General features: G+C 45.9%; 2 protein-coding genes across 2 annotated transcripts; one reads left to right on the forward strand and one right to left on the reverse strand.

The window, feature by feature from the left end:
* The first annotated feature begins 23,505 nt into the window (after positions 1-23,505).
* Positions 23,506-31,758, forward strand: LOC136578523 (pentraxin fusion protein-like). Its single transcript, XM_066578650.1, has 4 exons — positions 23,506-23,614; positions 24,050-24,120; positions 28,066-28,324; positions 31,437-31,758. The coding sequence occupies exons 2-4, from the start codon at positions 24,051-24,053 to the stop codon at positions 31,600-31,602; spliced, it is 495 nt and encodes a 164-aa protein (XP_066434747.1). The 5' UTR covers positions 23,506-23,614; position 24,050; the 3' UTR covers positions 31,603-31,758.
* A 23,756-nt stretch (positions 31,759-55,514) lies between these two features.
* LOC136578871 (cytochrome P450 2C39-like) lies at positions 55,515-98,378 on the reverse strand. The gene is made up of 9 exons (XM_066579052.1): positions 98,201-98,378; positions 86,916-87,078; positions 79,331-79,471; positions 68,367-68,527; positions 64,489-64,662; positions 61,105-61,246; positions 59,443-59,630; positions 58,077-58,218; positions 55,515-56,362 (listed from the first exon to the last, which is right to left on the reverse strand). The coding sequence occupies exons 1-9, from the start codon at positions 98,375-98,377 to the stop codon at positions 56,169-56,171; spliced, it is 1,482 nt and encodes a 493-aa protein (XP_066435149.1). The 5' UTR covers position 98,378; the 3' UTR covers positions 55,515-56,168.
* Between the last annotated feature and the right edge of the window lie 23,518 nt (positions 98,379-121,896).

The raw sequence follows: 121,896 nt of genomic DNA on the forward strand, positions 1-121,896 counted from the left end.
TACATATATAATTATTATGAGATACACCATTTATACCAGCATGCCATATATCACTATATACAGGGAGATATGTATCTCCCTGTATATAGTGATATGGGCCATGCTGGTGTAACCTGGGAATCTCCTGTATATAATTATATATGTACAGCTGGTGTAAGTTATACAGTATATTAGCTATGCACTACATATATGATTATATGCAGTAGATTATATGTGAAGTTGGGGGGGTCACTCGCCTGCGGATCGCTGACCTCTCAGACAGGAAAATGGTGCACCACACATGTAGAAACGCTTCATGAGACGTGGATTCTTTTTAAGACTGGCGCCTGCCAGCATTTATTTCACAGTAAACAGCATATACAAACACAGTCCATGTGCAATCCTAGGTTCACCACCCACTGGGTCACTGCCACTACCCCGCCTGGGGTGTCTAAGGAGCGTCTTCCTCTATCAGTCGTGGGACGGTCTCAAACTGGTCCACAAGGATCAGACTCCCAGTTCCTGACGCGGCCTCTCCACCGCTTCCACTAGGCTACACTGGTCCTCAGGTTTTCAGCCCTTCCAGCTCACCTGAGCTGTAACTTCCTTCCTGAGTGTGACAGGAACAGATTTTTATTGCTTCCTGCCACACCCAGCAGGTGTTAATCCTTTGTTTTACTGCTAAACATCCTGTCTGCTGCCCTCTACAGGCCCTTTTATGTATTGCATTGCCACAATAGCTAGTTTACTCCAGCATGGTCCTCTCCCTCGCTATCAGCCACCTCCACCTGAACCAATCATCCTGCCAGCAGTGCACCGATAGACTGTAGTTTGTGGCAAATCAAAACTGCAGTCTCTCAGTTATAGGTGGGACCGCATGCTAGGTAAGTCCGTAGTGTGGAATTGGCTGCCAGTTGCCCTCCCCTCCCTGAGTGCCACCCAGAGCCAGCCCATGGCAGAAAAACAGTATATGAGACTCCATCCAGCTGTATCCAATTGCAGCTATGGGTGAAGGGGCATTATATATATGAGGGTTCATTTAAATTGGCGCTTTTGAGTTCCATTTTTGTGATCCATTATGGGAAACTGATACCCAATGGCCAAATGGAATAGTTATATGATGGAACCAAGCAGTGCTGAATGGACCCATTGAGTATAGTGTGGGTTGTCCTATTTCTAGTCGAATTTCTAACATATTACAGGACAAAATAGCACATGCTGCGCTATTTTATCTTGTTTTTTAACTGAATTCAGTAAAGCAGGTTCCGAACAGAACATCCCACGGTCATGTAAATGGTATTGTTGTATTTTGACGCCACCGGAAGCTAGGGGTTTGACAGGAGGATCGCCCCTGTCAGGCCCCTAGCTCCCAATTGGTGGATTTCTGAAGGCTGCTAGCAGCAGCGTCGGCATGGATGTTTGCCTGGCTTGGAGGGTAAGGGTTTCTAAGCCTCACAGGATAATAAACCCTCGCCCTAATCCTTCAGGCCATGTGAATTAAAGAGCTAAATTAAATGCAGACAATGACCTCTCCTGCAGCTGCCACTGCCTGCAGGTCTCCTGCCGCCGCGCACCACTCCTTCCAGCGTCCACTGCCAGTGGCTCTGCTCCTGGCGGCAGCACTCCGTGTGCTGCTGTCATGCTGCTGCCGCTCCCAGTCCTCCGCCGCTCTCCCCGCAGCGGCCACTGACAGCACCTCTATTGAGAGACCCTATAGCTAAGGTGACCAGACGTATCTATTTAGGTGGGACAGTTCTGCTTTGGGACTCTGTGTCCCTCAGGTCCCAAGCAGGACAGCCATTTGTCCCGCTTTTGGGACATCTGTCCCGCTTTCAGGACATCTGCTCACCATGTAGGTGATTACCAGCTGGAGTGCTGTGGCTCCCTGGCTGGTAATCACAGTGACACCGCTGCCACTGACAGCAGTGTGTGCACCCGGGATCCTCCTTTCCTTGCCTCTCCTCCTTGGTTTCGCAGGAAGAGAGGAGACAGAATGAGGAGTACGGCTGCACACACTTCCACCCACGGCAGTGCCGAGAGAAAGAGCAGCGGCGCTCTGAAGATGAAGAGAACTTAAGTATATGGGTTTCAGGGGAATGTGGGGGTTCTATTACTACTGGGACTACTGTGGGAGCAGCTGTTATTACTGGGGTCAATATAGAGGACACTATTAGTAATAGTGTTCCCCATATCAGCCCCAGTAGTAATAGTATTACTACTGAGGCCTCTGTGGGGGACACTATTACTACTGGGACCGATGTAGGGGTCACTATTACTACTAAGGCCACTGTGGGGGTCGCTATTACCACTGGGGCCACTGTAAGGGTCACTATTACTACTGGGGCTGATGTAGGAGACACTATTACTACTGAACCACTGTGGGGGTCAGTATTTCTACTAGGGCTGATATAAGGGACATTATCACTACTGAGGACACCGTGGGGGTCACTATTTATACTTGGGCCGATAGGTCAATATAAGGAACACTATTACTACTGAGGCCACTGTGGGGGTCACTATTACTACTCTCCAGCCGCTGTTGTGTACAGGTCTGCTAGCAACAGTCAGGAGAGTGTATAGCCAGGCTTAGCAAATAGTAGATAGCCTGGGATTAGTAGCCTAGATCCTCATTACAAGTTAAGACAGTTTGGCAGTATAAAAGGAGAGTAGTGGAAGGAGTTAACGGAGTCTACTCCAGGGAGCCCTGAGATAGAGACCCAGGAGAGAGAAGGAGAAAGCCAGTGAGGTGGGAAGTTGAACATTAGAGATGAGCGAGCACCAAAATGCTCGGGTGCTCGTTACTCGAGACGAACTTTTCGCGATGCTCGAGGGTTCGTTTCCAGTAACGAACCCCATTGAAGTCAATGGGCGACCCGAGCATTTTTGTATATCGCCGATGCTCGCTAAGGTTTTCATTTGTGAAAATCTGGGCAATTCAAGAAAGTGATGGGAACGACACAGAAACGGATAGGGCAGGCGAGGGGCAACATGCTGGGCTGCATTTCAGGTTCCCAGGTCCCACTATTCAGCCACAATAGCGGCAAGAGTGCCCCCCCCCCTACCAATTTTTACTTCGGACAAACCCTCATTAGCAAGGCACACCTTAGCTAAGCACCACACTACCTCCAACAAAGCACAATCACTGCCTGCATGACACTCCGCTGCCACTTCTCCTGGGTAACATCCTGCCCAACCCCCCCGCACGACCCAGTGTCCACAGCGCACACCAAAGTGTCCCTGCGCAGCCTTCAGCTGCACTCATGCCACACGCTGGCCTCATAGCCACACCACCCTCATGTCTATTTATAAGTGCGTCTGCCATGAGGAGGAACTGCAGGCACACACTGCAGAGGGTTGGCACGGCCAGGCAGCGACCCTCTTCAAAAGGGGTGGGGCAATAGCCCACAATGCTGTACAGAAGCAATGAGAAATCCAATCCTGTGCCACCTCCATCAGGAGCTGCACACGTGGGCATAGCAATGGGGAACCCATGTGCCACACACTATTCATTCTGTCAAGGTGTCTGCATGGCCCAGTCAGACCGGGGTTTTTTATAAATAGTCACAGGCAGGTACAACTCCGCAATGGGAATTCCGTGTGCACCCTCAGCATGGGCGGCTCCCTGGAACCCACCGGCTGTACATAAATGTATCCCATTGCAGTGCCCTGGACAGCAGAGCTAATGTCAGATTAAATGCAGGTGGGCTTCGGCCCACACTGCATGCCCCAGTCACACTGGGGTTTCTTATAAGTAGACACAGGCAGGTACAATTCCCTATTGTGAAGTCCCTGTGGACCCACAGCATGGGTGGCTCCCTGAAACCCACCGGCGGTACATAAATAAATCCCACACTGCATGCCCCAGTCAGACTGGGGTTCTTTAGAAGTGGACACATGCAGTTACAACTCCGTGTGGACCGACAGCATGGGTGGGTCCCAGAAAGCCACCGGCGGTACATAAATATATCCCATTGCATTGCCCATCACAGCTGAGGTAACGTCCGATTAAATGCAGGTGGTCTTCGGCCCACACTGCATGCCCCAGTCTGACCGGGGGTTTTAATACATATACACTGGCAGGCACATATCCCTAATGTGAAGTCCCTGTGGACCCACAGCATGGGTGGGTCCCAGGAAGCCACCGGCGGTACATAAATATATCCCATTGCATTGCCCATCACAGCTGAGGTAACGTCAGGTTTAATGCAGGTGGGCTTCGGCCCACACTGCATGCCCCAGTCAGACTGGGGTTCTTTAGAAGTGGACAAATGCAGTTACAACTCCGTGTGGACCGACAGCATGGGTGGCTCCCTGGAACCCATCGGCGGTACATAAATATATATCCCATTGCATTGCCCATCACAGCTGAGGTAATAATGTCATGTTTAATGCAGGTGGGCTTCAGCCCACACTGCATGCCCCAGTCAGACTGGGGTTCTTTAGAAGTGGACACATGCAGTTACAACTCCGTGTGGACCGACAGCATGGATGGGTCCCAGGAAGCCACCGGCGGTACATAAATATATCCCATTGCAGTGCCCATCACAGCTGAGGTAACGTCCGATTAAATGCAGGTGGTCTTCGGCCCACACTGCATGCCCCAGTCTGACCGGGGTTTTTAATACATAGACACTGGCAGGTACAAATCCCTAATGTGAAGTCCCTGTGGACCTACAGCATTGGTGGCTCCCTGGAACCTATCGGCGGTACATAAATGTATCCCATTGCAGTGCCCTGCTCAGTAGAGCTAACGTCATATACAATATAGGTGTGCTTCGGCCCACAGTGCATGCCCCAGTCAGACTGGTAATATGTACCTTAACAGTAACCGCGTTGGTGGGAATGTGGTCGCGACTGCGGACCTAGTAGCGCGGTTTTATTTAGTTGGTTTTCGGAATGTGGCCAGGATTAAGTGGACCGTGGCGGGGGGATGGTGGGGGGGCTCTCTTGTTGTGTCGGTAAAGGTGAAATTCTTGGACTGCCACCAGACGGACCAATGCAAAGGTATTTGCCAAGAATGTTTTCATTGTTGGAGGAGGAGGGGGATGTTTTTGAGGCACTACGTGTCCTCTCCACGTGTCCATGGTTATATACACCTTAACAGTAACCGTGTTGGTGGAAAATGGCCTCGCCACCATCATGTCTTTGGGAAGCCTCCGATTCCACACCCCAGTGACATAGCATTAGCAGCGGTATAGGTAGAGCCCAGAATTAGTAACATTTCAGCGGTAGCATTAGGGACAGGCCCCAGTAACATATCACTAGCAGCATTATAGGGGGAGCACAGTATTAGTTCCATTTCAGTAGTAGTAGCAGTCCAGACAGGCCCCAGTAACAATTCCAAAGCAGCAGTATAGGGGGAGCGCAGTATTAGTTCCATTTCAGTAGTAGTAGCAGTCAAGACAGGCCACAGTAACATTCCCGTTGCAGCAGTTTAGGGAGATAACAGTCTCTTTCACATTTCAGTAGTTGCAGTATAGACAAGGTCCCAGTTACATTTATGTTTATGTAGCAAAAGTGTAGGCCAACCCCACACACCTTGCTGTACCATGAGTGCAGGCGAAGCCCATAAAAATTACTAGGATTACACTGTAGGCGAGGACACAAAAAAATTGGTGTACCAGTACTAATGTACCTCAGAATAATTGCCCATGCCCAACCAAGAGGGCAGGTGAAACCCATTAATCGCTTTGGTTAATGTAGCTTAATTTGTAACTAGGCCTGGAGGCAGCCCAGTTAAAATAAAAATTGGTTCAGGTGCAAGTTTCAACGCTTTAATGAGAATTGAAACGTATAAACATTGTTTATTAAAGTCATATGACTGAGCCTTGTGGGCCTAAGAAAAATTGCCCGTTCAGCGTGATTACGTGAGGTTTCAGGAGGAGGAGCAGGAGGAGGAGGATGAATATAATACACAGATTGATGAAGCTAAAAGGTCCCCGTTTTTGATGGTGATAGAGAACGATGCTTCCATCCGCGGGTGCAGCCTACGTATTGTTTAGGTACCGCTGCTGTCCGCTGGTGGAGAAGAGAAGTCTGGGAAAATCCAGGCTTTATTCATCTTTATGAGTGTAAGCCTGTCGGGACTGTCGGTTGACAGGCGGGTACGCTTATCCGTGATGATTCCCCCAGCCGCACTAAACACCCTCTCTGACAAGACGCTAGCCGCAGGACAAGCAAGCACCTCCAGGACATACAGCGCGAGTTCAGGCCACGTGTCCAGCTTCGACACCCAGTAGTTGTAGGGGGTAGAGGCGTCACGGAGGACGGTCGTGCGATCGGCTACGTACTCCCCCACCATCCTTTTACAGTGCTCCCGCAGACTCAGCCTTGACTGGGGAGTGGTGACACAGTCTTGCTGGGGAGCCATAAAGCTGGCAAAGGCCTTGGAGAGTGTTCCCCTGCCTGCGCTGTACATTCTGCCTGATCTCCGCGCCTCCCCTGCTACCTGGCCCTCGGAACTGCGCCTTCTGCCACTAGCGCTGTCGGATGGGAATTTTACCATCAGTTTGTCCGCCAGGGTCCTGTGGTATAGCATCATTCTCGAACCCCTTTCCTCTTCGGGTATGACAGTGGAAAGGTTCTCCGTATACCGTGGGTCGAGCAGTGTGTACACCCAGTAATCCATAGGCCAGAATGCGTTTAACGTGAGGGTCACGAGAAAGGCAACCTAACATGAAGTCCGCCATGTGTGCCAGGGTACCTGTACGCAACACATGGCTGTCCTCACTAGGAAGATCCCTTTCAGGATCCTCCTCCTCCTCCTCCTCCTCCTCCTGAGGCCATACACGCTGAAAGGATGAGAGGCAAGCAGCATGGGTACCCTCAGCAGTGGGCCAAGCTGTCTCTTCCCCCTCCTCCTCATGCTCCTCCCCCTCCTCCTCCTCCTCCTCAACGCGCTCACATATAGACATGAGGGTGCTCTGACTATCCAGCGACATACTGTCTTCCCCCGCCTCCGTTTCCGAGCGCAAAGCGTCTACCTTTATGCTTTGCAGGGAACTTCTCAAGAGGCATAGCAGAGGAATAGTGACGCTAATGATTGCAGCATCGCCGCTCACCATCTGGGTAGACTCCTCAAAGTTTCCAAGGACCTGGCAGATGTCTGCCAACCAGGCCCACTCTTCTGTAAAGAATTGAGGAGTCTGACTCCCACTACGCCGCCCATGTTGGAGTTGGTATTCCACTATAGCTCTACGCTGCTCATAGAGCCTGGCCAACATGTGGAGCGTAGTGTTCCACCGTGTGGGCACGTCGCACAGCAGTCAGTGCACTGGCAGATGAAACCGATGTTGCAGGGTGCGCAGGGTGGCAGCGTCCGTGTGGGACTTGCGGAAATGTGCGCAGAGCCGGCGCACCTTTCCGAGCAGGTCTGACAAGCGTGGGTAGCTTTTCAGAAAGCGCTGAACCACCAAATTAAAGACGTGGGCCAGGCATGGCACGTGCGTGAGGCTGCCGAGCTGCAGAGCCGCCACCAGGTTACGGCCGTTGTCACACACGACCATGCCTGGTTGGAGGCTCAGCGGCGCAAGCCAGCGGTCGGTCTGCTCTGTCAGACCCTGCAGCAGTTCGTGGGCCATGTGCCTCTTCTCTCCTAAGCTGAGTAGTTTCAGCACGGCCTGCTGACGCTTGCCCACCGCTGTGCTGCCGTGCCGCACGACACCGACTGCTGGCGACGTGCTGCTGCTGACATATCTTGATTGCGAGACTGAGGTTGCGTAGGAGGAGGAGGGTGGTTTAGTGGAGGAAGCATACACCGCAGCAGATACCACCACCGAGCTGGGGCCCGCAATTCTGGGGGTGGGTAGGACGTGAGCGGTCCCAGGCTCTGACTCTGTCCCAGCCTCCACTAAATTCACCCAATGTGCCGTCAGGGAGATATAGTGGCCCTGCCCGCCTGTGCTTGTCCACGTGTCCGTTGTTAAGTGGACCTTGGCAGTAACCGCGTTGGTGAGGGCGCGTACAATGTTGCGGGAGACGTGGTCGTGCAGGGCTGGGACGGCACATCGGGAAAATTAGTGGCGAATGGGAACCGAGTAGCGCGGGGCCGCTGCCGCCATCATGTTTTTGAAAGCCTCTGTTTCCACAAGCCTATACGGCAGCATCTCCAGGCTGATCAATTTGGCTATGTGCACGTTTAACACTTGAGCGTGCGGGTGCGTGGCTGCGTACTTGCGCTCAAACAGTTGCGCTAGCGACGGCTGGACGCTGCGCTGAGAAACATTGCTGGATGGGGCCGAGGACAGCGGAGGTGAGGGTGTGGGTGCAGGCCGGGAGACGGTCGTGCCTGTGTCCTGAGAGGGGGGTTGGATCTCAGTGGCAGGTTGGGGCACAGGGGGAGAGGCAGTGGTGCAAACCGGAGGCGGTGAACGGCCTTCGTCCCACCTTGTGGGGTGCCTGGCCATCATATGCCTGCGCATGCTGGTGGTGGTGAGGCTGGTGGTGGTGGCTCCCCGGCTGATCTTGGCGTGACAAACCTTGCACACCACAGTTCGTCGGTCGTCTGCACTCTCAATGAAAAACTGCCAGACCTTTGAGTACCTCGGCCTCTGCAGGGTGGCATGGCGCGAGGGGCCGCTTTGGGAAACAGTTGGTGGATTATTCGGTCTGGCCCTGCCTCTACCCCTGGCCACCGCACTGCCTCTTCCAACCTGCCCTGCTGCTGCACTTGCCTCCCCCTCTGAAGACCTGTCCTCAGTAGGCTTAGCAAACCAGGTGGGGTCAGTCACCTCATCGTCCAGCTGCTCTTCCTCCGAATCCTCTATGCGCTCCTCCCTCGGACTTACTGCAATTACTACTACCTGAGTGATAGACAACTGTGTCTCATCGTCATCGTCCTCCTCACCCACTGAAAGCTCTTGAGACAGTTGCCGGAAGTCCCCAGCCTCATCCCCCGGACCCCAGGAACTTTCCAAAGGTTGGGCATCGGTCACGACAAACTCCTCCGGTGGGAGAGGAACCATTGCTGCCCATTCTGGGCAGGGGCCCGAGAACAGTTCCTTGGAGTCTGCCTGCTCCTCAGAATGTGTCATTGTAATGGAGTGAGGAGGCTGGGAGGAAGGAGGAGCAGCAGCCAGAGGATTCAGAGTTGCAGCAGTGGACGGCGTAGAAGTCTGGGTGGTCGATAGATTGCTGGATGCACTTTCTGCCATCCACGACAGGACCTGCTCACACTGCTCATTTTCTAATAAAGGTCTACCGCGTGGACCCATTAATTGTGAGATGAATCTGGGGACCCCAGAAACTTGCCTCTCTCCTAATCCCGCAGCAGTCGGCTGTGATACACCTGGATCAGGAGCTCGGCCTGTGCCCACACCCTGACTTGGGCCTCCGCATCCTCGCCCGCGTCCGCGTCCTCTAGGCCTACCCCTACCCCTCAGCATGGTGTATTACGAGTAGAGCAGAAACAGAACGCTGTAATTAAATGTGCCGCTTATTGGCCTGTGGTTGGAGGCTGACTTCGCTTACGGAACGCACAGCAGAGCCAGGAAGCAATTTTGCGCACGCCTGTAGTGAGACGTAGGTGCGTATCACTGATCTAGTGGAATTCACAGCGCAGAAGCAGTCAAGTCGCCAAAGGGCAGTGGTACGCCTTAAGTATTTGGCTTCCCTTTTTAAAAATGGTGAGCTGAAACAGCAGACAGATGCTGTGTGCAGTGTATATTATGTTTACTGTTTCCCTCTGGCGCTATCACGGCGGTGATGTAACGGAGACAGCAGAGCCAGGAAACAATTTTGCGCATGCCTGTAGTGAGACGTAGGTGCGTAGGACTGAGCTAGTGGAATTCACAGCGCAGAAGCAGTAAAGTGGCCAAAGGGCAGTGGTACGCCTTAAGTATTTGGCTTCCCTTTTTTTAAATGGTGAGCTGAAACAGCAGACAGATACTGTATGCAGCGTATATTATGTATACTGTTTCCCTCTGGCGCTATCACGGCGGTGATGTAACGGAGACAGCAGAGCCAGGAAACAATTTTGCGCACGCCTGTAGTGAGACGTAGGTGCGTAGGACTGAGCTAGTGGAATTCACAGCGCAGAAGCAGTCAAGTTGCCAAAGGGCAGTGGTACGCCTTAAGTATTTGGCTTCCCTTTTTTTAAACGGTGAGCTGAAACAGCAGACAGATACTGTATGCAGTGTATATTATGTTTACTGTTTCCCTCTGGCGCTATCACGGCGGTGATGTAACGGAGATAGCAGAGCCAGGAAACAATTTTGCGCACGCCTGTAGTGAGACGTAGGTGCGTATCACTCAGCTAGTGGAATTCACAGCACAGAAGCAGTCAAGTGGCCAAAGGGCAGTGGTAGGCCTTAAGTATTTTGCTTCAATTTGTTTAAATTTAAACCATTTTGCGCAAGCCTGCTGTAACGCTTAGCTGCGTATTAATTAGGACTACTACCCCAAGCAGACACGCAGTACACTGAAGACGGTCACAGGCAGCCCAAATATAGTATTTTTCCCCAATTTTTTTGAAAAAGCCCACTGCCCATATAGACGGTATATCTCTTTCACCTTTCCCACTGTCCCTGCCTCACCAGTACTGCCCCTATACTGAGTAAAATGACTGCAGACTGAGGACGCAATGGTCTGCACGCCCGATATACAAAAAAAAAAAAAAGTTGTCCAACACTGCTAAAAGCAGCCTCAACAGTACTGCACACGGTCAGATGTGGCCCTAAGATGGACCGTTGGGGTTCTTCAAGCCTAAAATAACACCTAACACTCTCCCTATAGCAGCAGCAGCATCAACAGCACTTTCCCTGATCTCTGTCAGAATGCATCTGTGGCGAGCCGCAGGCGGGGCAGATTTTAATACTCAGGTGACACCTGATCTCCCCAGCCACTCACTGCAGGGGGGTGGTATAGGGCTGGAACGTCACAGGAGGAAGTTGTAATGCCTTCCATGTCTTTCTATTGGCCAGAAAAGCGCGCTAATGTCTCAGAGATGAAAGTGAAAGTAACTCGAACATCACGTGGTGCTCGTCTCGAGTAACGAGCATCTCGAACACCCTAATACTCGAACGAGCATCAAGCTCGGACGAGTACGCTCGCTCATCTCTATTGAACATCTAAGTGTAAATACTCAAGAGCAAGAACGTGTTAGTAACAGAGGAGAGAAAGAAGAGAAGAGTAGAAGGAAATCTAAGTCAACCATTTATAGGCAACAAACAGAAAGGAAAGCAAGTCAGTTAGAGTCAGGCCCAGCCAGGGAACAGAGCTAAAATGCAACGCACAGAGGATAAATGTATTTCCCTCTATCAAGTCCAAGAACTGGAGAAGTGAATAATGCCTGTAACTGTAACTATTTCTACCAAAGTCTGTCAATGCAAACTGTATAAAACAAGTCAAGTTTATCCCTCATCTATTCTTGAAGATTAAAACAGTTTTGGTTTACTGTATGACCCAACTCCTGGAGTCATTTCCCACCATTTATTCCATCCTCAACATCTGCACTGAGGTACCACACTAAGCACTCCAGGCAGAACAGAGGTTGATCCCCCATTTTAGTTTAGTTCTCCATTTTTTGTATGTCATTATTTTGTTCAGAACAGGTCCCTACCCGTATACGGACTAGTGTCACTCAAAAAAACATTTTTCCCCTCCCGATTCCGGGGGTATCACCACTAGAGATGAGCGAGCATACTCGCTAAGGACAAATACTTGAGAGAGTATTGTCTTTTTCGAGTACCTACCCACTTGTGTGAAAAGATTTGGGTGCCGTCGGGGGGTGGTGGGGGAGAGCAGGGGGGGGGGGAACGGGGGCGGACATCCCTCTCTCTCCCCCCGCTCCCTCCTGCTCACTCACGCAACATGTCGCTCACCCCCGCCGGCACCCGAATCTTTTCTCACGAGTGGACAGTTACTCGAAAAGGACAATACTCGCTCATCTCTAATCACCACCTTACCTTGCCTTCCATCGGAGAGGAGCAACCGTGTCACCATGAGTACTATTATTTCGCTGTCCCTGTCCTCGGTCTGTACAAACACTAAGTGACCTAACAATGACTGAAATTCTTTTAATATCACTTTTTTCTGTGCAGAGCACAGCTGATCAACCTACACAAATCACTTCATTTATCTTGTGGTAACAGTAATTCCATAGCATAGCTATCAATTACAAAACCCAAAATTTCCAGACTGACACATGGGGGAACCTTTTCTCATGTGCCAGAAGGACACCAAAAAATACCATTGCTAAGCAAAAATCCTCCAAAACCTCTACACAAACTGCCTCATCAGGAGGAACTATAAGCAAAAAGTTACCCTGATAATGCATCATCCCCCCTACAGGGAATTCTCTTTGCACTACTCTGCCTTCTTCTATTTCTTTTGCAATTTTTTTTAACTACAGCATGATGCAATTTCACAGGATTTAAATTTTAACCCATGCGCAACTAAGCTCTTCAAACTCTGGCGCAAAGAAAACGTCCGGACAACCCAAACCAATGAGCTGGACCTTCAGCCTGTTTGGTACATTTTAGCCATGGTAACATTCTTGACAACATCACTGGTGTCCTGGATTTTTGCTGCAAATTCTCTATTCCCTGGCTGCAAAGAATTTTGTAGTGATCTCTGACGACAACACCGGCTCAACGGATGAGACACGGCACAAAATCAGTATCTACATTGACTCTCATTAAAAGCAAAACACACTCTTTTCTGCAGCCCAAGTAGGGGACTGCTTACAGGCTGAGTTTTAACCCCTTAAGGACCAAGTACCGTAAATTTACGACACTTGGTCCTGGGCTGTAATCCTCGCCGATAGCAAAAATACAGTGCGGGATTAAAGCCCCTGTTCTGCAATCAAGCAGGAGCAGATTGGGTTCTCAGCTGTTAGTAACAGCTGAAAACCCGGAGAGGGGAGAAGCGATTTTTAACAGCTCCTGCCTTCTCCTTTCCTGAGTACATAGCACTCAATCAGCGCTATGTACTAAATTGCGACCTGGCAATCATGGGGGAAGCCCCCTGATTAGCTCTGCTAGTGACTATAGGGGATGCTTTCCCTGTAACCGGGCCTTCTATAGATGTGGCTCCTATGGATACCCCAGCTACAGTGGAAAAGTGTGAATAAAAAAAAAAGGCAATAGGAGATCGTTCAGATAAAACAGCTGCAAAAATGCAGAATGCCTGCAGCCAGTTGTTAAAACATCTCTGCTTTCTATGGGCATTAGAGATGAGCGAACGTACTCGTCTGAGCTTGATACTCGTTCGAGTATTAGCGTGTTCGAGATGCTCGTTACTCGAGACGAGTACCACGCGATGTTCGAGTTACTTTCACTTTCATCTCTGAAACGTTAGCGCGCTTTTCTGGCCAATAGAAAGACAGGGAAGGCATTACAACTTCCCCCTGCGACGTTCAAGCCCTATACCACCCCCCTGCAGTGAGTGGCTGGCGAGATCAGGTGTCACCCGAGTATATAAATCGGCCCCTCCCGCGGCTCGCCACAGATGCATTCTGACAGAGATCAGGGACAGTGCTGCTGGTGCCGGAGCTGCTATAGGAAGAGCGTTAGGAGTTATTTTAGGCTTCAAGAACCCCAACGGTCCTTCTTAGGGCCACAACTAACCGTGTGCAGTAATGTGGAGGCTGCTTTTTGCAGTGTTGCACTTTTTTTTTTTTTTTGTATATCGGCCGTGCAGAGCATTGCGTCCTGCAGTAATTTTACATTGTCCAGGGCCAGTAGTGATGAGGCAGGGACAGAAGACATATTTAGTGTATATAGGCAGTGGGCCTTTCCAAAAACATTTGGGGAAAAAAATCTATTTGGGCTGCCTGTGACCGTCCTCAGTGTACTGGGTCTCTGCTGGGGGTAGTTGTCCTAATTCATATGCAGCCAGCTAAGTGTTACAGCAGGCTTGCGCAAAATTCTTTCCTCTTTCATCACCGCTGTATTCCTGTCCACAAGTGTACTGGGTCTCTGCTGGGGGTAGTTGTCCTAATTCATACGCAGCCAGCTAAGTGTTACAGCAGGCTTGCGCAAAATTCTTTCCTGCCTCTGTGTTGCCTCTTACATCACCGCTGTATTCCTGTCCACAAGTGTACTGGGTCTCTGCTGGGGGTAGTTGTCCTAATTCATACGCAGCCAGCTAAGTGTTACAGCAGGCTTGCGCAAAATTCTTTCCTGCCTCTGTGTTGCCTCTTACATCACCGCTGTATTCCTGTCCACAAGTGTACTGGGTCTCTACTGGGGGTAGTTGTCCTAATTCATACGCAGCCATCTAAGTGTTACAGCAGGCTTGCGCAAAATTCTTTCCTGCCTCTGTGTTGCCTCTTACATCACCGCTGTATTCCTGTCCACAAGTGTACTGGGTCTCTGCTGGGGGTAGTTGTCCTAATTCATACGCAGCCAGCTAAGTGTTACAGCAGGCTTGCGCAAAATTCTTTCCTGCCTCTGTGTTGCCTCTTATATCACCGCTGTATTCCTGTCCACAAGTGTACTGGGTCTCTGCTGGGGATAGTTGTCCTAATTCATACGCAGCCATCTAAGTGTTACAGCAGGCTTGCGCAAAATTCTTTCCTGCCTCTGTGTTGCCTCTTACATCACCGCTGTATTCCTGTCCACAAGTGTACTGGGTCTCTGCTGGGGGTAGTTGTCCTAATTCATACGCAGCCAGCTAAGTGTTACAGCAAGCTTGCGCAAAATTCTTTCCTGCCTCTGCTGTGCGTTCCGTAAGCGAAGTCAGCCTCCAACCACAGGCCAATAAGCGGCACATTTAATTACAGCGTTCTGTTTCTGCACTACTGGTAATACAGCATGCTGAGGGGTAGGGGTAGGCCTAGAGGACGTGGATGCGGGCGAGGACGCGGAGGCCCAAGTCTAGGTGTGGGCACAGGCCGAACCAGTGCGGTGGCCAGGGGTAGAGGCAGGGCCAGACCGAATAATCCACTAACTGTTTCCCAAAGCGCCCCCTCGCGCCATGCCACCCTGCAGAGGCCAAGGTGCTCTAAGGTGTGGCAGTTTTTCACTGAGACGCCTGACGACCGACGAACAGTGGTGTGCAACCTTTGTCGCGCCAAGATGAGCTGGGGAGCCACCACCACCAGCATGCGCAGGCATATGATGGCCAAGCACCCCACAAGGTGGGACCAAGGCCGTTCACCGCCTCCGGTTTGCACCACTGCCTCTCCCCCTGTGCCCCAACCTGCCACTGAGATCCAACCCCCCTCTGAGGACACAGGCACGAGTGCCTACCGGCCTGCACCCACACGCTCACCTCCGCTGTCCTCGGCCCCATCCAGCAATGTCTCTCAGCGCAGCGTCCAGACGTCGCTAGCGCAACTGTTTGAGCGCAAGCGCAAGTACGCCGCAACGCACCCGCACACTCAAGCGTTAAACGTGCACATAGCCAAATTGATCAGCCTAGAGATGCTGCCGTATAGGCTTGTGGAAACGGAGGCTTTCAAAAGCATGATGGCGGCGGCGGCCCCGCGCTACTCGGTTGCCAGTCGCCACTACTTTTCCTGATGTGCCGTCCCAGCCCTGCACGACCACGTCTCCCGCAACATTGTACGCGCCCTCACCAACGCGGTTACTGCCAAGGTCCACTTAACAACGGACACGTGGACAAGCACAGGCGGGCAGGGCCACTATATCTCCCTGACGGCACATTGGGTGAATTTAGTGGAGGCTGGGACAGAGTCAGAGCCTGGGACCGCTCACGTCCTACCCACCCCCAGAATTGCGGGCCCCAGCTCGGTGCTGGTATCTGCGGCGGTGTATGCTTCCTCCACTAAACCACCCTCCTCCTCCTCCTCCTCCTCCAACGCAACCTCTGTCTCGCAATCAAGATGTGTCAGCAGCAGCAGCACGTCGCCAGCAGTCGGTGTTGCGCGGCGTGGCAGCACAGCGGTGGGCAAGTGTCAGCAGGCCGTGCTGAAACTACTCAGCTTACGAGAGAAGAGGCACACGGCCCACGAACTGCTGCAGGGTCTGACAGAGCAGACCGACCGCTGGCTTTCGCCGCTGAGCCTCCAACCGGGCATGGTCGTGTGTGACAACGGCCGTAACCTGGTGGCGGCTCTGCAGCTCGGCAGCCTCACGCACGTGCCATGCCTGGCCCATGTCTTTAATTTGGTGGTTCAGCGCTTTCTGAAAAGCTACCCACACTTGTCATACCTGCTCGGAAAGGTGCGCCGGGTCAGCGCACATTTCCGCAAGTCCAAGACGGACGCTGCCACCCTGCGGAACCTGCAACATCGGTTTAATCTGCCCAGTGCACTGACTGCTGTGCGACGTGCCCACACGGTGGAACTCTACGCTCCACATGTTGGCCAGACTCTATGAGCAGCATAGAGCTATAGTGGAATACCAACTCCAACATGGGCGGCGTAGTGGGAGTCAGCCTCCTCAATTCTTTACAGAAGAGTGGGCCTGGTTGGCAGACATCTGCCAGGTCCTTGGAAACTTTGAGGAGTCTACCCAGATGGTGAGCGGGGATGCTGCAATCATTAGCGTCACCATTCCTCTGCTATGCCTCTTGAGAAGTTCCCTGCAAAGCATAAAGGCAGATGCTTTGCGCTTGGAAACGGAGGCGGGGGAAGACAGTATGTCGCTGGATAGTCAGAGCACCCTCATGTCTATATCTCAGCGCGTTGAGGAGGAGGGGAAGAGCATGAGGAGGAGGGGGAAGAGACAGCTTGGCCCACTGCTGAGGGTACCCATGCTGCTTGCCTGTCATCCTTTCAGCGTGTATGGCCGGAGGAGGAGGAGGAGGAGGATCCTGAAAGTGATCTTCCTAGTGAGGACAGCCACGTGTTGCGTACAGGTACCCTGGCACACATGGCTGACTTCATGTTAGGATGCCTTTCTCGAGACCCTCGCGTTACACGCATTCTGGCCACTACGGATTACTGGGTGTACACACTGCTCGACCCACGGTATAAGGAGAACCTTTCCACTCTCATACCAGAAGAGGAAAGGGGTTCGAGAGTGATGCTATACCACAGGACCCTGGCGGACAAACTGATGGTAACATTCCCATCCGACAGCGCTAGTGGCAGAAGGTGCAGTTCCGAGGGCCATGTAGCAGGGGAGGCGCAGAGATCAGGCAGCATGTACAGCACAGGCAGGGGAACATTCTCCAAGGCCTTTGCCAGCTTTATGGCTCCCCAGCAAGACTGTGTCACCGCTCCCCAGTCAAGGCTGAGTTGGCGGGAGCACTGTAAAAGGATGGTGAGGGAGTACGTAGCCGATCGCACAACCATCCTCGGTGACGCCTCTACCCCCTACAACTACTGGGTGTCGAAGCTGGACACGTGGCCTGAACTCGCGCTGTATGTCCTGGAGGTGCTTGCTTGTCCTGCGGCTAGCGTCTTGTCAGAGAGGGTGTTTAGTGCGGCTGGGGGAATCATCATGGATAAGCGTACCCGCCTGTCAACCGACAGTGCCGACAGGCTTACACTCATCAAGATGAACAAAGCCTGGATTTCCCCAGACTTCTCTTCTCCACCAGCGGACAGCAGCGATACCTAAGCAATACGTAGGCTGCACCCGCGGATGGAAGCATCGTTCTCTATCACCATCAAAAACGGGGACCTTTTTGCTTCATCAATCTGTGTATTCTATTCATCCTCCTCCTCCTGCTCCTCCTCCTGAAACCTCACGTAATCACGCCGAACGGGCAATTTTTCTTAGGCCCACAAGGCTCAGTCATATAATTTTTGTAAACAATTTTTATACGTTTCAATGCTCATTAAAGCGTTGAAACTTTCACCTGAACCAATTTTTATTTTAACTGGGCTGCCTCCAGGCCTAGTTACCAATTAAGCCACATTAACCAAAGCGATTAATGGGTTTCACCTGCCCTCTTGGTTGGGCATGGGCAATTTTTCTGAGGTACATTAGCACTGTTGGTACACCAATTTTTTGGGGCCCTCGCCTACAGTGTAATCCAATCAATTTTTTGCCCACCTGCAAAGCTGACGTTACATCAGCCGTGATGGGCAATGCAATGGGATATATTTATGTACCGCCGGTGGCTTCCTGGCACCCACCCATGCTGTGGGTCCACAGGGAGTTGTAACTGCATGTGTCCACTTCTAAAGAACCCCAGTCTGACTGGGGCATGCAGTGTGGTCCGAAGCCCACCTGCATTTAATCGGACGTTACCTCAGCTGTGATGGGCACTGCAATGGGATACATTTATGTACAGCCGGTGGGTTCCAGGGAGCCACCCATGCTGTGGATGCACACGGAATTCCCATTGCGGAGTTGTACCTGCCTGTGACTATTTATAAAAAAACGCGGTCTGACTGGGGCATGCAGACACCTTGACAGAATGAATAGTGTGTGGCACATAGGTTCCCCATTGCTATGCCCACGTGTGCAGCTCCTGATTGCGGTGGCACAGGATTATATTTCTCATTGCTTCTGTACAGCATTGTGGGCTATCGCCCCACCCCTTTTAAAGAGGGTCGCTGCCTAGCCGTGCCAACCCTCTGCAGTGTGTGCCTGCGGTTCCTCCTCATGGCAGACGCACTTATAAATAGACATGAGGGTGGTGTGGCTATGAGGGCAGCTGAAGGCTGTGCAGGGACACTTTGGTGTGCGCTGTGAACACTGAGTCGTGCGGGGGGGGGGTCGGGCAGCATGTAACCCTGGAGAAGTGGCAGCGGAGTGTCATGCAGGCAGTGATTGTGCTTTGTTGGAGGTAGTGTGGTGCTTAGCTAAGGTATGCATTGCTAATGAGGGCTTTTCAGAAGTAAAAGTTGTTGGGAGGGGGGGGGGCCCACTCTTGCCGCTATTGTGGCTTAATAGTGGGACCTGTGAACTTGAGATGCAGCCCAACATGTAGCCCCTCGCCTGCCCTATCCGTTGCTGTGTCGTTCCCATCACTTTCTTGAATTGCCCAAATTTTCACAAATGAAAACCTTAGCGAGCATCGGCGATATACAAAAATGCTCGGGTCGCCCATTGACTTCAATGGGGTTCGTTACTCGAAACGAACCCTCGAGCATCGCGATAATTTCGTCCCGAGTAACGAGCACCCAAGCATTTTGGTGCTCGCTCATCTCTAATGGCCATCATCTTTATCACTGTACTTTTTTATCTGGTCTAATTAACTCTTTAAATGAAGGTAATAATAATAATATATCAATGAACTCCCTTCACCATTTTTTTTTAACACTATTGGCCAGATGAAAATCAGAGGCATCATTCCATCTTCCCATTTGCCAACCAGACAGACATGACAATGGCTCTAGCTGCTCATGCGCTCTTATGCTGATGCATCATGGGATTGGTAGCATAGATAAAGCAAAAAGAAATCTAAACATCAACCCTATTTTACTTCCATGTTTTCCCCACTTCCAAACAGGAAACAATGTAGGGTAATATATCCCGTGCTCCACCAAGACAAAAGTAGCAGTGGTCACCGATGCTTTATTAGATACTATAATAGGCACAACTACACAATAATTTTGTGGTTATTGCCCACTGCTCCTTTTTTCTTTTTTTTTTTTGCTCCTGCGTGGGAGTGGCCTTAGACCCCGGTTTTGCAGTAGCGTTATACCTCTCATGTGGCCTCCTTTGGAGCAGAGAATATCTATTGATGTTCAGTAAAAGGTTTTGATCTGCACAAACTGTCTCGCCTCCGTCGTTCCACTGATGCACCATAATAACACCCGTGTGTCACCCATCCACCACTCTCAGAGGGAAGATTAATAGAGACAACGTGGATGGATCCTGATTCCCTTACAATGGAATTGCTGTAAAACATAGTTGAGAAGAAGAACTTGCTAGAGAATCTTAGACAAACCAACTACTATCACCATTTGGGGGAATTGGAAATCTACATTATCGTAGAGTTTGTTGGAAATACAGACCAAAAAAAAAAAAATGCTCCATCGCTGATATGACGGCACATGGCCAACCTCCTGCTCCGGATCACAATAGGAATGTGTAAATTGTGAAGACTGTTTGTCACCCAGTGGAATTTTCCAAATGAAGAAAAGCATGGCTTGCCAAAGCACTATGAGGCCAAAATGTAAGACTTGGAAGATATAAGGCGCATTATATGAAATTAATTAAAGACATCTCGGCATTAAGGATGTGGAGATTTTCCAAGTCACACAGGGAAAATCCCTTAACCAGATAAAGAGGAACCAGCCGATTCAGAAAATATGCAAATAATGTTCTGAAAGGGGACATTGTGGATTATGTACAATAAGTCATTTTAGGAGATGCACCTGGTTGTGTCGCTGTCCGTTTTCTTCGCAGATCCTGTTATTGCAGTTTGTTTTCTTTCATTATTGGACCTCTAAAAGTTTTAGAAAAGCATTTGGTTTCATTGAACGTGTCACCGTCTCCGTTTCATCAACTTTTTATACCTCAGTCAGATTGGTAAAATGAAGAGACAGGACTCAGATACAGAATGCATATTACTAACTTAAAAACGTGTTATTAAACACAATGAAAGTAACCAATAGAATAAAATGCATAGAAAATCTACTATTGGGCTCCAGATGCGCCCAGAACTTTGAAAATGGTGACAAGAATTTTTCAGTCTTACCACAATTAGCCTGCCACACAGCTATAATGAAAGAAATATTCTTTGGCATCTAGCAGATCACAGCCCACTAGCCCCATCTGCCAGTTCACCTGCCCCCTGACCACAAGCTGCCCGGCAGGATCTGAAGGATCCACATCTGAGCTGCCTGCAGTTTTGCTGTGTTCCTCTGTGTCCTGTCTGTTTGAGACCAGCTTATGTGATGGGGGCACCTAGCTATGGTTTATTTAATAGGGGCACCAAGCTAGCTTATGTGATGGGGCACCTGGCTACGATTTATGTGATGGGGCACTAGGCTACAGTTTGTGTGATGGGTGCACCTGGCTACAGTTTATGTGATGGGGGAACCAGGCTAGCTTATGTGATGGGGGCACCTGGCTACAGCTTATGTGATGGAGGCACCTTGCTATGATTTATGTGATGGGGCACCTGACTACAGCTTATTTGATCGGGGCACCTGGCTATGGTCTATGTGATGGGGGCACCTGGCTACAGTGTTTGTGATGGGGGCACCAGGCTACAGTTTATTTGATGGGGTACCTGGATATAGTGCAGCGTCCCATAGAGTGACCCAGGACACAGGGCATACATTGAGGAGCTGGGAGGGCAAATTGCTGGCTTGTCACAGAGGCACTTACAATGCTCCCTCCCGGAGGGATGCACATAGCCTTGACCAGGGCAGCGCTGGGCCTTACCCGGACACCCCTAGGATAGGGATGCCCAATAAAGTGGAGAACAGGGATAGCAGATGCCACGGGTGACGCCATCATTTTGTTACCCACCGGTTTGACCCACGGTGGTAAATAAATGCAGCCGCAGACAGAAGTAACGTACCTCCAGTCTCTGGGAACGGTCAGCGCCTGGCAAAAACTTTACTAAGGCAAAAGTTCTGGATACAGACACAATTTACATAACATGGGCAGTGCAGGAAAAAGAAACAGACTTGAGAGTACCTCCACCTGGTGATCCCAGACTTCAAGATGGCCAGATGTGAAAAGAAATGGATGTACCTCTATGTGGTGATCTCAGACTTCAGGACGGCTGCGTAGGAAAGACAATCACTGCGTACCTCTGCACTAGGCCCAGTCATATGCACCCTCTCCCTTGCTCACGCTCTCTCTCTGTTGGGAACTCACTCAGCCATGGTTGCTGTCACACAGGTACTCAGGAACCACTCCTCTTCCTCCATTCTTCACTACATGAGGGTTGAAGGTACCCTCATGCAACTGGCACTCTCTCTCAGGAACCCAGAAGAATCTCTCTTTTTCCCACTCTCAGACACTCCTATTTATATTCTCACTTATATCACATGACAAGACAAATTGATACATTGCAAGCATCTCCCAGGCTCATGCAAACACTTAACCCATTTGCTGCAGCTGTGCAATACACATAACGGAATGACTAGACACTTGTACAGCGCACCTACGAAAGACATGACATTTATGGAGGGGGCTAGGAATGGATGTACTGGGCCACTACAATAGTTTATGTGATGGGGCACCTGGCTACAGTTTATAGGATAGGAATCATATAGCTACAGTCTATGTGACAGGGCATCTGGTACAGTTTATGTGATAGGGGAGTGCTTGGCTACAGTTTGGGAGCCAATGGCTCCTTCGTAATTTTTTAGTCTTGGAGCACTGGCTAGATAATTAGAAAATAACTCACAGCAAATGTCAGAAAACTACAGCAGCGACAAAAGTACTAACTAGCAATGAACTAACCAAAAAGGTTTGGTTTTGTTGGTTTTGTTGGCCATGGACCTGTGGCATGACAAAGACTTATGAAGTATCAGCATTAGTTTTTGGTCTCCCAGATTTGGGTTTATGAGCTCCAGAACCTGTTTCTGGGAATTTGTGTAATAGGAGGTCTGGGTGGATTGATTTGATTGAACTCTGCGGCAATGACACATTTACTTCGTTCACCTGACATAAGAGCAATCTCAAGACATTCTGCTTTTTGCAGCTGGAGGCCAGCTGTTAGTCACAGCCGGCTCCTGCTGCCGATGGTGGGGGTTCAGCTTCTGAGTCTGTGCCATCCATAGGGCGTAAATTTACACCCATTTTCAGGACCCATTTCTCATCCAGGGCAGACATTTACGCCCTGGCGCACAGAGGCGTTAGATGGGTTGTAAAGTTACAAACTAACTTTTTCCAAATAAATGAAGACAGTAAAACTAGTAGTACTTACCCATCCTCAGCCCGGTGATCCAGTGCTACAGCTCTATGTCTGAGTTAACTGCAGCGGTCAGGTAACCACTGCCTGCCAATCAGAGGCAGAAGCATTTCCTTTCCGAATTCCAGTCATTATGGGGCGAGGGGTGTCAGTGCTGATGCCAAAAGAATGGGCGTTGATGCTGTGGCCTCTGATTGGCAGGTGGCAGTCAGCTGACTTCTGCTGTCAACACAAACCAGGAGAACCGCAGGGGAACAGTGCTAGATCACCGAGGCTTAGGACCGGTAAGTACCTTTCATCTTATTGCTTTTAATCATTTGGATCTAATTTTACACAGTCTCTGTGACTGGACAACCCCTTAAATATGTGTGTGTGTGGGGATGCCTCTTTTGTAGTCCAGACTTTAGCTGCCAGTTTGGCTCATGTGGTGCAGAGTGTTAAGGCAGCAGTATGCAGTCCTAAGCTCTCACTCATGACCTGAAGGTTGCAAGTTCAATCCCTGTGTGGTTCAGGTAGCTGCCTCAAGGATAACTCAGCCTTCCATCCTTCCAAGGTCGGTAAAATGGGTACCCAGCTTGCTGGGGGGTAATAAACAAATTGCTGTAGAATAAGTTGGTGATATACAAATAACAAGTCCCTTTCCTTCCCCTGCTGTGACCGCTGTATCAGCTACAAGGAAATGGGATGCATTGGTATATAATATAAAGGAGTTTTATAAGTAGTAATTATATGTCATTTTTGCTGGAAAACTACAGGTGTGGGCGGGTCAGAGGGGGGGGGGGGGCTGGGGCGTAATAAGGTTTAAATGCTCAGGATTGAGGCTGCTCTAGGCACAGAAGCTGCAGGACCCTTCTGGTGTGAGTACAGCCTGTATATTAGGACACTCTGAAGGAATTAGGCGCTGACTACTGTGGGAGCTCCGTCATACAGACCCTCTACATTTGTTGTATAGGTAAGTGCAATCTATTTTCCTCTGTTATCAGCTATTTCTGGCTGCATAGGTGAATACAACTGGTATTAGTTATGTCAAGCTGGGAAGAGGATAACTGCAGGGCAAGTAGATATGATCTATTGATCCCTGATGTAGCATTTAGGGTATTTTTGCACGGGGTGGACTTGCTGTGGGAAATTAGTCCAGCAATTCTGCCACATGTGAAGAAGAGCTTACACTCTACAGGCTTCTGCTGCATATATATTGCAGGGAACAGCAGCCCAGCTGATAGCGGTGCTAAAATAGTCCAAGATTGCACGCAGCTCTGGTGGTGACTGGAGCATCAGACAGAACTCAGAGCAGGAATACAAATGAGTTATTAAGTTTCTCCTTATTATACGGAGATTTATGGCAGTAACATTCTCCTCCATCTCTGTGTTCCTCTTCTTCCTCCAGGATGAATCTTCTGCCATCTCTGATTCTGCTCGGATCTCTGGCTCTGACTCTGGGATGTCCTAGACCTGGAGGTGAGAAGATCGACGCCTGTAATATATCTGTGCCACACACTGGATTATATATGGGCAGAAGGGGAACCTGCTGTACATGATGGCAACCGCATCCTTCATTGACTATATGGTGTTATTACTATATTGGGGCGCCGCACTGCTCTGTTATGGGGGCAGTTTATCAAACCATTTACACCAGTTTTCTGGCATGTACAAATTTAGCAAAGTTTAACTTGGCTTTTATTTTTAATTTGTTAACATACCTTTCTGTGCAGCAGTTTATTTGCCCTTCCAATTGCTTTTGTTGTGTATAAGTGGTTTTTCCAGGCAATGTTTATCGATGACCTATCCTCAGGAAAGGTCATCAATAGATGATCAGCAGGGGTCAGCCTCTTGGGACACCAACCAATCAGCAAAACACACAGAGTACAGAGCGGAAGCAGATCCCTCCAACACTTGTGTAGTGGCCGGCGATGGTAATTGCAGGCACAGGTCTCTATTAAATAAGTGACAGCTGCACCTGCAGTTACCAGCACAGGGTTCAATCTTTTGTAGTCCAGATTTTGGATTTTGGCTGCCAGCTTGGCAGCTGTACTGCGGGTAATGGGAGGTCTAGTTGGTTGGCATTTATTGAAATCTGGGTCGATGGTCCATGTGCTTCGTTCACCTGACATAAGGACAATTTCAACACTTTCTGCTGGAGATAAAGCCATCATTCACATTAGCTGTAATTAAGAAAAATCATTGTTAAGAAGAGAAGAAATTAAGATATGGTAAGATGAAGCTCACCGTTATTTTTCTGGTGACATTCTCTGCCAATTTGATATGTCACACACCTACTGTCCCATTCAAAAAATTAGAGTTAAATCCAAGATGGCGGCATTCAAAATAGCTGTTGTATTGGTGACATGGCCTAATAGGTGACCCCCATCAGCTTGTACGCAAAATAAGATCAACTTCTGCCAAACTGTTTTCATATAGAATACTATCACACTTCTGAGACACCCTGAATTTGCACAAAAACTTGTGACTTTTACTTTTCTCTTGCCACTTTTGAAAAGTGATGATCAAAGGGGCGGGCATGGCGGGAGGGGTCTCCGGAAGGTTGACAAATTTACTATAATTTATGCAAGAAAATGCCCTAACTTATGGCTGAAATCCACGTCTGGTCACAATAGAGACAGATTTGTGCATGAGCAGCTAAAGATGCGCCAAATTTATTAAGAGGCAGGAACTGCTTGTAAATTTGGACCATCCTACTCCCACATTCGACTGATATAGGAAATGCCAAGGTGTACTCACTATGGGGGAAATATATTAAGGCCTGCATTTTCAAAGCTGGTCCTGGTACAATTGCTGCTGACACATAATGAAACTAATATATGAGTAGACGCACACCTCTTCCTATAGGCGCGTCTTGTCACCTATGAGCGCCGGCACAGAAATCTAAGCCACCTAGGAGATGCAATAGATTTCTAGTATAATTTATCAGTTTCTGGCATAGATTATACATAAATGTGTTGGTCTGTGATAGCCCCACCCCATTCTGATAAGCCCAGCTTACTTTTCACAAAAGTGAAGAGGCCGGCAGAAAGAGCAGAAAAGTATCCACATTTTTACGCAAGTTGGGATTCTGCCAAAATGTGCAACCTTTCAGCACCAGAATTCTAGCGTGCAGCACTTGCCCCCCTTGTGCTTCCTGTAGGACGCTGTTATGTAAGCACTATTAACAGTACATATAGGTACAGTAGAAACAGAATCCACCAAATCTTCTACACATTCTGGTTACTTTCCATGTCCCGTAGGGTCACAGTTTTCCTTCTTTGTAATATATATATATATATATATATATATATATACACTACCGTTCAAAAGTTTGGGGTCACCGAAACAATTTTGTGTTTTCCATGAAAAGTCACACTTATTCACCACCATGCGTTGTGAAATGAATAGAAAATAGAGTCAGGACATTGACAAGGTTAGAAATAATGATTTGTATTTGAAATAACATTGTTTTTACATCAAACTTTGCTTTCGTCAAAGAATCCTCCTTTTGCAGCAATTACAGCATTGCACACCTTTGACATTCTAGCTGTTAATTTGTTGAGGTAAGCTTGTGAAATTGCACCCCACACTTCTAGAAGCATCTCCCACAAGTTGGATTGGTTGGATGGGCACTTCTGGCGTACCATACGGTCAAGCTGCTCCCACAACAGCTCAATGGGGTTCAGATCTGGTGACTGCGCTGGCCACTCCATTACCGATAGAATACCAGCTGCCTGCTTCTGCTGTAAATAGTTCTTGCACAATTTGGAGGTGTGTTTAGGGTCATTGTCCTGTTGTAGGATGAAATTGGTTCCAATCAAGCGCTGTCCACTGGGTATGGCATGGCATTGCAAAATGGAGTGATAGCCTTCCTTATTCAGAATCCCTTTTACCCTGTACAAATCTCCCACCTTACCAGCACCAAAGCAACCCCAGACCATCACATTACCTCCACCATGCTTAACAGATGGCGTCAGGCATTCTTCCAGCATCTTTTCATTTGTTCTGCGTCTCACAAACGTTCTACTTTGTGATCCAAACACCTCAAACTTGGATTCATCCGTCCACAACACTTTTTTCCAGTCTTCCTCTGTCCAATGTCTGTGTTCTTTTGCCCATCTTAATCTTTTTCTTTTATTGGCCAGTCTCAGATATGGCTTTTTCTTTGCCACTCTGCCCTGAAGCCCAAAATCCCGCAGCCGCCTCTTCACTGTAGATGTTGACACTGGTGTTTTGCGGGTACTATTTAATGAAGATGCCAGTTGGGTACCTGTGAGGCGTCTGTTTCTCAAACTAGAGACTCTAATGTGCTTATCTTCTTGCTTAGTTGTGCAACGCGGCCTCCCACTTCTTTTTCTACTCTGGTTAGAGCCTGTTTGTGCTGTCCTCTGAAGGGAGTAGTACACACCGTTGTAGGAAATCTTCAATTTCTTAGCAATTTCTCGCATGGAATAGCCTTCATTTCTAAGAACAAGAATAGACTGTCGAGTTTCAGATGAAAGTTCTCTTTTTCTGGCCATTTTGAGCGTTTAATTGACCCCACAAATGTGATGCTCCAGAAACTCAATCTGCTCACAGGAAGGTCAGTTTTGTAGCTTCTGTAACGAGCTAGACTGTTTTCAGATGTGTGAACATGATTGCACAAGGGTTTTCTAATCATCAATTAGCCTTCTGAGCCAATGAGCAAACACATTGTACCATTAGAACACTGGAGTGATAGTTGCTGGAAATGGGCCTCTATTCACCTTTGTAGATTTTGCACAAAAAAACAGGCATTTGCAGCTAGAATAGTCATTTACCACATTAGCAATGTATAGAGTGCATTTGTTTAAAGTTAGGACTAGTTTAAAGTTATCTTCATTGAAAAGTACAGTGCTTTTCCTTCAAAAATAAGGACATTTCAATGTGACCCCAAACTTTTGAACGGTAGTGTGTATATATATATATATATATATATATATATATTCTTTTCCATTGAATTAGTAATACAGCGTATAGCGCCATTTGTTTCTGATCTGGCAATGGTGCTATATATTTTTTATATTGTCTCTTTACCTCTATTTCTCAGGCCTTGTTCCTTCTCAAGCTACATTCACACAGGTCTGCACAATATTAGGCCGAGATGTTTTTTTTTTTCTTACAGTGAAGCGTTTTTAATTAAAACTTGCGCTCGTAGGTGTCAACCAGCATGTTCACACAAAGGCGCTATGATGTAGGAGAAGACAGATGCAGAATGTTGCCTGAGGAAGTCACTAGTTCAGGGTGAAACGTGTTGTCATTGTCACTGAATTTGGATCCTGTCAATAAAGACCGTAATCGTCTTCTTGTGAGTCTGTGGCTTGCTGCCCGGGAAGCCCCGTTTCTGTCTTCTCCTGGTTTAGCTCCATATAATTAAAAGTTTTTCTCTTTCTATTTCCTCAGCCCCAAATATAGCAAGAAATGGAGAAGCCTCCCAGGATTCTGACCTTGTTCCAACGTCAACTGCCAAATATGCCATAGATGGTGACAGTCAGACTATCAGTCACACCAAGAGGACATCCTCTAACTGGTGGAAGGTGGACCTGAAATATACATACAGGGTATCAAATGTTATCCTAACAAACAGGAAGGACTGTTGTCAGGAACGTCTGATTGAAGCCGAGGTTCGGGTTGGGAACTCCCCTGATAACAACAACAAAGTGTAAGTTCATATTTGGTTCCAATAAATCACTTTAACCCCTTAGTGACCAAGCCTGTTTGCGCCTTAATGACCAGACCAAATTCTGGAAATCTGATGTGTCACTTTAACAGAATAACTCCTTTACACGGGCGTGAAAATTGTGCAAGATTTGTGCGTTGCGAGATGCACAATTTTGAAACCCATTCTTTTGAATGGGTTCATTCACATTATTGATGTTTTCCTGCATGGCACTGCGATGCAATGTTATGTGGGAAACATATAACATCCCCAATACACTTACAGTTGGTATGGCTGGAGGTCTTTTGTTGTCACGGTGACGCTACACTCTATTTAGACACTCCGGTACTGGTAAACAACAGGTTAACGTTACAATTTTCTGTGGAGAGCTTTGTCTGGGGAACAAGGATACAATATAAGACAGGCAAGATACAGTAAGATTGATTTGATGATTCTCTGATTTTCCACGCTCTCTAATAGTAACTTAAGACCAAATTATTAAACAATTTTCCCCCCTGTGAAGTTAGATGAACAGGTTTGAGTTGGATTTAACTGAAGGTATTTTTCTGAAGCAGAGAGACTAGTGACTCTGTGCTGATCCTGGCTTTGATTTCACCGGGTAGCTGTAACTCACTGTTTGATGAAGATGCACCTCTGCAAGGGTCTTCTGGAACTCTGCTGTAGAAATGCAAAGGCACGGGTTGTGCACCACACTCTACCTTGGCTAGGAATCACTCGCTGAACACTCCTCCTCGCTGACTACAGAAACTGCAACCTCTCCTCACACGCACCTGGTTGAGTCTAACTGCTCTGCGCCACTTCCTTTTATCACCTCTCTCACTACCCGCCCACTTACATAGGGACTTGTATGCTTGTTTCCCGCCTTTGGGGCTCTGCACCAGTGAGATTAACCCTTTGCAATCCAATGTTGGATTCAAGGTTTCCTAGGGGACTTTCTCTTTCTGCCATTATACAATGGTGCCTTCTGCTGTCTAGAGCCAGTACTGCAGTGTGGGATATGCTCGAGAGGCCCTTGACAACAGAGCGGCCAGTAATATACAGTAAGATAACCCTGCTGGTTGTCTTCCGACATCGGAGCTGTACAACCTTCAATCAGAATGTCTTCAGATGTCAGACAGTGGATTGCAGAAGGTTAAACCTGACTGTCAGCCAATGAGAGGCCAGCTTACTCTAGCTTAGAGCAGAAGGGGAAACACAGGGTCTCCCCCACAGACGGCACCTTCTGTATCCAGGGACGGCATACAGACAGGTGAGACAGGACAAGTGTGATTCTAGTGTTCTGTGGGCCACTACAAGCACATCGCAGCATGTCCTATCTTTCTGCGATATCACCATTGTTTCCAACGGGGCTGGTAGCCCCAATCTGCTTACAGGACACATGCTAAGTCGATAATGGAGGGAACTCCCATTACCTTTCAGAGAATGACTGAATAGATTCCAGGCCCCATTGCTCACTTGTGCAGAAATAAAATTTTAAAAAAAATATCCCCTATAAAAGTCCTTCCCCCACTCCCTTTTGGCATTCCCTAAATCTTAGATAAAAGTAATAATGTAAAACAGAGGTAATTACAGAGGCCTGGTTGGGATGGGCTCATGGGGCAATAAGACCGGGTATCCCTCCTCCTCCCATGCTTGCTGTATTGGAGATATTGCTTGACCTTAGTGGCAGGGATGGTGTGTAAAAGGTGGTGCTCTGCGAGGCTTCATAAGCTTGCTAAGGTGTGGTGGCCTCAAACAAAAGGCTCTCAACAAGCTTCTCCTGAAACTGCAGGAATGCGAGCGTTCCCGGGGCTTCTTGTAAATTACATATTCCAGGTAGTGACCTAAATAAGTTAGATCGCCACCTTTTCATACCATTGGATAACAGTGATCACATGACCAAGAACCACTCAGCAGGCCCTCCGGTCATGGCTACAGGCTCTCGGTTCCTTTTGGTAGTCAGGAGCAAGGGGATTTTGAATTTCCCTGGCTTCTACGCATGTGTCTGCTATTTTCATGGTGGGCGCAACCCGAAGCTGGTGAAGATCCGAGGATGAAAATAATCATCAAGGGATATCACTGTGGCCTCGGTCAGAAGCTTCATCTCCCCTCACAGATCACATCAGTGAGGGGAGATGAAACTAACTTTTTGAACTTTTTTTTACTTTTACATGATCGCCATTATCCACTAGATAATGGTGATCACGTGACTAGGGGCCACTTACCGTAGCCCCAGGTGACAGATCCATGCTCTCAGCTAACTTTGGTAGCTGGGAACAAGGAGGTTTGAAATTGCCAGGGTCCACACCGGCTTCCACGCATGCGCCAGCTATTTTGCTGTCTGGAGCATGCACAGAAGCCGGGGAAGGTCCATGCAGGAAGATTGCATTGAGGGACATCGCTGGAGACTTTAGGCTACCTCTGACAGCAGGGAGCTGTCGAACTCTCTGAACCCAGGATTTTATTTTACAGTGCCAATGTGTTTTCACAGCCCTGTAAAGTTAAAGCCCAGACACCCAGGACGTGAAAACACGTATGGGTGGTCATTAAAACGGCCAAACTCTTGGAGACCAAAACAATCATAATATCTCGTCTTGTATTACTCAACAGTGTCTAGTCTCACTTTTCTCCACAATGGCCCATCCTGTGTTTTTTTTTTTTTCCACAAGATCCTGTCTTTTCTTAAAGGGGCTTTCTAGGCAGCGCCCGCCGGGATACTCCAGGGTCCATGTGGAAGCATTGCTCTGACCCCTATCTAGTGGCCAGCGCTCGTAATTTGCAGATACAGCGGTCACTGAAATCAATGGGAGCTGTGCCTGCAATTACAAGTGCTGGCCACTAGACAGTGGTCAGAGCAGCGCTTCCACTCCGACCTCAGTGTATCCCGGCGAGCGCTGCCTGGGAAATCGCTTTGTTTGTGGTTGGTGGGATTTTTTCATCACTTTGGCTCACACGATTAGCCGGGTTAATAGATGATCAGTCTGGCCAATTTTGCAGTTCTATTTCATCCAATTACATCTTGAGGTTGAACATGTTTACAGTTCTTATATAGATAATGTTGAAATACTTTGGAATGAGCAGATCATCACAAGGTTTTGCTGTTTTTCTCCTGCAGGTGCGGTAAGGTCACCAGTCTTGACACCTTGTCATTCTGCTGTAATGGGATGGTGGGTCGCTATGTCAGCGTGGTGATCCCAACACGCGCAGAGTACCTGACTCTGGCCGAGGTCGAGGTTTATGGAGACTTAGACACCGATTATTGTAGACCCTACTACTGGTAGCTGCCAAGTTCAAGAACTTCAAAAGTATCAGATTTTTTCTTCAGCTGCGGCTGGTTCATCTCCATCTCCATCTCTGTATTTCATGTTTCCATTGTATAATCTATTATTGGATGATTGAAAGGCGCATTTTTTCCATAGATTATTCTGCATCTTGTAAAACTCAGAAATAAATGCTTTTTCTTAAATTCAACTGTCCATATCATACTACTTATAAGTGACTGTACAGTCAGAAACTCACAAAATGATATGTATGTCAGTATTTACAGGTAATGTTCAAGTGCTATAAATTCTGCAGCTCTTGCTGCATATCCACTTTTTAGCTCCACTAGTATACGGCTATGATCTGTCATTGTGTTTTGTCTACAGCAGTCTGTGGTAGTCTCAGCCATGCCCCCTGTCTCATCATTGGTTCAGGAAGGCACACCCCTTCCCTCATCATTGGCTCAGGTTGCTGCGCTGCCCGTTCTCCTGCAGCTTAGCTTCATCTGATTGGCTGCTGTGTACAACTCTTTCACAGGCTCAGTAAGACATCATTGCATGAAGAGAAGATGAGAAGAGAGATCCACTACAAAAATAGGAAAATTATTGTATAGTACAGAGTATAAACCACCAATGAGAAAAATATTAGCAGGAAACTGCTACATGCTTACAGTGGCAGATGAGCCTTAGTAAGGTGGAGTTTGAAATGGGTTGGACCAAGATTACAAGTTATCCTGTGAATAGGGGACAACTTACTGAGACCCCTGATGATCTCAAGAATGCGATCCTTTGTCCCTCTCTGCCTGTCATGGCGGAGGCAACTTCTCGCTCTACGGTGACATCAGAATGAATGAAGTGTTGGCCGAGCATGTGCGGTTGGCGCTCCATTCATTTCAATGGGGCTCATGGAAATACCTGAGCGATGCGCTTGGGTGTCTTCACAGTCCCAATGAAACTGATTGGAGCATTAGCGTCCTTCTGTTACCAGCGCTACATTTAGTCTGCTCACTATGGGGGTGGCAAAAACCCCTCAGTGGGGAGGATGGGAATACATGACAGCCATCCTCAAGATTGGTAGAGGTCTCAGCTGTGAGATACCTGCCAATCAGCAAGTTATCAACTATCTGGTGGATAGAGGATAATTTGCAAGAGTCTCCTGAAAGCCTTGATGACCGTGGGCCGAAGAGGTAATGCCAGATGTGGACTGGCCAGAACGATTGCTGCGGCGAAGAACCCTGCAGCATGTGGTAGGAGACGGAGTCTCCCTCACATGGCATCCGTCTCAGATAACGGAGACAGCACCATAGATCCAAGCCAGGATAAAGACACAGCTGCCAGATATATGAGGCCAGTTTCCGGTTACTAAGTGTGTGCACAGTGGATGGATAATGATGGTGTGACTGGTATGGACTGGAGAGTATCCCCCCATAAGGGACTGTGTTATACAGGGATGGTGACAATAGGTTTATATATTGCATTGTGTTAGTAAATGACGGCATGTTAAATGAGCTTGTAGGTGAAGGTATGTTTAACATGTATGCACAGAGGCGCTATATGTCAAGAAGTTACGATGAAAGTGATGTACCGCATTCTGCACGGTTATATTTGATGTACTCTGGCCCTACGGTGCACTGAGGGTCCGATGATAGTGAATGCTGGGAACGTCCGGAAATAAAGTATGCTGTACTATGATGGAGCGGGTCTGCCATAAGAGAGATTCAAGCACCTTGACCTTCCGAAAAACACTAGACGTTGTCACTGCTGCGCCTTGTAACCATCCACCTGCTTCATCTACAGCAACCCTGCACAGTAGCATCACTATGTCATTGTATACCACCATTATGCAGTGATAAGGAGCCGTTATCCATCAGTCGGCACAGCGGCAGGTAAGGGATGTACATCATGTGATAGAATGGACACTCTGATAAGTTCGTATTCTGCTCTGAGGAACGTTCTAGAGCTCGAGTCCCAGATCGGTGACCTGCAGAAATGCACATAAATGCTGCAGTCAGACTGCAAAGAGTCACAGAAATAACCGCAGATTTATAAAATATATACCATATATACTAGAGTATAAGCCGAGTTTTTCAGCACATTTTTTTATGCTGAAAAAGCCCCCCTTGGCTTATACTCGACTGAGGTTAAAAAAAAACACAATACTCACGTCCCAGGCTCTGTCTGTGTCCTCGGTGTGATGGTCTCCCCGGCGGTGCGTCAAGCTGCTTGAGAATTCTCCCCACTGTTATCTCCCTGCTCCGCTTTGAATTCCCCCGCCGTCAGCGCTGTGTAGGTAAGCACTGTGATTGAACCGAGTGCCAGCCAATCACAGCCGGTGCTCGGTCATTCACAGCCATTCGGTGGATGACATCACAGTGCCTGCTTACACAGTGCTGACGGCGGGAGAATTCAAAGCCGTGCAAGGAGATGACAGCGGGGAGAATTCTCAAGCAGCTTGCCACACCGCCAGGGAGACTATCACGCCGGGGACACAGACGCCGGCTGGAAGGTGAGTATTGCATTTTTTTTTACCTAGTATATACTCAAGTATAGCTAGGCTTATACTCGAATCAATAAGTTTTACGAGTTTTTTGTGGTAAAACGTATTGACTCGGCTTATACTCAGGTCAGCTAATACTCGAGTATATATGGTACACTAGATAACATAAAACCGCTGACTAGTGAAGGGGCTACCACTGATCGTCTGGTGACAATGGTGCCTGTTGGGTGGATATATTAGATACTATAGCTGTGATCAATCAGTTCTTGGAGTTGATTAATTAGAAGTGGGAAAAATGGAAAAGTGTAAGATAATCAGCAACAGGGGCCAAACTGCGATAGGTAGACGACGGGGTTAAAACATCTCCACAACGGCCGGTCTTGTGGGATGTTTCTTGAATGTAGCAGTTAGCAGCTATGAAAGTGGTCTGAGGAAAGATAATTAATGAACCTGTGAGAGGTTTATAGGTGCCCATGGGTCAATGATGTGTGTGAGGAGTGAAGGCTGCCCATGTGGCCTGATCCCATAGAAGAGCGACGGTAGGACAAATATAGCTAGCGGGAGTTGGGGATGTCAGCTTAGGTTGATAGTGGCTAAATATTCAGACTCCCATCCACTATGCTACAAGGGAGCAATGAACTAGCGGACGGTGGTGGTTCATGTGTTCAATGCAGGACAAAACAAGGCAGAGGCCGGGAACATGGGAAAACAGAAACTGGAAATTTACAGAACATTTGGTAACAGGTTACAACCAATCTTTACCACAGCAATCACAGTACTTGTAAAATCCACAGTATCTCCAACATGTGTATCTCTTCACAAGCCCACGGCACTTCTCTATATATATCTGCCAACAGCCTAATCACAGTGATTTACTTTTACCGCTTAAGGACCACGCACCGTAAATTTACAGGTCCTTAATCCCAGCCAATAGGAGCAGGTTGGGTCCTCGGCTGTCAGACACAGCTGAAGACCCAGAGGAGAAGGTAGAAGCAGTTTTTCAATGCTTCTGCCTTCTCCTTTTTAGGCTACGTAGCGCTGAAAAAAGTGTCCGGTCCTTAAGGTGTTAATTTGTCCTAGCACTTGTACCGTATCCAAGCCTTGGAGTCCACATCAGGTCCAGTCCTGGTGGGCTTCACTCATGCTGGTCTCTACACACAAAGGCTGGCAATAACCCTGCAATTATTATCTACGCTGCACCAGCGGAGAAGGGATAGATAAATCACTTTCTCCTCTGCTCCTGCTCCACACTCTCTTATCTCTTCTGAGATCTCTCTGTGAACTCTTTTCATCTCATCTGTTCTGTCATCTCTGTGATCTCTGAACTAAAGAGGAAGTGCAGGGTCTTATATTATCTCCCCTCATAGAAGCTTCTAGAGGGGTTACTCAACATCTTGTGCAATATTTTTAGCAATATCCCCAGACCTTGTCTCTCCCAGACATCTAATGGTCTGAAGGAAATTGAAAAATGAGATAAAGAAAATAGACTTGAAAGCAAGAAAGGGAGAAATGGTGGGGAGGAAAGGATGCTCAGATAGGTGGATGGGGAAGGGGCAACGGGTACGGGAATCACCTGCCGGTTTAGTCACAGATCTGAACTAAGCATGGAATCAGCCACATTCCAAGTTCTGTGAAGGATAGGCAGAGTATGCCATGTTAAATCATAATGGCACCGTGGGGAAGGGGTGGTAAAAGAAAATTATCTGAAAGCGCTGAGGAATGAGTTGGTGCTATACAAATAACAAGATTTTATTTATTTATTTATTTCCCAGGTGCCCCCCAACCTGCACCCTTGTTTTTCTCTCAGATCTGTTGCCTATTAAGTCCAAAATGGCCGTCCCTCTAGATGGGTGCTGTACAAGTTGGGTAAAATTAATTATCTTTAGTTACTGACAGGAAGTGGTTACCTTTATTGGGATATCTGGATAGTTAATGTCCTACACTAGAGGTCCTCAATGTCCCATTTCTGTCCCAACTTGCAAATTTACATTATGATTCTGAAAATTGGCCACAAGATGGCTTTTAAAATATAAATAAGCGTGTTTTATAACTCTGCCTTCCACTTCTGATGTTGGCTTGCTGTATTGGACGTTTTCCTGTCTGCAACCTACTCTGACCTCTATTCTTCCCAATGGCAGACGTTGGGGAGAGGAGGATGAGCATGCTCAATCCTTTTGTAAGTTGGCTGAGTATGGGATGGGGGGAGGGCTTGTTGGAAAAAACTGTCCTCAGTACTGCACTGTAGAGACAGGTTATCAATAGTAACAGCCCCAGGCAACCCTTTACAAGGATATTCCCATTTTGACTTTTGGGAGAGACAAGAAGGGAAACTAATGCCATGGCTGTCGTCCTCCTGGCCGGAGCTTATGGAAAGAGCCGAGCACTTAACACAGTGCAGTTTCTGTAGCTCTTACTGAAGTGAATGGAATCTTAGGAAACACTGTAGAACAAACTTAAAAAAAGTTTGGTAACAACCAAAATGTTGCTGTATTTTGTGTATGCTTTTGGGGCCTAATAAAGTACCCATGTGGATTTGCTGGTATTTTGAAGCTTTTTGTTGGTATTTTGAAGTTGGGATGACCAGACACGGTAATTCATGCGCTGATGCATTCTTATAATGGGTGGCAAGAGGGGACAACTGATGCTGTCTACACAGTGTGTGTATTGTTGACATTGTGGCACCCGGCACCGTGCATCTTCAATTCTTCTCTTACTCGGCACGGATGATGGCAACAAGATATTAGATGCAAACTGCGGGGAAGAAGCTCATTAACTTCTTCCCACTGCAGCCATTCTTTTCTTTTTTTCCCTCCTTCCCACTTTCAAAAAAAATCAGAACTTTTAAAACTATTTAAGGTGAAAGTCATATTAGCGCTTGCTTTTTGCTGGACAAGTTATATTTTTCAGTGGCACTATTTAATGTACCATATGTACATGCTGTGGGAAGTGCGAGCTACTTGCCCAGGATCTCTTGCTTACTTTCCCCTGCCCAGGGGTGGCAGCACCGCAATGCTGTCCAGAAACACCAGGTAAAGTCCAAATGGTTCCTCCAGCGTTTATTTAGCAAACGTATCAGCATACACATGCGGTCCAGCATATCATATGCCACTTTGCACTGCTGTAGGTCACAGTGCACACAGCATCAGCATTTTGAACGAAACAGTAACGCATACCGCTTCTTTCACATACCTTCCAGGAAGGTGACTTCGCCCCAACAGGCGACGAGCCAGGGGCCAACTACCCCCTGTCCGCTCCGTGCTTCCAGATCCCTCAAGGATCAGCACCGGGTCTACATAGACCTCAGGGCCTCACTGTCCTCAACAGACCTAACATAGTAACATACATAGTAACATAGTATGTTAGGCTGAATGAACACAATGTCCATCTAGTTTAGCCTATTTCAACCCCCTTGTTGATCCAGAGGAAGGCAAAAAAAACCAAGAGGCAGAAGCCAATTAGCCCATTCAGGGGAAAAGTCGTTCCCGACTCCATAATGGCAATCAGAATAATTCCTGGATCTACCTTTGATAGTTCCTACCTGACTGTAAGACCCGGAACTACAAACCCACTGGTCACCTAATGTCTATATCCTGTAATAACCTTCCGCTCGGTTCAAGAATGATGTCTAGTCCCTTTTAAACTCCTCTATGGATTTTGCCATCACCACGACCTCAGGCAGAGAGTTCCACAGTCTCACTGCTCTTACAGTAAAGAACCCCTTCTATGTTGGTGATGAAACCTGCTTTCTTCTAGACGTAGCGGATGCCCTCTTGTTACTGTCGCAGTCCTGGGTATAAACAGATCATGGGAGAGATCCTTGTATTGTCCCCTCATGTACTTATACATGGTTATTTGGTCGCCTCTTAACCTTCTTTTTTCTAGAGTAAATAGTCCCAATTTTGATGCCTCTCTGGGTATTCCAGTCCCGTCATTCCATGTATTAGTTTAGTTGCCCTTCTTTGAACCCCCTCCAGTACTGTAACATCCTTCCTGAGCACCGGTGACCAGAACTGTACGCAGTATTCCATGTGGGGCCTGACAAGCTCCATAGGCTTCAAAAGACACTGAGCTTTGTTAATCCTAACCAACCCCCCTACCACTTCTGACTAATGAAACGCCAGACATGAGGTACATTGTAAAGCACAGGCCCGACCGGCTTATACCTTATACCCCATACTTAAGAATATGTACTGCATAATGTTTTGTTACTGTATCTGATATGTTGTTAACCTGTCAATAAAACGAGTTTAAAAAAAAAAAAAAGACACTGAGCTTGTGAGGGAGGGGAAATTTAACCTGTGTAGCCGCACCCTTACAGGTGCAGGTTAACTAAACCAAACACAGTAACTGCGCTTAGAGGCCCCTATAGGCCACTCTTGCTACTGCAAAATGTTTAAATATATTGAAGTGTAGAGAAATGAAACAAAGAAACAATTACGACATTAGTTGGGGTGAGCGTGTTTTTTGTTTTTTTTACGGCCTTCAGTAAAAATGCTATCTTTATTCTGCGGGTTAGTACGATCACAGCAATACCAAATATATATAGTTGTTTATGTAATACTGCTTAAAAAGTGAATTACTTTTTTTGTTAAACTTGTTTTTGCTCACCATGTTTTGACCTCCATAACTATTTTTCCATTAATGTAGTTTCGTTAGCTGTGAGAGCAGCGGCACTGAAGGAAGACAGTGGAAACGGTGGGCAACTGCACATCAGGTCACACAAGGAGAGCACAGGAGCAGGTGAGCGCCACAGTGTGTGGGGTTGAGTATGCCTTTTTAAATTAGTTTTTGAGGCACTCATGACTCCTTTACACTGGGCCCATCACGGTCCTAAAATGACCCCGGCCCTATGATGATTGACACATCCTTGTATAAACATTAGACTCATGACCCTGGAGTGCAGCATGAAATCACTTGACAAGTTTTCAATGAATCAGGGAAAATCCAATGATCTGAATGACTTCCAAGAAGACCTGGTCATCAGTGCTAGACTAGCCAGGGCCAGGATGTCACGGCCAACCACATAGGGTTTTCTGATGCAGCGGGGTGGAGAGTATACCAAGAATGGTGTGAGCAAGGAAAACATTCAGCAAAAGGTGATCCTGTGGACAGAAACAACTAGTCACTGAAAGGAGTCAAAGGAGGATGTCAAGAATCATTTAGCGCTGCATGGTCAGAATCAGTGGCGTAACTATAGTGGCTGCAAGGGTAGCAGTGGGTAACGCTCCCTGGAGACTTAAGGGACCCAAAGGCGCCTCCCTCACATAAGGAAAATCACCAATAGCACATGGTAGGTAGGGGCCCTATTATAGATTTTGCATCAGGGCCCAAAAGCTTCTAGTTATGCTTCTGGTCAGAAGGAACCAAATACAATGCTGGTGCTACAACTACGGTAATGTGTCCGAATGTACAGCTTATCATTCCCCAGCATGGATGGACTATAAAGGAAGATGGCCAGTTCCAATGCCATTGTGTATAAGATAAACAAAAAAGTGAGACTACAGCGGCAAAAAAAGCACAAAAAAATTGTATCACTGAGCAGCTGGAAAACATCAGCTGGTCAGATGAATCCAGATTTCTGTTTCCCCATGCTGATGAGAGGGGTAAAATTTGGTGTAAGCAGCAAGTATTGATGGACCCTTCCTGTCAGCTCTGCAGAACATGTCAGCACCTCCATCTAATGTGCAGGAAATACAAGATGCTTCCTGTCCACAGGGGCCAATATTCATTCAGAACAATTTTATCACTTAGCAGAACCCTATGCCACGGTGAATTGTTGTGGCTCTGAAGGCCAAAGGAGGTTCAGCATGCTAATTGTAAAAAAAAAATAAACAATAAAACCCAATTGTTTGCAAAAAAAAATTAATTTTTTTTTTTTTTTAATAAGTTAGCTCTTAGAAGATAAAAGGATTCCTGCGCTCAGGGGATCAAATGAATACCAGTACACACCAAAAGAACTAGACTAGTAATAGAGGGGTTAGAATCATAGAATGGTAGAGTTGGAAGGGACCTCCAGGGTCATCGGGTCCAACTGCCTGCATATGTAAATAAACCCCTTTTGCAATTAGTGCAGAGTGGTAATAAAGAGTAGTAGAACCTGGAGCAGATACTGAAGCAGAGAGAACCCCGGGCACCTTTTCTTATGCTTAGCCCTTCTTTTCTGTGTTATCAATGATTTTGTATCCTATATTCAAACTGCTATAGACTTGTGCTTGAGAAAGGAGCAGTTTAAGCTCCAAAACGCGTTGAACCCATCTGTTTGTTCAATAATAAAAACATCTTGTTTGATCTCATCACTGAGGTTCTACTACTCTATTACCCCTCTGCACTAATTACAAAAAAGGTTTATTTACATATGCAACCCCTCTATTACTAGTCTAGTTCTTTTGGTGTGTACTGGTGTTCATTTTATCCCCTGAGCGCAGGAATTCTTTTTTCCTCCTTGTGTTTCTTCTTTGGTAGTCTTAGACCTCCCAGATTTTCTCCTTGCATGCTCTCTTTAGATGTCCACACTGGATAGGGTTTCTCTCACAAACCACACATTTTTCATCCACACTTTTCAGTCCCTGTGGAACAGAATCGCTATAGGTTGTCTCTTCTAATCATCTGGCTATGAGTAACAGGGGCGCTGTCCCGACCATCCATTGGCATAATTTAGCTCTTGGTATCTTATTGATGTTGAGGCTGAGTGCAAATTTTTTAGGATAGTCTTACCTTCATTTTGTGAAAATGCAATGCCGAGATTGCTCTCCCAGCAATTGATATATGAGGGATATTCTGTATTGTATACGAGTGTATGGTACAGTTTAGAGATAATCCCTCTGAAGGGGTAGCCTTTTCCGAAAAACTTATGAGCCAGAAAAAAAATTGGTATTAAGTATGTCTGAATGAAAAACCGATCCTGAGTCTTTGATTGCATCATAGTCCCTTTTATTTAGTTGTTGTAAACAGAACGTCTTTTGAAAATCTTATATTGAGATGAACAAGTTATTATAAAAAAGTTTCACAGATGGTGTGTTGGGATATTTAGTGTTGCAAAAGGTTGCTTTTAAGGCGTTTTAGTTTGTTTGGCATTAAATGTAAGAAAGGAGTATATCCGCTACGGTATAAATCTGTGTTTTTTGTTTAATTTACGACAGATTTTAAAAGAGGTTGCGGTGAGAGGGTTAGAGATTTCTTTCAGCAGGGGATTATTATGCGGGGTTAACCAGGATAATGAGTGGAGCTTGGTCCCTAGGGGTTGGTGTTCTAGTTTGGTCCAAAGTTTGTTATTGGAGAGGTGTGTTAGCTCAATTATTCAGAGTTGTGGTAGGATTCGATATCAGGAGGGCGAATGCCCCCAAGATTTCTGTGTTTAATTAGAGTTATGTAGTTTACTCTGCCCTTTATCCTGCCAGATAAATTTAGTAATTAGAAGTTTCAGGTTAATAAAGAAGGATTAGTGTATTTCTATAGGAAGGACTTGTAGCAAGTAGAGGACTTTTGGTAAAACTAAGCGTTATCCATATAGTTGAATCTTTTTCAATTTTGTCTAGTAGCGGAATAAAGTTCCGATTGTCTAGGTCGGACAAGTCTGAGGAGATTTTGGTTCCTAAATATGTTAGGTGGGAGCAGGTGTTTTTGAAGGGGAATATTTTAGATAGATGGGCCTACATAGTCTTATCTATATTTATATTGAGAAGCTCTGATTTTGAGAAATTAAGGTGAAAATTTGAGTTTTGACCAAAAAGCTAGAACTCTCTCAGGAGTGGTTTGAGAATAGAGATGGTTGGTTATGAATAGCAGGACATCATCTGCGAAGGATGCTGTCTTGTGTTCTGCTCGCCCACATTTTAAACCTGTGATATGTTGGTTTTGACTAATTCTTTCCAAGAGGACTTCCATCAAAAGAACAAATAGAAGAGGAGAGAGTGAACAGCCCTGCCTTGTGCCGTTCTTAATATTGTAGGAGGGGGAAAGATTTCCATTAACTTTAATTTTGGCTGATGGGTTTTTGTAAAGGGCCACGATACTATCGATGAAATTGTCAGGGAAACTAAATTTTTGTAGGGTCATTTTAAGAAATAGCCAATTCAATCAAATGCCTTTTCTGTGTCAGTAGTGAGAAGCGCTAATGGGGTCTTGGTTTATCTGGCGTACGGTATCACATTGAGAAGTCTAGTAGTGTTGTCTTTTGCTTCCCTATGAGGGGTGAATCCCACTTGTTCCATGTTGATGAGGTTTGGGAGAAGCAGATTAACTCTGTTAGCGAGGATTTTTGCATACAATTTAATGTCATTGTAGATTAATGAGATTAGCCTGTAACTGTTGCAGAGGGTATTGTCTTTCCCTTCCTTGGGAATAAGGGAGATGTGGGCGGTAAGAGCTTCTCTAGGGAAATCATTTATGGTATTAATGTGGTTGAAGTATTTGTGTGAGGCTGGGGTCAGAGTGTCTTTAAATGTTTTATAAGAGATGGAACTGAAGCCATTTGGGCCTGGACTTTTGCCTTTAGGAAGGACGCTAATGGCGTCCTCAATTTTTTTTTTTTTGGAGGGGAATTGGATTGTTCAGCGCTACTTTCTGGGGTTGAGATTTGTGGGAGAGAAATGGATTTAAGACATTTTTGGATTTGTTTAATCTTCTGTGGTTCTGATTTATCTTGTTTGTCAATATTATAAAGGTCCGAGTAGTAGACACAAAATGTTTTGGCTATGCCCTCTATCGTGTGGTGGAGTTGGTCCCTTTTATCTTTAATTTTAGTGTTAATTGTTTTAGAGTTTTGCTTTTGATCAGGGAGGCTAGTCTTTTCCCGAACTTGTCTGATAAGGCATAATGCTCACATTTAGCATAGTAGAGTTGTTTTTCAGTCTTTGAGTTGAGCAATTCCCTTAATTTTGTGCGTAGATCAAGAAAAACGTTTTCTATAAGGCGTGTGGCCATTTTTTTGTGTTGTAGTTCATATTTTTTAATATGTTCAATTAGGTCAGATATTTCTTTCTCTCTTTCTTTTTTCCTTCTAGAACCTATTTGTATTAAAAGGCCTTGTATTACCACCGTATGAGCTGCCCACAAAATTGCTGGTCTTGTGAGATCACTTGCGTTATCTTTGAAATACATCTAGATATTTCGTTTGATAATAGCAACGTCCTCTTTGTTTTGAAGAAGGCTGTCATTTAGTATCAAGTTAGTTGGGCATCTTTTTTTTGTTTTAGGGGCCATTTCAAGGGATAAGGGGACATGGTCCGAAAGACATATTGAGTCATAGGATGGTTTGATCACAGAGCTGAGTAGATAGTGCGATATATAGATGTAGACTATTCTGGAGTATTGTTTATGCACTGGTGAGTAGAAAGTAAAGTCTTATGTGGAGGGATTCCGTATCCTCCAGGGGTCAACCAAATTTAGCTCAGAAAATATTATTTTTTATTTTCTTTAAGTTTAAGTAAGATATTGAGGATGTGCCATTAAATGTGTCAATCAGGAGCTGAAGGGGGATATTGAAATCGCCCCCAAGTAATAAATGTCCTTCTTTGAATTTTTCTAGCTGGCCAAAAATTTTAAGAAAGAAGTTTACTTGATTGTTATTCAGGGCGTAGACATTTGCTAGTGTGTAAATTTTATCACATTTTATCGTGCCTTTGAGGAATATATAACGTCCCTCTGGATCTGGTTGGACAGTGAAAAATTGAAATGGGGGATTTTTATTTAGGACAATCGCCACGCCTCTGTGTCTTTTAAGTGGAGAAGAGGTGTTATACCATTTAGTGAATATTTAGTTCTTAGATAAAGGGGTGTAATTCTTCTTGAAGTGCTTGTAGAAAGGCAATATCCATTTTGTTAGTTTCTAGATAGTGTAGGATCTGGGATCTCTTTTGTGGGACAATAATGCCTTTACATTAAAGGAGGTGATGTGTAGCTTAGCCATTAATTATTATAAGGGTTGGGTTTTGTTAAATTTTAGGATCAGCAGCACTTGCTAAGGGTGAGGGGGCGAGATGAAGGAGGACAGGGAAAAACTTCATCATCAACATGAGAATGAATTTGAGAGAAACAACAATTGGTAACATTTTGCAGCTGGGCAGGAGATTATGGGTTATGGACAATGTCCTATCCTGCTCAGTTTCAAAAGCAAGTAATTAAAGTTTGTGGACGGGGGGGCCCGCAAACAAGGTAGGAATGTTTACACTCCTATATTGTCATATTTTCATGGGATCAACTGATTGGACAAAATCAAATTTGTTCACATCAGATCTTCCAGCGTAACTGAAGATACAATTACAAAACTCAAAAAGAGAGAAAAAAAGAAAACAGGCAAACTGTATTAGTGAATAAATGGAATCACTACTTATCTCCTTGGGGAGAGCAAAATGTTGTGAGTATGAGTAATGTCCCATCTGGGTAAGGGTCATCTGGCGGGGGTCTTCTTCCGGAGGATCTAGTGTGGTCAGGTTTCGTTCTTCTCACCTTCCTTGGCTTATTCGGGTGACTTATATCAAGGAATCCACTTTAGGAAGAGGAGGCCGGTCAAGTGATTCCTCTGGTGATGTCCTGTCTGGGATCTGGATGTGGGAAAGGTATAATTTGTTCAAGACTAGGGCGAGGTTCTCTGGTGTTTTGATCACCAAGGTTCTGTTTGCACTTGAGATGGCCAGGTCAAAAGGGATGAGCCATTTAGAGGGTATTTCTTTACGTTGAAGTTGCCTTCTTAGATCTAGTGTAAATTTAGAGAGGTCTTGGAAGATCTAGATTTCTTTATTATCTTATTCTATTCTTTTGGCTACCCTGGCTTTTTGCATAAAATTTCTTCTTTAGTTTTGGAACTTTGGGGGCAACAGAGAACGTTGCTTGGCCTGTCAGATTCCACAGACCTAGGCCTAAAAACCCTATGAGCCCTTTCCAGGCCAAGATCCATGCCTTTGTCTCTCTCCAATATGCAATTAAAAATCTGCAAAGGGTAGTAGAGATCTCTTTGTCAGGTACACTTGCTGAGATTCCCCGTATACGTATGTTGTTCCGTCTGGAGCGGTTCTCCAGATCATCTGTGTGGATGTTTTGGAGGTAGAGTTCTTTATGCTCCTTACCTTTTAATGCATAGGTAATAATTGTAGTGCATGAGTCCTTCGAGGGTACTGATTCTAGTATGTACTTCTTTTACGTCTTTTTTTAGATCTAATATCTTTTCCTTAAAGGAGATGTCTCGAGGAAGCAGTTAATTTTTTTTTTTGCCCAGTCCCCCCCATTAAACACACATTACAAAGCCCCCCTGTAAATGACATTTCTAGCTGGTTCGTACTTACCGTTCCAGCGTTTCAGCAAGTTATAAAAGTTTCCTCAAGATGGCCGCCGGCTCTTTCCCAGTCGCTCGCTGCAGCCCGACGTGCGCGCTCCCGAGACGCCGCCAGCTGTGTCTCCATGGCAACCGGACGCATCGCAGCCGCCGACCAGACGCCCCGCAGCCGCCGACCAGACAGCAGGTAACCGGCGCTAGCCCCCGGCTCCCCAGCGCTAGCTCCCCCGGCGCAGCGACAGCCCCCCCCCGGCCTAGCGCTAGCTCCCCCGGCCTAGCGACAGCCCCCCCGGCCTAGCGACAGCCCCCCCCATCGCAGCGACAGCCCCCCCGGCCTAGCGCTAGCTCCCCCGGCGCAGCGACAGCCCCCCCCGGCCTAGCGCTAGCTCCCCCGGCCTAGCGACAGCCCCCCCGGCCTAGCGACAGCCCCCCCCATCGCAGCGACAGCCCCCCCGGCCTAGCGCTAGCTCCCCCGGCGCAGCGACAGCCCCCCCCGGCCTAGCGCTAGCTCCCCCGGCCTAGCGACAGCCCCCCCGGCCTAGCGACAGCCCCCCCGGCCTAGCGACAGCCCCCCCCATCGCAGCGACAGCTCCCCCGGCGCAGCGACAGCCCCCCCGGCCTAGCGCTAGCTCCCCCGGCGCAGCGGCAGCCCCCCCCGGCGCAGCGGCAGCCCCCCCCCCGGCGCAGCCCGGCGCAGCGGCAGCCCCCCCCCGACCCATCACTTACCTGGGAGGCTTCTCGGGGCGGCTGGGCTGGGCTGGTCTTCTCCGCTGGGCAGCTCCAGTTTCTGCACCTTCCTCTAACAGAGGATGGTGCAGAATGGCCGCTTCAGCGCGCTCCCGAGCAGTGACAGCTCGTCTGCGCATGCGCAGAAGAGCTGTAGCGGGGAGCACACTGAAGCGGCTCGTGCTGAATGGAGAAGACCGGACTGCGCAAGCGCGTCTAAAAAAGCAAGCTGCCAGCGAATTTAGACGGAACCATGGAGACGAGGACGCTAGCAACGGAGCAGGTAAGTGGAATAACTTCTGTATGGCTCATATTTAATGCACAATGTACATTACAAAGTGCATTAATATGGCCATACGGAAGTGTATACCCCCACTTGGTTTCGCGAGACCACCCCTTTAACTGTTTGCATAAAATTCTTTAACGAGATCTTTGATGCAATCTTTGGTAAGCAGGGCTTTGATGTATTTTTCTATATCTGCGCCTGAGTCTATCAGCAAGTCATCTTCAGATTTGCTTTCTGAGCCTGGAGAGGAGATGGAGTCTTAGATTCTCTGGCGTTTTCAGTATTTGCTGTGTTTGTTAGCTTTCCTATATTGCCTGTCTGGATAACGTTACACTGGGAGAGAAGGGAATGGACTGCGTTCACATACTGAGTTTTATTATAGCAGATTATTCAGGTCTAGTGCCTCTATGCGATATGCAGATGACACCACCCTGCGTGCGGAAAGCGAAAGGGACCTGGAATACCTTATCCAACGGGTGCAAAAGGAAAGCTGACGCATGGGACTGTACCTCAACAGCAAGAAAAACGAAAGTTATGTCCACGGTAAGCAACGGTACAGTGAACATAAAAATTATCAACGAAGTAGTCAAGTCGGTCCAAGATTTCATCTTTCATGGATCCAAAATCGATTACAACAGGAAATCTTGACCTGAGATCAAGAGACAGATTCCATTGGTAGGAATGCAATGTAAGGAATGGAAAAGATCTAGAAAAGCAAGAATATTAGCATTGCAACAAAAACCAGACTGGTCAATGCAATCATCTTTCCCATAACGTCGGATGGTTGTAAAAGTTGGACGCTCAGAAAAACCGACAGAAGGAAAATTGATGCGTTTGACCTCTGGTGCTGGAGGAGAATGCTGCGGATACCTTGGACCTCCATGACAATGAAGAAGGTAGTGTAAGATCGCGCCAAACTGAAAATATCACTAGAGGGCAAAATCATCAAACAGCGGCTCTCTTTTTTTGGACACGTGATGCGTGCGAACTCACCGGAAACAGTACTGATGCTTGGCAAGGTCAGTAGAAAGAGAAGATCAGGACGACAAAGAACAAGATGGCTAGATACAATCAAGGCCACAACAAACATGTAAATCGACGAACTGAAAGAAGCCATGAAAGACAGGAATGCGTGGAGAACATTGATTCGTAGAGTGACCGAAGGTCGGATGCGACTGAACGGATAATCATCGTCGGTGTCTCTATAGGTAATTATAGATTGCTATATTGCTTTTCCACCATTGGGTGGCACTAGAGCTACCCTATAGTATTTCAAAGGAAGAAAGCAATCCTAATCAGAAGGGCAAAATGTAATGGACTGCAGTGGAAGTCTTCTATTTATTCCAGCCAGTGGTCTGTGGCATGGGATAGTGGAACAAGGCAGGGAGAATGTAGAGGTATGTTGGTGGAGGAGCTTCTGGGGTGTTGGGAGTATGTGTGATGCTGCTGCAGAAGTTTGCTCACGCTCCTTGGATGGGCTCTCTGGGAGCAGATGTTCTTCTTTTCCCCAGGGGCTGCTGCAGTCCTCTCCAGTATTTGGGGTCTTGACTGCTATTCTCCTCCTTCCCTGCAGGGTAGCCGCCGTTGTCACAGGAGAGCTATCAGGCTGTGGGGGCTCCTAGGCCACTGGTGCTTGTGGCTATCTTCTTCTTCACTTTTATCTTTTTCTCCCCTCTTATTTTTACTTCTCCCCTTACTCTTCTGTTGTTTTTGTTCACTTTTTTCCCCTTATATTTAAGTTTCTCTCCCCTCCTGTTATCACTATTCTCCTCTGCAGCTGCAGGAGAGAACCTGCTGATCAGTGCCCCTACACAGGATGGCGGCTGCCTAGTGTGCAGGGAGCCTCCTCACCCTGGGTCAGCGGCCCTACAGTGGTGATTTCTGGGCAACAGAGCCCCTTATCAGTGTCCCAGTCTCAGGGGGGGTAATGGGAGGCAATCTCTCACCCTGGTCTCTGGTGCCTGCAAGGGCACACGTGGCAGCAGAATGTTGTGTGGAGGAGCCTCCTCTTCAGAACCGCCATTCAGCAGCACCACGGGCAGAGGCCCCTCAGACGTTGTGGAGGCCTCCGGTGTCACAAGGGAATCCCCTTCACTCCGGCGGAGAGGAACAGAAGCGACGCCCCCTGCAGACCGGTATGTGGGAGGGTCCGGGCTCTGTCGGACGGTGAGGGAGGGCTGTGGTTGTAGGCAGGAGGCTCCCCGGCTACAGCAGGCCGGAACAGACCGCAAGCCAGTGCCACAGGCCGGCAGAAGGTGCAGCTCTGCGGACACTCACCCAGGCTGAGGAGGGTTAGGGTGACTTGAAATGCTCTCTTTTTTTAGGGTCAGTAGAGTGCTTGAACTTCATTTTCTGGCGTGGATAGCAGGAGTGATAGAGCCCAGCGACTTCTCCCTTTGACTGCTAGGCCATGTCCCCCAAAATGCAGTTTGTTGTTCATTCACTTTTCAAAAAAAAAACAATAAAAGTCGTATTGCAAAAAGACATCAATGAGAACCAAAAGTTGTCTTCAAAAAACAGGCGCTCACACAGCTCCATGAATGGAAAAATGAAAAGTTCGGGGTCTTTAAATACAGCGGCACCAAAAATATCTTATTTAAAAAAATAATGTTTTTATTGTGCACAAGAAGAAAATTATATTTAAAAACATAATCTTGGCATCTCTGGAATCATAATAACCTGCTGACTAAAGTTATCAAGTCTTTTATATCGCACACTGAATGCTGTAAATTCCAAACCCAAAAAACAATTGTGGAATTACTGTGTTTTTCACCCTGCTCAAAAAAATCAATTCAAGTAATATAATACATTATTAAGATTAACCGCAATATGGTTCCATTAAAAAATATAACTCATCCTGCCGAAAAAAAAACGCCTCATAAAGCTATACTAACAGATAAAAAAGTTTTGGCTTTTTAAAAGAGGAGATGGAAGAAAACAAAATCATCACTCATTAAAGGGGTTGTCTCGCACCGAAATGTTTTTTGTTTTTTTTTCAATAGGCCCCCCGTTCGGCGCGAGACAAACCCAAGGGATGGGTTAAAAAAAATATATATATATATTACTTACCCGAATCCCCGCTCTGCGACGACTTCTTTCTTCCTTCTACAAGATGGCCGCCGGGATCTTCACCCACGATGCACCGCGGGTCTTCTCCCATGGTGCACCGTGGGCTCTGTGCGGTCCATTGCCGTTTCCAGCCTCCTGATTGGCTGGAATCGACACACGTGATGGGGCGGAGCTATGATGACGACGCGGGACCAGCTCTCCGGCACGAGCGGCCCCATTCACCAGGCAGAAGACCAGAGTGCGCAAGCGCGTTTAAAAACACCAGAAGACAGCGAATTTAGACGGATCCATGGCGATGGGGACGCTAGCAATGGAGCAGGTAAGTGAATAACTTCTGTATGGCTCATAATTAATGCACGATGTATATTACAAAGTGCATTAATATGGCCATACAGAAGTGTATGACCCCACTTGCTGCCGCGAGACAACCCCTTTAAGTACCAAATTAGGACACATTCTTAAAGGGTCAAAGATATGAGAAACCCTTTTAGATCAGTTTTCTGGAGTTAAAAAGGTGCAAATTTTTGTGTAAGTCCTACTTTGCGGCTTTTGTGCAATTTTTATAGCCTTCTCACCCTACTCCCTCTTAATAAACTTCTAACAGTGATTAGTGGAAAAAGAAGAGAAAAGGCGCTCGTGGGGTAAGTACATGAATCAAATTCCTGTTCACTCACCTTCTTAAGTCCTGCTAGGAATAGACATAACTGTATCAACTGCTACATGGGTGCAGCCAGTAAGTGTTACAAATCCCTTGGAAACAGGGGCAAACTTGCCAGGGAATTTGAGAATGTACAATGCCAGAAGATCTCCAGTCTGTCAATGGGCCACTGTAGAAAAGGAATTAAGGTGGATTCATACCTTACAAACACTGCAGTATATACAGGGAAAAATCCAAAGTCCTACATCTGGGCAAGACAAGTGAAAAAGCAAATACAGAATGGGAGGAATTGAGCTAAGCAGCAATATATGTGAAAAAGACCTGGGTATACTAATAGATCGCAGACTGAACATGAGTCAACAATGTGATGCAGTAGCAAAAAACGCAAACACAATTCTGGGATGTAATAAGAGAAGCATAGAATCTAGATCACGTGAAGTAATTATTCCCCTCTACTCTTCCTTAGTCAGACCTCATCTGGAATACTGTGTCCAGTTCTGGGCACCCCAGTGTAAAAAAGACAATCGACAAACTGGAGCAAATTCAGAGAAAAGCTACTGGGATGGTGAGAGATCTGCAAGTAATGTGCTATGAGGAACAGTTAAAGGATCTGGGAATGTTTAGCTTTCAAAAAAGAAGACTGAGAGGAGACTTAATAGCCGTCTACAAATATCTGAAGGGCTGTCACAGTGCAGAGGGATCAGCCCTATTCTAATCTGCACAAGGCAAGACTAGAAACAATGGGAAGAAACTGAAAGGGAGGAGACACAGATTAGATATTAGACAGTGAGGGGGATCAATGAGTGGAACAGGTTACTACGGGAGGTGGTGAGTTCTTCTTCAATGGAAGTGTTCAAACAAAGGCTGGACAGACATCTGTCTGGGGTGATTTAGTAAATCCTGCACTGAGCAGGGGGTTGGACCCGATGACCCTGGAGGTCCCTTCCAACTCTACCATTCTGTGATTCTATGCAGCCTTGGAGTTTGAACTTGGAATTTAGCCTGTCTAATTTATTTATATCAATAAATAGCCGGGAGACTATTGAGTATACTGAATAGCTGCCTAGATTACGAGTATTGTGTTCCTTGTTCCTTGTCTCCTGTTTCATGTCTTGGCTCTGTGTCTTCTCTGTCTAGTCCACCCTGTGTTTTGTATCTTCCTCAATTAGTCTTCTATATAAACCTGGCCCTTTTCCCTCTTTCCTTGAGTATTTATTGTGATCTGTACCTCAGCCTATAAACCGGCTCTTATTTTTACCTGCTACCTACAAGAGAAGACTGTTCCTGTGTACCAGACCTCAGCTATCCCACCTGACTATTCTTCTGCCTCCAGATTGTTGTGTATTCTGGTTCCGATTCCTGACAATTCTGACTTCTGTACTCCCTGACCCCGGCTCAGTTTGCTGGACTTCTTTATTGCTTACTGCCTACCCTGACCTTCTGCCTGGGCCTTGTTATTGCTATTGCGCTGCCAGTCCTGACCTCTGCTATGTTTTCGGTTAAGCTCCTGTTTACACCTACAGGTACTGTGCTTCGGTCCACTGCAGCATCAGCAGCCACATAACTGGGACTATCTATGTACATAATGTTTGAAAAAACCCACAAGAAAGCCAGTATTCCATTTGGAGGGGTTAAGCATGAAATCAGGGTCCCCAAGGTACTGCCATCTCAGATAGCCCACAGCCAAACCAGTATATGGCAAGGTGAATTTACATACGTCTGCCTGACAGGTTATATTTGTCAGGACCAACGGCTCCCAGGGCCTCTGTGCTCGCACCACCGGTCCTGTCACCCAGGTGGTAGGGGTGTGGCGCAGAGGAGCCGCTGTGTTGGTGACTTCCCCTGGTCACCATAGTCATGTATGCCGCCAGGTTGCTAGGGACGCGGCGAGCACGGCCCCGTGCTGCGTCCCTGTTGATATGGCAGTCGATGACACGTCCTCTATATCTGCCTGTCCAGCAAGTGCTGGAGGCAGTGTTTCCAGCACCCCGTGATTGACTCCTGCAGTTGACAGGCTCCCTGCCCCTATCAGCTGCTGCGGCGGGAGTTCTGACAGCATTTAAACCTTTCAGTTCCTTTCCTGTTTGCCAGTGTATGTTTGGTCTTCAACTACACCCACGGTTTCCTGATTTAATGCTTGGTTTTGACTTACTTGCTTGGACCCTGACTTCACCTTCGCCTGATCCCTTGTACTGCATTCTCTCCCGTTACTGATCCGGATTGCCTGACCTGTCTCTGCGTCTGTTTGTCTCCATTTTTGTCTGTAGTCTGACTCCCTGCCCTGCTTCCTTAGTTAGCCTAGGGACTGTCGCTCAGTTGTCGCCCTGGGGCCTAGCCCAGGAGCGCAAGTAGGTAGGGACAGGGGTTGCGGGCAGTTTTAGGGACTTACCGTACCCGGACCCCAGTCCTTGACAATATTACTTGATGCCTGTTAGTGCAAACAAAACTATTTGCTATACGAGATGCTTCTGGGGTCCAAATTTTTACTTAGAGGATAGCCGAGCTTGGGAAATAACTCTCACCACAACACCACTTAGCGGGATCAAAGTTATCTGTTTATTGATTGACAGGCAGCCCTTTTAATAGAGGCACATGTTTCAATTACAGTAATTAAAATGTATTATAATTAATTTAATACCATTGATCAATGAAACATAAACACAATATGAATATGCAAGATAAGGAATTTAACATCTAAAATGCCAGGCAAACGCAGCGCAGGTGCAGAAGAATTATATGTGATTAACTTCTGAGAACATAAAAGTACAGTAATTATAAACAATAAGTGGTTTAGAGAGAATATTTTGGAACTTATGTGAACAGCTAGCAACATGTCATCTTGGCCTGCCTATCAGTCTGAATGCTATATAACTATCTGTTGCAGCTCTGGCCTCAGTTCTTCACTGAAGGCTTTTTGGGTAACTTTTTAATATCTATAAATCCTATAGAAAGAGGACAAATGAATATAATGAAAATAGGCATACAAGATGGCTACATGTTCACAAAATGGCTACGCATAGGATAGAACATGGAGTCATATTCATTTCACTAACAGTGTCCAACTTTATTCCCATATAACTGCGAACCCACGAAATGTTGGGGTCCTGGTCCGGTGATCCAAGTTGATCACGTTGCTCTTAGCCTTCGTAATGTACCCTTTTAAAAAATTGCTTTCAGTCACCATGTAGTGAAACTTATAACTTTTTAATTTTTTTTTCGATGGGCCGATATGATGGCTTGTATTTTTGTGAGGTGAGTTGTAGTTTCTACTAGTATTATTTTCCAGTACTTGTGACTTTTTGATTACTTTTTAATTCATTTTTTTGAGGAGACGGGTGATCAAAAAAAAAGTTATTCTGGCATTGTGTATATTTTTCTAATGACTTTCACGGTGCGGGATAAATAATGCAATATTTCTTTTACTATTGTTATTTGTTACATTTTAAAAGATTTACAAAGCAGGAAAAAAAAGAAAACGAAATACAGTGAAGGAAATAAGTATTTGATCCCTTGCGCACATGTCAGAAGGAATTTTGGCCCACTCCTCTTTGCAGGCTGTCGCTTGGCAACTCTGATCTTCAGCTCCCTCTATAAGTTTTCTATGGGATTAAGGTCTGGAGACTGGCTAGGCCACTCCATGACCTTAATGTGCTTCTTTTTGCGCCACTCCTTTGTTGCCTTGGCTGTATGTTTTGGGTCATTATCATGCTGGAAGACCCAGCCACGACCCATTTTTAACATCCAGGTGGAGGGAAGGAGGTTGTCACTCAGGATTTTACGGTACATGGATCCATCCATTCTCCCATTCATGCTGTGAAGTAGTCCTGTGCCCTTAGCAGAGAAACACTCCCAATACATAATGTTTCCACCTCCATGCTTGACAGTGGGGACAGTGTTCTTTGGGTCATAGGCAGCATTTCTCTTCCTCCAAACACAGCGAGTTGAGTTAATGCCAAAGAGCTCAATTTTTGTCTTATCTGACCACAGCACCTTCTCCCAATCACTCTCAGAATCATTCAGGTGTTGATTTGCAAACTTCAGACGGGCCTGCACATGTGCCTTCTTGAGCTGGGGGACCTTGCAGGAACTGCAGGATTTTAATCCATTACGGCGTAATGTGTTACCGATGGTTTTCTTGGTGACTGTGGTCCAAGCTGCCTTGAGATCATTAACAAGTTCCCCCTGTGTAGTATTAGGTTGATCTCCCACCTTCCTCATGATTAAGGATACCCCACGAGGTGAGATTTTGCATGGAGCCCCAGATAGATGCCGTTTGACAATCATTTTGTATGTCTTCCATTTTTCTTACTATTGCACCAACAGTTGTCTCCTTCTCACCCAGCTTCTTTCTCATGGCTTTTTATCGCATTCCAGCCTTGTGCAGGTCTATGATCTTGTCCCTGACATCCTTAGAAAGCTCTTTGGTCTTGCCCATGTTGTAGAGGTTAGAGTCTGACTGATTAATTGAGTCTGTGGACAGGAGTCTTTTATACAGGTGACCATTTAATTCAGCTGTCTTTAATGCAGGTAAAGAGTTGATTAGGAGCGTCTAACTGGTCGGGAGGAGCCTGAACTCATAGCGGGTGGTAGGGGATCAAATATTTATTTCTCTGTGCAAATGCAAATACATATATATAACTTAGACAATGTGATTTTCTGGATTTTTTTTCACTGTAGGTTTACAGGTAAATAGTACCAAAAATTTACACAGTTGGTGTCTCTTGTTTTTTCTCAGATGATCATCGTTCATTAATTTGGACACATGAGAGAACTCTGATCCTAATAGCCTTATTGCTAAGGATGAGCGAGTATACTCGCTAAGGCACTACTCGTCCGAGTAATGTGCCTTAGACGAGTATCTCCCTGCTCGTCCTTAAAGATTCGGGGGCCGGCGGCGGGCGGGGAGCTGCGGGGGAGAGCGGGGAGGAACGTAGGGGAAATCTCTCTCTCCCTCTCTCCCGCCCACTCTGCCCCGCCGCAACTCACCTGTCAAACGCAGCGGTCCCCGAATCTTTATGGACGAGCAGGGAGATATTCGTCTAAGGCACATTACTCGGACGAGTAGTGCCTTAGCGAGTATACTCGCTCATCCTTACTTATTGCCCATTCTAAATTTAAAGGAGTACTCTAATTTTAACTTCTAGGAAGGATAAATATACAAACTCAAAGTAGCTCTATTTCTTAGAAGTCCTCAGAGCTGAAGCGTATGATGCTTACAAGTAATCCAAATAGTTCATTTGTTTATAAAACTCAGTGTATTATTTAAAGAGGCAGCAATTGGGGATTCATACCAACAATTACTAATGCAATAATTTATTACATTGGACTTTTACAAATACAATGATAACAATAATGTTTATTTTTTAATGTTAGAAATAGGAAAATATTTTTTTTTTACTTTCTTAAACTTATTTTTGCCTTTAAAAAAAAATCCCAATGGGGTACTTGAACTTTCGATGATTTGATCACTTGTATGACATACTGTAGTACTGCAATACGTTGCACATTTAACATCAGTCTATTAAGTCACAGGCAGTGATTAAGAATATGTTCAAATCAGTGGCAGGCCTTCAAGCTTTCACAAAGCCACAAGCTAACTATTAAAATGTACATGAGGGTTTCCTGACTCTTCCCCAGAGTCAGTTGTTGGGGAGATAGTGATTGGGCAGTTGGACTTTAATTGGACCCTTTCATTCTCAAGTAGATAAGCAACTGCGAGAGGACACTGACAGTGGTCTACTCTCCTACTGAGAATGTATGCACGACTGACAGAGTCAAACATGCATAAGTACGTGAGGGTCTGGATAGAGAGTTATCAACTAAAAGCCTGTTCATGCAACAGCTATCTATTGTGTATGGCAAGCCTAAAGTTTCACCAATGCAGCCAAACATATTTTAATCACACTGAGGCATGAGCTATTCTGACGTCTCAGCTGCCGTTTCCCATCATCACATTCAACCCATTTTTATTGCCTGTACATGTTATAACATTTTTTCCTGATTGTGTTTTTGCTGTATTTTCTGTGATGTTATATCTTATAATGATTTGCTCTTCAACGTGCGGGCAGCTGGACAGCGGGGATCACTTGGACAGGGAACGAGGTACAGCACATATCTGGCCTGATGCAATGATTTCAGTCTTGTTTAGGTTCAGATATTTTGAGTTTTGACGTTCTGTCCCCGGTGGGAGGGTGAAGGTGAATCTCTGGAGAAGAGCGGAGAAGAGCAGGAAGAGCTCCATGCGGGCCAGGTTCTCTCCGAGACAAACTCTCTTCCCTAGAAGAAAAACATAACTGGATGTAATAACCAGGTAAGTGGGCCTTAACCCTCAGGGTTGTGAAAACACGCTGGCCCTGAGGATTAAGGCCGAGATGCCTGTGGACGTGACAGCTCCATGCTGACAGCTGCTGTCATGGGGGGTGGCGGGGAGCCACCCCCCCCCCCCCGGTCATTTGATCGCCGTTATCCAATGGATAACCACGATCACATAAAAGTAAACACACAGTTTAAAAAAAGTTAAATATGCAGCTCCCCTCATTCATCTGATCTGTGAGGGGAGCTGAGAGTACTCACCCTCACCCCCTGTGATGTTCTGGCCCTTCCAAGACTCTACGCAGCCTTCTGCGCATGCACGGCAAAGATGTAAACAGAATTGCTCGCAACCCGGGTGATTTAAAATCTCTGTGCTCCCGGCTAGCATGTGTAGCCATGAGAAGAAAGATACCACCGAGGACTGCTGTATGTGGTTCTCAGTCACATGATCGTTGTTATCCATTGGATAACAGGGATCATGTAAAGTAAAGAAGAAAAAAAAAGAAGTTTAAAAAGTTTGTTTCATCTCCCCTCACGGATCTTATCCATGAGTGGAGATGAAATTACGTACCCAGGCCCCCGGATTTGTCCACGGACCTAATCCAATGGATAACGGCGATCACGTAAAAGTAAAAAAAAGTTAAAATTTCACCTCCCGTCGCAGATCCAATCTGTGAGCGGAGGTGAAATTACTTACCTAAGACCTCCGGCGATATCCCCCGCTGGGATCTTTATTCGCGGATCTTTTGCCAACTCCGGCCCATATGCCAGCGGCAAAGTAGTGGACGTAAGCGCAGAAGCTGGGAAATTTAAAGTCTCCTTGCTCCTGGCTGCTAACAGCCTGGAGCAGTGACTGAGAGCTGCAGTGAGCGGTCTCCGGTCACGTGATCGCTATTTTCCAACAGATAATAGCGATCACGTAAAAGTTAAAAACTACTGAAGTTTAATGCTCCTTTCGTTTTGCGCCCCGTTGTGCATGCAGACATCCACTCCTATTCCTGGATGTCCTGTGGGATGTAAGGCCATCGACTACAGAGCACATCAGGATTTCGGGCACTAGCGGGTCAGTCCTCCACCAGGAGCTCTCCCGTTTATGTCAGGTAAGTCCCTTTCCTTCTATATATATATATATATATATATATATATATATATATATATAATGTGTGAGTGTGTATTCACATACATATATATTTTTTGTGATTAGACATCCAACTGCAGTCTCTGTCCTATTTGTTTTACTAACTGTCCACAGATAGGGAATAACTTTTAGATCGGTGGGGGGTCTGGCCACTAGGACTCTACTGATCCCAAGAATAGGGCTCCAGCATGTTCTGAAATAAAGGCAGCAACAGTTGCTCATGCGCACTAGTGTCCAATTCATTTTAGTGGGACTTCTGGTGACAGACGATTGCTTGAACTTAATCATGGCTGAGCCCTTTTACGAAGGAGCTCCACTGTAATAAAGTACTTTACTGCACCTGCTCAACCAGCTAAAAGCAGGACTACAGAAGTCACAACTTGGCATTTTTCCAATAATCCACCATGTAACAGGTGATTATTTATATAGTACCATCAACATGCATTTTGGAAGTTTTGACCTGACCGCGGGTCGAATATCCCAAAGTAATGCCTGTATTCCCTCTGCTTCTGGTAACATCTTTGTGTCTTTAGTTCTTACCTGCTGAGAAAGGCATGAACGCCAATCTGGTGCGGAACTGCCCCTCTTCATCCAAAAAATGCCCAGGGTTGAAAACCTCTGGAGTCTCCCACTGAGATGGGTCAAACAGGACAGATGAGAGAAAGGGAATCACAGTCGTCCCCTGATAATGGAAAAAGAAAATATTATAAAATGTATCTAGTTTATGAGGGCTGTAACATAGTCAAGGATTCCCTATTTATCACGTGTTCTACCGCTGGTCGGGTATTATACGTGGCCTATGTCACTGTATGTAACTAGAGTTCAGCTTTATGCCCCCGGTTATTATATGCCTACTCCCATCAGGTGACTCCACTTCAATAAAATATGCCATCCTTTCTTAGTAGGACCCCCACCAAACCCACGAATGAAGGGGACTCAGTACCACTTAGGCACTTCAGCCCAAAGTCTCTCCCAGTAAAGTGGTGTTCGTGGAAATCAGCTGTGCAGAGAACTGAAACTGGCACCATTTACATAAAGGGTTTGTACTATGAATGAAAATGATCTCCTATCCACAGTATATTTTGTACTTGGCATAATAGGGGCATTACCTTGTGAAGGCATTTTTGTGAGGCACGAAAGTCAGCAATAGGGGTTATAAATGGGGCACTCTTATTGTGCAGCGAACACGGAGAGGGGCCTTATGAGCAGAACTTGATCCAGCGCTTAGTTTAAAAGACTGTTTAATCTTTACTTCAAATGAAAAAGCATTGAGCATCTAGAAAAATGGCAGAACCTACGTGTTTCAGGGACCTCAAGCATCCTTAGCCATGGCACAACTGTACTTTTGAAATGTGCAGGTGCCGTTATTTTAATAGGTGTTCTATGTTTTTTATTTTGTACTAGTAAAATTTGGATGGTCTTCTATGCTTAGCACTGGAGATGTGCTTAATCAGGTAGCATGATATTGGGTTGAAGTGGTATCCTTTTACTGGGAGTTGAAAGACTATATCAACTGTTCAGCTAGTTTTCTTTTTTGTTGCAATGGGGGCAGCAGCAGGATGAGGAGAATGTGTAGAGAAAAAGAAGCTATCATGGTGGTCTGGGCCTGGATAAAGAAGAAAATTGACTATTCCAGTCAGAGAAGACATCACCTGTGATCACGGCAGGTAGCACGTTTTGCACTGAAATCACTATAACTGAAGGTAACTGTATTCACTATCACTATAAGAAAGTTTTTTCTATTATATGGTGCCTGTATTATTTAGAGGTATACCAGAACTGAGCCACTGCATCCAAGTCCGCCTATACAAGTTGTCTTATAGATTCTGTCTCTGAAACATATAAACATTGTAATTTTTATATTTATACATTCTTGTATTTTGTGTAACGTAGAAAGTTCTCATACCTTTGGGATGGTATAACCTCTGAACTTGATGTCTTCAGTGACGGCATGGAAAAGTGTTGTTGGCGCCAAGTCGAGAACTCTCTGTATTTCATGGATGACAGCATTTGTATATGGCAGCTGGGGCTTGTCCATGATCTCAGGGGGACGCAAGGAGTTAGTTGTCTTGTCTATCTCCTGTTGAACTTTAGCTGTGAAACAAAGATCAGGTCAGCTGAGCGAGTAGTCAGAGCTGTAGGAGGAGACATAGGGGCCCTGAAGTTGCAAACACCCTTTAGTGCTACAGTTGTTATTGACTGTAGCATCAAAGGAATTAAACCTCTGTTCATCGGCCTGCAAGATGATTGATTGTTAGTTATAGCTGGAGTAAGCCAGGATAGGGATGTTGTTCACTGTGGCCATAACAATGGGAGTCACTCCCCAAATGGATACCCTACAGTGAAATATTGGGGTGATATGGTTGAGTGCATACCCCAATAAAAGAGTCCAAGGAGACAGGAAGAAATGATTTAACTCACATTTACTTGACTTTGAATCTTATCAGTTCAATCTCCAATTATCGAAGGCACAAGCTTTTCAGTCCAGTCCAATATCTGAGCCTATGCGTAGTGGCTTTCAGACCTGCTACCTTGTCACTTGTGGGTTTTCACACCACAGCTCTGGAGTCTGTAGCCTCCCTGTATCTCTGTACCGCCTGTCGTGGGTTTCACACCACAGCCCTAGAGTCTGCAGCTTTTACAAGTCACTACTACTCCTTAAGAACTAAATCCACCAGCTTACTTGTTTACTCTGCATTCTGTTCTCTTCTAAACTTTCTAGATAACTGCAAGAACTTTTTATAACTTTTGCTCCTCCCATTGTTCAAGATTTATTGGTTATAAAGCCGCCTACAGACGGCCGGGTCGGATCCGGCTTCGAGAATTCTCGCAGCGGGACCCGACCCGAGCCTCTGCAGAGAGCAGCGTGACACTCACCTCTCCCGCGGCCCCAGCTCTTTCATGTGCCGAGCGAGGCCAGCGGCCGGTGAGTGATGCCAAGATTTGCTTGCCTCGCGAGATTTCGCGCGGCCAAATCGCGGACGTCTGCTTGGATTGCGTTTGTTAATGCAATCCTATGGCAGCTTCCAGGGGCGGAAATTCCGTCTGCAGGCGGCCTAACTGTGAGAAGCTGAATCGCTGGGCTCTTCTATCCCTCTCTGTACTGTACTCTGCCAAGCCACCACCTTCAAGGCAAGACATCAATACACTGCATACATATACACACTCTCCCAGCTATATCAATATTATCATGTAGTGACAGTTCTGGGTCACCACATAACCAACATATTAATGTTCTAGGTGCATCTCCTGTTTCATCACTCTGAGTGCAGCTCTGGAGTGTAATACAGCCTGGTATTGAGGATGAATATAGGATAAGTAATGTATGTGCGCAGTGACCACCAGCAGAACAGTGAGTGCAGCTCTGGAGTATAATATCAGGATAAGTAAAGTAATGTATGTGCACAGTAACTCCACTGTTTGTGTAGAGTAATTCTACCCTATATCCAGTGATATGGTTTGGATCAGGTGCTTTATTCATTATTATTGCTCTGCAAAATCAGGGTTCTGATCTTTCTTTGAGTACTACTCTGAGCGTTTCTAAAGGGGAGGTCAGTACGATTCATACCTTGCACATCTGGATAATGGGCCATTAGTACCAGGCTGAACTTTAGGGTGGAAGCCGTGGTGTCAGTTCCCGCTATTAACAGGCCAATAACCATCACAAGGAGGCTAGTCTCACAGAAATCTGGATCCATCTCATGTTCCACCTGAGGAAACACAGAACATCAGTTGAGTATGTGATGATTATACTGCAAGGCTTCATTATGGATGTTTTTTTTCCCCAAAACTGGGACAATCCTGGGCAGATACCCAGATGCACTCGGACCATGGTGATCTGGGTAACCATGCTCTAGGCTTGTCCAGCACAGGGCTTGTAACTGAGTCATTCTTAGAGCTTAAACAGACGGGCACATTCGCAAATACACTCGCCACTACGGAGCACATTAGTGCATGAACCAGTCAAAATACTTTTTTCTTGTACCCGTTTTCAATTTTCCACTATTGTTTCCAGAATTAAAAATAAATGTAAGTTAGGTCCTGTCCTAGGTAGGGCCCGGCCTATCTTTTCTTATGTGTAGTTATATCGCATGAGAATCCCACTAGTCAAAGTGAAACCAGTGAAATCAATGGTTTTGTTACATGACGTTTTGCAGCCACGAAAATCATGTCCGCAAAATATGGCGAAATCACATTCGTCTATTTAAGCCCTTAGGCAGTATTTACACATGGGACTGCGATTCAAAATTGCACAAATCTCAAGCGCGTTTCTCAGCCGTGTGAAATTGGTCTGGGGCCAGTCTCACACGGGCGGAGTTTTACTGTGAAATCCGCGATCGGAGCCCGCACGGAGGATCCGCATCAAATACTACCCATAAACCTGCTAATGAAAATCACTTTTTCTTGTCCACGAGTGAAGATTAATTGCGATTTTCTGCTCACCGAGGGAAAATCGCAGCATGTTCCATTTCAGTGCGGATTCTTCGTGGATGGCTTCCATTGAAGTCCATGGAAGCCGTCCGATCAGCGGCCCTTACACAATCATTGTTGCGGAATGGTCACGGAATCCGCGCCATCACCTAGAGTCGTCGCAGCATAACCTGTACAGCGCATGTGCACCGGCCGGCACATCCGCACTACAGATTATAAAGAATCCGGACAGGTACGTGGGAGTCACCGGACGGGCACAGGGTCGGATTCCGCTGCAGGATCTGACCAGGCCGTGTGCAGGTGGTCGAAGTGTGGGGTATGCGGAGAGACCCCCAAACCCATAAACCTGCATGGTAATATGTGATAACACAGCAGTATACAGATTGTGTCATGTGACACCAGAGGGGAACCATCTACCTCATCCCAGTGTTTCTCGGGGGACACTTATTAGAATGCACACGAGTTGACCAGAAGAAGGAGGCCAGTCCTCCATGTTTATTACTTATCACAGGTATGGAAGCCATTGCTGAAGTCAGGTTATTGTTAACCCCTCAGTGACCGGCCCATTGTGAGCCTTCATGACCAAGCGATATTCATAGGTGCATCACAAGAGCCATAACTCATCAGCGCAGCCGTATGAGGGCTTGTGTTTTGTGGAACAAGTTGTATATTTTAGGGCGGCTTCACTCGGGCGTATGCACAATGTATTAGCGCTATGAACGCGATAGATTTGTGTGCGTATCGACACATTTCAATGTACGTTTTCTGCATGCAGGCATGTTTATACGTGCGCTGCCACGAACACATCCTGATTTAAATGGCCATTTAGCCTAATGAGCTCCAATGTATTATTTTTCTTACATGGAATTGCGCATTTGCACATCTCCCATAGAAAACGTACGACAGAAACGGAAATGGTTACCGGGGGCTGACGGCAGTCTGCGAGCCCGTATCCGGGTACCTATGTGAGTGAGTCGTGAGGATTTGATTGTGATGAGCTACTACTACGTTACATGGTCAGATGTTTAGGGCTCATTCACACGGGCGTATGCAGTTTTAGTTTGTGAAAAATGCGCTGATTTAACTGCATGTTTTCCGCCCTGATGCATGCATATTTCGTTGTATGTGCATTTTTTACGTCCTTCTGTAATCCTTTTTTTCACAGGCGCAAGAAAAAAGCAAAAGGCCTAAATGTCACTTTTTTGTCTTCTGGTAACATACGTGAAGCATGCAGCTCGTATGTATGTAACATCCGTGTTCGCTGCATTTTTTTATACTCCATTCACTGACTGAGTACGGACAGCTCACAGACCCATTAAGGTGAAGTATTCAGATGTACGTTTTTGGTCTTTTTTTCTTATGCAGACCAATATTGCATGTAAAAGAAAAATTCGCAGCATGTCCTATTTTGGTCCATATTCACAAACACATTGTACACAGATATTATATACTTGTGCACTGCGTTTTTTTATGCATGTTGCAAGGAGATAGTGAAAACTAAATAAAAGGACCATCTTGCGTTCTTTTTTTAGCGTCTGTGAAAACTGATGACATGTGGATGGCAGACAGTTGTAAAAAAAAGCACATATGCAACAAAAACAAACACAACACGCATGTGGATACACATGCAGTGAAATCGGTGTATTTTTCACGGATTGATATTGCATATGTCCGTATAAATGAGCCCTAATTGTAATGCACATCAGAATGTTAGAAGAGATTCCTTGTCTCCATATCTGAATAAGGCCTGTTTCACAGCGGCAACGCGATATCGCTGCAAGAAAATTGCAGCGATATTGCGATTTTGTAGCACCATGTGCGAGGATTTTCAGAAAGGGAAGCTTGAAATATAAGCTCTACCCCGATAATAAGCCCTAGCTGCATGAAAAAAACGCATACATCACCTAAGAAGCGCTGTCCAGCTCCACTGCGTCTTCTCCCCCGCCTCCATGAAGTGCTACCTCTGATTGGCTGAGTGCTGTGGGGAAAAGATGCAGCAGAGCAGAACAGCGCTTCTTAGGAGATGTATGTGTTTTTTTTTAATGCAGCTAGGGATTATTTTACAGCTTTAACAGTGGGATTTCCTACTGTAAAAGTTGTATTGCACTGCACGAACAAAAAGTAAGGCTACATAAGGGAAGCATGGACTACAAAACATTGCAAGTCACAGGCATCTTTAGTAAATTGCGATTATTTTTTTTTTAAATTTATTTTTTCTTTTAAAATGCATTTATTTTCTCGCAATGTCGCATGCTACAAAACATCATTCATGTGAAAGAACCCATTGGAAAGCATAGGCTTCACATACATGCGATTTGTAGCACTGTCGCATCACGAGAAAATCAAGCAATTTTGTCGCTCATGTGTAACAGGCATATAGAATCTAATCCCCAATCACACCAGAGATAAGTCATCATGTGTGCCACATAAGGAGTCCAGAGAAACGGATTAAGCAGCAGGTACAGAACGTAGGTGATGTCTACGGCTACTCTACTCAGCAGACCTTTGTGAATGCCGTTACCTCCTTTATCTTCAGCAGGTAGTAGTCTATGAAATCCCGTGGTGATTCCGGCTTCAGTGTCTCTTTATGATGCTTTATGTATTTCATCACAAAGTTCTGGAGATATAGTTTTTCTTTCACGACTTTCTGCCTGATGACTGAGAACCTCAGAAGAACTGGCACGATATTGCAAAGCTGTAGAAGGGGGGCAGGAAGAAAAGAGGACCATGAGGATGAAATATAAGAATGAGCCAACTAAGGAAACAAGAAGAACAGTGAGACTATGGAACTCTATGGCTGAGGACGTGGTGATGGTGAACTCGCTAAAAGAGTACCAGAGGCGCCTGGATGCCTTTCTTGAATGTAACAATATTACATGTTCTAGTCACTGATGACTTCAGAAAGGTTGGTGATACGGGGATTATTCTGATTGCCAGATTTGGAATCGGGAACTAATTTTTTCCTTAAAATGAGGAAAATTGACTTCTACCTTGTTTTTTCCCCTTCCTTTGAATCAACATTGTGGAATAATAAGCTGAACTGGACGGATTTAGGTATTGTTTCAGCCTAACATATTGTGTTACTAAGAATACATAAAAGCAACATAAAAGGAAATCTTCAAGAAGAGCAGTAGGAGGCTGATGTGGGTACAGGATGGATATATGAGTCTCTCTGGCTGGACAACTATGAACATTGGGCTTCTGTTTTCATACCCCATAATAGGTCTTTGAAGAATACCTGTTAGCATTACATGGGTAGCCTGGTTTAGACAACCATAACAACCATCAAGGCATGTAACAGGAGATGTCTCTTAAGAAACATTGGGGAATAGTGATCCATGTTGTTCCTATGTTAGCTCTGCATGAATTAGGCCACCTGCAGACGAGCGGGTCGGATCCGGCAGGGAGGAGTGCGTACTCACCCGCGCCTGGCGGCCCCGGCTTTTTCATGTGCCGGCTGCCGCGCAGCCGGCGCATGCGCAGACCGGAGCCGGCGGCCGGGTGAGTGCGAGCCTCGCACAAAAATAGGACATGCCGCGGTTTGTTTGCCGCGCGACATTTCGCGCGGCCGTCTGCATAGTAGTGCGTATTGTAATGCACTCCTATGCAAACTTTCAGTGGCGGAAATCCCGCGGGAAATACCGCCGCGAGATTTCCGCCCGTGTGCAGGCGGCCTTACTTCAGAGGCTGTATTGTCAGGCCATTATAAACAATACCTGACTATGTGGTTGCCATTAAAAAGTCAATGAGAGCCAGTGTAGCATTTGGGTTTGGAGTCTTTACTTGTAACTGGTATGGATGGGTAATATAAGCAAGCCAGAGGTCGGTACACAGGTAGTATCAGTTGCAGTACAAAATGAGCAGGCAAGGTGAATAGTCGGGTAAGTCAGAGGTCAGTACACAGGAGCAGTTATCTTTAGTAAGAGGAACAGGCAAATGGAGGAGCTTGACCAGAGGCTGGAACCACAATAATCGTGACAGGTTTATATAGAGAAAACAAGGTGGAGCCCGTCAGGGAAACACAGGAGCATGGAACTAGGAACAAGGGCAATGCTTAGCTTGGGACCGATAGCTCAATCAGAAGAGGTTCCGCCTGGAGCACCCTTTAATGTTTCTGCCTGAAACCCCTTTAATGTTTCCGCCTGAAACCCCTTTAATGTATCAACTCTTAATCCTGGGGCCCAGGATTAAGAGTTGATACATTAAAGGGGTTTTGTCATTAAATAAAAAAATTCTATACTCGCCTATTCCTAAAGGCATCTTCTCCTCTCCCAGCTTTTGTTGGAGCGGCTTGTTATGAAGTCAGAATTCCTCGCATCACGTCCCTGAATGCTGATCTATTGCAGAGACAGACTGTGGACTGTGACACAAGTGACTTGTACATTGCCGGGTAGGACATAGCCTCACAGAAAGCAGAAGAATCGGCCAGCTGGAGGAATGGTGAACGCCCCCCTTCCCCCATCCTGGACTGCAGGAGACAGGAGAGGATGGGTAAGGGGAAGATCTTGTAAGTAGAGTAGAAAGGAAAAGGCAGGTATAGAATTTTTCTTTTTTAATGACAGAACCTCTTTAAGGCACCACATTGCCACAGGAATTTGGTAAGTAATTTTGTTAACAAAATACTAATCAAGGGGTTCTTGTCACCTTTTCTAATGAAAATTGCAAATAAAAGGTGACAAAACTGCAATATGTAATGATAACTGAAAGCAAAATTGTGTACAGGACCTGATACTCTAGAAGGGTCTGCACAGAAATGGTCGCAATATCATACATGTACAGGACCTAGAACCTGGAAGAAATGGTGGCAGTTCTAGTTGCTATATGTGATTGTCTTAGGCTTGTATTTATTTAGGGCTCTTGTTTGTATTTGTTTAGGGGGCTGAGTATGAGGATTTTGAAAATCCTGGAAGTCTGGGATCTTATCTCCTGGCTGTCAGTGTCAGGCAGATGTGGAAGCACTTTGGGCTATCTGTGGAAGCAGCACCTGGAGAATCCTGATTTTCACTTTTGACCTCTCCAAGTGGAATACGATCTTTGCTGTGGGGTCCTCAAGCCATTACTCATTCCAGGAATGTGGCTGCTAACGCTGCACTGGACCAAGGGGCGGTAGTTGATGGTGTGAACGGAGAGTAATCAGAAGCCTAGCTGTGCTCAGGGCTGGCAACACAGATGGAATTAACGAGGTCCAAGTTGAAGGCCAAGGCATTCAGTAGGCAGTTAGAAAGTCTAGAATACAGGGCCGAGGTCAAGAAGCACAGAAGTCTGAGGTACTAGTGTATTATGTCTCCACTAGAACTACGACCCCCTCATCTCCCGTGGTGGACACATAGTAAAGAACAGTGTTCCGATTGTCCCCCATGAGTGGATCCTGCAGTAGCGGCAGATGTGCAAATGCAGCTGCGGTGAGCTTAGTCAGAAGTGCGGGATGCTCCACAGTGGAGCAACACACATGTAGAGACCGACAGGGCAACATAGTTGGAGCTCCCCACTGGGTGCACAGAGAAGTTGGGGTGGTGAGTCTTACCCCACTGATGCCACATGTCAGCTCCTCAACCAGTGGGGAGCAACAGCCACGTACAGTCCCAGAGGCCGACCTTGTTGAAGCTCTCCAGTGGTGATGAGGTACGACAGGGCACTCAGGGAACAGCAATCCACCGACACAGGAAGGCACATTCCAGGTGAAGGGGGCGGAGAATGGGCTGTCTGTCCTCGGGAGGCCTGCTTACCATTGCGTCGGAGGCTGTGCTGATCACTGCTAGGCTGCTATGTGGGCGTTCCCTGTCAGTCTGGTGGCCCAACCTATGTGACCACCCATAGTTCCGGTGGCAACATATTGCACTAGTACCAGTGCGCTGTGCAGTCTGTATGGGTACACTCTCAGCTCCAGCTCCTGCTAGCCTATTTGTGAAGAGTGCTGGCAAGTGGAGAGTTGAGTTATCTGCTGGACAATGGGTACTAATTACCATTACTACCTTGCATGCCAACCAGTCAGTCACTACCAATCTGAATTCATTCTATGGCTGGGTGTGAGAGAGACATGTAGTTATCTGCTTAGGGCACCATAATGCCTTCTCCCAGCCCTGACCAGCACATCACTTTTCTTTCTATGATAATCATTGTGGATCTCAGCATTCAGACCCCTGCTTATCGGAAATTAGTGTCATATTGTAATAGCACATCTCATTCATTGCTACTGCCTCTCAGTGCTGTGAATGCTCCAATCACATGCCGTCCATAGTGACATCACAGGTGACCCACTGCTATTTATGTACAAACTCGGATTATCCCTTTAAGTAATTCACTCGGTGTCCTGCTATCATTTATGGTACGTCAATTACAGAGTAAGTTGTTTATGAATGAGCATCTCAAGTGTTTAAGAATAAAATAATGATAGACAACCGTAGATAGCGGAGCAAAGAGGCTTTTAACATGTCTGGATGTGGATGAGAGAAGTTCCTCCAGCTGCTTGTCCTGGTAATCAAAGTGCTCCCCAAACAGCACAGAACTGATGATGTTTCCCACAGCCATGGCCAGGAACATTCTCGGGTTGAAGGGTTTACCTGCAGAGAGAGAAAGAGAGAGTCATAATATGGCCTCCAGTCACTGACCAATCTCTGCTGCAGGTCAGATACAGCCATGGTGGTGATGGAGTAGGAAGACAGGAGCACATCTGATGTAGTCATTAGAGATGAGCGAGCACCAAAATGCTCAGGTGCTCTTTGCTCGAGTCGAACTTTTCGTAATGCTAGAGAGCTGGTTTCGAGTAGTGAACCTCATTGAAGTCAATGGGGGACTCAAGCATTTTTGTATGGGACCGATGCTCCGCATAGGTGATGACTTGTAAAACACCTGAAAACATCAGAAAGTCATGGAAACACCACAGAAACGGATAGGGAACGGCAGGGGCAGCATGCATGGCTGCATCTGAGGCTCCCATGTCCCACTATTAAGCCAAAATGGGGGCAAGAGTCTGGCGGTCACCACCCTAACAATTTACTTGGGACAAACCCTCATTAGCAAGGCACACGTGCTGGCACATCTTAGCTAAGCACCACACTACCTGCAACCAAGGACAATCACTGCCTGCGGGTGACACCGCTGCCTCTTCTCCTGGGTTACATGCTGGCATTGTTGTCCAACCCCTGCACGACCCTGCGTCCACAGTGCACACAAAATTTTTCCGTGCCACACGCTGACTTCATAGCTACACCACCCTCATTTCTATTTATAAGTGCGTACTGGATGAGGAGGAACCGGAGGCACACACTGCAGAGGGTTGGCAGGGCTAGGCAGCGACCCTCTTTGAAATTGTGGGTGATAGCCCACAGAATTGAGAATTGATGATAAATTGACGTACGATCATCATTCCAATCCCGTGCCACCTCCGTCACAAAATTGTCAGGAGCCGCAAACGTGGGCATAAAGGGGACTCAGGTGCCAGCACTTCTACACATCTCCACGATGCAGCAATACTCTGTGGGGGAAGCACGTGAGCAGGCCAAGGGTCAGGCTCAGTCCCAGCCTCCACCTTGTGTGACCCAAGGTGCTGTCATTCTGTGTAGGTTTCAGATACCTCAACACTGCAATGGGAAGTCTTTGAGTTCCTTGGGCTCGCCTATTCTGTGGGTGCACAAAGATGGTATTATACAGGAAGAAATCAGAGTGCCCAAACATGGCCGAGTTTCACCCCGCCAAGGACCACATTTCTGCCCAAGTCAGTCAGTGTATTTGTGCCAGACAGGTAAAACACCACAATGGCAAGTCTTTGTGCATCCACAGCATAGGCAAGCCCAAGGAGCTGAAAGATGGTATTACACATAAGGAAAACAGAGTGCCCAAACATGGCACAGTTTCACCCCGCCAAGGGCCTCGGCCCACATTTCTGTCCTAGTCAGTGTATTTGTGCCAGACAAGTAAAACACCACGATGGGAAGTCTTTGTGCACCCACAGCATAGGCGGACCCCAGTAACATCTCTGTAGCAAGAGTATAGGCGAACTCCTCAAACCTTTCCGTAGCAAGTGTATAGGTGGACCCCAGTAACATTAGTAAAGCAAACGTATAGGTGAACCCCTGTAACATTTCTGTAGCTAGAGTATAGGCGAACCCCTGTAACATTTCTATAGCATGAGTATAGGCGAACACCTGAAAAAATTTGGTTACCCAGAGTGTAGGTGAAGGCCAAAAAATTAGTTTGATAACAGTATAGGCAAGGGCCAGAAAAATTGGTGTACCAAGAGTACAAGTGTACCCCTGAAAAATTGCTCAACCGCAAGGACAGGTGAAACCCATAAACATTTTTAAAAGATACAGCTTGCTGTTGCTTAATTTGTAACAGAGCCTGGAGGCAGCCCTCCAAAAAAATTGGTTTCAGTTAAAGTATAAAAACTTTTGAAACTATGTGATGATATGCTGTTTTAGGAGGAGGAGTAGGAGGAGTAATAATATCCGAGAGTGATTGACTAAGCTAATTCCCCCTTTTTTTGTGGTGATAGAGGATGCATTTTTCTCGTGTTGCAGTGAAAAGAATCATTAGGTTCCGCTGCTTTCTGCCTGTAGAGAAGACAAGTCTGGGGAAATCCAGCCTTTGTTCATCTTTATGAGTGTAAGGATGTCGGCGTTGGCAGTTGACAGGCAGGTACGCTTATCCGTGATGATTCCCCCAGCTGCACTAAACACCCTCTCTGACAAGACGCTAGCGGCAAGGCAGGCCAGCACCTCCAGGGCGTACAGTGCAAGTTCGTGCCAAGTGTCCAGCTTTGATACCCAATAGTTGTATGGAGCAGAGGCATCACGGAGGACGGTGGTACGATCGGCTACGTACTCCCTCACCATCTTTTTACAGTGCTCCCTCCGACTCAGGGTTGCAGCGTCTGTGATGGACTTGCGGAAATGTGCGCAGACGCGACGCACCTTGCCGAGCAGGTCAGACAAGTTGGGGTAGTTTTTCAGAAACCGCTAAACCACCAGATTGAAGACGTGGGCCAGGCATGGAACGTGTGTGAGGCCGCCACCAGGTTACGGCTGTTGTCACACACAACCATCCCCGGTTGGAGGCTCAGCAGCAAAAGCCAGAGGTTGGTCTGCTCTGTCAGACCCTGCAGCAGCTCGGGGGCCGTGTGCCTCTTGTTGCCTAAGCTGATTAGTTTCAGCATGGCTTGCTGATGCTTGCCCACCACCTTGCTGCCGCGCCGACTGCTGGCGACGTGCTCACACTTCTTAATTGAGAGGTAGAGGTGGCGGAGGAGGAGGTGGCATAAAATGCCGCAGATACCAGCACCTAGGTAGGACCCGCTATTCTGGGTGTGGGTAGGACATGAGCAGTCCCAGGCTCTGACTTGGTCCCAGCCTCCACCAAGTTCACCCAATGTGCCGTCAGGGAGATATAGTGGCCCTGCCCGCCAGTACTTGTCCACGTGTCCGTGGTCAAGTGGACCTTCCCAGTAACCACGTTGGTGAGGGCACGATTTATGATGCGGGAGACGTGCTGGTGTAGGGCGGGGACGGCACACCGGGAAAAATAGTGGCGGCTGGGGACCGAGTAGCGCGGGACTGCCGCCGCATCATGTTTTTGAAAGCCTCTGTTTCCACAAGCCTGTACGGCAGCATCTCCAGGCCGATTAATTTGGCAATGTGCACGTTTAAAGCTTGTGCATGCGGGTGGGTGGCGGTGTATTTCTGCTTTTGCTCCAACACTTGTGTTAGTGACAGCTGAACGCTGCGCTGAGAGACATTGCTGGATGGAGTGGAGGTGAGGGTGTGGGTGCAGGCAGGGAGGCGCTCGTGCCTGTGTCCTGGGAGGGGGATTGGATCTGTGTGGCAAGTTGTGGCACAGGGGAAGAGGGAGTAGTGTGACCTGGAGGCAGTGAATGGCCTTCGCGCCACCTTGTGGGGTGCTTAGCCATCCTATGCCGGCGCATGCTTGTGGTGGTGGCTCCCCGGCTGATCTTGATGCGACACAGGTTGCATACCACAGTTCGTCGGTCGTCCGCGCTCTCACTAAAAAACATCCACACCTTTGAACACCTAGCCCTCTGCATGGAGGCTTGCCGCGAGGGGGTGCTTTGGGAAACAGTTGGGGGATTCTTCGCTCTGCCCCTGCCTCTACCCCTGGCCACTCCACTGCCTCTTCCAACCTGTCCTGCTGCTGCACTTGCCTCCCCCTCTGAAGCCCTGTCTTTAGTAGGCTTAGCAAACCAGGTGGGGTCAGTCACCTCATCGTCCAGCAGCTCTTCCTCCGAATCCTCTGTGCGCTCCTCCCTCGGACTTACTGCCCTAACTACAACCTCACTGACAGACAACTGTGTCTCATCATCCTCACCCACAAAAAGCTCTTGAGACAGTTGCCGGAAGTCCCCAGCCGCATCACCCGGACTCCAGGAACTTTCCAAAGGTTGGGCATTGGTCATGACAAACTCCTGAGGTGAGAGAAGAACCGTTTTTTCCCACTCTGGGCAAAGACCTGAGAACAGTTCCTGGGAGTCTGCCTGCTCAGAATCTGTCATTTTCCTGGAGTGACGAGGCTGGGAGGAACGAGGAGCAGCCAGAAGATTCAGAGGTACAGTCCCTAGGTCGGGAGTAGTGAACTGCGTAGAAGTCTGGGGGTTTGATACATTGTTGGACGCATTATCTGCCATCCACGATAGGACCTGCTCGCACTGCTCTTCTTGTAATAAAGGTCTACCACGCAGACCCCCAAATTGTGATAGGAAGCTGGGTAGTGTACGGACTTGGCGCTCTCCTAATCCCTCAGCAGCCGGTTGTGATGCACAGCGGCCAGGACCTCGGCCTGCGCCCACAGCCTCACTTGGACGCCCACATGCTCGACCCTTACCCCTACTCCTCATTATGTCGGATTAAGGATAGAGCAGAGCCAAAATAAATCACCCCACCGTATAGCACTGAGAACTGTGGCTAATTTACCGCACACAGAGACGTGTAGATACCGGAGGCTCTATGCTGTGACCGGAAAAAATTAAACCGTTGTCTTGCGCTGATACAGAGGGATCATTTACCGCTCACAGAGACTTGTATATAATAGAGAGGCTGTATGGAGTGGGAGAAAAATAAAAAGCCAGTGGATAGTGCTGGTAACTGCGGCAACTTCACCGCACCCAAGGAAAGGGTATTGTGCGACGCTCTGCCCATGGGCAGAAAGCTAAACAGCCAGTGAACAGTGCTAATAACAGGGGCAACTTCACTGCACCCAAGGAAAGGATATTGTGCGATGCTCTGCCCAGGGGCAGAAAGCTATACAGCCAGTGGATAGCGCTGATAACAGGGGCAACTTCACCACACCCAAGGAAAGGGTATTGTGCGACGGTCTGCACAGGGGCAGAAAGCTATACAGCCAGTGAATTGTGCTGATAACTGCGGCAACTTCACCAAACACATAGAATGGTATCTGTGAAATGCTGTTCTGCAGTGGGCCAGGAAATATTTGCGTACTATTTAGCGATGAGAGTGAGCTGCTATAGCTGTAATGCTCTGCAGAGGGATAAATGTTAAAAGACAAATGGTGCACTACTGCTCCGAGCCAGCCACAACTGTAAGGCACACGATGGGGAGTAGCCCTAAGAAGGACCGTTGGGGTTCTTGAAGACAGGATCCTGCTCTAAAACTTTCCTTATATAAGCAGCTCTTTCCCTCAACTCTGCCTACGGCACTGCACACACGGAACAGTATAGGTGTAATGGCCTGCAAAGGCCTAGATGCTTAAAAAAAAAACTGGTGCGCTACTGCTCCCAGCCAGCCATAACTGTAATGCACATGATGAGGAGTAGCCCTAAGAAGGACCGTTGGGGTTCTTGAAGACAGGATCCTACTCAAACACTTTCCCTATATAAGCAGCTCTTTCCCTCAACTCTGCCTGATGCACTGCAGACTGAGAGCTGTAATGCTCTGCAGAGAGATATATATTTAAAAAAAAAAAACAACTTCACCGCACCACAGGAAAGGCTATTGCGCGACAGTCTGCCCGGGGGCAGAAAGCTATACAGCCAGTGGATTGTGCTGATAACTGTGGCAACTTCACCCAACACATAGAATGGTATCTGTGAAATGCTGTTCTGCAGTGAGCCAGGAAATATTTGCGTACTATTTAGCGATGAAAGTGAGCTGCTATAGCTCTAATGCTCTGCAGAGGGATAGATGTTTACGGTGGGGGGGGGAGAGGGCTGGCACGTCACAGCAGGAAGTGGTAATGCCTTCCCGCATGTTTATTGGCTAGCAAATAGCGCTAAAGATGCAGGGAAGGGAAATGCAATTGACTCGAGTACCGCGTGGTGTTTGTCTCGAGTAACGAGCATCTCGAGCACCCTAATACTCGAACGAGCATCAAGCTCGGACGAGTGTGGTCGCTCATCTCTATTAGTCATATCAAGTAGTATTCATCCTTTATCATGACATATTACACACACCTAATGGTATCTCAAATTATAGAAATATCCTTTATAAATAAAGGTCAAGGCATATTGCAGAGAACTCACCTCTTAAAAAGTTAATTCCCCCCAAACTTATATGTTCCCTTCCAGAAATGTACATGCCACAGAAAAGTATGCACTAGTTCTCAACCTTTTTCAGCCCAGCGCTCCCTTTAGGTATTAGGATGGTGGCAAGCACCCCCCCCCCCCCCCCCCCCCCAAGCCTTATTAGTTTAAACTCAAGTTAAAAGTACAAATAAATACCGAATACTTTTTTGGAAAGTTTGATAGTAATAGATTAGCATCAATTGTGAAAACGTCTAAAAATGACCAAAGAAGTATTTTAGTCAGTCTTGAAGACTTGGAAAATGACAGAGCATGCGTCGATTCAAGTTATTGGTATGAAAGTCCAGTTTGGCAATGAAGGAAGAGATTATACCTTTAGCCTTAATGAAATTCATCTTGTCTCCTTGTAGCTTTGTGTTGAGTTTGTCAAGACATCGTAGTTCGATTGCATCACAAAGGCTTGGATCAATCGGCCGAAAAAACTCGACTACTGTGTCAAAAAGTTTGTAGAAGCATCATAAGCACTTTCCTCTTGACAGACACCTCACTTCAGTGTGTAGGAGTAGAATTCTTCATCATGGTCTTGACAGAGCTTGCAGAGAAGACATTCGTTCAAAGAGTGCGCTTTTATCTTGTAAGAGCATTAATTACATAGCGCAGAGAATCATGTAATCTCTCACATAAATGTTTAGCAACAAGATGCTGCCGATGGATCACACAGTGGACTGCCATTATACCAGGTATAGGAATTTATAAAGACGTAAGTTTTCCAGCAGCACAACCACCATACTATGCTGTGCATGGAAGTCGTCTGGGGTGCTTTGCTTGCTGTCGGAATCCTGACTCCAAGGAGGATTCAAAGTAACCAAAGGCAGAAGAAGTATAACAAGCAGCACACTGGAATTTTCCTTAATTGAAAAATTACATCATCCGATGTGCCCCTTATTGTGTCCATTGTAAAAGCAACGTTTCGGCCCCTTACAGGCTTTTTTCAAGCTTAATTATGCTTGACATATGCTCCACAATATGTAAATGTCTCTAACCGTTGACTCATGAATTTGCATTACAAATTCTGTGTTCTTTAACACATCCAAAAGCGTTTCTTACACATCAGCAGCTATCTCGTCAATTCTTCTTGAAATGGTGTAATTACTCAAAGGAATCAATTTCCCCATGGGACACGCATCAAGCCCCAGCATAGCACTGTCGATTTCTTTAACTGTGAGTAACACAAGTGTTTCCCCAATAGTATGTGATTTGCCACATTGTGCTTTATATGAAGCAAAGAGACCTTTGTCAGCATTGAGAGCAGATTTTCCAAATAGCTTGCCTACAGTGTTGCGGTTCTCAAACTTTGACTTTAAACCTTGGAAAAATGGAATAAGCTTACCCACTTTGTCTGACTGAATTTTTGCAAGGTGATCACTCAGTCTCGAAGGCTTCATTCGAATATGCTTTTTTCCTGGCACAAGGGAAGCTGTCCGTTTTGTAGAAGGGATGAATCAGTATTTCAAGTATTCATTTGAATATGGACGGCATTTCTTCTTCTCAGCCATTTTTATAAAGTATGCTTCAAGAATCACTTTTATAATTCCATGACTCCGCTACAGATCAATCACACTGGATAACCTGAAGAACAACCTAATCCGCTGTATTCCATAATGTCGCTGATTAGCTGGAGCTTTTAATTGTGTGGGTCTCTGGGAGTTGTAATTTATATCAGTTTTCAAAAATAACACTTGGCGTCTATTAAGACTACAACTCCCAGGGATGCACAGAAGTGAAAGTTTGAAGCAGTTCCAGCCAATCAGCGGCATTATGAAATACAGCAGGTTAGGTGGGGCTGTAGGTTATCCAGTTGTATGAAGTGTGATTGATCTGTAGCAGAGTCATGGAGTTATAAAAGCCATGCGTTATATGAAAGAGGCGCTCAGGCTGCACACAACTCCCATTACGTGTAAGTGATTGATATGGAAATTATTTCCTCGGTTTTCATCAGTTTTGGATTTCACCAATTTGCTTTCGGACAGATTATCAATGAAAAACGAGATATCGCTACAAATTTTTAGAAAAATGTAGTTACTAGACGAAAAAAAAATCAACAAAGCAAACACAGAACGCCCCCCTGCCACCCTTTTCCGTTCCACCGCGCCCTTGAGAAGCAAAAACGCCCCCCAGAGGGCAATAACACGCACGTTGAGAGCCACTGATGTAAATTATCAAATTGTCCATGAATCAGAGAGCAACAAATTACTTTAAGGTAAAATGTTTAAAAAAAATTGTATGTAAAGAAAGCTTTCAATATTGATGACAGATCTTTAAATAGTTGTATACAATTGATGCATGCGAAAGGGAGTCCACATCTCTTGCCCTGAGAAGATTTTTATACTTCCTCATTTTGTATTTTTTTTTGTTTCATGAAAAATGAAAGAAATCAACAACAAGCCTGCTGTATTTTGTCACGTTTTTGCTCCTAGGACCTGTGGTTTTCGAGGAGCACACTGCTGCAGGTGTGGCTGATTTGAATGGCTGGTAGTGTGGAGTTTTTCATCCAGCCAATCACCATCTGCCTGTGCATATAAATTTTAGCGCCTCTTACTAGAGGGTGCTTGTCATCTGTCCTTAATTCCTTTCCCTCTTAGTACTTGGGGGAAAGCAACTCAAACTAATAGCATGCAAGACACCACCTTCCCTGAAGATGGTCTGGACACCTAATATCCGCATCTGCATGTTCTACGGACCTCTTCTCCCTTACCTTTTATCAGGTGCGGCCTCAAGCAGATTGCAGCCGCTTGCCAACGGCACTTTAGAGGATCCAGCTCTCGCTTTATCTTCCTGATATACCGAGGCACTGCATGAAAGGTGAGCCCTTTGTTTTTTTATTTTTTAAATATCCCTAAGTGCGGCCTCTAGACATCTGATGTCCTGCATGTTGTCGGGTGGGTGATATCTAACACTGTACTTTCTACGTCAGTTTTTGCGTCTTAATCTTTTTCCCCTTTCTTAGTGTGTGGACACTTGAACTAGCTCCTGCTTTATTTATGCATGCATGAAGTCCTCAGTGGGGTTTTTATCACTGAAGACAACTCTGTTCCACTCCATAGCAGTCCAGTTTAGTCATTCACAACATCACTGCAAACAGAGGGGACGGTGAGTGGGTGTCAAAGTCAGTGCATATAATGGCACCATGAGACCAAATGTCCTTCAGCCAAGCACCTAAAAAGGGTTCTGACAGACACAGGGGACGATTATAATGGTGACACCTGTCTCTGGATGGTGAACAACGAAGCAGTTGGAGCTGCTCGTGCTTGTCGAATGGTCAGACTATCCTCTCTACTGGTGGTCTGTTCAGTGAGTCCTGAGCACGGTCACCTTGTGTGCGTAATCTCACACATCCACTGGTCCCAACATCTCCTAACAGTCTGGTCAGAACGGCCCAGGTGACGGGTAATTCATTGATACAATCATCCAGCTTCTCACATTACAATAATGAGCCCTTATAATGGGCAAAATCTCTTCAATTGCGTCGTAGAGCTGTTTAGTGGTCTACAAGCTCTACACAAGAGGAAAAAGAGGTCCACTAAACACAAGTTGTCTCTGAGATGTAACTGCATGCCGAGTTTTGCAGCAATATGACAACTTCTAGGTGCTTGATTATTTTTGTACAAAGAGTGTACATTGTTAAGACTTTTCACAAACAGAAATGGTCACACCAAATGTCACTGTGGCCTCCAAAATGCAATATGGAGGACATACAGAGAAAGTCATCATAAATCTCCTTAGTACTACATCGGTGTGTCAATGAGGCCTTAGAATAAGTTCACTTGTAGCAAGTTTTCTGCCGTTGTAAAATACACAACAGATTTGGTGCAAATTCATGTCCAAATCTCCCTGCAATAAAAGCATATTTTGACACGTATTTTGATGCAAACTGTGACAGAGATTTAACTACTCTTTCGAAGAGGTGAAATCCATGCTGAAAAAATGCAGCATAAATTCATATGCTTTGGATTTAAAATCTACATCATTTATCATTTCCTCCGTTGGAAGTTCTGCAGCATTTTCTCTACTTGTAAACATATTGTACAATTTAAGTCTATGGGTATTTGCAGCTGAACAGTTCCTGTAACTGTGGTAATTCAAGCCCTGAAAGGTTTTTCTACATGAACTTTGTATTGCATGTCCAACCATGGCATCTCCATTGGGCTCAGTTTCAGACTGACTTGGGCAATGCAGAACCTTCATGTTATTTCTCCTGACCTATTTACATGAAGACTTCCTTTCGTTTTAGATGATTTTGGTTGATTTTATAATCCAATAACACTTCATAACTAAACGTTTTCCACATCTTGTGCAAAATTCTTGGTATAGAATCACGTTGTCTATCGGGGGCAATTGGTAATTAATCATGATGTTATATGATGGTCTTACTGGGGAGTGTTGGACTTACATCAAATATACCATGTTGTCCACAGAGCTCCACTTCTGACCCATCCATCTATTCTCCATATAACATGATGTTCTTTTTCAATATCAGCACTCTTGCCCTATCATCACTTCCAGACTTGTTGTACAGTCTCGTCCTTATGGTGGAGTACTGAGCACTGACTTGTCTTATCCATTAAATTTTGCTCCTTGGTTGACTTTGTTATTTATGGGTGATTTGCACATGGATGATGAGTGTTGTGACTCTGGTCTTTAAGTAAATGAGGTGGATACACCCAACAACTGATGGCAACGGAAACTAAGGAGAAATGAATCATCATTACCAAGAAAAGATCAAACGGAAGAACCAATATGTTCCCAATAAACTTTGAGAACTCTAATCTCACACATTGGCTAACAGTTGATTTTTGAATATGAGGAGTACACGCACCTCCTGTCTCTGATACAGCCTGGATGAGATACTTGGACTCTGTCAATACTCTCTTCTCCATGGTCATTTTTCCCATCCCAAAATTCCTAAGAGATGTCATCGTGAAGCGTCGGATTGGACGCCATCGTCTTCCATCTAAACCTGGAGAGAGAAGAACATTGCTAATGGCTGGATACATTGTTCTAACCCCTCAGCTGTCTCCCAGGATGAGTAGAAAATTGATTCCTCTCACAACTGAGTTGATCAGGCGTGGTTGAGATACAACATTAAATATATGAACTGGCAATGGCTTTGTTGCCTGTGACATTTGATTGCATGTTTTCATACTTTTCCCACTTTTTTTAAGTATTCCATCACTCCGCACTCAATACCACATAATGACAAAATGAAAACAGAATGTTTGTAATTTTTTTTTAAATGAATAACTAAGATTTCTAACATTTTGCATTGACGTAAGTATTCAGACCCTTTGGTATGACACTTGAAATCTCCAACTCCAGGGGCCTCCCATTTCTTTGATCACCTTTGAGATGTTTCTATACCCTGATTGGAAATCACAGAAGATAGTAAGAAACTTCAAATTCACTGGAAAAGTTCCCTATTAAAATATAACTTAATTAAACAGATATCACCCTGTTTCCTTGAAAATAAGGCCTACCCTGAAAATAAGCTCTAGCGTGATTTTTCAGGATTTTTGAAGATGCTTGAACTATAAGTGCTACTCCAAAATTAAGCCCTAGTTACAGTTAATTTAAAAAAAGTTAATTTAAATAGTGTCCAGGCAGCTATACATGTAAAAAATGTAAAATTTTTGGAGCAAAAATTAATATAAGACCCTGTCCTATTTTTGGGAAAACTGGGTTGGGCAAAAACGAAAAGACAAACAGTATGTCGAGAAGACATTATTCACACACGTTCTTGGTAAAGGCGGAAACACATCACACCTAAATAAAACATAAATAAAAATGTTTTTTTAAGGCCGCCTGCAGACGGCCGGGTCGGATCCGGCTGCGAGAATTCTCGCAGAGGGACCCGACCCGAGCGCCTGCAGAGAGCAGCATGACACTCACCTGCTCCCGCGAGCCCCGCACAGAAATAGAGCATGCCGCAATTTGTTTGCCGGGCGAGATTTCGTGCGGCCGCCTGCATAGGATTGCGTTTGTTAACACAATCCTATGGCAGCTTCCAGGGGCGGAATTTCCGCCCGTCTGCAGGCGGCCTTAATCAGAACTAGACTAAGTTTGTAAAAATAGTTTTTATTTGTTCAGGTGGGATGTGTTTCTGCCTCTATCTAGAATGTGTGTTTTCTCTACATACGGCTTGTTTTTAAGTATTTGACAAATATTTTAGTATCGGTTTAATAAAAGTTATACAACCTGACTGGACTCCACTTGTTGTAAAATCAGTTAATTGGACATAATTTTAAAAGACATCCCCCGGGTCTATATAAGGTCTCACAGCTCGCAGCGCATATCAGAGCCAAAACCAAGTTATGAGAGGAAAGAACTGGCTGTACAGCTCAGAGACAGGATTGTGTGAAGGCACAGAGCTGGAGAAGGTTGCAAAAAATTTCTGCTGTAAAGCAAGTTCCCAAGAGCACAGCGGCCTCCATATTTCTTACATGTAAGAAGTTTTAAACAAACTTGTGAGAGTTTTGAGTATTGCAATATCCACAGAACTCGCATGAAAATAAAACCCATAACGTTCTATTTTCATGTGAGTCTCATAAAAGAATAGAATGTGCAAATGTCTCCTGCACCTCACACAGCACACAAATGGTGTGTCTGTGATGTGCATTGCTAGTTGCGCCAAAAAATATCAGGCATGACTTGCTGTTGCCCATGTGAATGCACCCTAAGTAATCAGGGGAGAAGGGCTAAGCTCCAAAGATACTTGTGTAGATGGGAGAAACTTTCGGTAGGTCAACCATCACTGTAGCCCTCCACCAATCTGGCAGAGTGGCTAGAAAGAAGACTATTCTGTTGTATTGTGCTCCTGGAATTGTAGTTCTATAGGTTTCCAGAAGTACATTTCCAGGTATGAGATGATAGGCTGACAAGAGCAATGCACACCCAGCCAGCTCAAACCACCCCACACCTGTGTGCTCCTGAACTATAGTTCGCCTGTGTGCGCCATAGAACTATAGGTCCCAGGTAAACAACACAACATCTTCTTAGTAAAATATGCATGAAAGCCAGCCTGGAGTTTGCCAAAAAGCACCTCAAGGACTCTCAGACTGAGAAACCAGATTCTCTGGTCTTATAAAGCCAGAAATGGATGTCTCCCTTGGACATCCGCTCTGCTCCCGCTCATGACTCTGTTACTCAGTATTTAGGGTTATGAGTTCCCTTTCCTGAGGGTGAGGTTTATTAGCTGGATTTTGAATTTCAATATTCTAAATAAAATAGAGAAGTTTGATATTCATCTAATTGTTCTGCTACCTTTATTGGAACCTCTGAAGAGTTGCACATACACAGCAGATTTTTCTTTTAGCAAGATTAATGGAAAGCGGAATAGAGCAAAGCACAGAGATATTCTTAATGAAAACCTGATCCAGAACACAAGGGACCACAGACTGGGCAGAAGGTTCATATTATAACAAGACAAAACAGGAGTGGCTTAGGGGTAACTTTGTGAATGTTCTTGAGTGGCCCAGCCACAGCCCTGACTTGAACCCAATTAAACATACTTATGTCAATGCAAATATTAGTTTTTCATTTTTAAAAAAATGTACAAAGTTTTCCAACATTGTTATCACTTTTCCTTATGGGGTACTGAGTGCAGAATGATGGGGGAAAATCAGATTTTTTTAAAATTTGTACAAGGCCAAAGCATAACAAAATGTAAAAAGGTGGAAGGGTCTGAGGACTTTGCGAACCTTCCGTATATCAAAAGAGTATTCCAAAAAGTTAAAAGAAGAGATCATTGTCTAGCACTAGCAAGGAAAAGGACACAAAAAGGTAACAGAGGCACTGAATATTCCTGGAGACACAGCTGGAAGCATAGTTTGTCAGTTCAAAGTTAGAAGAACACTGACTACACTACCTGACATGGCAGAAAGAGGAACCTATCACCGGCTGCCACCAGATTCTTGAAGATGAAGATGGTCAGAAACCCTTAAGTGACTGCAAAAGACCTGTAGTTAGATATGGTAGCAGCAGGCTTTCCATTTGTACACTTAGGCACATACTAAACACTGAAGATCTTCATGCCCAAACTACAAGCTGTACAAATCTACTGACCCAAAAGTACAAGAAAAGTTGGCTTCAATATGCTCAAAACCATATAAATAAGACGAAGTTTGGGGATTTTGTTCTGTGCAGCAACAAAACAAAACTGGAACTTTTCTGGACTATGATGTATGGAAGAGGAAGAATGAATGATAAGTGTCACGTCAGAGGAAGTGACATCACGCTTTTTTCCAGGTTTTTTATTTGTGGAGATGGACTGTGCTCTTGTCATAATGGAACAGGAATGTTTAGGGAACTTGGAATTCTTTTTGAACCTAATAAGTGGCGCCTCTTCATCAACAGTTCATCATAAAGTCTTAAAGCAGTAGTACTCCATAATGGTAACAAGTATCCTTCTCTTCCCCTTGCCCATTCAGCTCAACTTAAAGAAGACTACAAAAATGCAAAGAGATTGCTAAATGCATTAAAGTATGAGGAATATGGCTGGGAAGTTGTTGGGGACTTCAAAATGGTTGCATTCTTGATGGGTCTTCATGGAGGGTCTACTAAGTTTCCAGGCTATCTTTGTCTTTGAGAGCAGAGACACTAGAGCACAATACCACAGACGATATTGGCCTGAATGTACAGAGTTTTCTGTGGGACAGAATAACATTAAATAGGAGCCTCTTCTATAATGTCCCATAAATGGGTCCTACAAAAGTGCCTTGGTGATTATTTGCTGGCATTTAAATTCAGCAGGGCAAGCAGGGGTTAACCACTGGTTAACCTGCCTTGCAACTGAGCTATTAGTAATCTGCCTGGCGACCAGTTAATTCCCATTTGTTGCCGGCAGATTCAGCCCTGATAGGACAGCAGCACAGATGAGCTGAGCATCCTGATAGGTTGTCAAGCCATAAGTTCACAAGAGCATGAAAGCCAGTGATTGAAGCACCCATTGCCTGGGTACACCAGAGCAGTGCACAGGAGGAAAGAAAATAAAAAAGTGCATGCGCTGTGAGGTGACAGTTGGTCCAGGCAGTCAGTCCAGTGAGTTGGTTATAGAAGGAGTGGTTAGCTCAATCAGGAGTCCAGTCAGAGGAGAGTAGAGGGAGAGAGGAGCCAGGTCAGTTGGTCCTGCGAAAAGACAGAAGTTAGTGTTAGTCAGTCAGTGGGTTTCCTGCTAGACAGAGAGAAGTATAGCCAATATACTAGATAGTGTAGTCTGTGCAGTGTGTAGGAGCCTAATAATAGTGAGCTGTAGATAACAGTGTCAGTATAGGAGAGAGTCAATAGAATAGTGGTAGTCTGTCTTGAAACATAACAGTATAGTGGAGCATGCCCGAAGGAGTCATAGGGAAGCAGTCGTCGGATAGTGTGGAGAGGTTTAGTGACAGTGAAAACTGTTGTCGGGACATCAGAGGAGTCTGGAGCCCTGTGGATTCAGGAGATAGAGGCGGCAGCATCAAAGGTGTAGAATAAAGTTTGAAATCCTTTTATTGCTCCATATAGTAAAAGATAGAGGTCCATGATCCCATTGACTGGTGGCTGTGCATATAGCTACCTCGCCCATCTAGGAAAGCTGTGTTTGAGTGCTGCCGGACCTCTATGTATTGGATGTGGATTCAGGAGAGTCACCAGAACCTGTGGTGAGTTGTGGCCTACTACAGCAGAGTGACTGCACTAATCCCTGGAGAAAAGAGAGCAAGCGATTGCCGAAGAGAGATACGCACCACCAAATCCCCCTTGCCAAACACTATCCATTATCAGGATTTCCTAGGAGGCTGTTTATGTCAGAAGGCCCCTTAAGAAGCACCCCCTTCCTCACAATCGGGAGAAATAAGGCTCCAAATTTCTGTTAAGGTCTAACGGTCCACCAGCGCCTGCACGGAGGAAAATTAATGTGGAGACTAGAAGTCAAGGCCATACCTAGGCGCAATTACATGGCTATCAAAGGGAAGCCCACACAATTAGGTCACCAGTTTGTGGATTTAAAGGAGTAAAAGTGTTTAATCACTGTGGATTGACTGTACTGAGCACGAATATAATTTCTGTTATCTCCATCACAAAAAAGAAAAGAATAATTAATTACATTTATTTTGCTAAACCCTGGCTTGGTGGGATTAATTTGTTATCTTCATCACCCATTTCGTACTGTAAAGCACTGGCGTCACGAACAAATTAATAGAAATAGTAAACATATTCAACAACAACACCTATTTATCCCGCCACGTGGAGGCTGTTGGGGACAGCTGCCAGTATAGGAAGAAGAAAGCAGACCCCCGTCACCAACCACCAACTGCCCCATCACACTTGTAGACCCTCGAAAGGTACCAATGCCACCTTTGCACATCAAACTAGTCCTCAGGAAGCAATTTGTCAATGCTTTGGACAAATGCACAGCAGCATTCAAATATTTTTCAGAAGCTTTTAGAAGCAAAAGTTACAGCCAAGGTTTTTGTTGGGCCTCAAATCAGGAAAGTTATTGAGTGTTAAGAGTTTCCCAACCTTCTCAAAGAACAGGAAAAAGAAGCATGGATCAGTTTTGCTAAAGTATTTAAAGACTTCTTTGGAAATCATAAAGCTGAAAACTACGTTGAATTGGTTGAGACTCTGGTGAAAAACTATTGAAAAATAGGCTGCGGGGTGTCTTTAAAAGCACAGATCCTTGATGCTCCTCTTGGTTGACTTAAAGAGAACATGGATGTCTATTCAGAGCAGCAAGAGAGAGATTTCATGAAGACATCCTACAAATTGAACGTCACTGCCAGGGAAATTACAATGAAAACATGATGTGGGACTACATTTGGGGACTAATCCGTGAAAGTGATCTGACATACCCTTGCAAATCTTGCAAAACCACACATTTCTAGGTTCCTTTTCAACCATTTGTAGCATTTTGGTTAAAATATTTGGTTGGTTTGATATATAATGTTGTTTTTTTATCCTTCTAATACCTGAAACCCAAATGTTTGTAATTTTCCATAATGAAAATATGCCATTTTTAACCTTTCAATGTGCAGACCACAAAAACAAAGTTTTTGCAGTTTAATGAACTCTTTCCATGTTTTTATGATAGAACCACTAAGGAAATGACATCCACAACCCAGGAACAAAAATCGTGTTACATAGTAAATTGAATAAAGTCCTCTGAACGATCAACAGTCTCAACTCTATCAAGCTCATCCTTCAGCAGCTTTGATAATCCTCGTCGAAACTGACTCCTCTGCGCGGCTAGGTTCCATGTGCTATCAGTCGTCCAGCAACAAAATTCTGCTGCATATTCAGCAACAGAGTGTCGCCCTTGTCGTAGGTGATGCAATTTAAGCTCTTTTTTGTAGCATCAAATTAGATGCTACAAAAAGCCCAAGAAAACTAGGAAAAGGCAGTGGATAAATGCTGGTTTGGTTGTCTACAAAAAATGTAAGAACACATGTACCCTCTCCAAAATTGGGTCAAAAATTCTTAGGACCTTTTCCGGTTACTGTGAAAATTAACCAAGTTGCCTTTTGTTTGAAACTCCCTAACAGGCAAAAGATTCATCCCGTGTTCTATGTGTCACTGTTCAAGCCTTTCAGAGAGAACACCTTTCCGGGGAGAAGTCAGCCACCTCCTCAAGGAGTGGATGTCCGAGGTGAAGAATACCTTGTTGAGAAAATTCTGGACTCTAGAATGTTCAGAGGGAAACTACTATATCTGGTGCAATGGAGAGGGTATGAACCAGAGAAACATTTGTGGGAAGCAGACTGCAACATTCATGTCTCTGGGCTCACAGGGGAGTTCCATCAGATATATTAAGGGAAATCCCTGAGATATCCAGAGTCCATCCTGGAAAGAAAGGGCTACTGTCAGGACTCGAACTCAGGAGGTCCTGTGCTCCAGGTGGCGGCTTTCCCTGTTGAGCTATCCAGCACTCTGAGTCATTAGAAATGGCATTTTGCATTGGATCTGGAGAAACCTCTTGTTATATTAGTTGTGTTGAGCTATTTAAACTATTCTTGTTGGATTTGCTATTTTTGCAAACAGCTGAAAGTTTGTTCATTTGGCAAATAAACCTAATTTGTAATGGGGGTTGAAGAATTTTGATTGAAGCTGTAGAGCAGACAAAACATTGTGTAACCAGCAGATTTGGGCTCTTTCCCTTAAATCTGCTGGTTTCAGAAAATTTTTACTTTTTCCCAATTCCATCTAAGTGGCCAGGTTCTTCCTGGTGTGATGTCAGGACTGTGCTGTGTGTACTGTGACCAGTTATATGTCTTCTCTGCTGCGGCCTCCCCTCCCTTGCACGCTTACGCGGTTTCCCTGCAGCTCCATGCCCCTCCTCCCTGTCTAGTATGTACTTATTACTGTAGACTTATTTGTGGGAGGAGGTTTGTGGACATTTCTTTTATAGATCTTGCATGATTTGTTAATCTTACCATATCCCTTGTTGGAGAGGTTCATCACTGGGATCTTGGGGCGCTCACTGAACTGCTCGGCATGATTTACTAGGGCCTCTTTTACCGTCTCATATCCGCAAAGAACAATAACAGGTTCCGACATTTGCCAGATGGTGAATACTGAGCCGTATTTCTGGCTGAGCTGATGGAGGAAAAAAAATTGAGAAATTAACAAATCAGCTGACGTACATTTTTTTCAAAGAGAAGTAACCATTTCCAACAGTGTTGTCCTACACAGAATAACTGGATGCATTATCTTTAGTGGCAAAAATTATAATTGACTCCTTCCTATAATTCGATGATGTAGAGACAATGGGGCTTATCTACTAATACTGTCTAAAATTTAGACAGTGCAAACTTAGACTGAATGATAAATCTGTTGAATTTTAAGACTATTTAGTCTAAGTTTTTAGACCACTTATTAGTTAGCTTATGTCACAAATCCTTCCAAAATGTTGGCGTAATTTTGGGTGCAATTTAGGCTGCGCCCATTTTTTGTTCAAGTTGGAAAAACTGTCTAAAAGCGCATGAGAAATATGCCGCAAGCATATAAAATAGTTTTCTGGCATAATTTGTGCTAGAAAATTGTTGTATTTGGAATAGTAAATAAGCCGCATTGTTGTCAACAATGTAAAGACAAACAAGTGCATCCAGTTAATCCTAAACTCATGCAGTGTAGATCCAGAACAAGCAAAGGCAATAGGTAGCTGTCAACTGCCCTTATGTCAGAGGTTAGACATTCCCTACTTCTACCTGACCTCCACTTGGCAAATAAAGCCAATCTTGTGTCCAGCTGGAAGTGTAACAAGGCCAGCTGGACACAGGATTAGTGAACTGGACTTCACTTATAGCAGTCGCCTTTTCTTGGTATAATAGTGTCTCTTGGCACTCAGATACCCCCAGGATTTACAGTAGAGCCAAATTATGTAATATCTGGACATTGAAATTAACAATAATACAAAATGTGTGCCAACACTACTTGGTAAAAAAAATGCAAGAATGTGTGAGTAGCTGGAGAAGAGACAAGCAAAACCAAGCCGCAGGTAGTGACTGAGGAAGTCTGAACATTAGAGGGGAGCAGTTGCAGATCCCAGTGAGAGGAGAGGTGCTACATACCCTACTGTGCAGAGGAAAGGTGCTGCAGACCTCAGTGAGAGAAAAAGAGCAGCTGTAGACACCAGTGAGCAGAGGAGAGGAGCTGCAGTCCCAACTGAGAAGAGAACAGCTGCAGACCCTAGTGAGCAGAGGAGAAAGGCTGCAGACCCTAGTGAGTGGAAGAGAGTGGCTGCAGACCCCAGAGAGCGGTGGAGAGGAGCTGCAGACCCCAGTGAGCGGAGGAGAGTGGGGCTGCAGACCCCAGCAACTAGAGGAGAGGGACTGCAGACCCAAGCATCTAGAGGAGAGAGGCTGCAGACCCCAGCGTCTAGAGGAGAGGAACTGCAGACCCCAACCTCTGTAGGAGAGGAGCTGCAGACCCCAGCGTCTAGAGGAGAGGAGCAGCAGACCCCAACATCTAGAGGAGAGGGGCTGCAGACCCCAGCGACTAGAGGAGAGGGGCTGCCGACCCTGGCGACTAGAGGAGAGGGGCTGCAGACCCCGGCGACTAGAGAAGAGAGGCTGCAGACCCCAGCATCTAGAGGAGAGGAACTGCAGACCCCAGCGTCTAGAGGAGAGGAGCTGCAGACCCCAGCGACTAGAGGAGAGGAGCTGCAGACCCCAGCGACTAGAGGAGAGGGGCTTCAGACCCCAGCGACTAGAGGAGAGGGGCTGCAGACCCCAGCGACTAGAGGAGAGGGGCTGCAGACCCCAGCGACTAGATGAGAGGGGCTGCAGACCCCAGCGACTAGATGAGAGGGGCTGCAGACCCCAGCGACTAGATGAGAGGGGCTGCAGACCCCAGCGACTAGATGAGAGGGGCTGCAGACCCCAGCAACTAGAGAAGAGGGGCTGCAGACGCCAGTGACTAGCAATGAGAAGATGCAGACTACAGTGAGTGTGTGATCTTTGTGTCATTTTTTTTTTCATGCGCAAACAAAAGACTGAAGGAGGCTTAATTTTTTGCTAGAAATAAAGTGGACAAATGCTCTCCACTTTTTTTGTGCACCCATTGACTTGAATGGGTGACCATCGTCTGAGAAGTTGGACAAGAATACCGACATGCTGCGTTTCTTTTACAGTCCATACAAAAAATGTGTTTTTGTATAGCCACAATGGCTGTAATAGGTCAATGTACTGTATACCAGCTGAGCGCTCCGTGAACACAGCAGGAGTATGCAGAAGACAGTGTTTCAGCTGTGTTCTGCATACCCCACTCGGAGCACTTAGCTGGATACCAGCTGAGCGCTCCAAGAACACAGCAGTTCTCGGAGCACATAAATGCATACAACAATTATCGCTCAAAAGATCGCCTTTGAGTGAATCTTGAGTGATAATCGTTGTGTCGAAGTGGGCCTTAAGTCTGGAATGGTTTTCAGATTTTGAATAAACACAATGAATGTGTCTGTTCACTGAGAGGAAGCAGAGATTGGAAAAATAGTGAGTAATAAAAACATAATGATTACAAAGTTGCAGAACTTTTTATTACACGATGATGCTGGATTAATGGTTTGTGATTGTGAGTTATCTGGGGAAAGAGTCCCTTTCATTGATACCAGCTCTTAATTAACAAACAAAGGAGGCAAAGTCCAGACTCGGGGCAGAGGAAGCCTCCAGACCTGTGAAACATATTCTGCCTCAAATCAACATAGCAACAAAATTGTTAACTCAGGAACAGGATTGTTAACTCTGTGACAGTGGGACATAAACGTTCGTAAGAGGCCACTGTCGATCCTGTACATGATGCTAAATGTGGAGCAGGATGCTACAGCAGAGTCCTTGTGATTGTCCGACAGGTGTTGTAGGCATCGGAGGGTCAGGGGCATACCTGGGTCAGGTGATAAAACGTCCTCCTCAGGGTACCTGGTGTCCAATTTATCCGCCCATCTCACCACTGTTTCTTCAGCAACTGTTTTGCCCTCTGCCATAGGCGTACTGTCAGGAGTTGCTGTGGTGACCCGGCCCCTACGCTGAGGGAGCCCAGAGGCCACTGACCGCCATATACATATGCACGTTCAGTGCATTACCAGCTAGTCGCTCTGTCTGCAGCACCGCACCGATCACGGGGCAGGCAGTACGTCCAGCCTGAGAGGAAGCAGAGAAGAGCAGGGGAGAGGAGGAGGGAGGCAGCAACAAGGGCCAGCAGGGAGTTAAGCACAGTGAGAATGTCATCATGTGCTGCTCCTGCCCCCTGCTGGACAGCGGCTGCTGCGCCTCCCTGTCCTGCTGCTATCACACGGAGAAGTGTATATGTCTGTGTGTATGTGTATCTATCTCAAATATCTATCTACCTATCTATCTCTGTCTCATATCTACCCTGTTTCACCGAAAATATACCTACCTTGATTTTTTTGGATTTTCGTTAGAGGCTTGAAATATAAACCCTACCCCCAAAATAAGCCCTAGCTGCATTACAAAAAAAAAAGGAATACATTACCTAGCAGGTTTGGTCCATGTCCCTCCCGCTGCTCTCTGGAGCTCCGTCGCGCTTCTTGCAGTCCATGGCCGCCCACAGAAGATCACTTTCTGGTCACAGGATTCATAAATCCCAGCCCCAGGGAGCAATGGCTCTGGTTGGTTTTCGAGCGCTGCTCAGCCAATCAATGCAGTGCTCGAAGAACCAAAGCAATGGTTATGATTGGTTCATCGAGCGCTGTATTGATTGGTTGAGCAGCGGTCAAAGAACCAATCACAGCCATCGCGTTGTAAAGGTGGGATTTATGAATTGGCCAATCAATGCCACGGCTCAGCCAATTCATAATCCTGCCTCCACAACATGATGGCTGTGATTGGTTTATCAAATGCTGCATTAATGGATGAGTGATCTTCTGTGGGTGGCCGAGGGATGCAGCTACCGACGGAGCTCCGGTGAGCAACGGAAGGGACCTGAACCAAGCCGGCTAGGTAAGTATAATAAGACATCCCCTGAAAATAAGACCTAGTGCCTCTGTTGGGGCAGAAATTAATATAAGATAGGGTTTTATTTTCAGGGAAACACAGTATCTATCTATCTATCTCTCACACATGTGTTCAGAAAACGCAACTTGAAATCGTGGCATAATTTCGAGCAGCATTTTTGAACCCATGGTGCAGCGTATGACAGCACTTTTTAATGTACCACATCATTGTGATGGGTGAGAAGGTGCGTTAAAAAACCCGAAAACACAAAAATAAAACAGACAGCTCTCGAAAATCACGGCATTAGGAACACCGCGTTCGAGCGCAGGTTTGAGTAAGCTCATTAAAATCTATGGGAGTGTTGTACCACGATTAGTACGGCGCTCAGAACGCCGCACTTATAGCGGTAAAAAGCAGTGTGTGTGAGAGTGGCCTGCGGGGCTACAAACAAATTTTAATGCAGTGTAGGAAATGCATGACGTTTGGAAAGGTTACGCCAAGGGGCTAGAAATTTGTTTTGCAGCTGTATACAGCACGATCTGGGTATGGAGGTGTGGGAGGCCCCAGCTGAACTTTTTCACCCAAGCATTTAGGTTCGCCCCTGCCCTTGATAACCAGTTTACCTTCCGTCCCTCATCACTGTGGGGAGTAATTGAGTCCACATCCATTGTTAACTCTTAACAGTACTTTATTAAACGATATGTGGCTTTTCTCGCCAAGCCCTGGGGTGACAGGAAGACATACGCACCTTTATCGCTACTGGTAGATCTTGGGCTTACTCTAGCAGTACGCACTACACACCAACTCGGACTGGCACACTCCTAATATGCGAGGAGGTGGGTACCTTCCTAGCTTTCATACTATTTTCTGGTCTCCAAGGAAACTGGAACGTTTGGCGCTTTGCACCAGACACAGGGTGCCACATCCAGTGCCAGAGCATAGAGTGCTTAAATACAATCATCACATTTAATATTACACTATAACTTAGGGACTACGCATAACCCTTACGTTGTAAGTGGTACTCCAAAAGACCCCTGTATTAGTAGACTGTGCAATTGGAGACTGACTAAGGGTAGCACCTGAACAGCAGTCTTTTCCATCCCAAGCAACAAAGTGTAAGTGAGACCGACTCCAATACAAGTAAAAGGTGGAGACACTGATAGAGACCAGAGGAGCTACAACAGGCCTATTGTATAGGGAAATGCTGTAGCAATTAATAATTAAAGGACATTGTTTGCTGGCTATGGACAGAGACCAAACACCAATGTATTTTTAAATAAACTTTGTATATTTTTGATAAATCCGATTGTTCCATCACATCCTGAAATGTGCTTCGTGCACCACCCACCACGGCCAGCTTTAAGAGAGGAAAGTAGAAAGTCGGAGCATCCCAAAAGGATTCTCTGCAGAATAGTGTATCTCAAGTTGCTTATTCAGAAATGCTGTTGGCTTGTGCTACTCAGCTGGAAAGCATGCTGTCCCAGAGGGTGAGCGTGGTGCAACCAAGGACAGGAAATGAAAACAGGGTCTGGCGCATCGGCCTACAGGTGAACAAACAAATCACAGAGTCGAGGCTTGAACCTGACTTCCTTTTTAATTATATCAGTGGACATAACGCATTTTAGTACGCATGCCCCTTCATCTGATAGCACAGGATGGTGCAAACTGTAACTGTTAATCTGTGTTTAATTGTGCATAGTAGAATGTGCAAAAGCAGGAAGACTAGTTTGAGCTTCTTATTATTTTGTGGTGGACCCAGTGTGGGAAATATTACTGTGGTGGCACTGAGAGGACCATTGGGGGATAGTGGCAGGCAGGGGAGTAACTAAAGGCTCAGGGGCCCTGATGCAAAAAGTGAGCTGGGGCCCCCCCTCTATCTGTATCTGTACCCATACCCATACCTAAACCATGCTGCACAGATACATAGCTTGAAGCTTCTGGGCCCCAATGCAAAACCTGTAACAGGGCCCCCAACTATAATGCTTTATTCATAGTACTGGGCTCCCTATATGAAGAAGGGAGGCCTTATGGGCCCCCTAAGGCTCCTGGGCCCGGGTGCAACCGCATCCCCTGCACCCTCTATAGTTACGCCCCTGGTGGCAGGATAAGGAGAGTCATGGCTGGAAGAAGTATTCATGGTGATCTGGGTCAGATGCAGAGTGGGGCCTGTTCAGAGCATTGGGGTGAACAGCTGGCTCACAGTGAAGCAAACAGGAAGAAAGGGAGTCCAGTGAGGTGTAGAGCAGTTGCACTAAAGATAACAGCAGCTGCATCCAGAGAGACAAAGCATCAGTGTTGGATCGCATCAGGAGAGCACAACACCAGATGAGCGCAACAGTACACAAGGGTGGGTGAGTATATTTTAATACTTTCATTGAGGCACAGAAAAACTCCTTTAAACTGCACTCACCAAGGTGTTAAAAGACACTGGGGAATATATATACTGAATCCAAATCTGACACACATAGCAGTTGATGCTGCCTGACCGCACTTTTACTAGGTCCTCTGAGCACCGCGGGCAGCTTCTCCAGCATGCTCGTGCTTCCTCCTCGACCTCCGCTCAGTCTCCTCCCTTGTCTTCTGCTACATTGAGATCATCATAGTCTGAGTGGAGGTCTGGGAGGAAGCGCCAGCATGCCAAAGAAGCTGCGCAGAGGACCTAGTGAAAGTGCTGGCAAACCCCAGGGCTTTTCATGGTGTCCTCTCCCCTGGCTTCTGCAGTGCTGCTCCCATCCAGCGCAGGAGAATGGATGTGGAGCAGCAAACAAAGAGCAGTGGCAACTTGACAGAAAGTGGAAGTACTTTCTGTCTCTGATAAGCATCTAAGAGCTGTCTCACACATGCGCTTTTTACCACGTTTTGAACGTCATGGTATTTGTGGTACAACGCTTCCATTGATTTCAAAGAGGCCTTGCAGACCTGTGCTCGAACACAGTGTTTTCTAACGCCACGATTCGAGCGTTTTCTGCTTAAGGGTGACTACCCACTACAGTTTTTTTTCACTGCAAAATTCACAGCGTTTTTTTTTTCTGCAGGGGTCTATGGGACTTGTAATGTTAAAATCGTGATTTACCGCAAAATTTTGCGCAATCGCGATTTTAGCTTTACAAGTCCCATAGCCCATAGACCCATGCAGAAAAAAAAAACGCTGCGAATTTCGCAGTGAAAAAAACTGTAGTGGGTAGTCACCCTTATTGTGGCCGTTTTTGCGCTTTTTAACGCAACTCATTAGCGTTAAAAAGCGCTGCAAATGCAGTGACATGCGTTTGAAAACCGGTAAAAATCACGGCAAAACGCCTCCATCAAAATCACAGAGTTTTGCCAACGCCATGTGTGAAAGTGGCCTAAGGGCTCATTCCCACTCGTATACACAGCCCTATCTCTCTGCTGGCAGAGACCTAGCAGAGACCGCGTATGGGCTGAGTATGCACTGCGCATGTCCAGGAATCAGATGTCACAGACATGCGCAGTGTGATTCTTTTTTTTCAAATTTGTTACGAAACACTGCCCTCTCGCAATGCCTGCGTAGGGACATTTCATATGGAGCCCATAGAAGGGCTGCGTATCATATGTAGAGATAAAGAGCATGCTGCGATTTATTTCTCTGCCGTATGTACACGCTGGTGTGCATGGTAGAATGAAAGTCCACTGACTTTCATTGATTCTATCCACCGCATATCATGTGTGCATAATATGCGGTGAAAAATGCCCATACACATTAGCCCTTAGGACTCATTCACATGGACATATGACTATTTAATTCCCCACTCACCCTATTCAGAGTGGCGATGCATATGGAAACACTGCACATACGCAATGTATTGTGTATGGACAGCGTATCATATGCAGCCCATACAAGTGTATAGAGCTCACGCTACGTGGTATGCAGAGAAATAGAGTATGATATAATTTGATTTTCTTGCATATCTACATGCAGTCCTTTGACTTTCATTGACTTCATTTACCACGCATCACGAAAAGGTGACTTAAAGGGGTTGTCCTGCGAAACAAAGTTGGGGTATACACTTCTGTACAGCCATATTAATGCACTTTGTAATGTACATTGTGCATTAATTATGAGCCATACAGAAGTTATTCACTTACCTGTTCCGTTGCTGGCGTCCCCGTCTCCATGGTGCCGTCTAATTTTCAGCGTCTAATCGCCCGATTAGACGCGCTTGCGCAGTCCGGTCTTCTCCGTGTTGAATGGGGCCGCTCGTGCCGGAGAGCTGCTCCTCGTAGCTCCGCCCCGTCACGTGTGCCGATTCCAGCCAATCAGGAGGCTGGAATCGGCAATGGACCGCACAGAAGACCTGCGGTCCACCGAGGGTGAAGATCCCGGCGGCCATCTTCGCAAGGTAAGGAAGAAGTCACCGGAGCGCGGGGATTTGGGTAAGTACTATCCGTTTTTTTTTTTAACACATGCATCGGGTTTGTCTCGCGCCGAACGGGGGGGCTATTGAAAAAAAAAAAAAAACGTTTCGGCGCGGGACAACCCCTTTAAGTTGTCTCTTTTGTATATATTGTTATTAAGCTGTCTCCAATGTGTATGAGTGTGTGTGTGCTAATATATATATACACATACATACATATTATTTTAGTTTTTGTTGGGGAAGCAAAACATGTCATGAGGCTTGTGTTCTGGATCTTATAATGCTGGATTCACACAGAAGGAACTTCCGTGTGGACCTTCGGCACAGAAATTCCGCACACATTTTTAAAGCTGAGACTGAGCAGCAAAGTGGACGAGAATTGGCGCAGAATTCAAATCCACGACATGTCAGTTATGGTGCTGCGGACTCTCTTCTCTCTATGAAGAGAGATTTCTGCAGCAGAAAACAGGCTGAAAAGCCGCCTCAAACCCGTGACAAATGGTGCTGGTTTTGAAGCAGCTTTTCCGCTGTGGAAATCTCACTGAATTCTGCGAGATTTCCGTCCCGTGAGAACCCAGCCTACGACTCTGGCAAAGCTCCTGATTACTAAATGTGCATTGAGGCCGATTTCACACAGGCGATCGCGATTTTGCCGTGAGAAAATTGCGATGCGGTAAACAAGGAGGCTCCATAGGGAAACATGGGGGATAAAAAATAGCAATCGCAAAAAGATAGAGCATGCCACCATTTTTCTTTCTTGCATCGCATCAGTGAAAACATAGCTAATGTGAAGGAAACCCTTGGAAAGCATGGGTTTCACAAACATGCGTTTTCTTACACTATCGCATCGCCAAAAAATCATGTGATTTTTGTCGCCCATGTGAAACTGAATTCACTGAGACAGAATGTCCTTAAAGGGGTTGTCTCGCGGCAAGCATCAAAATTTTACCTTACCCCATTTCCCCTGTCACCCCCCTGGCATAAAATAGCAAATTAAAGCATTTTTAAACCGCTTGCTACTAACCAATCCGACGAAATAAGGAGTTTAAAAAATCTTCTCCCTAAGATGGCCGCCAGTCCTTTCCCAGGGATGCACTGCGGTTTTCTCCCATGGTGCACCGCGGGTCTTCTCCCATGGTGCACCATGGGCTCTGTGCGTTCCATTGCCGATTCCAGCCTCCTGATTGGCTGGAATCGGCACACGTGATGGGGCGGAGCTACGATGACGACGCGGTGACCAGCTCTCCGGCACGAGCGGCCCCATTCACCAGGCAGAAGACCGGACTGCGCAAGCGCGTCTAAAAAAGCAAGAAGCCATCAGAATTAGACGGATCCATGGCGACGTGGACGCCAGCAACGGAGCAGGTAAGTGAATAACTTCTGTATGGCTCATATTTAATGCACGATGTATATTACAAAGTGCATTAATATGGCCATACAGAAGTGTATAACCCCACTTGCTGCCGCGGGACAACCCCTTTAATGCTATGTATTACTCACTGTAAAGGACTTAATTGGTGATACTAGTTAAATACTAAAACGTAACTTTTAATATTACTCTGATAAAAGTGGGCTCTACCCAGACAAATAACATCACAATATACAGACAAGAACAAATATAATAAGTACTGAAAACCCCTGCTGATTCCAAGGATTGAGGGGTATTGATAGATCTATAACCACTTTTTAGAGACTAGGCTGAATTGCATAAGACATCGAATATAGATGTTACAATAGTTTGTTATTGGTAGATAATGCAGAGTCTCGTTTGGCCACTCGAGATAAGTGAAGAGATAATAATTTTCACTTTATCATTGGCTGCTATTCTCTTAAGATAAGTGGAAGGAGAATAATATCTCACTTTCTAATTAAATGCTCTTCTCTTAGGCCAGGTGTCTCCTAATGCCTCATCGCAGGAGTAGGTACACGATACAGACTAGACGTGCTATTGTATTCTTGTAAATAATATTGTAGCTAGTCAAAAAAAGATTTTATTAAAAATAAGCCAAATGCTGATTAAATGCCTCAGTTTGAACAAGGCTGATATCGCCTTGATTGTCTTTAGATAGGCGTAATATCATTAGATCAAACAGGATGGTCTACAGGTTTATCATTATAAGCTTTGGCCAGGACAAGACACTTTGTTGTAATATAGTGTTTACGTGGCTAGTACTTTAATCAAGTTGATAGACCAGATCCATAATTTATGGACCTCTCTATTAGCCGTATTAGTAGATCAGATCCGTAGTTCGTGGATCGACGCGTTTCCTCAGCCGTGGATAGGGCTGATTCATCAGGACCTCATGTGATTTAAGATCTACACTAAGATATCTAAGTATGACCACTGTACTAACGTGAATTCAGACTCAATGTTACCGCTAGTACATGAGTTCATATGTTTCTTGTGACACGCTTGATGATGAGCGGAAGAATGTTGTCACAATATTCAGAGTGAACCAATCGTCAATTGATCTAATAGCATATAAGGCTGACTAATTAGTGTCAAGCTCAGAGTCTGTGCAATGAACTATCAGGCTCTGGCTGATATATGTCCCAATGAACACACTTAAGATAGTTTTATAAGGGCCACTAGACATAGAGGTGAACTAAGGTCGCTTGGTTGAACACAGTGCTGCATCAATGTATCCCGCACTGTGTAGAACTATATAGGACCAAGTTGCACGCGTGTGAAACTGGCCTTATGGGTCATTAAAAAAAAACAGTAATGTAGCTAAAAGTGATGTACAAAAAGCGACCGGGCCCATGAGCCTCTAGCTACACCCCTGGAGCAGCCCATACATCCGCTGATCTCTATGTTCATGATGTATGAGCAGCAGGACATCAGGATATCTGCTCTGCCCAGTGTGCATTGCACCATTTCTACCTGTAGACACTTACCTTTGGGAAGTTCTTGGTGGAGGCTCTCAGGTCCATGTATTTGGGGGTTCCCAGCACAGGAATTGGGGTAGGCCCTGGAGGTAATGACTGGTTTCCATGTTGTTTGGACCATGAGAGAAGAATGTAGATGGTAAGGAGAAGGATGAAAGAAAGAGCGAGGATGGTGAACAGATCCATTGCTCCTAGTATTAGAAATAGACAAGGGGTTAGACTATTGTTCTACCATGTACTCACTGAACTCTGAAGTCGAACATTGTAACATAGTCGCATATTATGTTAGGCTGAATAATCAGACCAATCCCCATATCACCGACCCTTCTGACGTAATTAGTGACTATAACATGTAATATTGTATCATTCAAGAAAGGCGTCCAGGCCCCTCTTGTACTTTTTTGGCGAGTTAACCATCACTGCATCATCAGGCAGAGTTCCATAGTTTCACAGCTGTTACAGTAAAGAACCCCTTTGCGCCCCCATGATACAGTGACAGTCCTGCGTATATATAGATGAAATATTTATATACAGTTATTAGGTCACCCCTCAGCCATCTTTTCTAAAGTGAATAATTCCAATTTTGATAACCTCTCTGGGTTTTGCAGTCCGCCCATTCCATTTATTACTTTAGTTACCTGTATTTGCACCCGCTCCAGCACTGCTTTGTCCTTTTTGAGTAACAGTGCCCAAAACACAATATTTCTGTCACATTCATGCAGCTCACAAGCACCATGCACAGCATGGACGCAGGGTGATGTTCATGACTACTTTAGTAGATTAACAATGCACCAAAGAGCAGTGCGCACCACAACTAAAATACATAGCCCAGATGTAAAGTCTGTGTGACACAAAAAGTACTACACTCAGCACGGCAACAGGGAACGTATACACAGTTGTAAAAAGCCACGCACCACGCTATGCGGGACGGTAGCACCACTCCAGGGAGAGGGAAGGAAGCCTGGTCCTAACCTAGCAGGGAGGTGGCGGGTCCCTGCCTAAAGTGGGGACATCGCCTCGATAAAAGGTGGCCACCATGGTCTTCTTTCTGGGCCCTGATTGTCCCTATAGGAACCCCCTGGAGAGATGCTCCAATCTCCAAGCTTAGCAGAGCTCCAAACTCCAAGTTCTTCACTATGGAATGGAATAAGCAGCACTGATCACCAGGAGGGGTGAGAATATATAGCCACTCTGCACCTGAAAACTGGCAGAGTGAATAGTAAACCACACCTCTACCCTACTCCCAGGCATGACTAATCCAGCATGCATCCATGCAGCAAAGGCAGACAGTACCAGCAGACTCTGCACATGATGCAGTAACCCTTGACCTGCTTTGCTGGTCTTTGCATGTGTTGAAACCACCATGCCACGGCATTGTCGCAAGCTACAAGCCGTGACAATTCCATGAGTGATCTGACCGGTGATTTGTAAATAGGAAGAACAATGTTCTCGGCATGTCCCCAGACCTCTTTTGATGCACCCCATGATCTGTATTTCCTTGGGAACGGCTGCCTGACATTGGTTGCTCCAGTTAAGCTTACAATTAACTAAAATCCCCAAGTCCTTTTCAATATCAGTTATGCCCAGTGGTTTCCCATTTAGTTTGTAATGCTGACATGTATTTCCTCTGCCCATGCGCATAAGCTTACAGTTATCAGTGTAAAACTAATTTGTGCCCAAGTCCCCAACTTATTAAGATCCATTTGCAATCGCATTCTGTCCTCTCTTAATTTAGTTACTTTACACAGTTTAGTATTATCTGCAAATATTGATATTTTACTGTGCAATTCTTCTACCAGGCCATTAATAACTATATTAAAAAGAATAGGACCCCCTGTGGTATCCCACTATAATGGTGACCAAGTCAGAGTATGTATGATTAATAACCCCCCTCTGCTTTCTATCACTGAGCCACTAACTTACTTCCTCATACGCATTCTCACCCAGACCAAACCATTTTATATGCAATATTTTATGTGGTACAGTATCATACGCTTTGGAAAATTCAAGATATACCGGATCCAATAGCTTTCCCCAGTCCAGTCTAGAACTTCAATCCCTGTAGAGACTGATCAGATTGGTTTGACAGGAGCAATCTCTCATAAACCCATGCTGATATGGAGTTATACAAATATTTTCATTGAGGTACTCAGCAGCTCTTAGAAACCCCTTAAACATTTCACCCACAATATAAGACTTACTGGCCTGTAGTTTCCAGGTTCACTTTTTGACCCCTTTTTGAATATTGGCACCACATTTGCTGTGCGCCAATTCAGTGGAACAGACCCATTACTATAGAGTCTTTTAATACAAGAAACAATGGTCTGTCTAACATATCACCTAATTCCCTTAAAACCCATCGGGACCTGGCGATTTGTCTATTTTAATCTTTTTAAGGCGGCTCTGTACTTATTCCTGGGTTAAACTGATTGCATTTAGTGGTGAGCTTACTTTATAAATCTGCATTTCACCTGACAATTAGTGTTCCTTTGTGAATACACTGGAGAAAAAAACATCCAGTCCAAGCTTATCACTGACCTGTAGAAACCGGCACCTCTGCTCCGGTGAACTGCAGAAGACTTCTCTTCACTCAGTGTGTCTAGAACAGAATGTATTCTACAAGCTAATGATTAACCCCTTCGCCTGTAATCTCAATATGACATATTGTCTGTGTGTGTTTATGTAAGAGCCACCCCTTCGCTGCAAACATTTTTGTTTTTCAATGAGCCATGTCCCAGCAGTGAAGCAGTGAATCCATAATAGATGGGAAAAATCCAGTGATCTGAGTGATTTTTAATCAGGCCTGGTCATCTGTACCACTCTAGTCGGGGCCAGGATTTCACTGCCAGCCTTGTACAGCAATGTATTGTACAGAGAATGGCATAATTGAAGAAACCATCCAGTGAAAGGATATCCTGTGGACAAAAATAACTCGTCAAAGGGGTCAGAGGTGGATGTCAGGAATTGTTCTGACGAACAGGCACTGTACTGTCAAGAGCAGCTGAACACAATGCTAGTGCTAAAACTAATGTGTTCAAATGCACAATCCGTTCCTTAACCTAGATAGGCTATAACAACAGATGACCAGCTCCATCAACATTCCATTTCACTTTCTGTGCGAGAAGTGCAGAGGGAACCAATAGCAGAAGCCCTTAAACCTATCACCCCACAGCCTTGTCAGCCTATCAGTGTGCTCGGCTCAATCCTGCAGCTGACCAATTGGAGCTGAGTCTGCGTCAACCAATTAGAAATAGCTGGTTGCCCAGATAACTATTACTAGCTTGCAATCACAGAAAATGGCCGTTACTTACTGACTGAGGAGTGCATATAGATGCATCCTCCTCTCACCATGCAGGTAGCTGACTACCAAATGGAGGACCCAATAACACCTGTGCAGGACACCGATAAGACAACCACTCACACTGCCTCCTGATAATGAGGGGGGTGGATTCTTGGCGTATACTCCCACACATAGTGGATACAGGGTGCCAGCCCATTCTGATATATGTAGTTCACCATGCAGACCAGCAACCTATTAATGACGCCATGATAATTCGACGGGTTGCCCTGCATTTCCATCAGTGAACCACATTGGTACTGCCATCGCATCTATATGCACTCCCCACTCAGTAAGTAACGGCCATTTTCTCTGATTGTTTTTAATTTTTTATTTCCCCTTTTGTGATGCTATTATTAGCTTGGTTGCAGGGCAGTTTAACCTAGTGCTTAACCCCTGCTTGCCCGGGACAATTTAGAAATGCTGCCATATTGGGTAAAGTGCTTTGTAGGACACATTTATGGGCCACTGCACATCTCAAATTGCAGCACAGTAGAAGATCAATTGCTATCACTCACCCTGTCCTAGTATTGAGGAATCACAAGAAGATGTAGCCAGATAGCGCCTCAGGTTGTCATTCAGTGGAAAACGACACTATTCTAATCCTCCAATGCAAGGGGGAGAGCTGCAGAAATAATTGGGGTCTCTCATAAGAGAGTGGTCCCAAAGGAATAAAATGCAAAAAAGCTATCAGCAAACAAAATATTTTCTGCGCTCACAGAATAGTGTGCATCCACAAATAGTATTCTGTCAGGGAAAAATACATAGGGGTTACACTTACTGGGGAGGAGGGGGGTATGATGACCATGAGCCCCCTCCTTGAAGTGATGTCTCCAAATAGATGTTTCCACACGTATACGAGATGAAATAATAACACCTTTTATTCTCAGACTTCACTAAAATAACGGGCCTAGTATTGAGGAAGGCCTTGCTAGCTCCCCTCTCCCACATGTACTAAGTCCTTGTTTTCACCCCACCCCTCTTCTTCGGAAGGGAAGGGAAGGTGAGGTGCTTGAGGTGTTGGCAGGGTCTAAGGAGGCTGCTGATCCTCTGTCTTTGGGGGTTGCAAAATCCTTCAAGCGAATACAAGCCCAGTGTCAGCAGACAGAGACCTCAATATAGTTCCATTGGATACAACTATTCTGCTTAAGAGGGCAAATTGTTCATCAGAAAAAGGTTAGTAGGCATAATAGGAAAAAAGTCATTTAATGTGATCACTCATGATGGCGGCATTCCTCCCGCTGACACTAGGGACCATTAATGGTACTAGCATTAAGTCAGATGTGGATAGATTTGCGGCCGAACTGTATAGCTTAGTAGCAGTCTCTTTTAAGACTTCACAGGTTGAATACAGAAAAGTGATCGAATTAGAAATGGGGAGGTGCCTGATCTTAGATGTTCTCATAAAGGGACAAGAGGTTCAGCTCATTAACATCTGCAGGTCCCATAGTAAGTATGATCAGAAGGATCCAGCCTTTTCTCTTTACAAGTCGACAGGTTGTCTTTGGAGAAGACTTCAATGTTGTCACGAGGGCCCAAGATAGAGGAGGTTCAAGGGGTCAATTGACCTATCACAGTGTTGCGCTAAATAATATAGTTAGTGAGGCTTGTCTGGTGGATGTCCACATTTGGCACACTCCAGACCACATGGCCTTCACCTATTTTAGGTGTAGTGACTGTAGGTCTAGGATAGATAGGTTTTATTTAAAGTGGTGGAGGTGGAGTTCTCTGATCACGGTCTTATTATGTTTTCTCTGAGTTATAGGGAGACCCCTTTGGTAGAGATGTCAGTATAATGGGCATACGTCTTTAGTTTTTGAGAGTGATTTTGGGAAGTATTTTTGTTCGAAATGTACAGAAACTGTAAGATGTCAGTGAATTGTAAAATCGTAACAGGACTGATAGATAGTACAGTATCCCTGAATAGGTCTAAATCAAGGATCTTGAAAGTCATCAGATCCTTCTACTCACATTTTTTGAGGCGAAAGGAACTAAACTGCGGCTGGATGTCAGCTTTCTTGGCTGAGACTGCCCTTGAATGAGGAATAGACCCATATTTTGACTGGAGCAATTTGGGAAGAGGAGGTGAATTTGGCGATTGATAGGCTTTGACTCAAAAAGTCACCAGGTCCAGATGGCTTAACATCTGAGTTTTATAAGACCTTTAAGGACATTTTGGTTCCCCTGTTAATGGAGGTTTTTAATGAGTGCATATCCTCAATGAGGAGATCTGACCTAATCATCCTATCAAAGAGTAAAGATTTGTTCCGTATTGAGAACTGGCATCCCATAGTGCTTCTGAATGTGGACAAAAAAGGTTTTGGCAAAAGTTCTTTTCAACAGGCTCGTGAAGTTTGCACCCTCTTTCACGGGTTCAGCACTGCTCTGTTCCATGTCACAGGACATTTTGTGCTGTTCTCAGTGTCTGGGAAGCCGTGGAGCAGAATGATTTTTTGGAAAGGGTTTTTGCTGACTTTGAATCAGCATAGAGCTTTTGATTGAGTGTAAATCGATTGGCCATTTGAGGTATGGCCTGCCAGGGTGGTTTGTTAATTGGTTTGATAGGCAATCTGCAATGGCAGGCCTGGGGGCTTTCAGAAGGCCCTTGGCTGCCATGGAAACTGAACAGCAACCTGCAATCTCATTGTAAGGGGTTGTTTTCAACCCCCAATCTCTGCTCAGGGCATTTCAATGCCGCTTTCAGAATTAAAAAGCGTCATTTAAAGGCGTAACAGCTACAATCAGCAGGAGTGCTGATCATAGATTCTGTGGGGTCTATTGACTGTAAAAGAAAGCCGACACCGGCATTGTATGGAGTGGAATCGTTCCCTAATCGATGGAGGTATGACTGCTATGATCCCCACAAATCTATAGAACGCGAGTCCTTACAGTCCCCATATGAATGGAGCAGGGGAGGCACATGCGGGCTGCCGCTTCATTCATTTCGGAGTGCTTGTACAGGGTGGCCAATGAAAAAGTAAGCCCAGCACTGCACTCTTATGAAAGCTAGCTAGAAAGAAAATCTGTCTTTGTTGCTCACAGCAACCAATCACTACGTAGCTTTTATTTCTTATACTGCTGAGGCAAAATGAAAGCTGCACTGTGATTGGTTGCTATAAGCACCAAAGACATATTCTCTTTTACACAGCTTTCATAAAACTGTGGTGCCGGGCTACTTTTCCGTGGCCTACCCTATCATATGCAATTTATGGCACCATTATTGAAATGAATGGTACAGCAGCTGGCATGCATCTCTGTAGCTCCATTCTGTTGGGACTCTCACTCTCAGGGAACAACTAGATTTTAGTACAACCTCTTTAAACAAAAGCAGACTCCAAATTAGACTCCTAAATAAATACAGACAACAATTCCCATAAATACTTGTCAAACCCAATAAATAGAGACATCAGACATGGTATGACATGGTATTTAAGAAGGAGAAATGCAAGGTCCTACATTTGGGCAAGAAAAATGAAAAATGCACATGTTCTGTATCCAAATTTCTGCAGCAGGATCTGGGGTATTTCTGCAGCCTCCTAATTGCAAAGCATGGTGTGTGCGCGCACAAAGAATTCAGACTGAGACACATTCAGCAAGAAGTCTTAGGGAGCTCTGGTTGTCTATTATGCCAGAGGCTCCTTTTATTTAAACACATAATACCTGCCCTTTATGAGCGTATAACATATGACATACATGGTCTATAGGCATGATTATAGGTTTAAGCTATATGAGCCTACTGCCCTCCTCCTCTTCCCCCCTCCCAGCGTCTGTCTTTGTGGCTGCCATGCGGTCCTTTGTCTTCGCCATGTGCTCTAGTCTTTGTCTCAGAGGTTGAGACGGGGAAGGGTAGGAGGAATGAAGCCAATGCGTGTTTCCAGTTAGTTGAATGCATATGTAATTTGACCCTAGAGATACTTCATCCTCGTCATTCTACTGAACTCCTGTTAAGCTGACCATGCAGCACACACTAACTTTCATGCTGCTGTCCAATTATCATCATGATAATAAATGCTGTTACAAGTCTCTGCAATATCAAATACCTATAGCTGTGTAATACATATAGTTTATACAACCAATAGACATTTTACACTGGCTGATCCCCGGAATTCTCCACCACACACATACAGAATGGGAGGTATTGGGCTAAGAAGCAACACATGTGAAAAAGACTTGGGTATTCTAATAGATCACAGACTGAACATGAGTCAGCAATGTGATGCAGCAGCAAAAAAGCAAATACATTTCTGGGATGCATTAAGAGAAGCATAGAGTCTAGATCACATGAGGTAAGTATCCCTCTCTACTCTTCCTTACTCAGACCTCATCTGGAATACTATGTCCAGTTCTGGGCACCCTGATTAACTGTGCCTGAAGTAGAACCCTGAATAGGTTTGAAAGCTCGCTATAACTAGAGATGAGCGAACGTACTCGTCCGAGCTTGATACTCGTTCGAGTATTAGCGTGTTCGAGATGCTCGTTACTAGAGGCGAGTACCACGCGATGTTCGAGTTACTTTCACTTTCATCTCTGAGACGTTAGCGCGCTTTTCTGGCCAATAGAAAGACAGGGAAGGCATTACAACTTCCCCCTGCAATGTTCAAGCCCTATACCACCCCCCTGCAGTGAGTGGCTCGCGAGATCAGGTGTCACCCGAGTATATAAATCGGCCCCTCCCGCGCCTCGCCAGAGATGCATTCTGACAGAGATCAGGGAAAGTGCTGCTGGTGCCGGAGCTGCTATAGGGGGAGCGTTAGGAGTTATTTTAGGCTTCAAGAACCCCAACGGTCCTTCTTAGGGCCACATCTGACCGTGTGCAGTACTGTTGAGGCTGCTTTTAGCAGTGTTGCACAATTTTTTTTTTTTGTATATCGGCCGTGCAGAGCATTGCGTCCGCAGTCTGCAGTCATTGTACAGAGTATACGGCCAGTACTGGTGAGGCAGGGAAAGAGATATTCAGGCTATATAGGCAGTGGGCTTTTTCCAAAAAATTGGGGAAAAATACTATATTTGGGCTGCCTTCAGTTTACTGCATGTCTGCTGGGGGTAGTAGTCCTAATTAATACGCAGCTAAGCTTTACAGCAGGCTTGCGCAAAATTGTTTCCTGGATCTGCTGTCTCTGTTAAATGATCGCCGTCATCCTGCCAGAGGGAAACAGTATACATAATATTATACGCTGCCTACAGTATCTATCTGCTGGGGGTAGTAGTCGTAATTAATACGCAGCTAAGCGTTACAGCAGGCTTGCGCAAAATTGTTTCCTGGATCTGCTGTCTCTGTTAAATGATCGCCGTCATCCTGCCAGAGGGAAACAGTATACATAATATTATACGCTGCCTACAGTATCTATCTGCTGGGGGTAGTAGTCGTAATTAATACGCAGCTAAGCGTTACAGCAGGCTTGCGCAAAATTGTTTCCTGGATCTGCTGTCTCTGTTACATCAGCGCTGTCATCCCACCAGAGGGAAAGAGTATACATAATATTATACGCTGCCTACAGTATCTATCTGCTGGGGGTAGTAGTCGTAATTAATACGCAGCTAAGCGTTACAGCAGGCTTGCGCAAAATTGTTTCCTGGAGCTGCTGTCTCTGTTACATGATCGCTGTCATCCCGCCAGAGGGAAAGAGTATACATAATATTATACGCTGCCTACAGTATCTATCTGCTGGGGGTAGTAGTCGTAATTAATACGCAGCTAAGCGTTACAGCAGGCTTGCGCAAAATTGTTTCCTGGATCTGCTGTCTCTGTTACATGATCGCCTTCATCCCGCCAGAGGGAAACAGTATACATAATATTATACGCTGCCTACAGTATCTATCTGCTGGGGGTAGTAGTCGTAATTAATACGCAGCTAAGCGTTACAGCAGGCTTGCGCAAAATTGTTTCCTGGATCTGCTGTCTCTGTTACATGATCGCCGTCATCCCACCAGAGGGAAACAGTATACATAATATTATACGCTGCCTACAGTATCTATCTGCTGGGGGTAGTAGTCCTAATTATTACGCAGCTAAGCGTTACAGCAGGCTTGCGCAAATTTGCTTCCTGGATCTGCTGTCTCTGTTACATGATCGCCGTCATCCCGCCAGAGGGAAACAGTATACATAATATTATACGCTGCCTACAGTATCTATCTGCTGGGGGTAGTAGTCCTAATTAATACGCAGCTAAGCGTTACAGCAGGCTTGCGCAAAATTGTTTCCTGGATCTGCTGTCTCTGTTACATGATCGCCGTCATCCCGCCAGAGGGAAACAGTATACATAATATTATACGCTGCCTACAGTATCTATCTGCTGGGGGTAGTAGTCGTAATTAATACGCAGCTAAGCGTTACAGCAGGCTTGCGCAAAATTGTTTCCTGGATCTGCTGTCTCTGTTAAATGATCGCCGTCATCCCGCCAGAGGGAAACAGTATACATAATATTATACGCTGCCTACAGTATCTATCTGCTGGGGGTAGTAGTCGTAATTAATACGCAGCTAAGCGTTACAGCAGGCTTGCGCAAAATTGTTTCCTGGATCTGCTGTCTCTGTTACATCAGCGCTGTCATCCCGCCAGAGGGAAAGAGTATACATAATATTATACGCTGCCTACAGTATCTATCTGCTGGGGGTAGTAGTCGTAATTAATACGCAGCTAAGCGTTACAGCAGGCTTGCGCAAAATTGTTTCCTGGATCTGCTGTCTCTGTTACATGATCGCCATCATCCCGCCATAGGGAAAGAGAATACATAATATTATACGCTGCCTACAGTATCTATCTGCTGGGGGTAGTAGTCCTAATTAATACGCAGCTAAGCGTTACAGCAGGCTTGCGCAAAATTGTTTCCTGGATCTGCTGTCTCTGTCACATGATCGCCATCATCCCGCCAGAGGGAAAGAGTATACATAATATTATACGCTGCCTACAGTATCTATCTGCTGGGGGTAGTAGTCGTAATTAATACGCAGCTAAGCGTTACAGCAGGCTTGCGCAAATTTGTTTCCTGGATCTGCTGTCTCTGTTACATGATCGCCGTCATCCCGCCAGAGGGAAACAGTATACATAATATTATACGCTGCCTACAGTATCTATCTGCTGGGGGTAGTAGTCGTAAGTAATACGCAGCTAAGCGTTACAGCAGGCTTGCGCAAAATTGTTTCCTGGATCTGCTGTCTCTGTTATATCAGCGCTGTCATCCCGCCAGAGGGAAACAGTATACATAATATTATACGCTGCCTACAGTATCTGTCTGCTGTATCAGCTCAGCATTTTTAAAAAATAGAAGCAAAATACTTAAGGCCTACTACTGGCCTTTGGCCACTTGACTGCTTCTGCGCTGTGAATTCCACCAGCTCAGTCATACGCACCTACGTCTCACTACAGGCGTGCGCAAAATTGTTTCCTGGCTCTGCTGTGCGTTCCGTAAGGGAAGTCAGCCTCCAACCACAGGCCAATAAGCGGAACATTTAATTACAGCGTTTTGTTTCTGCACTACTGGTAATACAGCATGCTGAGGGGTAGGGGTAGGCCTAGAGGACGTGGACGCGGGCGAGGACGCGGAGGCCCAAGTCAGGGTGTGGGCACAGGCCGAGCTCCTGATCCAGGTGTATCGCAGCCGACTGCTGCGGGATTAGGAGAGAGGCACGTTTCTGGCGTCCCCACATTCATCTCACAATTAATGGGTCCACGCGGTAGACCTTTATTAGAAAATGAGCAGTGTGAGCAGGTCCTGTCGTGGATGGCAGAAAGTGCATCCAGCAATCTATTGACCACCCAGAATTCTGCGCCGTCCACTGCTGCAACTCTGAATCCTCTGGCTGCTGCTCCTCCTTCCTCCCAGCCTCCTCACTCCATTACAATGACACATTCTGAGGAGCAGGCAGACTCCCAGGAACTGTTCTCGGGCCCCTGCGCAGAATGGGCAGCAATGGTTCCGAATCCTCTCCCACTGGAGGAGTTTGTCGCGACCGATGCCCAACCTTTGGAAAGTTCCCGGGGTCCGGGGGATGAGGCTGGGGACTTCCGGCAACTGTCTCAAGAGCTTTCAGTGGGTGAGGAGGACGATGACGATGAGACACAGTTGTCTATCACTCAGGTAGTAGTAATTGGAGTAAGTCCGAGGGAGGAGCGCACAGAGGATTCGGAGGAAGAGCAGCAGGACGATGAGGTGACTGACCCCACCTGGTTTGCTACGCCTACTGAGGACCGAATAATCCACCAACTGTTTCCCAAAGCGCCCCTCGCGCCATGCCACCCTGCAGAGGCCGAGGTGCTCAAAGGTCTGGCAGTTTTTCACTGAGAGTGCAGACGACCGACGAACAGTGGTGTGCAACCTTTGTCGTTCCAAGATCAGCCAGGGAGCCACCACCACCAGCCTCACCACCACCAGCATGCGCAGACATATGATGGCCAAGCACCCCACAAGGTGGGACGAAGGCCGTTCACCACCTCCGGTTTACACCACTGCCTCTCCCCCTGTGCCCCAACCTGCCACTGAGATCCAACCCCCCTCTCAGGACACAGGCACTACCATCTCCTGACCTGCACCCACACCCTCACCTCCGCTGTGCTCGGCCCCATCCACCAATGTCTCTCAGCGCACCGTCCAGCCGTCGCTAGCGCAAGTGTTGGAGTGCAAGCGCAAGTACGCCGCCACGCACCCGCACGCTCAAGCGTTAAATGTGCACATAGCCAAATTTATCAGCCTGGAGATGCTGCCCTATAGGGTTGTGGAAACGGAGGCTTTCAAAGGTATGATGGCGGCGGCGGCCCCGTGCTACTCAGTTCCCAGTCGCCACTACTTTTCCCGATGTGCCGTCCCAGCCCTGCACGACCACATCTCCCGCAACAATGTACGCGCCCTCACCAACGCGGTTACTGCCAAGGTCCACTTAACAACGGACACGTGGACAAGCACAGGCGGGCAGGGCCACTATATCTCCCTGACGGCACATTGGGTGAATTTAGTGGAGGCTGGGACAGAGTCAGACCCTGGGACCGCTCATGTCCTACCCACCCCCAGAATTGCGGGCCCCAGCTCGGTGGTGGTATCTGCGGTGGTGTATGCTTCTTCCACTAAACCACCCTCCTCCTCCTCCTCCTCCTACGCAACCTCTGTCTCGCAATCAAGATGTGTCAGCAGCAGCACGTCGCCAGCAGTCGGTGTCACGCGGCACGGCAGCACAGCGGTGGGCAAGCGTCAGCAGGCCGTGCTGAAACTACTCAGCTTAGGAGAGAAGAGGCACACGGCCCACAAACTGCTGCAGGGTCTGACAGAGCAGACCGACCGCTGGCTTGCGCCGCTGAGCCTCCAACCGGGCATGGTCGTGTGTGACAACGGCCGTAACCTGGTGGCGGCTCTGCAGCTCGGCAGCCTCACGCACGTGCCATGCCTGGCCCATGTCTTTAATTTGGTGGTTCAGCGCTTTCTGAAAAGCTACCAATGCTTGTCAGACCTGCTCGGAAAGGTGCGCCGGCTCTGCGCACATTTCCGCAAGTCCCACACGGACGCTGCCACCCTGCGCACCCTGCAACATCGGTTTCATCTGCCAGTGCACCGACTGCTGTGCGACGTGCCCACACGGTGGAACTCTACGCTCCACATGTTGGCCAGGCTCTATGAGCAGCGTAGAGCTATAGTGGAATACCAACTCCAACATGGGCGGCGCAGTGGGAGTCAGCCTCCTAAATTCTTTACAGAAGAGTGGGCCTGGTTGGCAGACATCTGCCAGGTCCTTGGAAACTTTGAGGAGTCTACCCAGATGGTGAGCGGCGATGCTGCAATCATTAGCGTCACCATTCCTCTGCTATGCCTCTTGAGAAGTTCCCTGCAAAACATAAAGGCAGACGCTTTGCGCTCGGAAACAGAGGCGGGGGAAGACAGTATGTCGCTGGATAGTCAGAGCACCCTCCTGTCTATATCTCAGCGCGTTGATGATGAGGAGGAGGAGCATGAGGAGGAGGAGGAGGAGGGGGAAGAGACAGCTTGGCCCACTGCTGAGGGTACCCATGCTGCTTGCCTGTCATCCTTTCAGCGTGTATGGCCGGAGGAGGAGGAGGATCCTGAAAGTAATCTTCCTAGTGAGGACAGCCATGTGTTGCGTACAGGTACCCTGGCACACATGGCTGACTTCATGTTAGGATGCCTTTCTCGTGACCCTCGCATTACACGCATTCTGGCCACTACGGATTACTAGGTGTACACACTGCTCGACCCACGGTATAAGGAGAACCTTTCCACTCTCATACCCGAAGAGGAAAGGGGTTCGAGAGTAATGCTATACCACAGGACCCTGGCAGACAAACTGATGGTAAAATTCCCATCCGACAGCGCTAGTGGCCGAAGGCGCAGTTCCGAGGGCCAGGTAGCAGGGGAGGCGCAGAGATCAGGCAGCATGTACAGCACAGGCAGGGGAACACTCTCTAAGGCCTTTGACAGCTTTCTGGCTCCCCAGCAAGACTGTGTCACCGCTCCCCAGTCAAGGCTGAGTCGGCGGGAGCACTGTAAAAGGATGGTGAGGGAGTATGTAGCCGATCGCATGACCGTCCTCCGTGACGCCTCTGCCCCCTACAACTACTGGGTGTCGAAGCTGGACACGTGGCCTGAACTCGCGCTGTATGCCCTGGAGGTGCTTGCTTGTCCTGCGGCTAGCGTCTTGTCAGAGAGTGTGTTTAGTGCGGCTGGGGGAATCATCACAGATAAGCGTACCCGCCTGTCAACCGACAGTGCCGACAGGCTTACACTCATCAAGATGAACAAAGCCTGGATTTCCCCAGACTTCTCCACCAGCGGACAGCAGCGATACCTAAGCAATACGTAGGCTGCACCCGCGGATGGAAGCATTGTTCTCTATCACCATCAAAAACGTGGACCTTTTAGCTTCATCAATCTGTGTATAATATTCATCCTCCTCCTCCTGCTCCTCCTCCTGAAACCTGACATAATCACGCCGAACGGGCAATTTTTCTTAGGCCCACAAGGCTCAGTCATATAATTTTTGTAAACAATTTTTATACGTTTCAATGCTCATTAAAGCGTTGAAACTTTCACCTGAACCAATTTTTATTTTAACTGGGCTGCCTCCAGGTCTAGTTACAAATTAAGCCACATTAACCAAAGCGATTAATGGGTTTCACCTGCCCTCTTGGTTGGGCATGGGCAATTTTTCTGACGTACATTAGTACTGTTGATACACCAATTGTTTGGGGCCCTCGCCTACGTGTAATCCAATTAATTTTTTGCCCACCTGCATTAAAGCTGACGTTACATCAGCTGTGCTGGGCACTGCAGTCGGATATATTTATGTACCGCTGGTGGGTTCCAGGGAGCCACCCATGCTGTGGGTGTACACGGAATTCCCATTGCGGAGTTGTACCTGCCTGTGACTATTTATAAAAAAACGCCGTCTGACTGGGGCATGCAGACACCTTGATAGAATGAATAGTGTGTGGCACATAGGTTCCCCATTGCTATGCCCACGTGTGCAGCTCCTGATGGTGGTGGCACAGGATTATATTTCTCATTGCTTCTGTACAGCATTGTGGGCTATCGCCCTGCCCCTTTTAAAGAGGGTCGCTGCCTAGCCGTGCCAACCCTCTGCAGTGTGTGCCTGCGGTTCCTCCTCATGGCAGACGCACTTATAAATAGACATGAGGGTGGTGTGGCATGAGTGCAGCTAAAGGCTGCGCAGGGACACTTTGGTGTGCGCTGTGGACACTGCGTCGTGCGGGGGGGGGGGGGGCAGCATGTAACCCAGGAGAAGTGGCAGCGGAGTGTCATGCAGGCAGTGATTGTGCTTTGTTGGAGGTAGTGTGGTGCTTAGCTAAGGTATGCATTGCTAATGAGGGCTTTTCAGAAGTAAAAGTTGTTGGGAGGGGGGGGAAGCCCACTCTTGCCGCTATTGTGGCTTAATAGTGGGACCTGGGAACTTGAGATGCAGCCCAACATGTAGCCCCTCGCCTGCCCTATCCGTTGCTGTGTCGTTCCCATCACTTTCTTGAATTGCCCAGATTTTCACAAATGGAAACCTTAGCGAGCATCGGCGATATACAAAAATGTTCGAGTCGCCCATTGACTTCAATGGGGTTCGTTACTCGAAACGAACCCTCGAGCATCGCGATAATTTCGTCCCGAGTAACGAGCACCCGGGCATTTTGGTGCTCGCTCATCTCTAGCTATAACATTATGGTTTTTTTTGTTAGCCATTAAAAGGTATCATATCTACAAGATTACTTGGTTTCTCTTGCTTAGGACAATCACATTGTGTCCGAGTTCTGGGCGAAAATATGTTGTATTCTTCAAGCCTTGTATTCCAATCATGTGTATCATTCCACCACATTTCTGTGATGCCTATGGTGTCATATTTCTCTTCCTGTCTTAGGAGTTCCAATTCTCCTTGTTTGTTTCCTATGCTCTGGGCATTTGTGTAGAAACATGTTAGTTTGTGATCCATGTCTCTTGCTCCTCTACTTTCCTTTTGAATTTTTTTGTCTTTGTTCTATCTTTCCACTTCTAATAGCGAGGTTCTCAAATGCATTAATTAGCTGTATATTTTTTGCCTTGACCAATACACTATATTGACAGAAGTATTTAGACACCGTATGTTTTTCAGAAAAAGTGCTTTATTATTCTATTTAGTAACATGTCGGCCATCCTTTTGCTTGTATTACTGCGGCAACATGTTGAGGCATACTTTCCACATGTTCTCTGTAAGTCTGGGCAGGAATAGTTCACCATTCCTCGTGCAATGCTGTGAGAAGAGATTGTTGTAAATATAGGCGTGGGTGCCGGTGTCATACCTGTTGCTCCAGTTAGTACAAAATGAGCAGCTTTTTATTTTACCTATGCCCTTCCCAGCATACTGTTTGGCAAACTCAGTATTTACATATTTGATGATTTTCTGTAGTATCCAAATACTTTTGTCCATATGGTGTATGTGCTTACCTTTTTTTGTAAGATGTAACCTATCTCTAGCAAGCATTCCATAATATAGGTAATTTACTCCACAGTATAGAAATCCAAATCTTTGCTGATGGCACTATCGATGTAGCCAGTTGTTCAACTCTAGACTCCTGTTCCATCTTTTTATTCCATGGCCATCCACTGGGAGGATAGATAAGAAGCAATGGGATGAAACTGAAAGGGAGGAGGTACAGATTAGATATTGGAAAAAACTTTCTCACAGGGAGGGTGATTAATGAGTGGAGCACGTTACCATGGGAGGTGGGGAGTTCTTCTTCAATGAAAGTGTTCAAACAAAGGCTGGACAAACATCTGTCTGGGATTATTTAGTGAATCTGGCACTGAGCAGAGGGTTGGACCCGATGACCCTGGAGGTCCCTTCCAACTCTACCATTCTATGATTCTACACTCTAAACTTATATAAACCCCAGCATAGACCAAATAAATAAAGATACTACAAATCCTAAACTTGGAGTGTACACACACCAGACCCCCAAAATAAATGCAGGCTCAAAAGCAGAACCTAATCTTATTTGGACTCTAGATCAGGCCCCTTAAACACAGACCCAGACTAGACACACTGAATACAAATCCCATACTAAACACGTGAAACTAATACCCGAAAATAGACTCCCTAAACTAAAGCAGACTTCGGACGAGAGCAGCTAAATAAACAGATCTCCCAAATTCTCTTAAGTAACGCAAGTCCCAGACAAAACCCGTAAATAAATAGAGACCTGATGCCATAAAAAACTAAATACCCCCAGACCTCCTAAACAGTTACAGACACTTACACACAGTGGCTAACACTCTTTCTTCCTCTGTGGAGTCTTGCTGCTTGTTCTCTGGCTTCCAGACCTTCGATTTCCACTAGTTAACCCCTTACGTGCTGCAGTCAGTGCGACTGTAGCATGTAAAAAACAGAGGGAGGGAATTCCCTCTGCGACCCATCGGCCCCCCACAATGTGATTGTGGGGTCCAAATGGGTTGCTAAAGCACCTGGAGGCTATAGCCTTCAGGTCTGCCAACAATGGTGACCCGTGAGGTTTAACCTCTGGCTGACCTTATAGGCTTTCTAATGCACTACTATATTGAAGTATAGTAGTGTATTAGAAGAATGATAAAATATAGTGTTACTAAAGTTCCCTAGTGGGACAAAAATAAAAATTTTTAAAAAATATAAAAACATAGTTTAAAAAAAACATAAAAATAAATATCTCAAAACCCTACCTTTCTCCCATTACTATGGAAAAAAATATTAATAATAAAAAATCACATATGTGGTATTGATACATTTGTAATGACCCAGAAAGAAACGTTTGTACATTTAACCCGCACAGTGCATGCCATGAAAAATAAAATACAATAAAGGTGGTGAAAAAAAGCTAATTTTGCCTATCTTGCCTTATAAAAACAGAATTAAAAAGTGATCCAACTGTCAAATGGATCAAACAATGGTACCATTAAAACTCATACCCGCAAAAAAATTAAAAAACCTTGCATAACACCATTGTCAAAAAAATGTTAGGGTTCTTTGAATGCAACAGTAAACAGAAATAATTTTTTTACAAAAAGTGTGAAAATGTTTCAAACAAAAAACCCATATAAATTTCTTATTGGTGTAATTGAACTCACCTGCAGAATTAATACCGTTAAAAATAAAAATGAAAAACATCCCATGCAGCGTCCCATAGGGTGACCCCAGACACAAGGCACACGTTGAGGAGCTGGGAGGGTAGAGTGGTCACTTGTCACGATGGCACTTACCAGGCTCCCTCCTGTAAGGACACACATAGCCTCGACCAGAGCAGCGCTGGGCTTTTTCCGGACACCCCTAGACTAGGGTTGCCTAATAAACTGGGGAACAGGGATATCCCAGGTGACGCCACTGTACCGTTACCCACCGGTATGACCCTCAGCGGGAAATAATGGAGCCGCAGGCAGAAGTAACGTACCTCGGGTCCCTGGGAACGGTCAGGGCCTGGCAAAAACTTTACTGGAACAACTTTTTGTATACAAGGCACAAATGACAATGATTTGCAGTATAGGCATTAGACAAATGGGTGTACCTCTACTCAGTGATCCCAGACTTCAGGACAGCCGCATAGGAAAAGATGAATAAAGAGTACCTCTGCACTAGGCCTTGGAAGTGGCACCTGCTTCTTGCTCATGCTCTCTCTCTCTTCAACTGGGGCTCACTCCTCTCTCATCCCTGGAACATACACTCTAAAGAAACCTCTCTTCTTCCTCCATTCTTCACCACGTGAGGGTTGAAGGTACCCCCATGTTGCTGGCACTCTCTCAGGAACCCAGAAGAATCTCTTTTACCACTCTCACACCTATTTATATTCTCACTCATACCATGTGAAAAGACAAATTTATACATTTACAGGCAATCCTCAGGCTTTTGCAGACACTTAACCCATCATAGGCTGCAGCTGTGCAATACATATAACAGAATGACTAGACAATTTTGCACAGCACACCAACACAAGGCATGACATGTATGACATTATGGAGGGGGCCAGGATAGATGTACTGGGCCACTACACCAGAATTGCAGATTTTGTTAATCTTGTCTCTAGAAAAAATTGAATAAAAAGCAGTTAAAATATATGTTCCCAAAAATTGGATAAATGAAGATTAGAGTTCATCCCACAAAAAAAGCTACTGACCTAGAAAATAATGTTATCATGGAATTTATTTTGCACACTGAATGCTGTAAAAATGAAATAAATTTTTAAAAATTAAAATGTTTCCCTAATCTCACCCAAAAAATTAATAACAGTTATACAATACATTATATGTAGCCAAAAATGAAGTACAAATGGAGGAGATGGGTAGCACTGTCAGAGGGGATGCAAGAGGTCGGTATCAGAAGGTCTCAGTATAGCGGTAGAAATGGAGGAGGTGGGTAGCATTGTCAGAAGGGAAACCATAGATCAGTATACAACTTTTCCCACAAAAAACACAAGCTGTTAATGTTAATGGAAAAAATAAAAAGTTACGGCTCCTGGAATGTGGCTATGAAAAAAACTGAGAAATTAGTTGGTCATTAAGGAGCAAACAGGTTTTATTACTAAGGGTTTAAACAATAATGTAAATGCAAACATAAAGAACTCACCAAATACTAACAGAAATACAAAGTCAATCGGTATGCAATTACTACTACTTACATTTTTTTTTAAAAGATTTTTTAAAGATTTTTCTTTATTTATTTTTTTGGTTCCCCAGTGCAGCTCAGAGGCCATGCTTGTTCCATGAGTCTGTACCCAGAGTTTAAAATTCAGGATTTGCCAAGCCACACCATTTTTTTAAATATTGCCACACTATGCCCGTCGCTGCCTGAGGGCCACACCCGGTCCTCCTGTCTGTGCCCAGAGTTCAATGTTTGTGATGTGCCAGGCTATGGCTCAAGATAGGAATCCCACTCCCCCAACTCCCCACCCAACCTACCTACCACCCAAAATTTGTATACATATATACAAACACATAATAAACCCATACACATAAGACCAACATCCATATCATACACTATATGTACTATTCACATAGCCCTAAAGCTTAAGGTCAGCTCACCTGCAACCTTTCTTCTTTCTATTTTTCCAAGACAAAAAGCTTCATGTGCACTCCAGCCCCCCCCCCCCCCCCCCCCAACAGAATTGGCGATAAGCCGTGCACAGACAATGTACTTTATCTCTCTATTTAAAAAGGTCTCCCTATTCTTTCTTTAATTTTCCTTAGCATGTCCTTAATCTGCCCCTCAGGTCACTCAAGATATTCTTACATACCTTATCTACCAGGATTTTCTGCTCTGTCGAGATTAAGCACCGTGCACTATAGATGTGTAATGTAGCCACTAGGCTAACTAGAAATAAAGTGCAGCAATCCCTTCCACGAAGACCTCTGAATGCTCCATAAGCCTACTCTGCATAGGAGAGGTCTGACTTTTGAGGCCAGCCTATGGAGACCCCTACCTGTTAGCATACCTCTGTATTAAAAGGGCACTGAAGCAGTAAATGCCCCATGCTTTTGAGCACATTACTGCACTCCTGACAGGTGCAACAGCTATCAATGAGAGGCTTGCTCTTCAGATTACCCCTTACACACAGTCTCCTGTGAAAGCAGCACCAAGCTAAGTCCCCAAACTTCAAGGGGATCCGGGTTGAATTCAGTAGATGTAACTCTCCCTCCAGGCCCTTACTTGGGAAGTCTTTGAGCACCAGGGACTTCTGGAAATGGTTCAACAGGACTTAACATCGAGGAACCTCCTCATCAGAGTTCTGATCTCCCACATCCCCGGACTCCACTGGCATATCACCTTCAGAGCCTAGGTAATATAAGCTGGGAGATATCCATGTTGCATGCAAAAGTCCTTCACTTGCTCCCCTGTGTCCCTGCAGTGGTTTCAGGCACTAGGTTTTGAGCCTCAGGTGTAATGACTGCAGATCTGATACAGTAGTCAGGGACGAGCCAGGAGTCAGTAATGGGAGGTCTTGTTTGCACTACAAATGGAGGAGGCAGGTAGCATTGTCAGAAGGGAAGCCAGGGGTTGGTAAAAGAAGGTCTCAGTATTGTGGTACAAATGGAGGGGGTGGGTAGCATTGTCAGAAGGAAAGCCGAAATCAGTATCAGAAGGTCACAGTTGAATAGCAGAGGGGCTGGCAGAAGTGGAGCTTAATCAAGAGGTAGTGGAGCACAATAATCACGCAGGGATGGAGTGTTAGAGCCAGGCTTTTATAGGAAGTCCCAATATGTCGCAGAGCGGGGCTAAGGCTAGGTTATAGCAGAGGAACTGTTTAAGTACTGAATGGCCTAAAGGAGAGTGCTGCCGACTAGAGTGCAGGAGCTTGTGGGTTTGAGCCCCCTCCTCAAAAATGGCCTCCGGACATGCCAGGTGCCCTTTTCTCTGAGTATTTCCTGTGAGCCTTGGAGCATGTACATTTTTCTACTGCTCCCAGGAGTTCTTCTCTGGACCATATCCCTGCTACTTCATGAGGTACTATAGTTTACATCTCTGTTGTCTAGAGTCCAGTACCTCGACACATTATTGTTGAGGACACTGATAAGATACTGTATCCTGGCTATCCTAATTTTTTCTTACTGACTAGCACCGATTCATAATTTTTAATATACACTTTAATAGGTGTACATTTTCGGCTCTGCAGTTTCAGGGTCTACGTAACCGCAGATACCGGAAAAGGGATGTTTTGGTGTTTTCATCACTAATTTTGTTTGAGTTATATTTGCTTTTGAAGCCTATCAGTTTTAAGATAATTAAAATAAAAGTGACATTTAGGAAGTAAATTCAGTGACAGCTATGAGAATATATCTGATTCCTCTGCTTCAGTGATTCTCTAATATAAGGACTTCAAGTCGACCTGCCTTGAGGACATATAGTTGGTGTTTTCGCCTCCAAAGTCCATTTTTGAAAGAAAGCTTCACATCCTTAGAAGGATGACTCAGGAAAGGGTCATTTTTGTATCCTCCCTTAAACTTTTTTAGTAGATGTTCAGAGTACAGGATACCCCAAAAATTCTTTAGGGACAAGATTCTGTAGTCTGTGTTTGACCCCTCTTTGGGCTCCGAAGATATCCTGGACAAAGCATCCACCTTGCCATTTCTGGAACCAGGGCAGTAGGACATGATAAAATTGAACCTGGAGAAAAACAGGGCCCATTGTGCTTGAGATAATCTCTTGGCAGTATGGAGAAATTCAAATTTTTTATGGGCAGTAAGAACTCTTACTAGATGGTAAGAGGTGCCTCCATTCAGTAAATGCAACCTTGATGGCTAGAAGCGCCTTGTTCGCAATGTCATAGTTTTTTTCCATGGGTGATGAGGAGTAAGATAGAAATGCACACAGATGTAGTTGCATCTTATCTCTGACTCGTTGTGACCGGATAGCTCCCACTGCAAAGTCGGAGGCGTCCACCTCAACAATATAAGGCAATTTCAGATTAGTACTAGTGCTGAAGTAAACAGAATCTTTAGTTTCTCAAAAGCAATTTGTGCCTTTGGGGACCAGGAAAACGTGTGGTTTTCTATGTGAGGTTGGTGATTTGAGAGATGACTTTTGAGAAGTCTTTAAGAAATCTTCTGTAGAAGTTCACAAAGCCGATCAGAAACTGTACTTCAAATTTTTTTGGGATGGGCCAATCCAGGATGGCTTTAATCTTGCTGGGGTCCATACCTAGGCCATCTGGGGAGAAAATGTATTCCAGGAATTGCATTTGGGTCTATTGAAACTCGTTCATCTCTTGTTTGATGTAGAGATTAAATCTGACATAAAGAAACATAAAATGCGATCATAAGATAATCCACGACCTGTGTAATATAATACAAGCACACAGTAATGACAACATAATACACTGTTTGCATGCTGTATTTGGTTATTCTGGTATGTGTACCTTTCACAATTTCTTTTTCAAAAGTCTATAAAAGCTGTAGGAAAGATTTCACTATTTGGGGCTAATCCGTAGCTATCGAAAAAGATGACTCTCGTATCGTTACATAGTACAATTAACAACCAGTGCCATCCTCGCTGACTGGAATCATCAAGATTAATTATATAAGCCGAAGGCCTTTTAGCCACATTGGCGCTTGGCAGAAAGTTGCTGTGATATACGCCCGCAAAAATTCCCAAAGTATAAGGATCAGATTTAAGGAGATTCGTAAGCTAAAAAGTGTTCATAATTAGTTGTAATTGTACAGCTCTTCTCTTCTGTAATTTATTTCCAGAATAGCAGGGTTGATGGTGTATATCATGAAATTTACAGTATGTGGGGTAGGGACAGCGAATCTTATTTCTGCTCGCAGGTTCCCCATTTTAACAAGAGAGAAGTGTGTACCCGACTCCAAGTCTGGGGAAAGGTCAAAAGCAAAAAATGTATATTCACTAATTAGCTTCAGCTAATCACAATCAGAGCTACCAGCAGGCGGGGTTTTAAATCCCCGGCTGCTGATAGCTCACAACTACAGAGCCAGGGACAGCGGCAGAAGCCACGGCTGAGCCCAGGCAGGTGATTTTTTTTTTTTTTTTTTCAACACTATTTTAAAAGGCTTTTCAGGGAGAGACTTATAAAGCCCTTCCCTGAAAAGTTATTGAGAGCTTCCGGGGCTCAGCGGCGACTTCTGCTGCTGTTCCCACCTCTGTAGCGCTGCTGAGCTATCAGTAGGCGGGGATTTTAAATCCCCACCTGCTGGTAGCTCTGATTGTGATTGGCTGAGCGCTTAAGCCAATCACAATCAGAGCTACCAGCAGGCAGGGATTTCAAATCCCCGGCTGCTGATAGCTGAGAACTAAAGACCCGTGGACAGAGGCAGAAGTCACAGCTGAGCCCAGTGGACTGCAGTGGAAGTTTTTCATTTATTCCTGCCAGTGGTCTGTGGCATGGGATAGTGGAGCACAAGCTAGGCAGAAT

The sequence above is a fragment of the Eleutherodactylus coqui genome, chromosome 9, assembly GCF_035609145.1.
Source record: "Eleutherodactylus coqui strain aEleCoq1 chromosome 9, aEleCoq1.hap1, whole genome shotgun sequence".
Lineage (NCBI taxonomy): Eukaryota > Metazoa > Chordata > Amphibia > Anura > Eleutherodactylidae > Eleutherodactylus > Eleutherodactylus coqui.

Bases quoted from the DNA above. Each gene is read 5' to 3' on its own strand.
- LOC136578523 (XM_066578650.1), top strand. From the start codon at position 24,051: ATGAATCTTCTGCCATCTCTGATTCTGCTCGGATCTCTGGCTCTGACT. The intron at 24,121-28,065 runs GTGAGAAGATCG...CTATTTCCTCAG, and splicing joins GGGATGTCCTAGACCTGGAG to CCCCAAATATAGCAAGAAAT. The intron at 28,325-31,436 runs GTAAGTTCATAT...TTTCTCCTGCAG, and splicing joins CCTGATAACAACAACAAAGT to GTGCGGTAAGGTCACCAGTC.
- LOC136578871 (XM_066579052.1), bottom strand. From the start codon at position 98,377: ATGGATCTGTTCACCATCCTCGCTCTTTCTTTCATCCTTCTCCTTACC. The intron at 79,472-86,915 runs GTAAGATTAACA...TTCTCTCTCCAG, and splicing joins CCTCTCCAACAAGGGATATG to GTTTAGATGGAAGACGATGG. The intron at 64,663-68,366 runs GTTGTCTATCAT...CCCCTTCTACAG, and splicing joins TCTTTGCTCCGCTATCTACG to CTTTGCAATATCGTGCCAGT.